The sequence below is a fragment of the Micrasema longulum genome, unplaced genomic scaffold, assembly GCF_059751315.1.
Source record: "Micrasema longulum isolate JH-2025_06_02 unplaced genomic scaffold, ASM5975131v1 h1tg000588l, whole genome shotgun sequence".
Classification (NCBI taxonomy): Eukaryota; Metazoa; Arthropoda; class Insecta; order Trichoptera; family Brachycentridae; genus Micrasema; species Micrasema longulum.
In genome coordinates, this window is record NW_028277784.1 from 1 (window position 1) to 144,179 (window position 144,179).

The 144,179-nt window shown below is 32.6% G+C and overlaps 1 protein-coding gene across 2 annotated transcripts; it reads left to right on the forward strand.

The window, feature by feature from the left end:
• The first annotated feature begins 9,124 nt into the window (after positions 1–9,124).
• On the forward strand, positions 9,125–102,683 carry ap (apterous). 2 transcript variants are annotated; one of them, XM_088228509.1, is made up of 5 exons: positions 9,125–9,616; positions 68,553–68,726; positions 69,167–69,363; positions 87,343–87,548; positions 101,164–102,683. In XM_088228509.1, the coding sequence occupies exons 2-5, from the start codon at positions 68,614–68,616 to the stop codon at positions 101,350–101,352; spliced, it is 705 nt and encodes a 234-aa protein (XP_088084635.1). In that variant the 5' UTR covers positions 9,125–9,616; positions 68,553–68,613; the 3' UTR covers positions 101,353–102,683. The 2 variants fall into 2 exon arrangements, with proteins under 2 accessions (XP_088084635.1, XP_088084636.1); XM_088228510.1 differs by lacking the exon at positions 87,343–87,548 and having other exon boundaries at positions 9,496–9,616; positions 101,164–102,677.
• Positions 102,684–144,179: the final 41,496 nt, after the last annotated feature.

The window sequence follows — 144,179 nt, forward strand, 5'->3', positions numbered from 1 at the left end:
TACCGTTGAATGTGGCGCCTGCTATTCCAAGCCGCAATCCCAGTTCTTTTTGAAAGCCGCCATTTCCCGTAACATACAGTACTCTCAGGTATTTGAAACTCACTTTTGATGACTTGGTTTGACCGTCATAGGATTTTCTTCAGCTAAATTAATCGTGTAGTTAGTTTACGTACGGCTTTATTTTTAGACTAATATATTCAGGTACCTTTATAACTACCCAGGACCTACCAGGGGCGAATCGCGTATAAAAACGATTATGCGCAGCTTACCATTATATTTTACAATCCATAATAATGCTTTACGGTAACTTTATTAAAAAAAAAACAGAACAATATTATTTCTTATAAATCATTGCCACCGTTTGTATTATTCTCCAAATATAAATACAAATATTAATAAAACGCGCCCAGCGCCAGTAGTGAACCAAGAAACTAGCCGATTATTCCAGCTTATTTCTTCATACAAATAAGTGCCTATACTATAATATATTTTGAACATAAAAAACCCAGTGGCAGTTTTTTTCTCCTAGAATAAAACTTTCAGATTACACAATTGATTCGAATATTCTCGATTTTGGAAAACAGTATTTCAAACATTTTTTCTAAGGTATATTTTATTTTGATATGATAATTTGGACATATGACAAAAATTACTTTTATGCGTGTAGGACATGTGGCGTTCGACGCGGCTGTTTTTAGCATTATTAATTTCTAGAACAAATCAACCAGTTGACATTTCAATCGTATTGGGAATACCTAATACCTTCTGAAAAATTAAACGAAGCCACTGCAGAAAGATACATTGACTTTCTGAAGGCCATAGTTACAAAAATGAAAAAAAATATGAAGGAATGGACTCAAATCTGTGAAAACTAACTATTGTACAAAATATACATACTAGGAAAAAAAAGCTTTGTATGCATAAGCAAAGCAATAAATAACGGGAACAAAAGGAAAAAAAACACCTTTTGAATTAACTGGGCTATTATTTATAAAACTTTAGATAAGTTATGGATAATATATCACGAAGTTATTGAGTTGATTTCATAGATGTTAGTTGTTGTATCACACCAAACCACATAAAAAGAGCAATTTATAGTATACATGACTTATATTATGTACCTACTGTGTAAGTTCAAATATATGGTATTTTTCAATAGCTTACCTGTAAATAAAATCATCGTTCGCCACTGGGACCTACCCAATTCCTGATATGCCAACGTAGGTAGTTTTAAAATTTAGTAGAAAATAAAACACCATGAAATGTCACATTATTCTATTATTTAATTATGTGACGAAATTACTTCCATATTTATTTGTTTTTATTTTTCCTCTTTTAACAATAAACAAGTATCTTTACAGCCCACTGAATGCCTTGGTCTCCAACATTCGTCGCCATCTTCCTCCATCCTGGCATGTATACCTCCCGTCCCCGGTCCCAATAGCATCCCCCCTCCCGCTACACTCCATCCAACCATCGGAGTTTGAGTAATGAAAATAAGTACCACCTGTCTAATATTAGCATATTAATATTTTTCCCCTATTTAAATCGTAACAATAATTTACTAAAAATGCACAATCAAAACAAATCCGAAATAAATTAGTTCGAACCATCAACTCCCGAATCGAATTTAAATTTAATTAAATAAATTTAGATTAAAACAGGTAGGTGTATACGCAATGATAGATACGTATTACGTATTTATGTATGATATGCAGCCATTAATTTTATCGCGAAATTAAAACATCAATGTTTGACCTTTTAATTTGATATGCTATTTATGGTAATATAATTACCGAACAAATCAAGTATAACAAATTACATAATTGCGAAGAAAAGTATTTTGTAAATGTTCATAATTAGGTGTAGGTCTTGGGTATCTGAGTGTTATCAGTCGTACGAGAGCGTATGAACCGATCCAAATATCACACCGATCAAGTCACTTTATTGTTCCCTGGTAAGAAGTTGCTTAGAATATATTTCTCCAGTCTGGTCGCGCCATTTTCGTGTAAATTCTGATTCTCGACTCGAGCGCGTCCAGAAGAAATTTCTAAAATATATTAATGTTAAACTTCATATTCCAGCTGCTTTATTTAATTATAATCAATTGGTATCTTCAGATAATCTTTTAAGACTTTCTGATAGAAGAATCCCAACTGACCTAATATTACTTTATAATGTGATCAATTCATTCATTGACTGTCCTGATTTGCTGGGGTTGGTGTGTTTCCGTGTACCGGGTCGACATACCCACCACAGATCTCCTTTTTGTTCCGAAAGTTCTAGGATTAACTATCACACGCACTCGCCTATGCCTAGGCTCCACAGATATGGTAATCAGGACAATGCTGATATATTTGGTTCTGGACTTGATAGATATAAAACGAGTCTGTTTTTTTTTCTCTTACAATATTATTCTTAAATCTTTATTTATATTTTTAAATGTTTTTCCTTTTTTTTGTTTTTTCATATTTATGTATTTATTTCGTCAATATTTTTGGTTGCTTATGTGTATTTATTTACCTACTTGTTACAATTATTATACTTATGCAATTTTATAACTTTTTGTATTTAGGTGTATTTTTTTCCATATTTAATTCAATATATTCAATGCAATTTATGCCGTTTACGTAAAAATAAAAAAAAATAATAAAAAAAATAAAATAATGATAATAATAATTAAAAAAATTATAAATAAAATAAATAAAACTAATAAAACGAATAAAACGAATAAATCGAATAAAACGAATAAAACGAATAAAACGAATAAAACGAATAAAACGAACAAAATGAACAAAATGAACAAAATGAACAAAATGAACAAAATGAACAAAATGAACAAAATGAACAAAATGAACAAAATTAACAAAATTAACAAAATTAACAAAATTTACAAATTAACAAAATTAACAAAATGAACAAAATGAACAAAATGAACAAAATGAACAAAATGAACAAAATGAATAAAATGAATAAAATGAATAAAATTAATAAAGTGAATAAAGTGAATAAAATGAATAAAATGAATAAAATGAATAAAATTAATAAAATGAATAAAATGAATAATATAAAATAAATTAACTTTGTAATTTTCACACAGTGGTAATAACTGCGCAAAGTTACCGCAACGCTAATGTTGCGAGTCGCGATACGTGATTGGTGAATACTTCCCGTGCTCACGACTCACGAGTGGTAATATTCGGCAGAGCGAGTGTGATCTGATGTGTGTTTATCGCCACTCCGACGGAAGTTGGACCGCTCTAATCACAGTACCTATCTACCCTTTGGTTCCTGGCGTTTATCTAATAACTCGGACCGCGGAGCAGATAACGTGACAACTTCAATAAAATTCACTTTTTAATTGTTACAAGGCTCGTTCGTAGGTACCGCACGCGGAATGGTTCTCGGGGCCACCCTAGTCGTTACTAGAGCGAAGAAAATGGCACTCCATTTCGTGGACAATTGCCTTCCAAGTCTTCATTATTAAAGTCTAACAGACTTTCAGCGTGATAAGACGTGATGCTACGCAGAAATGTGCTCTCGCGTGTGACAAAAAAATGCTTAAATTGCACTCCAACTGGAAAAAGCAAAACAGATATGTGGTTTAGTAGGTAGATTCTTAGCTTTATTTTTAACCACATTTTTAAAAGTTTGACAGCTGCTAGCTAGTGTCGCAACTTTTTTTTTAAAGGATTAACTCTACATTACATTATTTACAGGCTAGTCAGCAGGTGGGAAAGAGGAGATATGGTAGGAGGTTATGAAAAATACATCACAACACCCAGACCAATTGAGAAAAAAATCTTTCTTGAATTTTTTTATTGAAACTGGCGGGAATCAAACCCACGACGCCAGTTTCACAGTAAGCCGTCTAACTAACTGCACCACAGCGCTTGTCAAATAATAATCATATAAACTAATAATAATAAACTATGGTAAATATTGTTGAAACATAAGATCGATAAATATGAATAGTATGTAATAAAACTTTTACATAAATTAACATAAACAGTATACATGTATAACGTTGCTCATGAATTTAAGATGCAAGAAGATATTAAATGCGTTCGAAAATGCTCATGTGACATAGTTTTTGTAATAATAAAAAAAATGATACGGCTTTCTGTTCAAAACTTGGAAAAACTGTCACATGTACTTCTTCACACCATACACAGAATAAAATGAAATTTTCAATTAGATGTATGACTCTTTAGTGCCTTATTTTAGACACGTTATTTCTAGTATTTTGTAATTTATATACCTATTATTTTACTAGGGACATAAAAATTGACATCTATTTATTTATTTATTTTGATTTTTAATTTTAATAATATTGAAAATGGGTCACAATTATTTTATTTTATAAAAACCATCCGCGGACAACCTGCAGTTGTCCGCCCATCCCCAAATTCACTTTAATTTTCCACAGATCCCCAAAGTGGTCCCAACGGACCTCCAGGGGTCCGTAAAACCCTAAAGTGGTTTTACGGACTCTTGGAGGTCCGTTGGAACCACTGTCTTAGATGAACTTAGTAAAGGAATAACCTGTCTATTCATCATACGTCATTGTCCTAATCTTGAATCTTTACTCAATCACCGTACTGAGGAATCTATCAGGTCACTAACATTCTGTAATATTCACCATTCTGCCTATGTTAAAAAATCAATTTTTCCTAAATTCTTGTTCTAAAATCTGTTAAATTATGTGAAGTAAAAGAGCTAAAACTTTTGTCATGTGGGTGAGATTCATTCGTCTGAACCAATTCACCTACTAGGCAAAACAACGCCTGAAAACAATTTTTCCAATTTGTATACTTCTTTTGCCAGTTCTCTCCCGAGGGAGGAAATCCAGCCTGTCTGCAAACATTTGGACATACTCAAAACATTGTTGATGGCATTTTTTGTTTGTATCTACCGGTTTCAGGTTGACTATAACCAACCCATCTTCAGTAAGGGTAATTATTATTATTATCAATGTGATCATTAGCAAAGAGATAATTAAGCTTAAAAGCCTTAAAAGCCTTTGTACATAAATATAGACCTGCGTTCTGGGGGCGTGGGGTGAGGTTTTTGATTAGGGAAGCAATTAATATACACTGCCCTTAAGAAATTAAAAACAAACTAAACTAAATACACTAAATATATTTTTTAAATGAAACATTTGATTGATGGAAGCATAAAGCCAAAAACATCATTTTCGAATTTATTAGAAGATTAAAAAAAAAAAAAAAAAATAAACCAAAAAAAAACAATGTCTATGTATATAAAAGGCAATGTTCGTATGTGTGGTCTCGATAGACCGAATAACTACTGAACCGATTTACGAGCTGTTTTTTGGGAAATGACGAGCCTAGGCATGTTTGTAGTTCTTAAAATTTTCAATTTGTTAAGCAGAAAAAAAGTTATTAGCTTAAATGTTTTATCCATCGTTCACCAAGGCTGCATTAGAGCAGAATAATAAATTATAATGATTAATAATTGACATAGTGGTATTTTTTCGTATATAAAAAAGTCTATATTTGAATGTTTATAAATAACAGTAGTTTCTTATGCATCCAAATCAGATTCTTTCCTTTAATTCCTTATAATTGATTTATTTCATTTTACTAGATTTTTAGTTATGCCAAAATAATATTGACTGACTTTTAATACATTTTTGAAAATCGCATTTCTACATAAAGCAAAACCCTGTTGGTTAGAAAAACAGAGTTTGATATTTCCAAAAAGAATTCTATACTGGAAAATAAATTTTCCAAAGTTTTAGAATTCAATCATCAACAAGTACCTAGGTACCTACTTACCAATTAAAAGTTACACCATCGAATTACGTTTATTCGAAAGGTTTTTACACGCTTTCACGACACGGTCAAAGAACGACTAAATACGAATACGCGATCCGAAAATTCGGCCGCAATTCACCCAAAAGCGCGGTAAAAATGAATACACGACGATGTTTCTTTACGAGCGAATTCACGAAAAATGTTATTTATTTTGTACCAAGATATATTAGAATTGCTAAAAATAATAATAAAAATGATATTTTTTTACCGCCATTTTCGGAAGAAAAAATGCGCGCTCCTACACGAAAACAAAAAATAAATATAACTTGTAATGTTAACTATAAAAATGTATTAAAAATAATATAATTCATTAGCAGTGGAAATCAAATATAAAATACATAATTAAAATTTCTTCAATATCACCAATTAATTATATCATAATCATGATGTAACTAAATCATTAATAAAAAATTACGTTCATAATTACGTATATCACCGACAATGATAAACATGTATTTTTATTTAAATAATAACATACGGTGAATAAATTATTGTTGTAATCGCTTCGTGTTATAACAGTGGCTATCGCGTTTGGTTGCCGTGCATTAGGTCTGGGATCGTTTCTTTTTTCTTTAATTTATTCAATTAATTAATTAATTTAAAGAAAACGACATAGATGGTCTTACTTAAAATAAAATAATATTTTAGTTTGAACCATTTTTTTTTCTTTATTCTTTTACGTGTCCGGGCGAATGAAGAATACACTTCTGAGTGTGTAAAATGGAACCAGAACCCTTCACAAAGTCAGGTCAAAATCTCGAAAAAGGAAATCGAGTGGAGATAAGTCCGCCTCATAGTGTAGCAGTTGGTGCGTTCGCCTACCATAGAATTAAGAATGGAAGAACAACATACCAAGAAATTAAGAAGAAAGTCACTCTGATGATGCTCGTCTAGAGCGAAAGTACTCTTTCGTTTTTTTAATTTGTTTTTAAAACATTTCAATTTTAAAACTCCATAATTTTCTATAGTTTCGTGCAGCCCATAGTAAAGATTTGACAGTAGTTTCTACAAGATTAGGAATTGGGTACTCTAATAATTATTTTAGGATTTTCCTTTGCCTTCTTATTAAAATTGAAGACGACATTATTTAGGTATTGTTGTCTTATTTTCGTTGCCAGGTGCAAGGAATCCTTTTTATCTTTGTAAGTTAGGTTCATCGCCGCTTTGTAATAATTTTATCTTTGTAATAATTATTATTTCAGGAATGCATTCCATGTTTATGCATGTATTGCAAGTGCCCTGACTCAAAAAAGATTTTCTAATGAGTTGGGGCAAGTTCACAGGCATGGGTCGTTCACGGTTATGTCACAATAAACTGTCTCTCCGTAATCAATTAGTGTATGTATGTATTGTCCCTGGAGTAGTACCTGAATCATAAGATTGATTGCCTTACTTTCATGTAGTAGATGATGAGTTATGTAACACTGCAATTGGAGTGCCAATGTATGCCCTATGCACCACCTGGCGCGAATAGTAAAATTATGATAATGATTTTAGTTTTCTACATAACCTTAAATATAACGTCAAAAAAGCATAATTGTGCTAAATTATCATAATTTAGATAATTGTTAGTAATAAAGGACATGTTACTATTTATTTCACTGTTTTCACAAACAAATGGTTTTTTGACTAAGGTTCCGAATAGCTAAGAAATTTCTGTATATAGGCTAGACTTTTTTTGATATGTGCGTTTTTTTTATTGGATAATGCCAAGACAATTAAAAATTAATATTCATATTAACAAAACTTGAAACATACATAAATACAAATGACAAAATATTGAAAATAGAAAAAGAATTTATATATATAAATATATATATGTATTTGTATGTAAGGGTGTGTGTGTATGTGTGTGTGTGTGTGTATATATGTACCTATGTGTATGTGAGTATGTGTATGTGTATATATATGTGTGTGTATGTGTATGTAAATATATAAATAAACGTATATGTTAATCTGCCTTAGCACGGGTCTTTTCCTAGTAGGCATTACTTTATAATATTAATAATATTATTTTTTTAAAAACATTTACTACTATATAATAAGGCAGACAAATAAATGTAGATAAGATATGTAAAAAAAAAAATAAAAAGAAATAAAAAGAAATTTAATTTAATATAACACCGGCATATGATGAGGTCCACTTATACTAAATCGTGTGTTGTCACATTTAGTATTTCTAGATGAAGAAGAGTTGTAGATTATGTTTGTAATAAATGAACAAATATCTACAATCCCCTTTACGTGACAAGGTCTTCCCATGATGTGGTCCGAGAGAACGATCTTCGCGCGAGCATAACGTAGATTCGCGATACCGCGAGACTAAAATGTATTTAATATTCATTCGCCGTGCTTTGTTATCATATTTCCTTTCATAATTAATAATAAACTTGACATTAATATTTACATTTTTGCTTAAAAGATGCATGAAACAAACGCTTTGGAATTAAAGGTTTTCTAAGGCACAACTCATTTTATTTTTAAATCAATAAATAAAATTTTGTATGAGTTCCTGTTATTCATACATCTCTCACTCTTTCCTCTATCGTCCTTGCTCAAATTACATAATATATTATGAAAATAAATTAATACTCAGTCTATTTGACTGCGATACGCTCCCACTTGCTTTTTAATGATGCTCACGCTTACACACACCTAAATACTTACTCTCACATAAATACACAGATGCACACCCTTTTATATATATATATATACATACATACGCACGCAAACATTAAAAAATGTACTATAATTTAATATGCATGATTTTAATTTAGAAACTTCGCTGGTCTGTCTTTAAACCTTAATATTATTAAGTAATTTAATCATCGTTGACTGCATGTTTCTGTACAATAAAATAAATAAATAAAATACACTTTGAAACAAACCTGTTGATTTAAGAAATTTGAGTTATCTTTGGAAAACACTTAAAATTTAGCTAAACACTAATAAATAATGTTACAGGTCGGTAATGTTTAATAAATCAATGTTAATGTGTTAGTGAAATAACGTTTTTAAATAGAATATTCTAGTATGCCTGCTTGCACAAACGAAATTTGAATGTTTACTTGGATAACACAGTAACATGGGGTTATTAAACGGGTTATCGAACGCACTGTACTACATACCCATTATTATTAATGAAATTGAGTTACTCGGTTACTCCATCCGCCGAGTTTCCGCAATTACAGGTTTGTTCGACGACAGGGCGACTCAACCATTCCTACTTTTTTCTTCTTACGACGGCTCTCCCTATAATGCTTTTTGTTTTCGTTGCAGCAGTGCGAGCGGGTCGCCACCGACAATAACAATCAGGCCGCGCACGCGTGCGGGGGGTGCGAGCCGCGGGGCGGCCCGTGCGCGCGGTGCGGCCGGCCGGAGCCGTGCGGGGGCCCCGAGCGCGGCTGCGGCCGGGCGGAGCCGTGCGCGGGCCCCGAGCGCGGCTGCGGCCGGGCGGAGCCGTGCGCGGGCCTCGAGCACGGCTGCGGCCGGGCGGAGCCGTGCGCGGGCCTCGAGCGCGGCTGCGGCCGGCCGGACCCGTGCGCGGGTCGCGAGCCCTGCGCGGACCCCAGCAACGGCTGCGGGGGCTGCGGCCCGCAGGCCGAGCACTGCGCGGGCTGCGGCCGCAGGATAAGGGACCGTTTCTTCCTGCAGGCGGTAGAGCGGAGGTGGCACGCGCCATGTCTCCGCTGCTGCGAGTGCCAGCTACAACTAGACTCCGAACTCACCTGCTTCGCCCGCGACGGGAATATCTTCTGCAAGAAAGACTACTATAGGTAAGTGCTTTAAATATTCAATTTTACACGAATTTTAATGTTAATAATTTTAAGTTCCTATTTTGCACGGTTAGAAATAAGAAAAGTAAATAATGGATACAAAATCTCGTAAAGTCTGCTAAGTCCGGCGTCTTTTGAATGCATTTTCTTTGGTTTTATTCCAAATGCAAACACAGAGAAGCTCCTAAAAATAATGTATTTTTACCAACATGGGATTGTTAAATTATGGATTTATATCATATGATGTATGTGTGTATAGGTATACTTGTATTTTGTATTACGGCACGGCGCATGGTTCGATGGTATGCGGTAACCAGTAAAATAATACAAAAAAATATACTAGAATATTCTACACAAGTACTTGTCCGCTAAGAACGATTTATAGATCTATATAAATATTTTATTACGGCAAAGAAATCCGTCTCATCTATACGACTTCAGTCGTTCTTCTTAGTTAACTGTGCAGGCGAGTGTGACAGGGAAAAAAGTTTTTATACACCGGGAGTTAGTGGCTATTTTTCAATGAATAATCTTTTACCCGTTACACGTTTGAGCAAATAATATTTACCTCTTTTTTCGACGAAAGAAAGGTAGCGATTTTTGGCTATAAGATATACATCTACATTGATTTATAATCTCTCTCTTGGGTGATGAACTGCGCTTGCGCGTTAAGCAACCTACGCTGATTTTATTGCGCTGTTAAGTTTAGTACGCGGACATCGTACCAACATAAGGTGTCGAGAAAATCGTAGGCGATGTTTTTATAACGAACTACCTATTTATTTTCTATATTAAATCTTTACTGTTGAAATTTATTTTTGACAACGCAACTACAGATGTTAGGATTGATGAGGACACAAAAACTGATAAAATTGAAATAAAGAAAGGTGTTCGACAAGGGGATATAATATCGACAAAACTTTTTAGACTGGCTTTGGAGGATGTATTTAAAACCCTGAATTGGGAGAATAATAATGTAAACATCGATGGTATGTAGTGTGGAGTCACCTAAGATTTGCAGATGACATAGTGGTGGAATGGAACTTCAAATAAGATCGGTTCAAAAATGAATATGAATAAAACAAAGATTATGAGTCCAATATGGAAATATATTTTGATTGACAATAATAATATCAAAGTGATTGATGAACACGTATACCTAGGACACAAAGTAAAACTTCGTAAATACAAACAGACCGTGGAGTGGCCAAGAAGAATAGGGCTAAGTTGGGCAGCTTTTGACAAATCGTGTATATTGATAATCGGACTAAAAACCTTGTCTGTGATATAAAAAAGTAGCCAGAAACTAAAATGCACTCAACAATCTATGGTGAGACAGATGCTCGGTGTTTATTTAAGAGACAATAAAAAAAATAAAAATAAGGCGTCGAACCGGAGTCGTTGGTATTATAGATTTACGGCAAAATTAAAATGGCAGTGGGCAAAATGATGACAAGCGAACACCCAGAATAATAAAGTGAAGACCATGAGCAAACAAAAGAGGTGTTGAAAGGCCACAAAAAAATATGGTGACGACATTGCTTCGATAGCCGGCAGAACATGAAGAAAAAAAGGAGTAGAAAGGTTGGAAGTGAGTGGAAGCGATTTGAACAGGTATCCATTAGTAGAGAGAACAAGGTTAAGATGAAGAAGACTATTGAATGATTTTAATGTCATCCATAAACCAATATTCAAGACCGTATAGAGTCTGATTGTTGGATTTTATAATGCATGTTTGAGACTCAGATTACAAAGCCCATTTAAGTTTTGAACATTTAACAGCTGTTAAAAATCGCAAAAAAACGAATTATAATTACAAACTCTCCCCGTTAGGTTTTAAGTTGGTTGGAAAATATTGAACGTATATATATATAGTTGAAAATAAATAAATTGACAAAATAATATATTATAATTAGGTACATGTTTTAAGGCACTATTAGAGTTTATTTTGAAATATACGGAATTATAAATATATTAATAAAAACAAGTTTACTTTACTTGTTTATCATGTAACTCACATTACAAAAGAATAAACTATTTTCCTTTTGTACATACACGTACGAAAGATAGCAATCTCTCAAGGTTTCTTCTAGACACGAATAGCATCACATTTGCTTATATAAGTATTTCAAGTTACTGGCTATCTAAAAAGGTTTTTTTTAATTTAAACATAAAAACATAAACACACAAAAATAAAAATGATTAAAACACATTCGAGTAGAGCGTATAAATTAAATAAACAAAATTCCACTAAGCTGCTTTTTGTTGCTTGTAGGAGGATATTTTCAAAAATATAAAACGTAAATAATAAAAATGTTTCAATAATTCAAATTAAAAAAGAATTAGTGGGCATACAATACTTAATTTTCATTCAAGCTTCAATTACGCATTCTCATATTAAATATGAAATTATAAAGTTTTTTTTTTACAACACTTTGAGTACGTCCAAATGTTTGTAGATAAAGCTGGATTCCGCTGCCGATGGAGTGATAAAGATTTGAATAAATTGCAAAAGAGATGGAGACTTTCTTGAGACGTGAATATGGAATCAATTAATAAACTGTTTAACATTCACCGTTCTGTGGTGTTCGAACATATTCATTTATTGAATTATTATTATACATTGATTTTTAAACTAAATGAGCTACGTTTCGTAGATATGAATGAGATTCTACTGAATCTAATGTTCCAAATAATGTTTTATTTCTAATGTAATTAATTAAGCTAATCGTTTAAAGTAGCCAGTACCAAGTTAAACTAGAAATTAATTTTCTCAAAACGATTTTCCATCTCCGTTGAAATATAAATCAATCTTTTGAGTGGGTTAGCATCCAGTCATATTTGCAAAGGTTTAAAAAAATGGCACTCAAAATATTGTTGATTTTACTCCGTCACTTTATTTATGTTTACAAGTTTTTAATTTTTCTTAAAAATAGTAAGCAGGCGCGATAAAGTAAAAACAAATAGAAAACAAAATAACTCTGTTCACTTTAAGTGCCAATCCCATAAAATAAGAAGGGAGGTACAAATATATTGTATTGTTCCTGTGAGGCTGCGAAATGTTATAGTACGTGTTAACTCTCCAGCAGCCACACAATGCGTGTACTCACAAAGTATGGTTGCTAAGTGCCTCGAGTTATGTGGTACCGTTTTCTCATGTTCTGGTTTTGTGGCCATTATGCCTTGCGTCGCAAGTTCTCGGGAATAAATCATAACAAAATGGACTTACTTTTAATATTATTTCTCGAGAATCCTCGCGACTGTAGGAATCTTGGCTTGGTTACTTTTTTAGAGGACACTGTATCTTGATGGTGAATATTATATTCATGAATCTTCCCTCTTTGAGTGCAGTTCTATCTGAAACATGTTTATTCGTGACATTAAAAAGCACAAATATTTCATTTATTTATTTCTATTATCTTACTAAAATAATGAAACATAATATCGTCATAATCGTAAAACAACGACACATGTGATTTTCTTCAATTTATAAGAAAGCGGTTTATTTTTTTTAACACTATGTCACAACTATAAAATAACAAAAGTATAACATTTTATACTTGGGTTAGTTATATACAAAAGAAAATTCAAACCTGGAATATAAAGCCTTTGTTTAACCTTTCCAAGATATTTATTTATTTATTGTTATTTCCTTATTTTCTGCTGATTATATGTATCTATATTTTCTTCCCTTTCGTGCAGGTGTTCTTTTTTTGTTTGTTTAATTATGATTGTTTTTTATTATTATTTCATATTTTGTTAATGGCGGAAGCCGTCTAATAAATAAATAAATAAACAAAATATAAAAGAAAGTTCAGGTTGCATTTTCGCACATACGTCGTTGATCTACGATCACGACGATATAGGTAAACAAAGTTACAAAATTCACATTTTTATATGCATTTTATACACATATAGCGCTAGCCTTCCTTACGCATGTAGATGCTCATAAGATCACCAACATGGTATGGATTGCTATCTGGAAAGTATCAACCGTATAAAAACCTTCCTTCCATAAAATAATCCACAAATACCAAATTGGTCCCAGACAATAAAAAAAATTGTCATCTAGCGGACGGAATATGACACCATCTTATAATGAACTTTTGACTCAAGAAGGTTGAAGGTTTTTAAGTTGGAATTTTGTCAATTATAGAGCGATAATTGCTTCCTGGCATCTAGCAGAGTAAATAACATATGATTTTATCTTCAAAATATAAATTTCAGTTGAATTGTAAGTAATATATATAAATATAAATAAATATAAGGTAAGTTGTAAACGTAGTTATGTACATTCAGCTTGTTTTCGAACGTGGAATATAAAACCTTCATATAATCACCTTTTCAAGATCAAATATGAAAGGTAGCATTTTTGGCACATCCGTCGTTATTCTACGATCACGACGATATATAAACTTTATATTATTAACTTTCTTGTGGATGTAGCGACTCCACTGACCCAAGTCGAGATACGCTGCATTTGGTGTACCAATGCTGTGCCCTGTGCACCACTAGGAGCGATTAGGGGAACTCCGGTGATAGATAATGGTACATACCTACTTTATTCCAATATCGGAATTGTTTTTGTTACATAATTGGGTATATCATATTTATGAACATGATTTTTTTTTTGTAATGTTCCTCACTGGTAAATCCCGTGCTGAGATTTTTATTGCAGTTTTTAGGCGTTATTAATGTGCGCAAATCAATAACTCTTGTCATTGTAGATATTTTGCTAGTGACCTGTCAGAATACTCTGTTGCCAAGAAAGATAGAGTTTGTTGTTAGTTTTTGTTATTATTAAAAAAATATATATGATCACACTTAGATATTCCGTATGTCTAAGAATTTCCTAATCTTTGGATATATTATGGCTCTTTGGTTCATACAAAATAACTTGATGTTGATATTAAAATTACCAATATTTCATGACCATAGAAACCTGTGTTACATTTACTATAAAGGGAATATGCAACTCTCCCAAACAAAAAACAACTTTTCCACAGAATCGATAAACATCTTGATATGAAAATCTAATGTTAAGATTCTAAGATAGTTTTGCGTTACGGTGTTTAGAAAAATTTTGCAAGCTGTTTTTTTTCTTACAAACGATTTCTATATCTTTTATATTTTTAGTAAATGCTCTTTCCGGAAAGAACTAATTTAATGTTTAACATTTTCATGAGTTGACGTGGACAATTCGGTTATAGTTTTTGTTTTTTACAAATACAGTAAAATTATAGTAATTAATTAAACTACCATCCTATTATTAATTTTTTTGAATTTTCGGTCAAAATTGACGTTTAAAGTATTTTGAGTCAGTAATGTCGCTTCGTTTATACATTTATTTGTTTTTTAGCAGTATAATTGGAAAATGTATTTAATTACTGTGGTAAACTGTAGCAAAAAACATCCAGTCTCTAGAAAAATAATGTACGGGGATCTCACCGGGAATCGAACACTCAACACTCTTGCATGAGGCTAGCGTCTTAGCCATTACGGTCGGGGCCGCCAGTAGTGGTGCGTATGCCGACCACATAGCATGTATGAGATTCCGGGATCAATCGATCAAAATAATGATATGATATCTACATTTATATGTTTTTGCTATTGTAAAATGATCGAGTTACGTAAAATAGTGCAATTTGTAATTGGTTAGCGAATTCACTGCCCTTTGCACCTTAGATGTGAAAAATTGTGTTGTACCTAGTACCGTGGCTAGTGTCGCGGACTCACGGATCAGAGGTCTGAGGTTCAAACCCTATTCTACTTTAACTTGGTTTCCATTTTCTAATGGTGAGTTATTTACAACTCGGCCTCCGTAGTGTAATGGCTAAGACTAATGGCCAAGGCTACTTGACTCTCGCACATAAGGTTGTGGTTTCGATTCCCGATGAGAATACAAAAATTAAACAAGTGACTTTCTTCAATCCTGGGTGTTGTGTTCAATTTGTAATGATACTAAATGCCACTAAACGGAAAAACAAACCGGTTTGTCATTAAATACTTAACGAAAATTGAGGCGGTAAAAAAATTATACCAAATTGCATTGGGAAACATGTAAGACAATGACATTACATTAACCAAAGATACTACGTACACAAATATAATATCAGATAAAAATAACACTATTACATTAAAAAAGCAACAATAATAGCAAGTCAAAAATAATATACAATGGACTTCAACACTACGATGAATTACCTGACTATTTGAAAAATTATACCGAAGACAAATTTAAAATCAACATTAACTCTTAAAAGAATGTCGTTAATAATCCCTTTGCGCGCAGTGATGTAACATCGTGTTACCATTAGTAAAAGACGGAATATTATAAAGTTCAGAAATTTGAAGAAAAAAAAACATGCAGTCATACTGTTTAATAACTCCTTGTCCATAATTTATGCAAATAAACATAAAATTTAGCCCTGTCATAGCAATAAATTAAAAATCGCTCATGTTACGAGCGTGCGCCCCCGATCACTGTCATCAACCGACTATCAGTTTTAGACAACACCCGCCGCAGAACAGCGTCTCTGTCTTCCGTGTTATGACTTTTATCTTTTTGCTCTCTCTTATATAAGGTATCTGTATAGATGTGTTACTGAATTAGCGAACACTAATTATTCGCGTAGCAAGGATAAATACTTTTTGTATTATCATTTAGTATAGTTATAACAATTTTACTTTCTTAATCGGGTGTGAAAATGTCCATTTGAAGATTATAAAAAATACGAATTCATAATTTTTAAAAATAAGAGCGATATATCAAATCTTGTGTCCTATGTCGACAAGTGTGACATCACAGCCACACAAGAGTTAAGAAGTTTTTTTAATAATTTTTTTTATACATGGGAGTTGCATTATTATTTACCTTGCTTATAATATACAAGGTTTATTTACAAAAAGGTGGATTTTTCTGCAATTAAATTTCTTTAAATTTATCTAAACTGTTAGGATCAGGAGGGATATACTTATGTGGACCAATCGGGAACTTCTCAGCATTTGCTCATGTGGAGAGGAAACCACTTAAAACTCTTCGGGAGAAGCCGGCCTGTTGGCAGTAGTCAACAGGAATACCGTTCCACTAGAGGAGTGTTCGGCGTTTTCTTCCCTAATTTGGTTTATTTTAGAGTTAAGAAGTACACGATGACTACACTTGCTAGACAAAACAAAACATAATGTAACTTTATAATAATTTATTATGTTTATATAACTCTTATGGGCTTAAAAAATACAAAAAAAAACATGTATAAAAGAAAAGGTAAGGCGTTAGATAAAGAAAAATCGGAGTAATTTCTGGAATTTAAAAATGATCTTGGGTACCAGGCTGCGGGCCGCCTTTTCGAAATTATTAAATTTAACAGGTAGAAGGTTAATTTCACGGTGTGCAAGTGAAAAACTACACTCGTTATGGTACAAAATATGATGGATGGAAGACCGGAGAAGATAAAAACGTTGTAAAAGAGACGTCGCAGTACGGAACAGAAGAAGCACAGATACGAGAAGTATAAAGATGTAAATTTGTGATTACAATCCCGCGGATATTTGTCATCGAGTTTACCTTACGCGCGTGCACAGCGGGGAACTTAGCCGACCGCGCTTTGCCCATATTAACAGCTACAATGGTAAAACAAATAACATTCAACTTCTTACAATTTCGAATTGAAAATACATTCAGAAGATAACATTTAAACAAAACTTAAAATATTTGAGTAGATAGTACATTCTGTGATAGTTAAGAGGAAAATATTCGGGATAGTCGGGTTGTGGTCCCGTACTCACAGATCAAAGATCCGTGGATCGAATCCCACTCTACCCCAACTTGATTCCCATTTTCTAATAATGAGTGTATCTTTATCATTTTTGCTACATGATGGGAAGATGATCAGTCTTACGCTTCACGTACCAGTTCAGGGACTGTGACACATTCTAGTGTAAAAACACCCTTTTAAAAAAATATTTCATATCAAACATGTCGGAAATTGAATCCGAGATCTTTTGCGTGGTAGGTAAATGCTCTGACCACTTTACTATGAGGCCGTCAGGTAAATTACACCACATGCGAATTAAATATATAAATATATATATATATAGGTATATATATGGGCTTGCCTTACTGAAGTTTGGTAAAATTCATTTCATTCGAAAGTGCTAAATTGACTAACCTATATGTTTGACCGTTTCAATTGATGGATAACTACTACTACTACCATCGCAGCAATTACCCATAGGGGTAGGCGGAGACGATGGACCGCTACACACGTCTATCCTGGCATATTTCCACATTTAAACATCTACTCATACATGCCCTTCGGTTCTTTCTGCTTTTGACATGATCAGACTAGAGATTTTGGTTTATCTGATCATGTCACGTCTTTCTTGGTCGTCCTCGTCCCACGTTACCGTTCATTCTCGCCATATATAAATATCTGTTTCACCATTCGTTCTATATGACCGAACCATCTCAGAGACCCTTTCTTAATCTTATCAATTATACGTGTCTCAGATTTGCACTTTCACCTGATTTTATCATTCGTAACCCTGTCATACGTTGATTTCCCCCACATTCGTCTAAGAAATCGTATTTCGAACGCGTTTACTCGTCTTTCATCCTTCCTCTACCAGTTGCATGTTTAACTTCTATACATAAGTGTTGGGACTAAAACTCCCTTGTGCGCTGTCAGTCAAGCTTCGATTGACATATTTTTATTTGCAAGCATGCGTAAGCAGTTTGAATGTTAGGCATTTAAAGAGCCACTGATTTCTTTAAATACTAAATTCACCGTTCCGCTTCAAACATCAAATGTTCAAAATTAGTTATCACGTCTTAACCGGCAGTAATTTGAACCTTAGATTCGAATCAATATCACTACAAGTCTTTATTTTTTCATTCAGGAAACATACAGTACAATTATATAGTTTAATAGTATACAAACTTAGACTTAACTCTAATGGACCAATGGATTTTCTATATTATATTACATGCTAAGGTTATCAATTAACTATTTTTATTTTTTCAAGTACAATAATACGGGAAAAAAATATAACATAACATGAAAATCAAAGTAAAAAAGTCATGTTAAAAGTATTAAGTTAGTATTTAAACAAATAGAAATAGTATTTTAATAAAAAATAAATAATAAAACTTACAAAAAGTAATTGAGAAGTAAGAATTAAAATACATAACGAGAATCAAAATAAAAATTAACGAGTAAGAAAATAAAACCCGTTTTGCAATATAAAAACGTTGTTATTTTTATTTAAATTACGGTGTAGAGTTTTGATTTATAGAATAACGGAATCAATTGTACCACCCATACTGTAAAAATTAGGAAACAGCGAATCACAAGTAGCAATTGCAAAATTGACTAAAATGACACAGAAAGATTTCAGAGTTAAAAAACGACATGTGGTCCGTCAGACCCGAGCGACCGAATTTTTCAGCACGCAAAAGTTGGCGAACGTGATAGGTATTTAGAAAAAAATATTGATTATAACTTAGTGGAATTTGCAAGTACAGATTGAAGGTCCTTTAGGATCACCTTATGTTTGAAATTAGCCTTAAAGTTATGTATTATGAAGTAAATGTAGATAAAGCACGTCTTTCGCTCGAAACTTTAATCTGTTTATGTAACACAACGTGGAATGAAATATTACGTTTAAGTGAACCTCCTGCTCTAGAACCGCACTATCTTGATCTGGATAATACGTTTCATAAATTTCAAGGATTGCGTTCATATTATGCATCTGCACTATTACCCACGTGCGTACATGTCTTATCACCTCATAATATAACTATGTATGTACATTGACGTAAAATGAAAAAAGATTAAAATTAAAATAATAAACTTTTATTGTGGCTCTGTTGGTTTTATCAGAATTCTCTCGTCTGAATAATGGGAGTTTTGTTTGAAGCTAAACTGAAATTTCACACTCACATAGGACTGCCTGTGACAGTGCTGGCAAAATGTTGAAATTTTTTCTCCGAACAGCTAAGGTATTCTTGAATACTCGTATTCTTAGACTTCTTTATAACGCATTGGTACGAAGCAGATTTGAGTGTGGATCTCTGGTCTGGGCGCCCCACGAATTGAAGTACTCTCTTATGCCGGAGATGGTTCAGAAGAAATTTCTGAGGGATCTTTACTTAAGGAAGTGCGGATACAGGGGTTGTACTCGTGTATCTTCATACTGGGAATGCATGGCTACAACAGTTTGAAGAAAAGAAGAAATGCGTACTAGCTTACGTATTTTTGCCGATTAATTCGTGGTATTACGATCAACATCGGTGTAATGGAGAGTATTTTTCTTATGTTCCTAATGATAACCTTAGACATAGGCAGCTTAAGCTGTTTTATCTTCCTGCTTGCGGAACCAACCTGCTTATGGTAATGCCAGTAGGAAGAGCGATGTTTTTACTCAACCGCATCTCTTTGGATATCGACATCTTTTATATTATTGAAAAAAGGTCAGAGAGAATGGCATCCTTTTTCTATAAATTTTGGGTATTTTTACTACACCATCGTTGTATATTATAGTATGAATTTTTTTGTATTATGTATGTCTTGAAATATTTTTGTACATGTATCCAATAAACTTGTTCATAAATTAGAAAAACCCAATGCATTTTTACCTCGCATAAATACGCAATGTTTTTTAAAGAGTACTTAGCTCAAGAGTCAGAGGTGTTCGTTCGTATGTAGCGGAAACGAGAGCGAAATACGTGCTAAGAAGTCAGGTTACCTGGGCCCCGATTACAATGGGAAGTTAAAATTAATGTTCTATTTTATCTACAAAGTAAAATTAAGTTTTCTGTATGAAAAAACAGAATATGCATACAATTTTTTCTTCTAAACATGTTCAATTGTAAATTACCGACGAAGGTACTTTAAATGTTCAAGCAAATATACTCATTTTCGTACAAAAATATCGGTTTTTCTTTATACAGTAGAAGATAACTTTGTTAACTTCCCATTGTAATCGGGGCCCAGGGCCGCAATTATAAAGACTGTCTTAATTGGTACATACCGAGAAGGTATCCTTAACATCTGTACTATCTCTATCTATCTCGGCATGTTCTACCAACTTCTCGTTCTACCGACTTCTCGACGCGTCGCGCCGCGGCAAAGCGACTCCGATGTGACATAAACATATGTACGTAAATCATATTGGTAGACCATTTTAGAGACATGCCAATATAATTTGCGTGAATATATAAACTAGCTAAAACACATTACAATCCCTTCATCATCATCATTAATTCCCTATCTCCACCTAGTGGTGCATAGGACACTGCATCGGTGCTCCAATTATAGTGTGTCTTGATAATTTTATAAACAAAAAACGGTATTTAAATAAAAAAATAACGACTGTAATGCAATTTACATCATTAAAAAAAATAGAATTATAACCCTGGACGAGAGTTTTCGACTCGAGGGTTGCTATTTGGTAAATAAAACTCCTAAATAAGGAAATCGAATGGAGATAACTCTGTCTCGTTGTTTCTGTGGACTTGCAATATTCATTTTAAAGGTTTTTTGAACAGCAACATTTCATTGTTCCTGGACTGGCACCTCAACCACATGACTGATCACCTACTTCCATGTAACTAATGATCGAACTATTTGGTTCACCAAAGCAGTGCCTTATGCAACACTGGGTGCGGAAAGAGGGTGATGATGATGATCATTTTATAATTATTTATATTATAATATTTATAATAATATATTACCTTGGAAAAAATAAAAAATATCCACGGGATTACATTTAAGATTCACAGAATTAAAATTAATTTCTGTACATCCTGTTCTTAAATAAAATGTTTTTTTTTAGATAGATGGTGCCTTAAGATACAACCCTGATTAATAAACCATTACACTTGCTGATTTGTGTGGGAAAAGCTGTGACTCAAACAGAAATAATCATAAAAAATATTCTGTTACCGGTATGTTTAAGTATCACAGGAGGAATAATCTTTTCATATGATATTTATAATCTATTGGGTTTTTAATGTTTTTTCAAGCCATTCCGAGGTAAACATTATATGTTTAAATTTAATACGTAATAAATATTTCATTTTACAGTGATAATATCTGTAAAACGTTGATTTATAATTATTGTGTGTTGAGGTATGGTTTTTTAACGGTTTTTAAAAATTATTTTAATCTCAATAACAGACGAAAGATGCTATTTAATAAGAGAAAAAAAACAAACAATACGTTACACTGTTTCCCCGAAAGGGTAGACAGAGGAGATAGAACACCATATCACTATGTCCTGCACACAGACCTCGCTTCCTATACATTCATTGATCTTCTCATGCGATTTGGTCATAATAACTATGCAAAATACACGAAGATGCGTGGTATAATGTAAAAAAACAAAAAATAGTATTAAAAATAAGACCAAACATAACTTTTTACATATTTGGTATCCTTGTTTTTAATGGATTCTATTTGATCATATTCTTCTAATATCGAGTACTTGATGTAAATGTTAAATAGTGTATAAAGTTGACTAGCCTATGAAAGGTCATAAGCCTTGTAAATGCCAAGACTTCCTTATTTTTTTCTTAAAAATGCTCTTAATCGGCGTGATATTTATACATACAAAAAAAGTTCTTTTGTCTTTTGTTAAAATACGACTTTATTTAAGAATTTATAATCTAAAAATATTCGTAAGTAACTTGAAAAATAATGATGGATATTACTAAATTCTGCAATAGGTGCATTTATGTTATAATTAAATATTTACTCTTTTATGGACTAATTTATTAAAAAAATATTCTTAAATAGTCTATGTCTGGGTGGTTGAACAATACAGTTCTTTGTATGAAGTAAAACCAGAATCCTAGTCGAGTGATTTTGACTCGATGGCTATTCTCAGGTAAAAAGGACAGGCGTGGTCGCTTGGCACGCTTGAAGTCCCGAGTTCGGTTCCTGGGAGATTTGACGTGAAGTATTTGTACATAATGTGGTTTTAAGTCAAAACTAATCTAGCTAAATATGCTGCATATACTTTACCAATGCAGTGCTCTTTGCATCATCAGGTTTGTATAAGGGTTTGATGATGATGATGAAAGACTAAAAATAACGTTTAATTGTTTCTTATTAATTCGATCATGTCGTTTTACAAAGTAAACCAAAAAACCATGAACAATGTAGAAAGTAATCTTTTGCACTACCGTTCTATTTATAATAATTATAATATACTACTTCAAAATAGAATCCGCATCCTCGGGGGACCACTGGTTAAACCTGAGGATGTTAAAGAGCCTGTCCCCTACCTGATAGCCCGATACTTTACGGATCTGGGCTTGGAGGGGGTGATTTAACAAATGAAGAACTCTCGCCTTCCACCCAGTACCAAGACTATTTACAGACCTGGTCTTGGAGGGCGAGAACTATGCACGGGAACCCGTCACGATAGATCTTCGCAGGTCGTAGTGAGGTCAGGCTTGTATAGCACTGACCCCCACGTAAAATAAGAATAAAAACTACTTTATATCATGTTAGAAAATATTTTTTTATTTTTTCAGATAAGTATAAGGTAAATCAGTGAGCGATATGTGAAAAATTCACTAGTATATACATTCAAAAGAATAGTTTATTGTTTAAAAATAAACAAATCTTTGCTTTTTGCGGAATCACCTACTATTTCATATTTGAAATAAATAAATTAAAAATGTTTTCGCCTAATTTCTGACACTCATTTTTTAGATCAATGCATTATTAAAAATAAGATTAACTAAATTGAATTACTACCTATTAGTTTTTTTTTATTTTGTCACGTTACTCTTAACTCATGCATGTAATTTTTATCAGTTGAAACAACTTAGCGAAGAAAATCAAGATTAATTGAAAAAAATATTTTTTCTATCGTATTTTTGCTATCGATACATACCATAATGGATTTCAGTTAGGATTGCACAGGTTTTGTTCGGCCGTTGATCTCTCCAGCAAAACCGATGATTCATGAGCTACATACCAAATATATACGTCTAATAAAATATGTTTTACCGCTTCAATACTTACACGATACTACCTATCGTTAATAATTAATATTCACTTGATTATTTTTCGGTTATGATACTCGAATATTTTTATAAACTGTTAAAAAACTTGAATGTATAATATTATTATTTTATGAATTAAAATTATCATACTAATTTACAAATTCGTTCTAAAAACAAACTATCTTTATCTAGTGCACATGTAATTTGGTATCTCGGTTCTTGGATTAACGTAAAAATAATTACAATCTTACACTGCAATCTTTAAACTCGTAGAAGTGAATGAATTAATGAATGAACTAGTCTTATTATAATTTTCATGTAGATTCATATTTATGCAAATGTGAAATGTAAAACGAATTCGTAACACTGTGTTGTTGCATAAATCTGCCACTAATTAGGCAGTGAATATTTTCAGTAGCCCTGATCTAATTGTGCGTAATGCTAAGTTAAGCACGGAGACCTTAAACCCATATGTCAAGAGTCAAGAGAGAGCAACAGAGGCGTCGCGACGCGAGAAAATAGACGCCGGTATTTCAAGCGGAAGAATTCTGGCTAATGACGGCGTATAGCTCTGGAAATTTTATTCTTAATTGCGATCGTTTGATACTCCACGAAGGTGAGAACGAATACATCACAGGAATCGCAAAGTATGTTTATATATTTATAATATTCTTATTTATTTATTAATATACACGCCCTACAGGATTTTACATTAATTAGAAACACATTTATGTGCAACAGTGAAACATAAGTATGAACATTTAGTTAAAATTAAAGATAACATAAGAAAAACTAAAAGATACTATAATAAGTAAAAATAAGGAAATGAACCAACATGGGCATATGGGTATATAAAAAGATATTCAATACACCTTCATATAAAAACATTTACACATACATACACATGCACATGCATACTACATAAATACACACATGTAATGCCTACATATATTTATATATATATATATATATATATATATACACAAAAGTAAATACATTATTATAGAGATACATAAAAAAAAAAGTCAATAAAGAAAAATATTAAGAAATTTTATACAGATTAATTTATTACTTTTTAAATACTTAACCTATAATTATATAAAGACAGACGATATATTTGATAGGTAATTATTAATCTGCACATATTATTTTATGTTCAAATTTCATAAACGAACCCTGTTTTCTTAATTTGCTATTAAAACTCTGTTTTTTTTCAAATATAAATTTGTGTATTTTTATATTTTCTGTATCTTTTAAATTGATAATTATTATGTTTTGCGGGTAAGTCATAAGATTAGCAAATTAAGAAAACAGGGTTCGTTTATGAAATTTGAACATAAAATAATATGTGCAGATTAATAATTACCTATCAATGCCCAAAATAATTCGCAGGTTTCTACGTTCCGCTTTATTGTGATTTAACAAATTGAATTATTTTATTGTAATGATTATTTTTAATTGTAATTAATACATACCTACCACATCCTTACAGTTAACAATTAGCATCGTAAATGGGTATTTAAAGTTTTGAATATTCTGCTTATATTAAAACCTCGTAAACGCGGTCAAATTACATTTGTGTTTTTTTGCGCAAATTTTTAATTACAATATTTGAGTTGGTCCAAATGTTTATAGACAAAAGACTGGATGTTTTAATTAATCAGTTTTCTATCAAACATTATCATAGAATTAGAAAGGGTAATTTAAGAAAATACTTTGTTTTTTCATAATGTATTGAATTGTCTCTTATTACGTGAATTTGAAAATATTCATTGGTATTTTTATTTATGCTTTATTCAGTTAGTTCATAACATCTTAAGAACTAATATAAACTTTTAATTAAATAACTTCTTTTTTTTAAATTTCTCAAGAACATATTTAAACTGTTAAAATATAATTTGATACGAGACGTAAAGATTACCTCAAGATCACCCGGGCTTGAGTAAAATTACATTGTATTACTGTGATATCGATAATCGAACCCCGAACACCTCGTACTCGAAGCAAACGTCTTATCCATTACACCACAGGGGTCGGCAATCATTTGCCTACAATGATTTAGCGTGGTTCTCGAAATATAGTTAATCTAAGAATTACTGATATTTTTATCGATACTTTTCTGAATAAAACATATTTATAAAAATATATGCACTATTTAATCATCATGATCAATTCCTCATCCGCTCCTGATAGTGGAAGGACAGGTGATCAGTGTTACTTCTTAGGTACCAGTTGAGAAAAAGTGAAATATTGCAGAGTAAAAAAAACACATTATGAACAAATATTTCATGTCGACCCTCCCCGGAATCAAACCCAGGACTTCAAGAACGGTAGGCAAACGCTATTACCACCATAAACCGAGGCGGACGTACGTCCACTCGATTTCTTTATTCATGGTTTTTACCTGAGGGCGGCTATCGAGTCGATAACACTCGTTCAGTGTTTTGGTTTTATTCCATACACAGAACTGCATTCTTCAGTCGCCCGCACAGAGACATTTTGTATTTATAAATGTCTATACATATGAGATATTACATTACACACACACACACACACACATACACACACACACACACACACACACACACATATATATATATATATATAATAAATTTAATTTTATAATACTCTAGTTCCCACGTGACTCAACTGCGGTCGATTTTGTATTATGACGACGCAGAGAAAATAAAAAAAAGAGTAAAAGATTCGCGATTCCTTCTCTCCCCGCCCCCCGCCGCGCGTGGCGGCTTCTCACGCTCCGGAGGGTAGGCACAGAGGACAGAGGGGCATACGTACCCAGCACTCACCCCTGGAAGCTAGCGGGACATAGGAACTATTTCGACTACCCCCCGCCGTCTCAAATTTTAAACGTGCTCACCAACATCAATAGCAAACGCTTCTCAAACTTACGTAAGGTCATTTTACTGTTTATTTTGAATTTATTTCAACTGAGAGAAAAAATATTTTTGAGAAGGGAATACGGAAGTCTACGCAGTAACAGGGTTCATGACCTGACGTTGGCTCGTTTAAGTGGATACTTTGTGTAACATTCACGATTTTGCCAATGTCTAAATATCCATATTTCCTCGATTCTTTCAGATGTTGACATTTGTAAAGTAAAAGTTATAAGTTTAGACTATACCCTGTCTGCGTAATCTATAAGTTGTGAAAGCACTACAATTAATGATATAATCAACTCTTGTGTGGCTGTGATGTCTCACTAGTCGATAAGGGATACAAGACTTGATATATCTCTCTTATTTTTTTAAATGATTAAGTCGTATTTTTTTTAATTTTCAAATGGACATATTCACACAGGATTTGGAAAGTAAAATTTGAATTACTATGCTAGATGTTAAAACAAAAAAATATTTATTCTTGCTACGTGAAGAATGAATGTCCGCTAATTCAGCAACACGTGTGTATAAAAGAGAGCGCGAAGATAGAGCTCATAACAAGGAAGACAGAGACGCTGTGGCGGGTGTGGCGGGTGTTGTGTAAAACAGATTCAGTCCATTGATGACAGTGATGGTAGACGCATTTTTGATTTTCAATTTATTTTGCTACAAAAGGGCTAAATTATTCGTTTATTTACATAAATTATGGAAAAGGAATTATAAAACGGTATGTCTTCATGTTTTTTTTTCAAATGTCTGAACTTAAGAATATTCCGCCTATTACTAGTGGTAACACGATTTTACATCACCACGCGCAAAGGGATTATTTACCACAGTCTTTTAAGAGTTAAACGAACTGGTATTAAAAGAATTATAAAAATTGAAATCGTTTTCAGACGTAGCCTAGTAGGTGAAATAATTTCATGAATTCCACCCACATCAAAACAGGTTTCAGTTCATTAATTTACAAAATTTAATGGATAGATTGGAAAGAAGTGTTTAGGAATTGGGGATGTTTTAACATAGCACGGGGAATGTTACGCAGTGTGTAAAGTGCTCACTTAAAACAACCAATAACAGATCATGAGCCCTGGATATGTCTAGACTTCCGTATTTCCTTCTCAAAAATGTTTTCCCTCTCTAATGTAAGTTTGATCGCCTCGTTTCAGATTGGAGTATCATTGCAATTTGTGCCCTATGCTAGACTAGGTCCGGATAAGGGAATGATGATTATGAATATACATCAATCCATCGCGCTAACCTCTATACCACGAGTCAAGGGAGTAAATAAAACAATTTTTAAAAAATATTTTAAGTTTACCCAAATTTTTGTAAACAAGAAGTGGATTCAACTCCTTTGGGAGTTTTCAATATTAATATATTACAAAAGCGATGAAGAATATTTTATAGTACTATTTAATCATCATATAATACAGAAGTCTAGGCATTTACAGGGCTTATAACCTGTCATTGGCTGGTTTAAGTGGCCACTCTACATACTATGTAACATTCACCATTCTGCCTGTGTTTGAACATCTATATTCCATAAAATTTTTATTATTGATAAAACCAGCAGTTCCAAAAAGAATTATAAAAATCAATAACGTTTATACATATTTTTAGGCGTTGCCTAGTATGTAGGTGAAATAATTTAGTCAGAATCTCACCCGCATCAAAAAAGGTTTCAGCTCCTTAACTTCACGAAGATCAACATATGGAAGAACTGAAGAAATATAGATATTCATTGGCGGCTTAGTGTCTACAGAATAGCAAAAGATCGTTCCATATACAGAGAGACTGTCCACAGACGAGCCATGCCAGTAGTCGGCCGTGATTACTATCCTCAGACACGAGGCGAGGATTAAAGAGAAAGACAGATGTTTTAACATAGGCAGAATGGTACATGTTACACAATGTGTAAAGTGGCTACTTAGACCAGTCAATAATAGGTTGTTAGTCCTGTAAATGCCTAGACTTATATACTTCCATCTATGAAAAAATTTTCATCGCCGTTGTAGTGAAGTATATTAAAACAAGATATTTTTACTTATTTCAATGACTATGTTTTTATAAAAAATGTAATTATTTATGGCTATATTTTCTAAATGAAATAAGAAAAATAAAATAATGTTTTTGATAAAAAAAAAAAATTATTTGAAAATTTATTTATAAACCCTTACGGATTATTACATTCATTTTACATAAAATAATATATACATTTTTCATTCATACTCTGTTGTTCAAAATAATATTTTTTACATCTTTTGAAAAGTTTGTCTGAGTCTTTTGTTTAGTTTTGTCTGGTAGTTTATTGTATAATTTCAGTCCCTGGTTCATTAGTCTTGATTGTCCTTGTCTTGTTTTAGAAAGTTGTAAATGGTATTTGTCTGATATTCTCGTATTATGTCCATGTTGACTACAATTTTTTACAAGTTTTAGTTCTTCGTCTACAATTATATTAGTGGCTAATTTATGGATAAATTTTAATGATTCTAGTTGAAAGAGTTCAGTTATATTTAATTGTTTAGTTTGTTTAAAAAGTTCTCTAGTTGCATATTGAAAATACACAAAAGAAAAATCAGAACCGCTGGAATCTCTCACGCCTAATCTCATGCTGAGTGATCTTCTGATTACGGTATAGCAGTAATAGAGTTCAATTTCGTGTGCTCTTCATTCACAGGGCACAGGGTAGTGTATCAAATGTCAAAACCAACATGCCCCTTGTTTATTTGTTTTTTTTAGAACTTTCTCAGCGCGCTTAAAACAGAAAGTATTACTTTTTTCAACAGTATTTTGCGTCTATCCAAATTTTTGTAGACAAGAACTGGATTCAACCTCCTCGGGAGTTATTTATATTAATATATTATGACAGAAATAAAGATCATTCAATATAAGGGAATATATAAGTCTAGGCATTTACAGGGCATATGACCTGACATTGCCTGTTTTAAGTGAGCACTTAACACACTGTGTAACATTCACCACTCTACCTATGCGTTAACGTGTATATTCCTTCAATTCAGATTTTTAACAACACAAAGATCAACAGATGGAAGAATCGAAGGAATATAGACGTTCAAACATAAGAAAAATGGTAAATGTTTGACAGGGAGTAAAGTGGCCACATTAACCAGCCAATGACAGGTCATAAGCCCTGTTAATGCCTGAATTTCTATATTACCTTCTAAAAAAATATTTTAATCTCTGTAGTAATATATTATTATTATAGGTAATAAAGAACTCACACGAGAGGTAGTATCATACATGGTCAATATAGTGCAGGCAATTGGTAAAATAAACCAAAGTAGGGAACAAAATGCCGAACACTCCTCTAGTGGAACGGAAGGCCTGTTGACTACTGCCAACAGGCCGGCTTCTCCTGAAGAGTTTTAAGTGGTTTACTCTCCACGTGAGCAAATGCTGAGAAGTTCCCGATTGGTCCACATGAGTATATCTCTCCTGATCCTAACAGTTTAGATAAATTTAAAGAAATTTAATTGCAGAAAAATCCACCTTTTTATATATAAACCTTGTATATTATAAGCAAGGTAAATAATAAAGCAACTCCCATAAAAAAAAAAAATATACATAAATATATATTATTAATGTTTTCTTTACTTGAACTGATTTCAATATCTGTTTTATCACAGCAATACTGAAAGAATCCTCAAAGCCTCAAAGCCTAATCTAATGATCATTTTGCACTCTCGTGCTAAAAATGTGTTGTAAATGGTTTACCAATGCAGCGCCATATACACCATTAAGTGTGGTATGAAAATATTTTATTTATTTAAATGCATTGTAGGCTTTTACATGTTTTACATACAAATATACTCCTACATATAAAGACACGCATGTGTGTTACACAAAAGTAGCAAAAAAAAAGATTTTTGGTTTATATTTTATATTTACATGTAAAAATGTACTTACAATTACCTATGCGATCTAATGCACTCGTTACACAAAAAATCCCAGTATAAATATTTATGTCCAAATAGTCATTTTTTGCTATATTGTATGCCAACACACTTATTTAACATCCTCATGACAAATATATTTAAACTCATAATATAAGAAATCAAACACTGATTTGAGTCTATTTTATTTTTACAAATATAAAAACAAAAAATTTGTGACAATTGTTTCGCCTTGTTAGGGTATTTTCAAACGAATGTCGTTTAACATTCATTCGCGAAACAATTGTCACGATTTTTTTTTATGTTTGTGAAAATAAAATTAAGTGTTCAGTAGACTCAAATTAGTGTTTGATTACTTGAATTATAAGTTTAAATGTGGAGTTCTACAAAAAAAAACACCAAATCTACTGACAAATATATTTTTTAATTAATTTCTTAATGTGACTTGTGCACTAAAATAATGAATATTTAGTAGTGCTTTCTGATGCCCATCTCATTTTGACCAAAATATGACATAGGCATCTCGTGCACTCACTCCCGATATATGCATTGTATTTTAATTTTTTGTTTTACTTAGCGAGAAAGTAATGTGAAGGAAACACTAAAATGTGTATGGATAAAGATGTTAGAGTATGGATTTCTGCAGTAGGTCACGCAGTTCCAGACAATGGAAGGTGTGGAAATATTCAACAATATGAACTGTTTAGCGTTTAGCGGACACCCTGTACCTATTTCCTATAGGTTACAGGGTAACCATTAAAAAATATAAAACGGGCAAAGTCTAAAACTTTGGTAGAAATATTGTTCATTGGTGAAAAAAAAACTAAAATTCAAATCAGCATTTCTCTCCGAAAGGGTTCACTGCAATAATGACGAATGTCCAAAATATGCCAAATTTGAAACTTAATATGCGGTGATCTTTACTTAGTTAACTAAGTACGCAATGTGATTGATTTATTTACGTGGTTAATTTTCACATTTAAAAACGAGTGAAACACTAAGCGTCATTAACATTTAGAGCAATAATTGGCAATTATTATGAACGTCCAAAGTCAAAAACGGGCACCATCTTGTTGAATCATTTCTGTCAGTTTAGCACTTTATTTAAAATTAAACTGGAGTTTTGCATCAACCGTTAAAAACTTTCAAAAGCTAATATCTCAAAACTACTTTGACCAGACATTAATTATTATTGCAGTGGACCCTTCATTTATATATCGTACTATTTTGGCATGTATAATAAAAATAAGTGTGATTATTTATAAAGCTTGATGGTGTAATAATCTAATTAAATGATGATCTTCCAGATAAACATGATATTACTTTTTTGAACAAATGCAGTAACAGACATATGGGAAAACAAAATATGTACAAAGTGTATTTTTAACAAATAATAATAACTACTTACTGATTTTTTACATCTACCAGTTTCGAGACGTACCCGTCTTTTCGTCAGGACACTCAATACACCAACATGCAAATACTAAAATACACCTCCACCTTCACCATCACCGTAGTGTATATATATATATATATAGTGTTTCCAAAAATACATCAATCAAATGCAGATTTATAGAGATGCGAACATTACCATGCCTAAACAGGCACTAAGCTTAGTTAAAAAAATGTATTTAATCTTATATTGAAGAATTGGAAGGAAGTTGAGAGGGAGGGGGGGTAGAGGTGGAGTTACCCGATCGGATAATTTTTAGTTAAAAAAGAGGGCTGTATCGAAAAGTTATTTGATTATTTATTAAGAGAAATGTTTTTATTTTCCCCTTTCACTTCAAGTTCTTACATTTAAAAAAACGTTCACGTTATGATTTATAATATTAGTTATTTATTTATTTTTTCCATTATAAACAATTACATAATATTATTTTTCTTTTTGCCTTTCATTCTCTTATTCTTTCAATATTTTGACTCCTGACGATGAGATAATTACCTCAAAATCAGTTGACGTATAGCTCTTAAAGTAGTTTAGACATTTTTATGCGTACATATCTGTGTCAAAAAATACTAGAACCCTGGGCGAGTGTTTTTGAATCGATGGCTGGTCTCAAGTAAAAGCCCCGAATAAGGAAATTGATTAGAGATATATAAGTTTGCCTCCGTTATAAAGCGGTTTGGGCGTTCACCTACCATTTAGATTCCTGCCAGGGTGGACGTGAAAGATTGATTTTGATGGTCGTTTGAACGAAATATTTATTTGTTTTTGTACTGGTACCTGAAGCGTAAGACTGATCATCTTACTTTCATGAAACGAAAATGATTAAGATACGCTGTGATCTCTTTACCAATGCAGTGCATCAGTTGGGCGATTAAAAGGGAATGATGAAATGATTTTGAACAGTCTACCGAGAATGGTGGAACTTTTCCATGCCGGGATTACCAGTTTTAGACTCTTCCTATTTAACTTATCATAATTTACATGAGTGATTTCATTATACACGTGTTTATAGATATTTTGACTCTTCAGTTTGTTACAGCTTTATTTCAGGCAAATGTTACACTTGTCTATGTTTGCTATAGTTTTTACGAACTAATAAATTGGTATACTTTATTGATCCATTGCGAACTTTTTAAAACATGTTTTTGTAAAAACTAATAATACATGAACAGCATAATTGTCAACTGTGCTCTATTGTAATTAAAACAATTAAATTAATAAATAAAATATATCAAGCAAAAAAGTGTGAAAATGTATATTTGTACAATAATGAATTTAGTTTACATTAGGTAAACATATCTCCCCTGTAAACACGTCCACTAGTGTATTTTAGAAGAAAAGTGTGATAAGGTTTTATTTTGGGGAAATATGCAATTCGATATGTCTGAGATGTATCGCACAGATCGTGTAATGTGGTCACCCCAGGCTCCCGTAGCTTGGCGGAAGAGGATTCGCGTCCCGGAAACGTGTTTTGCAACAATAACACCCAGCGTGGTGCGGTGCCTATAGAAATTATTGTGTTTACCATTCATCACCATTGCGGGGGACAAACACAAATATATTATACTCCATACAATCCCGAGCCTCTCCGGGCTGCCAGGATTTGGGGCTGGTCGCTTGTGGCTACTATTATTTCATACTACATAAGTTTACAAAACATTAAGAGATGAGGGGAAATGCACTTTTGTGATCCTATCCGCAGAATTATTTTCGTTCACTTCATTGTTCATTTTTTCATATAACGTTCCTGTATAACATAAACATGTACTTCAATAATATTTTAATTTTACAACGGTAACTTTCGTCCGGTTGTTTATAATGGAAATATATTCTTTTAAAGTTTGGGGAAACTGGCATTCAGAAATTTTGTTTATTAAAATTGCATTTGTACATGGCATGCTTTAGGGAACAGAATATTTAATGATGTAGACATGGAAATGTCAGTAAGCGGTTCTATACAAATGTTTATTAACATTTATTAAAATGACTTTTATTTACAGAATCCTGAATCCCGAACAGAGTCGGTCTCGTGGTGTAATGGTCAGCGCGTTAGCCTGCCATGCAAGAGGTCTCAGGTTCGAATCCCGACATGGTTGATTTTAAATATTTATTTAAAAAAAGGGTTTTTTCACACTAGAATATTTCATAGTCCCTGGACTGTTACCTGAAGCATAAGACTGATCATCTTAGAAAGGACACAACTTATGTTAACATTCAATACATTCATCTAATATTTCCATCATCATAATTTCCTTTCCGTACCTAATGGTGCATAAGGGCACTGCATTGGTACACCAATCACAGCGTATCTTAATCATTTTTGTGACATGAAAGTAAGACAATCAGTCCTACGCTTCAGGTTTCAGTCCAGGGACTATGAAATACTCTAGTGTGAAAAGATCCTTTTAAATAAATAATTTATATCAACCATGTCGGGAATCGAACCCGATACCTCTTGCATGGCAGGCAAACGCGTTGACCATTATATAACTGGGATGATATTTAGATATATATGATCGACTAACAAAAATATTTTTTATCAAGTCTTCAATTCACAATAACTCTAAAAAATACATATATTGTCAAAAACAATTATTCACGGCACAATGTCTACACCTTCGAACTAAAGACTCAAAAGAATTAGGCATATAATCAAGGACTCTGACTCTGTCAGAACCACAAGCATCCTTTGAACCAGTGAAATGAAGGTACCATGCTGGCAAAACCCTTCGTGACAGAATACGAAATACAGATATCATAAAGATATTCGAAGTCGAGGATATAGTAAGATGGGGATGGCAAAGAAAAAGGTTCTAGAATGAGCATGTGACAAGCATGGTAGAATCAAGGGCCGTACAGAACAACGAGGGGCAGTTTATCTCAAGGAAGCAGACAGCAGGAAGGACAACTGGCAGCTCACCTCTCAAGAGGGAACTTAATGCAGAGAGTAACAGACCAGCAGGCCTAAACAAGTGAAATAATAAAAAGATAACGTCTCACAGAAGATGTTTGTTTTAACCTGTTGTATACGTGCAAATAAGATAATAAGTGCAAGCTTGTAAGAGTAAAGAAACGAACCCCTTGGAAACTGAAGCAGTTTATAAACTGAGCTGCCACGGGTGCGATAAAGTGTACATTGGATGAACAAGGCACACAGCAAAAAAAAAATGACGAACGTAATTTGGGCACCCTGATAAATCTGCAGCAGTGGAACACTTTACAGACATGAGACATCTTTTCGCCCTTAAACTGAAGATTTTGGATAAACCTAATAATAAAAGCAGCAATTAAAATACACAAACACGAAAATGACATAAACAAAGACGACGGGCAGAAATTAAACTCGGTTCCTGGCATTCATACTACAAAAATGACACGTAATGTGCCTTCTGCCGACTGCGACACGGTGCAAATTACTAGTACATTTACAAATATTTTTTTATTGAAAACACACAGTTTACCCTGAAGATGGCTCCTGCATTGGTAGCCGAAACGTCGGAACGAATCCAATATTAAGAAGTGTAATCTCGAATAAATAAAATTTTGGAGATTTTCCTCCAGTGTGAAATAAAATAACCGCATTATTGTGACTTTCAAAGTTACAAGAAACGTAAAACAAATTCGAATAAAATTTATAACACACAACTCCTCGTTTTTTACCGTTAATCAATTAATGCCCGGCGTTATTTACACCCGTCCGGAGATAAACCCGCTACAACCACTAAATAAATAATTAGCCATTCACAGAATGACGCGGAGCGGGAGCAAAAATAACAAGAAGTAGATAAATAACCCGCGGGAATTCCTACTAGACAGGGGATTATAAATACACCAGCCGGGAACGGGGACTCTGTCGACGAATTATGATGTGAAATCTGTCACCGAATCACACTGACGCGATATGTAACAAGATGTAAAAAAGCATTGAAAACAAAACAAAACAAAACCTTCGTACAACATACAAAGTTATCACGGAAAATTAAGCAACCTGATTGACACAACTCAAGATACTTCAAAGATGAAACGAAAGATTCTTTCGTCGACTTTTCTTATAAACTATACGTATTTTTCGAAGATATGAAATAACTCTCTGCATATTAATATTACATTGGTTATTATTTTATTATTATTATTATATTGAGGTAGACTACAGTTCCGAGTCTGAAATAGTACTAGATCCCAGGAAGAGCGTTTTGGAAGAATGCTCGAAATCCTGGGTTCGATTCCCAGGAACGTTGACATGAAATATTTGTTTATATAGGTGGTTGTTCACTCAAGTATTTCATTGTCTCTGTACTGGCTCCTGAGAGTAAGACTGATAACCTTACCTTCCTGTAACGATTATTCTCCAATCGATTTCCTCATTCAGGATTTTTACCCGAGAGCAGTCATCGAGTCGGAAACACTCGTCCAGCGCTCTATTTTAAAAAATAAATTATTATTAATAAAACATATAACACACGAATCACATAGTATGCTCCCAGGAGTTATACAAAAGTCATTTGGGACGGTACATAAAAGAAAACATTTCACACACATAACTGAATTTTTTATCGTCTGGGCTGCTGTTCTGAACCACTTTTGCGGCTCGAGAAAACAGTTTTTCTCGTGTATTTGGCATGTAAATACACTAGGTAATACGGACGCTAGAGCGTTTGAAATACCAGCCCTGGAGACAGAAAAATATACGTACATAATTACGATGGAAACGAAAAAAATTCTAAGTGACATTTAGCCAACGTAACAGAAGAGGCAATTGAAGTATATTTAAAAAACATAATAACAAATCTTGTATTTTAATTAAGATATTACAACAGAGATGAAGAACATTTAAGAGAAGGAAATATAGAAGTCTAGGCATCTACAGGGCTTATGACCTGTCAATGGCTGGTTTAAGTGGAAGGAATATAGATGTTCAAATATAGACAGAATGGTGAATGTTACACAGTGTGTAAAGTGGCCACTAAAACCAGCCATTGACGGGTCATAAGCCCTGTAGATGCCTAGACTTCTATATTACCTTCTCTTAAATGTTCTTCATCTCTGTTTTAATATGTTAATATACACAGCTCCCCGGGGAGTTGAATCCAGACCTTGTCTACAAAAATTTGGATAAACTCAAAATATTTTTGTATTTTAAATTTTAATGGATTTTTGAATCTAGGGATCACGCCAATATAATAGTTATATCAACATTATTATGTGTTTGCCCGAATTTTTGCAGACAAGGATTAGATTCAACTCCCTGGGGAGCTGTAACATTCACATACCCACATAAATAAAGGTTTCAGCTCTTTTACTTCACAAACATTAACAGATGAAAGAATTGAAGAAATATAAATGTTAAAATATGGGCAGAATGGTGAATGTTACATAGTGTGTAAAGTGGCCAATGACAGGTCATAGCCCTGTAGGTGCCTAGACTTCTCTATTACCTTCTCTAAAATGTTCTTCATCTCTGTTGCATTATTTTTATAATAGGTATACATGTATATGATATATTTTATTAATAAATAAACAAAAACAATACAACTTTTATTAGATCTTCTATAAAGTTGTTTCACGTTGCTAAGTGCTAAGCTAAGTCAATATTATTTACATACATAGTAAAGACACGCAAATACATACACATATTTATGTAATTCCATTTCCTGTAATGATGTGTGTACGGTAAGTAATACTTAATTAATTGTTCAATATCAAGTAAAACCGTTATTTATAATATCTATGTTAAATAGTTTTAGCTTAGTGGTTATTCATTAAGTAATTATTTTTTGATTTTGTTCCTAAAAGCATATTTTGATCATCTGAATATGACAATATTATTGAAATTGTAATGACGTGGTTAATTACAAAACTGCCACTGTCTATGATCACTGGTTTTGGAAAGACCAACAAAACCAGCCTCAAAAAGACTATTTCTTTTAAATTCAGTGTGCAACTTGTGCATGGTATAACAGGTAGCGAAAAGACTATTCATTTTAAGTTGAATGTGCGCATAGGACTTAAAATAAATAGTCATTTGATACTGGTTTTGTTGATCTTCTCATGAATAGTGATCATTCACAGTGGCCGTTTAGCATTTAACCCCCTTTATTTATTTTATTTTATTTTATTTTATTTTATTTGGGAAATCAACAGTTCTACACACATATTTATAGTAAACAAACAGATATAGTGTATAAACTCAGAACTAATAACAGATTTCCACATAGTGTACAAAATTAGTAAAGAAAATATATAATACATATCAAATAAATACACATAATTTATACATATAAAAATGTTATTTTCATGTACTCGTAAATATTTTTCAATAATCAAAGATTTTTTAAATATTTATTTTAAGAACATTAAGTTACTGTAAATTGGGCGGGATTAGTACAAGAATGCTTGTAGAGAGGATAAGGAGGGGAAGGGAGATGTACAAATGTATTATTATAATGTCTACTAAGTTACATAATGCATTTTTAGTGTAAATTTTAAATCTGACAGAGTGATGTTTATGTAATCTATATTTTTAAATTTTGTATTGTACACTGAAAAAGTCCTACGAAAAAAAGCATTTTTAACATACGATGTTTTACTTATTGGTACATGAAACAGGTGGTACCGTCTACAAATCCTAATTGGCATATGTATTGTTATTAAACTAAATAGTTTTGTACAGTCAACTATTCCTGTCATAATTTTGTAAAACAGTAGTTGGTCCGCACACACTCTGCGGTATTGTAGAGAAATTATTCCATGGAAGGTGGAGGCAGTGAGAAATACCGTGAAAAATACAGTGAGAAATACATAAGAAATACCAGTTTTGTATTTAAGGTACTTAATAAATTTGTTTTGATTTTTTTCTATTTAGCATAGGTTTTTAAAATGCGATAAATCATACTGTTCTACGAATAATTTGTACCATATACTTTTTCATGGAATTGAGGAACATGACGCATGACGGGTTCGGCGACTAGGCTCGTTCAGCGTCACCTCCTCCAGGAGCTGAATGATGATTCGATGTAAGCACCACAAGTTAAGATGAACATAAATAGCACACGGAATAGTTGGGATCACGCGTGTGTTATTTACTATGCTTACTTTACAATGTTAGTTTTTAGTATTAAAAAATTAATCTGAATATTCAATACGTTGTAGTTTATAACATCACTCGTTCATGAATATCGGTTTTATAACTCACACAAGACGAACGATTTTATTTCGAATCGTGAAAATAAAAGATGTTCGGCTAAAGTATTGAATAAAATAATTCACAGATAATAAATACAGATGTGTTATTTCTGAGTGTAAAATTTAACCACGACCGCGAACTATTTACAAGTATGAGTGTCGGTCAATCTTTTTTCTTAGTGTTTTTTATTACGAGTCAGTCAAGGTCGATTAACTCATAAAGTTGTACACACACTTATAGGCTGTCAGAAAACGTCTCTTCGAGTGCTGCCTATTCTGCGATCTATTTCACTTTGTGTTGGATGTGATAAAACGCTATAACGTTTTCGTGTTTATAAAAGGTATCTATATACCTTAAACGACAGACTGATGATTCTGCAGTATTGACCGATTCGCGGGTGTATGTATTTTCACGGGTTATAGGGTACGATAATGAAGGATAGGTATATTGAATTTATTATCAAAATACAAGAGGACCGGGTATTACAAAAATATTGATATTGTGTATGAAACGACATCCTTTCGTGTCAATATGACTCCGACGCAATTTGATGAGAATTTTAGTTAATTAAAGGATCAACTTATTCACAGGAATCGCAAAAAGTTTTTTTTTATTTCTGCGATTAGGATCTTAGAAAGCTGCAAAGTTTTAGTCAAAGCCCATACAGGGGGCTCTGGTCGTTCGGAGCCACCCGTAGCGCCGTGCGCCGCGCGCCGCTCGCGGAACTAAAGCGCTGCCGCCGCGCCGACAGCGTAAAATAACAACAAACAATAGCCGCACTGTTTGGCAGCTCCAGCGGAGATTAAAAGCATTTCGTCAAACTTCTCAGGCCATTCTCCCGTTGAAGTTCCCTCTTCTTCCGCTGTCGGGAGGGCGTGAGAAGCCCAGTGCGCCGTTTCCAGCATGGGAACACTGCCGACCGCGCTCTACAGCGCCATCACTCGCCAGTCGCCTCTCTCGTTCCATAGAAACGAAGGTAATTAAATCTGATCGACGCCATATTTCTGTCGATAGATAATGCGACGAGCAGCTCTCGCTCTTTTATCGCCGTCCGGTCATCTCGCGGGGCTTCTGGTCAGTATTCCGGCCGAGGCTCGAATTGTTAATGGAATATCCATCTTCTCTCGGTCACCCGTCCTCGCATTCCTCACCCGCCCGAATCTCAGGACGGATAAGAATCTGTTCGCAGAGGGGTCTCCCGAAACTCGGCAATAAAGTAATAAATTTATTCCGATTATAATTATGCCTGTCATTCCACGTGGAAAAAAATCGGCGATCGAAATCTCCGAAACTGTCTCCAGTCTCCGAATTCTTCCGTGAGAAATATGATTCTTTCGTATCGGATTACGTTTTAATGAACTCTTATTGTGGCCCATAATATCGCAGATTTATATTCAATTAAGATGTCTGGGTCCACAAGGCCCCCGTGGCTCCCCGGGCCGCAGTTTGAGCAGCCGTGTCCGTGTGAAGAAGCTCCACGCCGCACGACGCACGACGCACGATGCACGACGCACGACGCACTGACACCGGAAGAAGTATGAACGTTGCAATTTTATAAAAAAATATTCCACTGAATGAGATAAACTTTATTTTCGATATAAATAAATTATTTAATCTATAGCTAAAAGAGTTTAACGCTTTAGTTAATAATTTGTTGCGCTAACGCCGATGGTTGGAAGTTGGAATGTTAGAACACTGGCACCAAACTCAACTTAACTAACACGAGCCATTAAATAATTTACTTTAAAATTAGTTAAATAATCGGCAAGAACGAAAAATTCTGTCTTAATTGTTAGAAGATTACAATGGGAGGTTTAATTTATTTTTAAATGCGTTTACAGTACGATCGAATTTTCTGTTTGAAAAGTGTTTATTTGTATGAAAATATTTTAATTATCTTTGTCCGTAACCTATGATTATATTGTACTTGTTTCAAAAAATCATACAAATATACACATTTTTGTACAGAGGATTCGGTTTTGCTTTGTGGGCAGTTGAAGATATATTTATTACCGTATCATTGTAATCGGGATATATAAATATTCCGTGTATTACCGATATAAATATTTTAATGAAAAACGTATTTTTTTGATGTTTTGAAATTCAAACCGGATGCTAAAAATCACAAGAAAATTTAGGACTATTTAAACGACAAAGATGCTTAGTATTGTCGGCTTCGTGGCGAAATAGTCAGCGCGTTTGCCTACCATGCAAGAGGTCTTGGGTTCGATTCCCGACATGGTGGACAGGAAATATTTATTTTAAAAAGTATTTTTAAACTAGAATATTTCATAGTCCCTGGACTAGGACCTGAAGCGTAAGACTGATCATTTTACCTTTATGTAACAAAAAATGATCAAGATACGCTGCAATTGCTGTAACAATGCAGCGCCCTATGCACCATTAGGTGCGGAAAAGTAATGATGACGATGATGATTTATTTCGCTAAATACACACCATGCTGTAATTATAAAATAACCAAAAAATGCAATCAAGAAACTATTCATTCAGCCATGCTTTTTTATTCCTAAATACAATATATTTATTTATATATTTACATACATAAGTTTATTGTATATTATTTGAGACATAAGTCCCAACTCCATGGGACTAAAAGTTCTGTGTTGAGGGACGAGCAATTAGTTGACACAGACACACGAGTATATCAACACAAATATAGGATCAGAAATATAAAAAAATAATTTTAAATAAACATGTAATATGTAATAATATGTAGACATAATATATTCTACGCAGATATGGATTAAATAACCTTACGAGATTTATTTATGAACTCATTTAGTCCACATAGTTACAGTAAATACATTTTGTATTTTTATATACAGGTACAATAAAAAAAACGCAAACTAGGAAAATTATAGCTGGGACAAATGAAATAAATATGAACTACCTCGAGACAGGGTCTGGTCTATTTTAGTGATTGTTTTAATCTAGAAAGACTTATACTAAAAATGTCCAGATCCCGTCTCAACACAAACGGGGAATTCGTTGGTTCATGCAAGCCACAGTTTGTGCTGTGCTGATCGAAGAACAGAGCATTATTATTTCGCAACTGATGGATCGAAACACGAATGCCACTTGTTGAAAAAATTAATTGGTTCTCAAAAAATGTGCATAAAATTACTTGTGAAATGATAGGTGCACTAGCGCGGCGCTGCGCGCTACACGGTTCACATTCAGAAGTAATATGTTCTTTATGTGTCCACAGTTTCTTTGTTCCGTACCTGTGCGGTTTGAAATAGAATTACAATTTTACTTTGTTTATTAAGGAAAACAACAGCAATACAATGTTTACACATATATATATATATATATATATATATATATATATATAAAGTTTCACACAGAAGCCAGGTTCTTTAAAGACCGGGGCCCCGATTACAATGGGAAGTTACCAGAGTTATCGTCGACTGTCTATAAGGAAAAATCTAAGATATTTATGTACGAAAATGAGTATGTTAGCACGAAAATTTGAAGCAGCTACATCGGTAACCTATAATTGAACATGTTTAAAATAAAAAAACCTTATATTCATATTCTGCTTTTCATACAGAAAACTTTATTTTATATGTAGTTTAAATTGAAGATAAATGTTAGCTTCCCATTGTAATCGGGGCCCTGGGCTTGGAGGTGGAGAACTATTCACGGGGATCCGTCAAAATAGATCTTTACAGGTCGCAGTGACGTCAGGAGCTTATATAGTACTGACCTTCCTACCTCTAATAATAAGAATATTTTTTTTTTTAAAAAACGAAAAATTTAAATATTTGCGTTTTTTATATTTACCCAAATATTTCGATTTTTGGGCCATTTTCAACGAGTCGTAAATAACTCAATTAGAAAATGGGAATCAAGTTGGGGTAGAGTGGGGTTTAAATCTCGGACCTTTGACATGTGAGTCAGCAACACTAGCCACGGGACGCAACCCGATTCACATATATTTATATAAAACATAATATATGTAAGCACAAAATAAAACCTTTCGGGTAATCCATTATTTTGGTCCCATTTTATTTTTTCTCTTTATTAATGATATAAATCAGTGTTTTAAATTTTCTCAATTTCTATTTTTCGCTGATAATGCAAAAATCTTTGCCAACGTCAACGATATGTCGCACTGTGTAAATATCCAAGAAAATCTTGATCGTCTAATTGATTACTGTAAAAAAATCAATTGTACTTTAATATCTCAAAATGTTATTCAATGACATTTACTAAAAGTAAAAACAAATTTACGCACAATTATACGATCAAAGATAATTCCATATCACGGTGTAGCGAGATTAGAGACTGAGGAGTTATTCTTGATACTAGATTGCTGTTTAGGTCTCACATAAATTCTATTGTTGAAAAAGCTTACCAAATGCTGGGCTTCTTTTTAAGAATTTCCAAACCCTTTAAAAACCAAGCACATTGAACAATTTATACAACACTTTTGTACGCAGTAACTTGGAGTTTGCATCCGTTGCGTGGAGCCCACAATACATAACAAACATGGAAAGGATTGAAAATGTTCAACGAAAATTTTAAAAATACCTAGATTATAAAAACAAAAAAAAACGCTTTGTACTTACAGCCAATCTGCTAAACAAAATGGATTTTTTATCCTTGAAAATAGACGTACTATATCTGAATTATGCTATTTACATAAATTATTGAATAATAAAGTAGACTTTTTTAACCTACTCTCCAAAATCAATCTTAATGTCCCCTTTCACGTGACAAGAGATAAGTATTTATTCCATTTGCCAGTCTGAAGCACTAACCATGCAAAACACCACTCGATTTCCTTATTCAGGATTTTTACCCGACAGCAACCATCGAGTCGAAAACGCTCGTCCGGGGTTCTGGTTCTATTTCACACACTGAATTGCACTCTTCATCTGCCTGGACGCAGAAAAGAAGACGTTATAATTTTGTGTGTGTGTAGGTGTAGGTGTGTTTGAGGATGTTTAGGTGTGCGAGCAGGGTTTGGTTTTGGCGAATGCGTGTATACTTAAGTTACCCATTTTCATTATAATTTGTATTGTTTCTAATAACAGTTAGGGTCAATAAACGACTCTATAAATAATTACAATCATACAATTGATTTATTTCTTTATGTAATTAAACTATTATTTAAAAAACGTATCGGTGTGTGCTTTTGGAAACATTGATTCATTATTTTAATACTCTTAGTAATTAGCAGTAAATCAAATACGACTGAGATCGTACATTGCACAGTTATATTATAATATAAATAATGACTTATTACAAGCATTTTTGAACAAATTTTTACATTTCCGCCATCACAAAGCATTTATATTCTCACAATAATTATTCGATGAGACCAGCTTGTTGACCAATTGAACTGTGAGTATTATATAACGTCAGAAATGTTGTAATGTATTCTACTCTAATGAAAACAGTATTCAAAAAGATATGAAAAACTACAATAAAACACGATTAATCCGAATTACCATAATACTAATTTACTTTTGGCTAAATTTGCATTTTAAACTGACCTGTCTTCACTTGAACGAAATATTCACCGAGTAGATTCGCGAGTAATTACTATAAAAAATATTGTGTACCATCGTGATAAAACGAAATTTATTGAATATTTATGCGGAAAGAATAACACCACTATGTTGTGTTTTATGTGGTTATTGCATTCAATTAGATAAGCCATGAAATTAGTAAAAAAACAAATTTACATGAAAAATTAGTCGTCGAGAATTTACGAACGATCGCTAATTTCCATTTAATAAAATAGTCCAATATTTTGCCTTCATTACGAGTAATTAATTTTAGATCTTGACGAGTGATATTTTTTTTCCGCATCAAAAAAAAAAGTGATATATGTTACAGCAGAGATGGAAAACATTTTTGAGAAGGAATTATGGATGTTCAGGCATTTACAAGGCTTACGGCATGTCATTGGCTGGTTTGAGTGATCACTTTACTAACCTACTGGGAAAATAATTAACCTAGAGACCACTGTATGAGATTTCTGCTAGAATCAATTAATTGCAGCTATGTTTTACGTAGGTACTTGTCGCTATTTTTTTCCATGCTATTCTGTTTTCTAAACTATGTTTGTAACTTTGTTTATTATCAATACTGTTAAAATTTTTGAAAAATTATTTACAGTTATTTTTTGGACTGTTGTTCTTAATACTGTTATCGTATAATGCATTATTATTTCTTCTAATTAAATTTTTTTCCATGTTAATTATTGCGGCTTAACACGGGCACAGCCTAAAAAGCCATAACAAGTTCATGAATATATTATGTAAAAAGGAACTTAATTTGATATGAATAAATAAATAAAGTTTAACGCGAAACATTCAGAATTCTGCCTATTTATTTACTTAATCTTTTGCATTGTTAAACAGGTTTTTTTTATGACAGTTTCAATATAACAATATTGTTACAACAATAAATTTTTACATTATATGCTGATGATATTTGGAACCGCAGTACCTTTCAAAATAATAGGAAAAAACATTTGTACTTATCAAAAGACATTACGCTTTTGTGGACCATAAATAACATTATTAACATTTAGAATGTATGGATCCCAATAAGTTTTTCTGGATTATTATGCCATGTGTCATTCGTACTATTAACCGACGATCGCATTACGGCATCCATCATCAGCATCCATACATAAACCCTGATGATGGACGCTGTAATGCGATCCGAAACGTCGGTAAATAGTACGATCGACACACGGCATAATAGGTTGAAATTGGGGTAAATTGATTATTAAACAATATTTTGAATTTGTAGTCAAGGACTGGATTGTACCCCCTTTAAGTGAGTTTTTAAGATTTTCATATTACTATTAGTGTATTTTAGAGAAGTGAATATGGAAGTTTAAGCATTTACGGGGCTTCACAGTCATTGGCTGGTTTAAGTGGCCACTTTACACAGTGCAACATTCACCTTTTTGCCTATTTTCGAACATCCATTTTTCTTAAATTATCAAATCTGCTGATTTTTATAAAAGAGAACAAAATAAACTTAAATTACTCTGCAACTGTCAAAAACAAAACATATACATTAGTAAACACGGATAAAATTAAATAGGAAATAATTTATGAGTTACGTAAACCTTGACGAAGAAGCTTGTTTGCTTTGAAACCGGTCGGTGGAAAAAAAATAGCTGTTAAAAACAAAGTTGTTTTTTTTATTTATTGATATATTTTAAGCTCAGTAAAAATAACACTGGCAGTCAATGTCGTATCTCGCGTAGGTAACGAGTTACAAAGAAGTATTGTTTTAAGGATGTATGTAAATATATCCCTTTCTCACACGGTTGTTTGCATGTGTATCATAATTTGCACTCATTTTTAAGAAATGTTGAGGACAATGCAATATAAGCTAAATCTGAGATGCGGCTTACAAGGAATTAACGAGTTTATTTGTTATATTTACATCGGTGCCGTTAATAAATAATAATTACTTTTTACTTATTATTTTATCTAAGAAAGTTTTCATACCGAAATTCATTTACGTTTTATAATAATATGTACCTACGTAACATTAAGTGTATGCGATTTGGACACCTAATCATTAGAGTAGATTTAAGATAGCAGTATTTATGATGTTTCTGTTCAGTCCAATAGCTTCGAACAATGTGATGTGGTCAGGTTCCTGTGAGCATTAAAAAGTGATGAAATATTGAGTTAATTTGGTACAAGTTAATTTGTTTGGCTCAAGCAGCCTGGTGGCGGATGAAGTTAACAAAAGCGATGAAAAGGGAACAGATTGTGAAGTCAAGATTAATGGACCCATAAAACAATTTATTTAGACAAAATAGTATGTTTTAGGCGGCATTTATTTACTGTGGCAGCACGTAATATAGAAAGAAATATAATGCATTGTTTCTACGATACGCTCACTGGCGCATTTGGACTCCAGGGGGTAAAAAATTCGAATAAATATAATATTTTCTTTAATGTTTCTTCCGCCATATTACAGCGGTTAGTGCTTTGAGCCACATTGCATGAGATAATGCAATTAATTAAATCTGTTGAAAAATGTCAGTTCAATGCAAAACAGAAGTGATGCGCGACCTTCTCAATTGGTTCGGAGTTCTTTGGTATAAGTCTTTCTGCATTCCGTAGAGCCTTTAACTTCTAGTACTGATGTTGTCTGATTCATCTAATCTAATATCACAATATAAGATTTTCATGGCAAGGTTTGCGTTTTTTGGCGAAGTTCAACGCTGCGAGTTTCGAGACGTACCCGTCTCTTCGTCAGGGTACGTCGGGTACGTCTCGAAACCGGTAGATATAGAAAAGTCAGAAAGTGGTTACATATAAACATTAAGTAAAATGTTCGAACATAAAGTTGATGCTTTAAATGTTAATAAAACTTTAGATTTGACTAAACTGTCATATTAAAAAAAAGCTGAAAATAGACAGTGCCTTTACACGATGAAATATTATTTTTTGTCATGCATTGTACCTGTACTATAAGTTATGTCATTAAAAAAATATTATTTTCTCGCTTTCTATTTAAGAATGTGTACAATTCTCGTAAAATAATACGCGTATAATGTGATAAATTGGCTCTCCCGATAGCGCTGATGATTTTGCAAGTGTTGTAATAGTAAAACATATTTCAATGACTCGTTTTTGCAAGATTATTCAAATGAAATATTTAACCGTGATAATAACTACAATTTAAAGCTAAGTTTATTTAAAAAAAGTGTCTAAATTCTCAAGCCAACACCACCCGCTTAAATCACGCGACCGGCGTGTAATAACGGTTCTCTGTTTGCGTTTCTAATTTCGACTCTGTCTCTTATAAATGCCGTTGATAGGATCTTGCGAACGCGGACCTGCGCCGGGCCTGGTGTAATTAATATCTTAAATTAAACAAAAATTGCCTTTTAAAGTTGCCATTAGTCCGAGGTTTATGGGCCGTGACGATACTTGGCATGCGTTGTGCCTTTTCAACATTGTCTTGCGGGCTTATCAAAACGCCTCGAGAAGCGCAGGCGCATTATAAAAATAAAAAAAAATCTCGCTCGAGGTTAGCGCACGCTGTAGGAACTAAATACCTCCTTTTACAACGTAAATACAGATTGAGCTCGTTAATTTAACACGTCCGGATGGGCTTCGGGGGTTAGAAGTAAGAATCGTCGCCAGAGCGCGAAATCTCAATTTGCGTTTATATGAGATGGAATTATAATACTCTTCAACGAATATAGTGTTGAGTTCTCTGATCCTAAAACGACGTAAAAATATGGCAAAAAATAATAACTGAACATGTCAACTGTTATTTTACAACAAATCATATTTATAGTTAAAAATTATAGTTTCCATATAATCATTTCTAGTTAATTTTACTTAAATATTGAATCTGCGTCCAGGCAGATCGAGGATATAGTTTGTCGTGTGAAATAGAACCAGAACCCTAAACGGGTGTTTTCGACTCGATGGCTACTCTCAGGTAAATTGAGTGGAGATAAATTCGCCTAGTAGTGTAGTGGTTTACGCCTTCGTCTACCATTATTAAGGTTCTGGGATCGATTCCGGCAGGCTCGACGTAAAATATTGATTTAAAAAATAGTTTAAACTTAGATATTTCAATGTTTCTGGTCTGGCGTAGGACTGATCATTTTACTTTCATGTAACAAATGAATGCCATACAATGGAACGACAAACGACGTTAATGTTTTTCATTTAAAACATAAAAAACTAAAATATATTAACTATTTAACCTTAAGCCACTAAATAAAGCTTGACCCGCCATCTTCAGAATGGTAGTCAAATGCTCGAATCAGTACTTTAAGGGGTTATTTCGTCGGATGAGGTTGCGTAGTTTCACAAGCAACTTCAACGTGCAACTACTACACAGTGATAGTATTATGTGTTGACGGACTATTTTTGACTGAAGGCAATAGCCAATTTCAATGTACAAATATGTCATGTGTTCAAGAAGTTAAAAAAGAAATGAAAACAGGGAGTAAATTTAAATATGCAATGAACAAAAAACATTAATTTCGTAAGTAAATTTGCATACTTTTAGCGATTTTTGATTTACTCGTATAACGGCCTGTAACTGAAAAAGACATTATACAGTCATTATTTATGATGACAAAAAGTTGTACTTTTTTTATTCCTTCGTAAACCTAACCGCTTTTTTCAAAGATTTACCCCTCAAGAATTTAACATGGCCAAAAAAATAACCGCTTACGTTAAAACTTTGGTCTCAGTTTTCGGTTTTATGTATTTGTTTACCGGATCTGGTAATTAAGACGTAACGGGCGGGTGCGTTCACCCAGACAGACGGTTCTAATTTATATCCTACGGTTTCGCTTTACCTTCACTGGCACTCCATTGACAATAATCATATTTACCTGACCGAATACGCTGAACAACTATTATATTTAATCAGGGGCAATATTGTCTATTTAATCCTAAACTATCCCAACGCCAATTTTTCGTAATGCCTTTTTTTAAAGAATATGATTATGTGTGAAATTCCCTTCCCTCTGTATAATTTTTAATGCTAAATATGCAATACTTTTAAGTTATTCAGTAATTTCCGCTTATCCTAAATACCAAACACTCAAAATTATTTTAAATATACTCTTGAAATGCAATTATATAATACTTGGAATTTTTCACAGGATTTTCACGGTTTTAACAATTTTACAATACGTTCGTAATGCTCTAAGCGTTCCGTTTGTAAGTTTAAAAAAATACAATGAGGAACTTCAGCCCTACGGGAAATTGGATACAAAAAATGTTTTCTTACGTGGGGTAAAAATTAGAGCGTTAAATTGTACTGCAAAGTTTCTTGAAAATGTACAGAAAAAATAATTAAAAATATTTTGATAAAAACGCACTACTTTAAATGACGTCACTGGTTCATGTGAATCGACCTATGATCTGAGAGCTATGGAAGATTTCCGGTATGCTTGTCGCTTCTGGACCAATGGGAAGAACTGAATGAGAATAAGCGGAAATGAACCTCTGACGTTACACGCGGAGTTATTTCAGAAATACAAAACTTCGAAAAATCGTAGCGCCAATAATACGATATCTAAAAATTAAAAAAAAAAAAAAATTGACTTAGTTTAACAGTCTATTGACAAATAAAAAAAATTAAAAAAACCACTGAACTTCCTCATTCCTGCAGATGTTATGTTTTGGCGTTTAGGATAGTTCAGAATTGAATAGACGACTGATTAAAAAAATAATACACATTCATTTGAAAAAATATGTAAAATATTTAATTTAAAGGTGGTTTATCATTGCAAAATTTCACTCAATGGTTAAGTAATCATTATACACATTGTTTAACCAGTGGTGTAGTCCTAAATAAAAAGGTACAGGATCGCACCGCCACTACTTTGGTGAAGTTGGAAGGAAGTGGGAGGGGTGAGGGGGGGGACACATGTTTAGACTTTTGCCAGCTATCGGCATTAAATACGTTTATTGTTATTTGTTTGAAGAGACTTAAGTAGATATATTTTTAAAAATGAATATTTGTTCCTGACCAGAGCCGGAGCGCCGCTCCGCTCAAATAAAAAGAGCCGCAGCGCCGCTCCGGTGCGCTCCGGCCTGACTACACCACTGTTTGTAACATTGATCAATCTTTAATAACCACAATTTTTCAATTCCACCATCGGTTGATTTTTTGTTGATTAAACTAACCGATCCGAGAAGGATTTTAGTAGATGAAACACCCGAAAAAATCTGGTATTTCCAAGTCATCATCAGCCTTCCATGTCCGCTCCCCAGTTGGAGCATATGGTGTTCACTAAGAGCCTTCCCAAGTCAGGTTTGCGTCCCGATGTTCTGACATAAACTGACGACGAACAGTCAGCAGCGGACGTCCGAGACGTTGAGAACCTGATGCCTTGTAAAGTAAGCAAGCGTGGTTAAGGCTCTCAGGAGGCATCCGCAGTATATGGCCTAGTCAACCGTATCGCCCCCGCTGGGCGCAAGCTGCGTCCGTTCTCTTACTAATTCGTTCCATACAAAGTTAAATTACAGTACTCCCGAGATTCTTCTAAGACACCTATTCTCAAAACTCAGTGTTTTGCTTTCCTTTTGCTCAGTATTTCCGAGTAGGTGACACAATTTGGTATCTTATCCACACCAGTGTCACTTATTAAATAATTTTCTTTAAAAAATTAACAAAGGGAAGAATCTAAGAAATACGAATGTTCAAACATAAGCAGAAAGGTAGATGTTTAACAAGATATACAAAATGCTTTTTTAAAATAAGTTTTCCATCTCTTTTGGAATACCTATTTATCTTTACAAAATATTTTTTGATACTGCAATTTACAGTGATTTAAAAAGTTTTTTATTTTAATTTTTATTCATTATTATTTCTCTTTTGCATTTACAATAGGTAAACTAGGTATATTAGTTACAAATACACAAAAAAAACTATACGTAATTGTTTTTGTATAAAACAAAAAAAAACCACAAAGGCAATGCCTGTGTGTGGGTATACATTTTATATTTAATTTAAATAAAGGCTACTGGAATAATACAACAGATATCAATAATTAACAAATAACAACAGGGATGGAGAATACCTTGTCTACGAACATTTGGACAAACTCAAATTTTGTAAAATATCAATAAGTTAAAAAATGAGTAGTGATATTAGAATACATTTTTTTGTAACTTAAAATGTGAAAATTATAGTTAAAGTATATTGTATTCATTAAAAAAATAAGGTATTTAAATCAGTTTTTTTTATCCATGATTTCAACAAAAATTTCAATCGAAATATATTCAAATAATTAATATCTATCACACTGTCCATATGGAATGTATTGCACAGTTTTGGAGCTATCAAAAATGAGTGTTATTAAAAAACATTCATTATCATAGTAAATATGTAACGGGTGCCGTTTTTTAGCGTGATATAACTTAAATATGAAATAAAATAAGCAAACATTAAACATTAAATGGATTATTTCTATTGCTTCCAAGCTTCAAGAGTTGGTTTGTTTCCTCAGTAGCCCAATAGGAAATAATCCAACGGCGTCAAATCGGAGGACCGCGGAGGCTAATCAGCACCGTTTCTGGAAATGTTGTCGCCAAACTTGTCACGCGCATTTGGCGAACTGTGCACGGATTTTATTTATTTATTTATGACAAAATACAAGGTTTTTAAACTTTACATATTACATTATATTACGTATTTTATTTGTACGAAATATTCCCAATCAGCAAAAGCGCTGTTATGAGGGGATATTTTATATAATAACACAATATAGTTTTAAAACAATTTCGATACAATAACATCACATATCACTCGTCACACGGGCTGTAAGAACTGTTTTATTTAGGTGTTTTTTTAAGTACGTTTATGTTTTGTATATTTTTTAGATCATTAAAAAGTGAATTGTAAAAATTTATTGCTGTATACAAAAAACTGTTTCTTTTTCTGTTGGTTCTAATCCTATTTCTTTTAAAACTAGATTTCCGCAATTTGTAAGCGTTTTTCGGATGAGAGCCGTTACGTTAAAGCGCAAATAAAAAAAACACTGTTATTATTAGTTTGACAAGAGACTATCAAAACCAACCAAAAGTTCAATTAAAAAAAACCTTTTGAAAGAATCATGTTTATTTGAGTAAATAATGTATTAATTAATTGAAAAAAAAATCAGTAAGATATTACGGTAATAATTAAAATTAAGATTTTTGAAATAAAATCGTAACAAAAAATAGTTATGTTAGCGGGGAAGATCTATATTTTAAATCGACGATTAGCTTTCAGTATTCAGTGGAAATAATATACAGATTTTATATTACCAGCCTATAAAATACCAGTAATTAACCGATATAAGGCTTTGAGATATTTTTTACTGAATTATTATAGGGTTTAAATTATCAGATATCACTATTCCTAAGGCGATTATTATTATGATTGTTTAATAAAGGGTGTAAATTTAAATTGGATTTTTATTGCAGATGATTGATCGGTGTACATTAAAGATGAAATTTAGTAAAGTAAAGAATACATCCTATAAACGATAGTTTAGACTAGGTTAAAAGAGCCTTCTATTATGATATTTAGTAAATTTTAATCTTCTTGTGAGTTAAAAAGTACTGATAAATTTAAAAAATGCAACGCAAATTTTAATAAAACCTATTATATATTCACTTTTACGTTTAAATTACACTAATAGCTTTGTAAACTTGTATGATTAGTGGTCAGCGCGTTTGCCTACCATGCAAGAGGTCTCGGATTGATTCTCGGCATGGTTGACATGAAATATTTGTTTGAAAAGGTGTTTTTACCCTAGAATATTTCTTAGTCTTTGGACTGGCACCTGAAACCTGAGACTGATCATCTAACCTCAATGTAACAGAAATGATCAAGATCACTACGATTGGTTTACCAATCCAGGGCCCTATGCACCATTAGGTGCAGAAAGAGAATGATGATGATGATGAATTTGAAATAAAGTTTATTTAGGTACTGTATGGATTTTACGTAGCTAAATTTATTAAACATTAAAAAAAAAGTATTAAAATTTATAATCAATTGTAGAATTTGTCTCTTTTTTGGAGAGTTACAGTTAAAACATTTACTACATGTATAAAAGTAGATTTGTATTGATTAAAACCACATGTACTATTAATGAAATGTATAAATAAAAAAAACAAAAAAATACATTATGAAAACGGAAGAGAATTTACAAATATCGGAAAATATTTTATACATACTTATAAAAAAGTTTTGTGAATTTATTTATTTATTTAACTTATTTTTGCACATTAAAAACACAAGAATCATAAAACTGACTATGTTCCAACTACGTCAAACCTTTGTCGTCTACTGAGTAGAGACGTAGATAGACCAAAAAACAAAAAGAACATGGTAAAATTTCAATTATACAAATTACAATAATTTTATAAATACATTAAATCATGCGTTAGTTTTTTTAAAACATTTTTAAAGTAATAAATATAATTACATAAAAATAAATCAATTTAATCTATAAATTCCATTAAGGAGCCTTTTTCGAGGCTGTGTGTTTTTTTTAAAAATACATTGAATCATGTGTAAGAATTGAATTGGTATTAACATTTTGTAATTCATTTTTAAAGTAATAAATAAAATTAGATCAAAATAAATCAATAAAATCAATAAATACTATTCAGGAGCCCCTATTTATAGTTCTTTTTTACAAAAAATCCAGTCATTTGTAAATAAATCTCTCACTCGAAAATTCTGTTTTATGTCAGAACATAGTAAACGATATACGAGTGGTATATACGTACACTTTCAGAGCAGTATAAAGAAAACGTTTTTCAGAAAATGTACGAGTTTTGGTTACTATTTGCCATGATGCTATTTTGAGCGAATCTTGTACCGACAATCTGCTGAGAACTGTCCTTATAATTATGCGAATAGAAATGTGTCAATGCCTTCTTAATGTAATATCTTCCTCCATTGGAACAATGGCTCTAATAGAAAAACCGAAGTCACGATACTATGGAACTAATTTAATAGAATCTGTGCAAAAAAAAGTATTCCTATCCTTACATTTTAACGTTACCTGGGTAGTACCCTTAATTCTTATGATTAGCGACTAGAACATTTTGGTCTAGAAAAAATGGAATTTAGGTGACAGATTTTAGACTTGATATATCTTTATAAAATAATTAATTGTAATGTTGATTCTACATTTCGTTTAGAGAATGTACCCCTGAATGTCCCCAGTCGGCGATTGAGATCGTACACAACATTTTATTTTCCAACCTTCAATAATAATATAGCGCACTTTAATGCATTATCACGTATGTATGTTAAGATTGTATAATAATGTAGAAAGTAATGCTGATATTGATATCTTTAACGATATATTCAATAATAGTAGGAAAACTGTAACGCAATTTATAAAATCAAATAGTCATTTATGTTAGTTTCATAAAATAATTTGTAATAACCCGTCAGTAACAATTTATTAAAATAACGTTTATCACAAACATAGAATTCAATTCAGCTAGACAATTTAAAAAAAAATCAACAATGTTTGATTATGTCCAAATGCTTGCAGACTGGCTGGATTTCCTCCCTAGTGAGTTGTTCATATTTAAATTTATTTCAACAGTAAGAGAAAACATTTTTGAGAAGGGAATATGGAAAATTGTTTTCAGGCGTTGCCTAGTAGGTGATTTGGTTTAGCCGGATGAATCTCACCCACGTGATAAAGGTTTCAGCTCTTTTACTTCACAAAAGTCAACAGATGGAAGAGTTGAGTAAATGTGGATGTTCAAACATGGGCAGAATGGTGAATGTTACACAGTGTGTAAAGTGGCCACTTAAACCAGCCAATGACAGGTCATAAGCCCTGTAAATGCCTAGACTTCCATATTCCCTTCTCAAAAATGTGTTCCCTCTCTGTTGAAAAAAAATTAAAAAAAAAAATTTAAACTTTTTTTTCTTTATTTGTGCATGATGTATTCACATATAATTGATGAACAATACCTAAAATAAAAAAAATACCAATGTCATGTGTACTGTTTATTGTTTGTGAATTTAAAAACAAAATTAATTCATTTAATACTTATTATTTAAATAGTACCTATATGAATCATTATCACTAAATTACTACACTAAGTGCAGAATACCTCGAAGAAGAAAGTTAAAGTAGTACCTTATGCACCTTTGGTTGTAGACAAGAGAATAATAATGATATGAAACTTAGTGTTTTGTTTATGTGTACCTATATCATCAATTAAACACTTATAATTCATAGAATTAATTGTAGTGCTTTCATACTTATAGATTACGCAGACAGGTTAAAGTGTAAGCTAACCGAAAATATTTAAAACAGTTAAAACTGGAATTAACGACTAGCTTGTTTACGAGGGAAAAACATAAAAAGGGGACTTGTAATTATTATTAATTTGAGCAAGGCTCGGTGAATTAACACGTCTGGGTAGCGTATACAAAGCTGTGATTAAAAGCGTATTTTAAAGTCTCGTTCTAGGCAATAACACAATGTAAGTACCGTTTATTAGCAGTCATATCTTAAATTAATTTATAACACCTTAACGAAAGGCGAATATAGTGCATTTTTTCCGGCAACTTAAAGGCAACTCCTAGTTACTATATACGTTACACAAAAGGCTGTAACTTTTATTGTTTTACGCGGGAAACAAATCATAGTACCGGGAAACGGGAAACAAATCATATACCACTCTCTTGGTTTGTTGCAATAAAATCGTTGTCACCAAGTAAAAAATATTTTGAAATATACCAATTATCAATATGTATATTTTTTGGGTGATCCCAAAAAGATACATATTCATAACAGTGGCCGTAAAAACACACGCACCTTACAATGTTTGCTCGACTCCTGATTATAATTTTACATGTAATATTTTGCGGTGGATTTATATTAATTTTATTTAATTTCCTATTAAGATCACTAAATAACACATATGGGTCAAAATTTTACATGGAAGTGTTAAGTATTTTCTTGGTGGATGTTCAAAAAATATATTAACTATTTTTAATTTGTTGTAACAGAGAGGAAAACATTTTCGAGAAGGGAAAATAGAAGTCTAGGCATTTACAGGGCTTATGGACTGTCATTGGCTGGTTTAAGTGGTCACTTTACACACCGTGAAACATTCACCATGGGAAAAATGATAAATGTTACACATTGTGTAAAGTGGCCACTTAAACAAGCCAATGACAGGTCATAAGCCCTGTAAATTTCTAGAATTCTATATTTCCTGCTCTACAATTTTCTCTTTTCCTGTTGTAATTTGTTATTCTTTGTATAAAAAACAACAAGAAAATAATGATTGTTTGATTTTTTTATACATTTTTTTCAAAACATATTACAACAGAAATGAAGAACATTTAAGGAGAAGGTGATATTGAAGTCACGGCATCTACAGGGCTTATGACCTGCCATTGGCCGGTTTAAGTGGCCACTTTACGCTCTGTGTAACAATCGCCATTCTGCCCATATTGGAATATCTGTATTTCTTAAATTCTTTCATCTGTTGACGTTTGTGAAGTTAAACCAGCCAATAACGTCTTCAAAAGGTTCTTCGTCTCTGTTGTTATATTTTAATATTAACAGCTACCTAGGGAGTTGAATCCAGTCCTTGTTTACAAAAATTGGGACAATCTCAAAATATCGTTAAAAAATATATTTCATTAGCTAAATTTAATCATGAGATTATACCGATACACAACCTGCTAATTAATAATCTTGACATTCTACCTGTACTTAACCTGCTAAATAATAATGATGAGATTCTACCTATACTCAACCTGCTAAATAAAAATCGGATTGTTATGCAAATACTAATCCCTATAACAATATTGATTAACGTCATTGTTTATGATAATAGGATCCGGGAAACAATCGGAAGAAGGGTATTAGGAAGTGATGCACGTTCCGATAGCTGAGGTCAGATTAAGGAGATGAAAGATATTAAAGAGACGGTAATGGAATCCGTCCGTCAGAGTGCAGGTTTGTCAGATCTCTGGGTGGGCTGTGCTCACAAAACGTACATGAGACCTATGTACCGAGCACCTACCCGCATCATGTCAAATTAATGATCATCGATAATATTATGCAATTTCTGTTCAATTCTGGCTTATCTCGAGTTCTCGTCCCGGGGATAATCATCATCATCATCATCATCATTCCCTTTCCGCACCTAATGGTGCTCAGAGCACTGCATTGATTATCAATTGAACGTAGTTATGCAGGAAGCAGCCAGTCCAAATTTGGAAAAAATGAGAAATTTGTGTTATCGGGTGCAGTGAGGTCAATTCTATGTTCTGCTAAAAACTGCCAGACCGCTTTCATACATAACTGTAAAAATTACCTTCTGAAAATAGTGTCGATCACAAAACGGCATTTCTCAATTTGCAGAAAACACCCACAGCACTAAAAAAATCTTACGGTACTTTAAAAATCTTTTTTTTTAAATTAATCTTTTTATTATTTCTCAAAAATATTTACAAAATAGTCTTAAATTAAAGTCCTGCTGAGTTGCATACAGACAACTCGTCAGCAGGTTCTTTTAAATTGTATCGATTATTTACACTTAACCTACATTAAAAATTATTTTACTTGAAAAACATTACATATTACATTATCAAAAAATAAAAACTATCACTAATACAAAAAACTTTTTTCTATTAACCATGATTTAAGCAAACGTCTCACTCCTGTATTTAACTCAGTATTTTTAATATTGATTGGTAACATATTAAATATTTTGGGTATCCTGTATTGCAGTGTCCTTTTGCTATTAAAACAAATAAATAATTAGTTTCTTGTTTGTAGCATAAAAAAACTAATGAATTTATTGGTTATCATTTGTAAAGTCAAAAACATTCCAGCTGCTTTCTGCATAACTACGTTCCATTGCAGCGCATCTTGATCATTTTTGTTACATGAAGGTAGGATGATCAGTCTTATGCTTCAGGTCTAGGGACTATGAAATATTCTTGTGAAAAAACACTCTTTTGAATAAATATTTCATATCAACCATGTCGGGAATAAAATCCGAGACCTCGTGCATAGTAGGCAAACGCGCTGACCAATACACTACGAGGCCGATGTTAGGGTAATTAATTAACTCATAAATCAGGATGACAAGATGATCAATAAACTGCAATATTTTTTGTATATATTTTGAGTAATTTACCATAATTTTCATATTGTTATTTTAACACTTAATTTTGATTACTTAATCTTCGTGAAATTAACTTGGATTTTGTCCAGTGCAAATTTTAAGATCGACCAATGTCTCAACAAATATGGAGATAAAAAAGAGTTTGTAAGCCAATGGTTTCATATTTATTTGTTTATTTAGTTATTTAAAATATACGCCCAGAGGGCTTTTACGCGACAGGTACAAAATTCAATTCAAGTGTTTCATAGTATGAGAAGTAAATATGTGGGTCTAATAAATATCCATCTAAATAACATAGTTTATTTTATTTTATTTTTATGTTCACCTTCAATGAAGTTTTCTAGGTTGTTGTGCCGTTTGCGTTAATTTCCGAATTTTATGACCGCATTAGAGCGTCTATCGTCAGGGTTGTATGAAACTTTCTGCAAACGGTGCTGAGAAAAGTATTATCGACAAAATCGAGTTCTTCGTTGGTGTGGACATGTAGAGCGCATGGACAGTAAAAGAACGGTAAAAAAGATTCATGATGCGAACGTTGATGAATGCAAAAATGCGAGGAAGACATGATCGAGGAAGTCATGATGATGGAAGACAAATCCAACAAATACTTACTAATGATCAAAAGTCGGAATAATCGGCGGGCGTGCATGAAAGGGTGTATGAATGTAGGGGAAGCAATACCTGTATGCATATTGAGACATATTGATATGGAGTTCTATCCTCTCATGTACTTCGAATTTGTACCGTGTCGCAATCGTTGCTATATGCAAGTTTGTTATTCTGAAATATGTGACGCTTTTTTATACTCCTTTTTCAAAAAGGTTTTTTATTGCTGTTAAAATAAACATCTAAAGTTTATTACTTGACGCATGTTTAAATATTTAATAAAAGCTCGGTGTCCAAACGGATAAGTAATAGTTGCGAGCGTAAAATAGGACGAGAACCCTAGACGAGTGCTTTCAACTCGAAAGCTACGCTCAGGTAAAATCCTAAAAAGGATATCGAGTTGACATAACTTTGCCTCGTTGTGTAGAGGTTGAGGTCCTAGGTTCGAATCCTGGCAGGGTGGACGTAAAATATTGATTAAAATGATTATGTTTCATAGTCTCTGGACGAATATCTAAAGCATCAGACTGATCAACTTACCTTATTTGTAACAAAATGAAATTTTAGTTCCGATTCCGTGCCGTGATAGCGAAATAATGATGGTGTTGACAATAGCTGGGACACGCTGATTTAATTATGTCCGAGGATTCTTTACTAAAATAATTATATTTTTTCCGTATAACATTATTCATAATATAATAATACTTAATGAATTGCAACAGAGAGCGAAAAAGTTGAGATGAGAATATGGAAGTCTGGACATTTACAAGGTTTATGACCATTCATTGGCCGGTTTAAGTGGTCACCATTCTGTTATGTTAAAATATCTACATATCCCCAACTGCCTCATCTGTTGACTTTTGTGAAGTAAAAGAGCTAGAGAAAAGTCATAAGCCCTTTAAATGCTTGGACATCCATATTCCCCTCTTAAAATCGTTTTCCTACCTGTTGCGATAAATTTAGATCTTAATAATTCCCTAGGGAGGAAATCTAGCCTGTCTTAAAACATTTGAACATACTTAAAACATTGTTTATAATAAATTAAAATACTGTTATCATAAAGTCAATTCCTTTTTGTAATTCCTCTTACTTGATTTATTTTTCGTTTATGGTTTCTTAATCAGTTGTACTTATTTAATATTGTAGTATCGAGTATTTTTACTTAATATCGTATCATCACATTGCGTCAAAATGTGGTATTTACAATACATACGAGTACATAATAATCGTCTGTATAATGGAAAAATCCATCGAAATGGACACAATCTGAGAAATCAAGTTATTAATGCAGTTATGTATCATGTTTTAGCTCAATAAACTGATAAAATCATCTAAATCATCCCACCATTTTATAAAAATAAAAAAAAAACAGATTAAAACCATTATGTCCATTAACTAGATATTTAAAAAAAAATCTCATTCATTGAACAATTTAAAAGAACTATCATGGATTTGTGAATATGCATCGTGTCCAAAATATGTTGAACGAACTTTTGTTGAGTCAAACATTCAAAGTGATTTTCTTAGTGTAGTAAATAATGCATTTAGAGGGTTTCACCAGAATACCGTTGCTTTAGTTCGTTTTTGTCCAGCTGACCATTGTTAACAAAATTAAATTAAGTCTACAGGAGGAAAATCTTTATTGATGAAATTAAAATGAAACTAATATACTTTTTAAATTGTTTAAGGGGATTTTTGACAGATTTTGTCTCAAGTTGTGGTCATAATTTATGCCTATTTCGTAAAAAAAACTTTGAAGCTCCATTTCTGCAGATTTGTGTTTTGGTCTGTTGGACAAAAACGAACTGAAGTATGGGTATTAAAGATAATATTTTTATTTTTCTTACAATAATTTGTCCTTTTGTATGTAGGTACCATGTAAGAATATAAAAATTGCTGAAATAACAGAAAAAAACATTTAAATATTTATAGACATAATTTGATTCTGATAACGTCTATTGCCCCCGCTGTTCTTAATTCCGTTCGATTGAGAAGAATCCAATCAGTTTTTCTGATTAAAAATATATTTTTACAATGTAAAAGAGAAAACAGCCATATGAATTTACGTATTCTCTTTTAAAGACAATTAATTTATCCACCTTTTAAATTAAACCAGATGTACAAAATAACGAGCAATTACACAAAATCACTCTTGTTTTGAATTAACTAAGCGATTTACCTCAACTATTAAAGATTTCTTTATTCAAATGACGTTAAAAACACACGAGATGAATGATTGCCCCCTTTATGCGCAGGCCGTGCCATGGCCGACATTTGCATTTGAACTATTGACGTTCTGGCCAAAGTAGGGACGGGTCATTTATTCTGGATCACCCACCGAGTCACGAGAGAGATGATATCGATATATAAACCTCTGAATGGTTAACTCAACGGCGCTGCGGGGTTGCCCAAATTGTTTGTTAGAAACACCAAAGAGATTCCCAAACTCTCATAGATCACTCATTTTCACTAATCTGGACACTATTTTTAAAATGCCCATATTAACACTACCACCGTTTTTTATTTCTTCTTTAACTTTCTTCATTTTTATTCATGTTTATGAGTTGCCAGGCAAAAAAAACTACATAATTTGTATTGTTAAACATTATGGTAAAGTAATATTATTAATTATAACTGAATGCGTGCGTAAAAATAATTGTTTTATGGTAAAAAGGATCATCGTGCCATTCACGTTAAAGGTTATTAAATTCAGTTGAAGTCTTAGGTATAGGTACAATGGAATAATTTCGGGACGGGTAAATTATTATCACTACGGATATTGAACAATGCTTCTTTAGTATGAAAACATATCGCGCTTAACTTAATTGGTATACCTAACTAGCAATTATTGGAAGGACTTAGGCTCAAATATTCAAACTAAAAACATTTTTTCTTATAATTCTTTCGTAAGTTTTTAATGCTTTATTATTTCCTTTACTTATTCGTTTATCATTCAGTAATAAAAGAAAACAACTCGAACGAACGCAGCACATGATCAAAAACAACATTAAATACGAGCCTTTTCTGCAATAACTTGCACGGTATTCTTAGCAAATACGTAGTTTATGTCAAATAGAGGTGGTTAAAAGTAGATTACTTTCTACGATGATAAAATAACTTTTAATTTTAGCAATTGCAAGAACTATTATTTAATCCTAGTCTTCGGGTACCTATGGTAGGATTGTAATTAAGCTACGTAATAAAATTGAAGTATATCTCAATTTATTTGCCCATATTTACTTACTAGTATATTTTATTCGGCAGAAATAACCTCTGTTTTTGTTACTTTTGACTTTTTTTTACATAAAACAAAAATTTTCAGCATGCAGCACGCAGTAAAACTTAATCGAATAACATTAACAAACTATTTTTTTAGGGTGCGAATATAATATAATATAACGATATGATCCTTAAAAATTATTCAGCGAGTGAAGTATGTACTATATATATATATATATATATATATATATATGGCACTAATAATGTTCTGTAAGAATTTTAGGTATCTATAAGTTTGTTTGAGAATCCGTTTTTATGAGAAACACAACTTTACTTGTTTTTTATTCATTCAAACTTAAATTGATAGTTAAAACGCATTTAATGAAGATAAATTTTTAAAAAAGGACGAAAAATATTTTCCATTTAAAAAAAATAAATAAATGTTAACATAATAAACTTTCCAGTAGAAACGAGTCTTTACTTTCTAAGGAATAAGGAAAAGTGATCAGTTAAAAATAAAAATACTTAGAAAGAACGAAATGTGTTTTTAATAACTTTATAAACAACTAGTTTACTTAATAAAATTTTTAATTAACAATACAGAAGCGATTTGTTACAATAAAAAAATGCGTGTTTGTAAAAAAAACACATATAGAACAAATTTAATAAAGAATTGTTATATAATAATGATAGCACTTTTCATATACCTATCTTTAATATTTGTTATTTACATTCAAATTATTTTATCAGTTCAAAGCTTCCTTGCACTGTGTACTAATAATAATTGCTTTCCTAAGGTGAATTCTCAATTTTTATTAAAGAAACATCTAGTAGGAAAAAAAGCTGTTTTATTTTTCTGTCGATTGTTTCGCGTTTCGGGCGGAGATTTGCGGTTTATAAAAAATAAATTGGCGAACGGTCAAATGAACCTCGTGCAAACATCGAGGAATCAAAAAACACAATGCTTTTATAATGGCAGTGAATCAATTATATTCATAATGTTGTTTCCTTGAGTAAAATACTTACTGTTTTTATTTCTTTATTCGGTTTCAAGCTTTTTCCATTATTTACAGAAAATCTTTGAAGAACTACAGGTGCATGGGAGCTAAGAAACTTTTAAGATCTTATTCCAAACTTTGAAATAATTGGGTATAATATACACATGTTTATTATTTATTCACTCATTCCAATATGAAAAATGTTTTTTTACTGGAATGAGTGCTTCGGGTCTTTAAGTTAAAACCCGAGTTTAGCGAAAATCTTTTACATAATAAGTAACAATTAAATATAATATAAAATTGGTTCATTTACATATTTCAAATTACAATAGCAAAACAATAATAAATATATACAGATATCTTGAAATACATAGAAATAAAAGCTTTTTAGCAAATTTTTGGTATAAATGTACAATAGGATAAAAAAAACTGTGATGAATGTAAAAAAATATTTAACATTTTTTTAAAAATTAATATATTATATAAATACCCAGGGATACGTTAATAATAGTGTTTGGATAATTTGTAAAGCGCCATTTTTTGAAAATCAACTCAAGGGCGCTGTACAATAAATAAATATCCTAGCAAGTCTTGCAGCTACGGAGCGCATGGATGGTTGGGATTCTAGTTCCTCGTCTCCAATTATGATGTGTAGGAGCTAGATAACAGCATGTCTTGCAGCTACAGAGCTACGATGTAACAAATAGTAATTCTCTGAATTAAGGAGCAGTAAAATAAAACTGACCATTTTAGAAATGTCCATAGTGTTTTATTATTTCAACAATAATCAACAGAAAAAGATTGTCAAAACATATTTAATGTAGGTAAGCTGTAATTACTGTTCTATGCTTACCTTACCTGTATTGAATAAGTATTTAATAAGAGCTCAAATTTTAATTGTAATTAGGGTTTTAAAAAAAATATTTTTTCCATTAAATGTAACTCGGCTGAATCGGTTGACTTTAAAAACAAACATCTAGGGTGCCACCAAAAAGAGTCAGAATATTTATTTTTATTTTTTTTTATTTTCAATTTTTTAATGTAATATAAGTACTACACACTACATACAATCTGTTAGATGAGGAATTACTTTTCGTTTTTTTTCGTTTAACTATCTGAGTAAAAATGCATTACGTTACATCATACGTACCCAATGGTGCGTAGAGAACGGCATTGCCGAGTAAAGATATACGGACATGTATTTTATATATTCATTTTTATTTTAAACATGGAATATTCGCGTTCTTATGATTTATTTGAAAATTTAAACTTTGTGAATGAATTATTTTAGTCGTAAATCATATTTTCCTTTCGCATCTAATGGTGCATAGGGCACTGCAGCGGTACATCAATCGCAGCGTATCTTGATCATTTTTGTTACATGAAGGTAAGATGATCAGTCTTACATTTCAGGTACCAGTCTAGGGACTATGAAATATTCTAGGGTGAAAACACCTTCTTTTTATTCTGCATTCTCTAGGACTCCGTCTGGTTGTTGCTCGGAGCCTGTTCCTGGGATGCGGACGTCTAACTGTTCCATCATCTTTTTAGTGGTTTCTGGGGGTCTGCTGTCAACTGGTATCACACCTGCCACTATATTTACCACTTTTCTGAATCTGCTCTCTCCACGTGGTCCCTCCAGAAACGTCTTCTTAATATTCCCCATCGCACAACATCTTCTTATTTAGGAGTTCCTTACTTTATCTCGGATAGTCGTTCCCGCAACGGATCGGATAGTGTTAATTTCACTCGTTCTTAGGAGGCTTTTTGGTCTAATGGTGTCGGCCCTTGTTTCAATGCCGTTTGTCATGATAGGTCTCATACTGGTTTTATAAACCCGTACTTTGCTCTCCTTCAGTATTTCGTGGGTATACTAGAAAAAAACTTTAACTCTCAAATTGATGTTTTGAGAATTCAAGCATTTATGTTTTGTTCCAATTTTACTCTTTTATATCTTATTTAAATAAAGTAAGATGCTAAGTGCTTATTTAAGAAAATGTTTTTAGTTTTTCCGTTTCCTAATCTTATATTAAGTAAAGATTAAGTTATTTAAAGTTTTTAGTCCGAATTAAATACCCGGTAAACGACTTCACCTTAAATTTATTTTTAAAACAACAGATATATGAAATTGAATATGACTTAGTGTATTTTGAAAGTTTGTAAAGCTATAAATAAAGTAATCAATGAAACTTCTTGGTTTAGTTTTACTTTTTTATTATTTTGACCAACGATGAAGTTTCATAGATAACTTTAATTATAATTTTATCAAAATCATTAACTACGAAGTTTTATCAAGAAATATCAACAAAAAACATCAGTTTGTAGAGCGTTAAAAACTTTACAAAACTGCATCACTAAGTCAAATACTCATATTTTCGAGTTAACGTTTTATGCCAGTATACCCACGATATTTTTGTTATACAGCATTTCTTAAGCATCCAGCCGCAATAGCGGCTTTGTTTATTTGTTCTCTTACTTCTTCATAGAGGCCGTTGCTGCTGGATATCTCACAACAAAGTACCTAAAGTGCATAAAATGCTCTAAATAAAACATTTCATCTCAACCATGTCAGGAATCGAACCCGAGACCTCTCGTATGGCGGGCAAACGCGCTGACCATTACACCACGAAACTGACTGAAGTCGTAAGCAGCCGTGTTAAAAATAGGATTCAAGATGTGGTAGAGCGCGGTTCGAACCTCGGTCCTCCCGGTTCGGAGTCCTCGACACTGCTCCCGTGGGGCTGCAACCCGTTCCTTCCCTGCAGTTTGTTTTTGAAAAGAGACTCTCCGTTTCTTTTTTGTCATCCATTTGCAATGTCTGCTTGTTTATTGGGGACTGGGGGAATGGTGATTCTCACGACCGAACTCGTGCTGGCGACGTATCAGCGCGGGCGGATCTTGACGGTATCTAAATTACTCTCGCAATACAACAATGGGAGAGCCTTGGGAAGGCAGCTAGGAACTAGGAACGGACTTGTTGCGGGGAACTCGACTGCAGACCAGCACTTCGCCTGGATCGGCGGCTATAGAGATATTATTTTTTTAAAATAAAAACCTTTATTAGCATAAAAAAAACAATACATACACTAAAAAATGGAACACCTAAGGTTAAACTTGCCAAAAAAGAGTCCGGCTCTTGTGTTTGGCAAGTTTACAAAAGATTATAAAAAAGAAACAAAAAATGCAAAACAAAATAATACAATAAATAAGAAATTAAACTTTTGTAAAGAGAAAATTTAACACTAATAAAAAATTAAATAATCAAATTGATCCGTAAAAACGCATTTTTTTACAACAAACAAACAAACCATCACGCCGTTTCCCCGTAGGGGTAGGCAGAGAGGATAGAGCGCAATAACACTCTATCTTGGCATACAGACCTCGCTTTCTCTACATTCATACATCTTCTCATGCACGCACGCCGATTATTCCTACTTTTGACATGTCCATCTTCAAGTATTTGATGGACTTGATCGTGCCATGTCTTTCTCGGTCTTTCTCGTTTTCTGCATCCATCAACATTTGCATCGTAGATCCTTTTAGCCGTTCTTTCGCTGTCCATTCGTTCTACATGTCCAAACCAACGCAGCACCCCTTTTTAAATTTCGACAAAATAATGATCATGTATCACTTCTGTTTACAGTAATTTTAAATTAAGTTTTAGTAATCTCACGCTTCCGTGAGATCTGTAAATCGTAACTATATAATTCATTGCATCCATATCTTACGTTAAATTAATTACATCCTGGTGATTCGTATTTTACAAAATTGAAATCTCATGATTTTTTTCCTAGAGTAAATTTAATATTGAATCTGCGATTAAGACTGTTGTAGCAGTCTGATACAAGCTGAGGACATTACAGGATTTTGCTATTTTAAAACCCTGTTCATTCAAAATTGCCCATCAAAAGAATTAAATTAGTAAATATGAGATATAAATAACGTTTTTCTGATTAAAAATATGCTTATATGTTTTATATAGCTGAAATACCTAATCTTTCCGACCAGCAAATTAGGTCGTATTATATTTTAGTTATATAAAACTTTTAACTGTACTTTTTATCAGAAATACCTTAGAAAATGATTGTTTTTATCTACTATTTCTTTACATTATTTTTTTAACGGCGCGATTTAAAAAGGCGGTGTTTGAAAATGATCAAATTGTATGATTTTATTACTTTTTATCAAACTACAGCCTTAATGTATATCGCAAATGTAATATAAAAGAAATCTAAATATTTCCATTTTCACTATTTAGCTCAATTAAAAAAAAAAATGTATTGGTCGTTTAAATATTTACATGAAAAAGTTAACTTTTACATCAAAATTTTACACATATAACAACTAACACAATAATAACTGTATAGATTTAAATATAATAGTTATTTCAATACACAATTTTTAAACAAATGTATATTTTCAACTATAACTTATTTGCTTTTTTATATATTACAACAATGAAGTAGAACATTTCTGAGGATGGAATATCTAGGTTTTTAAGGCATGATTAATTTATCATATGAAAAATAAATATTCTGTCACAATTAATAAATATACTACTTTTATGTTTCGTTTGACTGTAAGAGATTCCCAGTGACGATAAATCCGTAATTTAACCACAAGTATCTTTTGTTTCAATTGTTTTGCATTAACATTAATTATTTTTGTATGTTATGTATTTATCTTTTTACATGCGAACTATCTTATTATACGTACGGGTAGCCCGTGGGGGATTTTTCTCGTTTTATTTTTGTTATTTTATTTGTATGTTTGTGATAAAAGATCATGCAGAAAAATTCACGACCGCTACCTAGTTAGAGCATATTTATTTTGTCCACAGATAGCCTCTAGGCTTCTCTGTGCATCCTCCAAGTCAACCGCTGTTCCGTAGCTCAGATTTAGACACAATATGTAAACTGTCAGCAGAGGACGTCCTGGAAGTATTGGCTAATGTTATTCTCTTTTGTTCCCAGGTTGTTTGGACCTAAGAGATGCGCAAGATGCCAGGCAAGCATATCTTCGTCGGAGCTCGTGATGAGGGCAAGAGATCTGGTGTTTCATGTCCACTGTTTTTGCTGTGCTCTTTGTAATACTCCTCTAACCAAAGGTGATACGTTCGGGATGAGAGACTCAACCATCTACTGCAGGTAAAACATTAATACATTTTTCAATTTGCGTAGATATACACTTATACTGCTCCAACTGTTTTCAACTTATTGGAAAACTCCTTAAAGATAATTTGAAAGTTTCAAAAACATTTATTATAACACTTATTAAGAGTTTAACAGATATTTGAATTAGTATTATTAAATACATTTCATATAAAATAACGATCTGTTAATAGCTTTCAAATGATTCTTTTCTGAAGTTCTACTACTTTAGTCTTTTTAGTAATTTTTTTAATAACATGTATAATTATTTATTTCGAAATTATTTATAAACTCAAAACTATGATTCAAATTGGAATATGAAGGTTTCATTAGTAACACACAGATAATAAAATGCAGTATTCAAATGTAATGAATGAACACAAATGCATTATTGCACGTGATTACCTATTTTTTATTTCTCGTTATATTTTTTTAAGGTTGCATTACGAAGCGATGAATGAGTGCGTACGGGTGCCCAGAGTTCCTCCGGACGTCATGCCGGCTCCCTTCTTCAACGGCTCATCATCAGGAACACCGACGCCCACTCCTACCCCTACTCCTGGAGCGCCCAGGCAGAAGGGGAGGCCCAGAAAACGGAAGCCCAAAGACCTGGAAGCCATGACTGCAAATCTTGGTAAGATATCGTGAAATTCACCAAAGGGTTAGCGGTGCACAGCGAATACTAGTGAATGTTCGTGTAAAGTCTAACCAGTCCGTACTAAAAAATGGCTAGTTTAAGAACCAGACTTTTTCTTAACTGTATGATACACAGTGCCCTTACAATATCAACAATTAACATATGTCGGAGTACAGAACTTTCGTCTAATAGGTTAGGTATCTTCTAGAGTTATAGTGTAATAATAGATTTTTTTTTTTAAAATTTTATGTACTCAGAAAAACCACAGTAATACAAAAAAATATACACAAAATTATAATAAAAAAAACATAAAATAAAGCCAAATCAGTTTTCCACATAAATACAATTATAAAAATTCAGTTCAGTTAGATATTAATACATAATAATTAATAATATTAATTATTCACGTGGTATCCGCACCTCGTGAGTATATTTACAACATTATTTATCCAACTTAATTTTCTAAATTCAACTTAGCGGTACTTTTTTTATTTCTTTATTAATAAATTCACACGTGAATATTCAAATCATAAATAAACGTAAGTATTTTTTCCTTTGGTTTTTATCTGAATTCAACATATAAATAAAAAAATCCTTCTCCCTGTTTTTCATTTGTAATTTGAGACAAGCTGTCTGTTATCTGCTTCAACTTTTTATTTTATTTTGCACTACAACTTTAAGGATATAATATGTGGTATATTATTCATGTATGCCATGTTTACTTGAAATTGTAAAGCGTACATTAAAAAATGTATTTTATTAATCGATTTGTGATCTTTATATGAGCGATATATTTTTGCAATGGTTGCGTTGGTGCTATTACTTATGTACATACATATATACATTAATCAGTAGATAAATAAATCTTTCTAATTGTACTCATTCTCTGAATATTGTTAGTATCATATTAACAACATTTTTTTTTACATTAAACATTTACCTACCAAATATACAAATTTTTAATTACTATGATGTACACATTGTAAGTACATATATTCAAGTATAAAAACAGGTACTAGATATATTTTTCTACTGTATTATATTGTATATACATTTACTATAAATATAGAAATCGGTGTTTATGAACACCCTTTCTTACAATATGCGATCTAAATTATTGTGGCATTTAATTTTGTAATAAATGCTTTCTGTGTAAGCTGTAACACTATTGCGATTGCGAAATTCATAAAATGATTTTACTCAATAATTATTTTAAAGCTGATATAGGTATTTATTTATTTCCCCGGTTTTCTTTAAATACGTTATTTTTATTTAATAATATTACAGACGTTTGATGAATATATTTTTTTTGCAAGATCCGTGCAAGTGACATGAATTCATTAAGTCTTAAAAAAATATCTAATTAATATAGGAGCACTGGGCTCTTGGCCTCATAGAGTTAGGATACGTTATTTTATTTATTTGTAATATGTATCTTTATATGAATAAATAAATAAATTGATCTATCACATTGAAATGTGTTATCAACGCGCACTTTTGCGTTTAGAATAACCACCACATGACTCTTTATCCTTTTTTGATATTTTGTTAGTTGGTGTTGAAAATTTCTCTAAAATTAGAGTTGAAAAACAAGCTTAGATTTGTATTAAAAAATTAGAGTATTTTATTTTTTTTTAAATGTAACAAATAACACGAGAACATCATTTCGTTTCTATAAACACATACAACAATTAAGGTGCTATAATGTAAAAGTAATAAAGAGAGACTAATAAAACAAAACACAACTGAATATTTTTTATCATCGGAATCTGAACGGAGATAAAAAGTCATTAGAAAAAATAATAAGACTAATAATTACTATCATTCCTTTCTGAACGTAAAATGCAAAGGGTTGTTTTCATAATGCATATTGTGGAACCTCAAATAGATCTATTGAAACTAGAATCCAAACATGTGCGAACTACGGGACCATCAGATATACAAATATAGTACCTACATACAGAAAACCAGTAGAAAAATAATAGCACAAAGTAGATCGTTACTTAGCGATAGTAAAATGTTGCAACAGACCCGACAGACGTTGTCCTGCCCAAACGTCGGCTTGCCTGCTATTAGCTTAGAAAAATACTTCATTGTTAAGTTGGTACCTAGGTACTTATTTATGATTGAATTCCAAAACTAAAAATTATTACTATAATAATATTGAATTTAAGTAGGTACCTAGGTACTTGTTTATGGTTGACTTCCAAAACATAAAATAATTAATTTTTAAATAAATAATTATTTTTGCAAACGTCGAAATCGGCTCTTCTCACCAACAGGGGTGCACTTTATTCATGAATGCGATTTTCAAAAATGTATTAAATGTCAGTTGATATTATTTTAGTATTACCAAAAAACCAGCAAAAAGAAATAAACTAGAAGAAATAATAAGGAATGTAAGGAAATAATCTGATTGGGATCCATAAAAAGCGAACGTTGATTGTAAATATTAAAAAACAAACTTTTTTACAAAAAAAATTAACTTCGTTCCATTTTTTTTTGTATGCGCGTTCTTGTCAAATGCAACCCTGGTAGCTCGATGATTTATGTTTCTAACTTTTTTTTACTGATTTAATTGAAAATTTTAATATCTACGAACACGCGCATCGCAAAGATCTACATTTAGCTGAAAACCGCACGTAAATAGGTTAAGCCGTTTAGAAGGTGTTCAGTGACATTACACGTACATAAGAAGTATAAATAAATGTAGAATAAAATTATGTACGTATTTTTATTATTATAATTATGATATTTTGATCATTATATTGTATTTGTTTTTTTTTTAATTTTTCAATATAAAGTAACTTATTCACTAATATAACAAATATTTTATTCACACATTTGTACATATGTACCTAAAATATGCAAACCATTATTATTTCTTCCTAATTTATATAACTAATAGTTTGTATTTTTTTTTATTTATGAGCAGAAAACTATAAATGCCTTATAAAATTGTCAAATAATACGTAAATGTTTTCTGTAATGCCGCTGTTTTCTGAAAATAAAATAAATAAATAAATATGTTTTTAAAAGTTATGCTTGTGCCACGCGCCGGGTTTACGTGTAATTTTGAGTTTACATTAAAATCTCTTCGTTTTTACGTCCGTCACGAACGGGTGATCAGTAATGGGTGGTAACAGAAAAAAAACGATCTTCGGATGGAGACGTTTTTCAATTTTCTCTGCAGAAGCACGGGCCATGATATTTTTTATCGTAAAATTATTGTACCGCACGCCCATGTGTACTTAAGTCGAAACCGGATACCTTGCCAGGATAGCGTAACCACAAAACGCGAGCTGCACAAACAGCGGTAGCCCGTAAAGTATTGACGGGGTCTTCGTTCAAGCCGCACGGAAGGAATGCGTTAGTGTGTTGTGACGCTGCGCCGCTGAGTTTTGATGAAAATTGGCATGTCTTGAACGCAGGCTCCGTCTATACCTGTAATGACTTTTGAAAAATCTCAAAAATAATTTAAGAAAATATTGATTTGCTTACGGACATGTCGAAAAACGGAATAATCAGCACGCGTGCATATATGCGTGTGTCTGTGTGTAAAAATTGTAGGGTGTGGCGTTTTATCCACTCTACTTACTTTTCGCAGAAACGACCTGTTGGTATTTTGTTGTCCTTATATTGGGTGTTAACATAAGTTTAATTAATCAATTAATTTTAAAAATAAATAATCAAAACAAATTGGTCCATAATGGATACTCCTTCATTATTCTACAACAAACTAGTTAATAATTCACAGCATATTCACAGTACAATATCGCGAGCATCTTTGGCAGCTTCGATACCTCGATTGAACGTGAACAGAAGGAGGTATCGAAAATGCTCACTTTCGTTTACTTGACATTACATTTAGAATGCTTGTAATCAAATAAAATAATATATGTAACGTAAAAGCACAATTTCTTGTAGAGCAGCAAATTTTCTTTCGAATGACGTAACTATTATCAATTTGTTTTACTTTTGGTGATCATTTTAAAATAGGGAAAAAAAGACAAACCTTATGTCAAATAACTTGGCAGATAATTTGGGTTACTCATTTAATTAAATAAATACAATCGAAACCGCGTTATATAAAATTGACAATTAAAAAAACAACTCGTTTATCGACAAAAATAATTGCTTTTTGGGATGAAAAGACCCTTGATTTTCGGGTGTGTAAAGAGAGTAGGTACTTTCACTTAGCATAAATTTATATTTATCCCGCAATGAAACCGTAATTTTGTTTGCGGAGGGAATAATAATGTCTAGACATTAATAGGGCTAATGACCTGTTATTGGATGAATTAAGTATGAATGTCCTTATTGCCTACTGTAGATTATTGTGAAGATTGTATTGTTATTGCAATTGTCGGATGGTGAATGGTATGTTCCAAGGGAATATCGAAAAGCCACAGTCGTTAAAGCTGACCTTTTCGGGAAAACTGACCAGCATTTATTTGTTGAAAAACTGAGCAGCCTTTTTTTTTTTTTTTTATAAACTGACCAGCATTTTTTTGTTGAAAAACTGACCAGCATTAAAAAAATTAAAATAGTTTACTTTCCGAACCCAGTTGTGCATAATATGTCAATGCATTAGTGCACTGGATAGGTCCACCAATTACAGCATTTTAAGATAATGTGTTACATGCAGGTAAGGGAGGTTAGTCGTACGCTTCAGGTGCCAGTCCAGAAACAGTAAAATATTCATTTTGATATGTATAAAATATTTCAGGTTAACTTAAGCACGGTTGCCGAATGACCCACTACACATCAAGAAGAACATATCGCGACTCGATTTCCTTTTTCATTTTTTTATCTGAGAGTAGCCACATAGTCGAAAACGCTATCCAAGGTTCTGGTTCTATTTTACACACTGAACTGTAATATTTATCCGCATGGATACAGAATTTATTGATCTAGTAGGACACTGATGTAAAAACATTCTGGTCGGAATTTTAATTTAAATTCAGTCTAAAATAATATCAAATGATAATTTATTGAAACACTTTGGTAATACGACTTTTCCAGAACTTTTTTTTTCGGAGAAAATTATTACGTTTTTGAACTGTAATGTATTTGTAAAGCGTTATAAGACTTATATCATTACAGGAAAATATTTTCAAGAAATACCATTTTTATGGAATTTCGATTGTTTTTTTAAAACAGGTTTCAGCTTTTAATTATCTTCAATTCAAAATATAAACACAAGGAAAAGAAAAGTTTTTTCAAGGAAAAGAAAAGGTTTATATTTACATGATTTTTCATTTAAAATATTTTCAAGTAGTGGTTATCGACGAAGATACATATTTTTTTCACTCGTGTACAAATATTCGTTCAAGAAAATCGATTTTGCTTCACCAGCAATTGAAGTTAACTCTGTTAGCTTCCCATTGTATACGATTACAATGGGAAGTTGACAGGGTTAGCTGCAATTGTTTATAAAGTAAAATGGAGTTTTTTTAATTAAAAATTTAGAATTCATATTAAAAAAAAAATAACGTGTTTCATTGCAAGTTACCAGCGAACAAACTTCAAATTTTCGTACAAATATTCATTTTTCGGTACAAAAAATTCAATTTCACTTTATATAGACAATAAATTGTATCACTGTACACTATTCATATGTTGCCCGCATTCACTCTTTTAAACTTTCATTTTTTTATCTCTTAAAAACGTACTTCCCAAATACACAAATGTTTCTACTAGCTCGAAATATTCGTTTTAAAATTGTTTTAAACTATCAACCCTTTTTAAATACCTTTTTTTAAATTTACTTTTATCATAACCAACTCGTTCTCTTCGGGTATTTGTTGCAAATCTTACTAGCTCCTTGCTAATAGAACTTGCATTATTAGCGTAAAACAAACAGCTTATTAAAAAACAATTTTTATAACAAAACCCTTACATTCAATCTCTTTCATAGATCTCCACGTGTGGATCAACCATGGCGACATTACATAAACATCTCTCTTTTACGCCTTTTGAATCGCATACCCGTATGAATCCCCGCTGAATTATCCTAGTACGGAGGTGATACTGTTCGTGTGGTTTATTGTTTACTCCGTACTTTTTCAACAAGCCCCAGAACTTTATTTGATCTATTTTGTCTTAACATGCTTTTTGCAAATCAACAAATGCGCAGAACAGTAACTGTTTATTTTTTGTCTAAAAACTTTTCTGTTAGCGTCCGCGGCGCAAAAATCAGTGCATCCATGTTCACTCAATCATGAAGGCTCCTTGCATATCCCGCATAAATTTTATTTCTCGTCGTCTATTTTACTCTCTCAATAATTATTGTCTCATATTGACAGTCAAAAGTTTATTTTCCAAAATATGGAAAATCGACTTTTGTATCACATCATATAGATTTGGGGACGCAAAACTGTAGACGCTAGGACTTTAGAAATTTATAAAAACGTAAAACACCTAGACATAGACAGCCAGAGAAAACTGGAAAGACTAAAGCTTCACAAAATAATATAAGGACATATCAAAGAAGATGTCATCTCGGTGACAGAGTAACTGACATATACAACCACAACATTACCATATACTCGTACGAGTACCAAGAGCCGGATTAATAATGGTCTAAAACGTACACTATATCAAAACAGCGACTATACAAACAAACAAACAAAAAACAATCCATCGCACTGTTTCCCCATAAGGGTAGGCAGAGAGGATAGAACGCCATATCACTCTGCCTCTGCATACATATCTCGCTTCCTTTACATCGATACATCTTCTCATGCTCGCGCGCTGATTATTCCGGCTGTTGACGTGTCCGTCTTCAAGTGTTTGTTGGATTTAGTCATGCCATGTTTTTCTCGCTCTTCCTCTATTTCTGCATCCATCAACATTCGGATCGTAAATCTTTTTAGCAGTTCTTTCGCTGCCCATTCGCTCTACATGTCCAAACCAACACAGAGCTCCTTTTATGATTTTGTCGACAATGCTTCTCTCATCCATACATAATGTAGAAATTTCGACATCACATAGTTTTACCAGACATTCGCGAGAGCGATCGCATTTCGACAGCATGCAGCTAACTTTCATCCCTGTTTTTCCAAGTCCCTTCGCTCTCATACATCAGGGTCGGCACCAGGACTCCACTGTGAAATGCTAAATGATCTGAAAAACATGATAAATTTATTATATAAATAAAACACGAGTGATACTTTAATCCACAAATTTGGAACATCCAGTGACCGGTTTCATCGCTTTCGCGACATCTTCGAGACTGGTATCTTTATTAAAGAGTTAAATGTATTAATACAAAACAGAGGTAAGGATAGATAATTCAAAGTTATATGTAATATTATATTGATATTCTATGTGTTATGTGGATATGGATATTCCAAATTTGTGGATTAAAGTATCACTCGTGTTTTATTTATATAATAAATTACAATGAACTTCCATCAAGAATTATCACTTACAAACTTAAATGTTTTAAACATGATAAACACTAATACGCTTACCTGAAAATGTATTATATAAACCCCAAGGTTTTATTATTACATATATATATATATATATATATATTATATATATATATATATATTTGTTTTCTCGGTCTGTTGCAATTAATTTCAAACATATTCAAGTTTTTAAAAAGTGTAAACATAACATGAACTACAATTAAAGATGCATTAGCATTATTTGCAACAGCATACCGTTGAAACATTCTTCATACAATAAAATATAAATTCTCAATAAAGTCAAAGTTAAGTAGTTTCCTTTTTTTTTTACTTGAAATTTATAAAGGTACCCTTACGGATTATTGCATTTATTTAAATAAAATATTATTTCATTTTTTATTTATACTCTTTTGTTGATAATAATACTTTTTAAACCTTTTAAAAAGTTTGTTTTAGTCTTTTGTTTGGTTTTGTCTGGTAGATTATTGTATAATTTCAGTCCCTGATTTATTAGTCTTGATTGTTTTTGTTTCGTTTTGGAATGTTGTATGTAGGTACCTAATATTGTTTTTAAATAATGATTTATATAATTCTGATTGAATATAGTTAAATAAAAATAAATATTACAGTTCTTATAATTTACCCCAATATTAAAATTTTGATGAGCATTTTCAACGAGTTTTAAATAACTTACTCGTATTATTAGAAAATGGTAATCAAGCTGGGGTAGAGTGGGGTTCGAACCTCGGACTTCTGATCCGCAAGTCCGTAAGACTAGCCACATGACCACAACCTGATTTAAAAAAATATATAAACTTAATTTTTCATAAGTAAAGCACTGTTGTAATGCCCATAAAAAGCTCTTAATAAATATTTACGTAGGTATTTCGAATCAATTTGTTTATTTGACATCGTTTCATTGTAATTCCTTTGACCGCATTCTACGACCACCGAGCTTCAAATCCATCGACTTGTCAATAAACATAGATTGGATGGTTGGTTTGTTTATGGTTAGGCTTCAGTGGTCACAAGACATAGTGGGCATACCCCGGAACTTCAACTACTCGTAAAGCACGCGCCAATTCATTTTTTTTCGAAACCTAACCACTTCCGTTAAAAAAATACACGAATAAAAAAAGACAGATTATTTCAACAAAGATGGAAAACCGTTTGAAATATTTTGTTATTTATTTATAATGAGAATCATACAGTCTTTTAATATCATCATCATATTACGCTTCAAGTACCAGTCCAGGGACTATGAAATATTCAAGTGTAAAAACACTAAAAAATAAATGTTTATATTAAGTAGGCAAACGCGCAGACCATTACACCACGAGGCCAACACAAGGTACAAGATTTTTATTTTTTTATTTAGTCCAATTACAGATTTAACATTAATTAATTATGAATACAGAAGGAGAGGGAAAAAAAGAAATATTATATAATTTAAATAAAAAGTTCATAAAAGTGAAAAGACATGTTATAGTCCCAACTCTACTTTCCTTTAGTATAATGTAATTTCTTTTGTCGGTCGGTTGGTGTAACGGTTAGCGCGTTTGCCTTCTATGCGAGAGGTCTCGGGTTCGATTCCCGACATGGTTGATATGAAATATTTATTTAAAAGGGTGTTTTCACAACATAATATTTCACAGTGGACTGGTACCTGAAGCGTAAGACTGGTCATCTTTTCATGAAACAAAAATTATCAAGATACGCTGCGATTGGTATACCAATACAGTGCCTATGCACCATTAAGTGATGAAAGCGAATGATGATGATTTACAGTGAAATATGTCGATGTCACTAAAACTATTACTAGGTAGTCTGTGTTCTTAGAAGAGTGCTATTTTTCATTAAATTGACCAGCATTTTTTTCGATTGGCTGGGAGATATTGAATTTAGCAACGAACCCGCCAAAGTGTAAATATTTTTGATCTTGAAGTGAAATAAATTTAAAAAAAAGGAATTTATGCATTGACAGAGCTTGTCATTTTCGTAGATTGGTTTAAACGATAACTTTACACAATGTAATGGTTCACCTTTATGCCCGAACGTAAGTATTTCTTAAATAGGGAAATGTCATTTTTTTAAAACATTTTTAAAGTAATAATGGTCTATGAAATACTGTCTAGTAAAAAAAAATATATTGCTCATTATTAGTGGCATAAAAAATACTTTTAAATTTGTAATTTTGAATTCCCGCAAAAACAGTGATTCCATTGGCCACGAGCCTAATACGTCACGATACATGTTTGTTTGTTCCTGCCATTGAAATTTGTGTAGAACAATATCACGAATCTTAACGTTACAACAACCATGGCCAAACGGGTCACGTTTTTCTACGAAAGTATTTTTATTGAATTTCTTTTTAACATTTATATATGAAAACATTTATCCACAATATCTGCCAATAACTATTTTTGTTTACGTCTCTTTTACACAAACGCCGGCCACAGAACAGCGTCTCCATCTTCCTTGTGATGAGTTCTATTCTCGTGCTCTTTCTTATAGCGTTAACATATGTATCGTGCTATTGGTATTACTTTCATGTGTGTAATTATTCTTAGCATAGCAAGGATTAATATATTTTTTTAACAAAATCCAGCATATTTGAGAACACTCAAAATTTCATGTGATTTTTCTCAAGCCTGGGTGTTCTGTGATGTAATTCACAACTGTAATCGGGCCTCCTGGCCTGTTGTTGTGTAAAAAAAAAAAAAAAATTAATTGTATGACATTGTTGTTGGTTAATTATATAAAATGTTAAAATATTTACGTTTCGTGACGTATAATCCTGCTGCGCAATCACACATTTTAATTTAACCGGTGTAAATATGGAAAATATTCCAAAACTGCTATTTTAATTTATTTATCATGATATTTATTGCATTTAGCCGGCGGTTGGCAAGCCAAATGTCAAGAAAAGCAGTCGCCATCGTAATTGTAATTTAATTTTCACTTTTTTGTGTTAGATACTCTTAACTGTTTTGCTAAAGCAATATATTGTATTATTTTTTATACTAAACGTCGACTTTTCGCCAACGAACTGTATATTTTTACGAAGAAAACAAAAAACAAACCGACACGAGCGTTGACGTAGAGATTACACACGCTTTGAATTATAACTGCGATAACTTAAGCATGTTCATTAATGTTCATTGTGATCGCTTAAATCCTCAGCATGTTTGTAAGCACGTCGATAGTTATTTGTGATTGAGCTACAGTTGGTTTTATGAACAATTATTAGAGTACATAAAATTCCTAGTAGGCAAGCACTGGATAATCAGGATATTTTAAATAATATATAATAATGAAATAATATATAATAATTAAATAATATATTATAATTAAATAATATATTGTATTTTTGTGAATCAGTGGAAAAAGGATCCGAATATTTTTATTGTACTGATGCATAGAAAATAGTAGTAAACTACAAGGCAGGTGAATACATATTCGTATTCGTTAGATACTAGCCGTAATTAAATAAAAAAACGCCTTTTTTAATTGAAACGGAAATCGCTCATTACTTTCTATTAATCTATTTGACGCCTTTTTGATTTACATGTATTAGATGTTAACATGTTTTTTTGCAAATTGGCTGATCTATGTGGCCACTTTACACACTGTGTAACATTCACAATTTGCCTTTGTTTGAACGTCCATATTTCTTCAATTCTTCCATTTGTTGATTTGTGAAGTTAAAGAGCTGTATATTTACTTTGTGTATTTTGATACACGAAATAAAAGTGTTGTCTACGACCGCGAGAGCGGTTCAGAATAACACCGCTGGACTAGCATCTGAAGTGTGAGATCGATCATCTTGCCATCATGTGTCTAGATACGCTGCGATTGGTGGGCCAATGTGTAGTCGTATGCACCATAGGTGCGGGAAGGGGATTAATGATGATGACATAATATTTTTGTATGAATAAAGGAAATTCCTAGCTAGTCGGGACCTGAAACAATGAACCTCTGCACATTGTAAAAACGGTGAAATAAATCAATGGGCTCCTGTGTTCCACAATCAACATTTTAATGTCGTGTAAATACATAAAATCGTAAAAGTAATAACCACCCATTTTCAACTGCAAGAACCTTTTTGCGATATCGGTAATAAAACAGTCTACCATTTAGTGAAGTAAAGTGCAGCAAATAATATTAATATATAATTCTGATCCATTCAACTTGATTTACACAGAAGTCAACGTTTTTTTAAATGGTTGATGGCAGAACAAAGCACATTTTGAGCTCCTTGAAAAACGATAATTTGTGACGTCATGACCGCTCCAAGTTTCGTGCGCCCTCAGCTTTAGTCAGAAGTAGTTTCGATTGTGAAGACCCGCGGTCGTTTATTCTTGACATTCAACTCTGCTAAGCGGGTATAGGCCAGAGCCTACACCTGTCGTTGAATGTCAAAAAAATGCCACTCGTCAAAATACCCGCGGCGCCAGGGAAACACATGACTATTATATTGTTATTATACATGTTATGTTACTCTGTAGACTGGGGCAAGATACACGTTCTATCGAGCCCACGAAAACAGCACGTTTCACGACATTTCGCGTGAGTAACATGTACATATGTAATGCTATTCACCTTGGTATAACTATATAGCGTGTGTTTTACAATACCTTAAACGACGTTTATATTAATTTTGCCGAATGGGCAAATTTTCTAACAATGCAGTAAAAACTGTGTTCTAAGATTTTAATTGTTACTTTTTGTCCATTGAAATGTGTTTTGAGTGATGGGAATGCTTTACACGAGTGACAATGTAATCCAAATAATAATAAAGGAATTATAACAATTAATTGAAATTTTAACGAGAGTTTCGTGTAATGGAATTCCGTCAAGACCACCGATACCTAGGCTATAAAAATTACAGTAATGGCCGGAAACCGATGTATAATACTCTAGGTGGCGACGTCAACTGTGGATGTCAACGGAGGTTTATACGAGTAAAAACTTGAATTACTGCTTGGGACTGCAAGCGCATACAGGCTGCCGTATCGGACGAGCGCAAATGTTTTATAAACACTTCCAATGGCCAATTAAATCGGCCAATATGAAGATGAAGAATTTTAAGTTGTCAGCGGCAACCTCCCGCCGAGTGGATAGAGGCATAACGTCTAAGTTGCTAAGCCTCTCTCGAACCGCACCATTCATTATTTTCTTTCAAAATTAGTATTTGTATTGAAAAATAAAAGTAACGAAGCGATACACAATTCACACATTCGGAAACACTGGCCTGTTATGTGATGATAGGAAAAACAAACAATTTGAACATATACTGGCTTCGTATTGTATAGGGTGTCTCGCGGCTTTGTTACTCGGCCTGAGAACCTGGTGCAAGTGGGCAGGTCTGATGGGAAGAGACAAAAAAGAAACAAAACACCCGCCATTGTCTCCGCGAATCGTTTTGCTTCTGTCTTTTATTTTCATGGGACGAGCTGCGTCGGCGGGAGTGGATTGGACGCCGATTTATTTCAAGAATAAATATCGGCAGCTTCCACGATGGCCGCTGCCGGGACACGAACTATTCGCCGGTGAGTAGCCGGCCGGACGCGGACGGAGGGTTCCTCTCGCTCATGCCGGTCGGTCGATGCGCCCGGTGGGAATACAACTTCTGCTACATTCGTATATCGGTTGTACAAAAATAATCCAGTTAGATTAATGTGTCTTGCCGAAGCGCTATAAAAATCCCATTTAATACCGAGCATAAACGTAATACTCGGAAGCAAACGAATAACTTTAACGGACGAGAGAAGTAATTCTACATAAATAAAATTTTCTCTCGAATTCGAGATTTCTTTTATTGTATTTTTATTAACATTCACTCATTACAGCGTGATTATCTCATTATTTTTCGCATATATTTACTGTATAGGCCTAATTATAGACGAATTCGTCTGACGGGAGAGGCGTTCGGCTATAATAAAAAACAATTTATTTAATTTATCGCAATAAGTTCCTCGCGAGCGCTACATAAATCAACCAATTAGCCACCGAAAAGGTACGATTCTTCTTACTCGGTACAACTTTATTTCGTTAATTATGCACCTTGCAGTACTCGCCGTGTACCTTCTGTGTTATTAACGTATTATGCAGCGCTCCGACCGATATGGCTGCTTTGCACGTCCTCGGACCGAGCACATACATAATATACTGCCAAATAGAATATTATTATTACAAAACGTCATCTTCCCCTCTCCGGATTCTCTGTTCCTAATTGTAAATGTGACGATCTAAGATATGAAAACGCTAACACCTGCCGTTTTGTCAACTGGTTTCGATTGAGCGTTTTCCGCAGGTTATACTCGTTTCCTACCAACATATTTACCGATTTCTGTCAGCCGCTTTGATCTTGTTGATAGTGTGATGGATGTTCCCGGTGCGGCGTTTGGGGGACATTCGACTTCGCTTCGCATAGAATACGCCCACGCGTTTCTGTCGGCTGCAACAATCTTATCTAAATAGCTTAATTTCATTAGATTCTGCCAAAATGCTTAAATTAAATCTTTAATACGATGGTTTTATTATTATTTACTAAAGACAATAACAAATAACGTACATAATGTGAGTAAAGCTAGTGGATAAAGCTTTGTTAATATCATTAGGTGACCGCTACCTTAAACGATGTTCAGTATTGTGTTTGGTTATATATAATATTGTTTAAAAAGGTCATTTTTTGTCACTGAATTTCAAATATCTACTGATATTATCTAAAACAGATATTCTTCTTCAATTCGTATTACCTACACACGATGAAGATAACAAAGAAGTAACAGTGCGTACGCATCATTACGTGCCGAAAAATAATTTATTGAGCCATCTCAAGTGCTATTTAATAGTTTGATTACTTTTAAGTCCGTAGATTTAAATCTCGACATAACGTTATTTAAATAAAGGTTATGTATAAATTATAATTCGAAGAAGGTCCATTATTGGCAAAAATTTGACACACTTTGTTATATTTGAAATATTGTTAATCAACAATAATTTTACAATTTTTACGTGTATTGGTCGATAAAAAATAATTATATTAAGTGTTTAGAATGGAGACAAAGCTTATGTTGCGCAGGATAGTTTGATTGTTTAAAATATAAAACAACTAGTGAATTCAACTTACTCCCGAATCAGGTTTTAGGAAGTATAAAGTTGTTCCCGCCATACTTCTTGCCCATAAACTTAATTAGATAAACCTAAATGTGTTTTGGAATATCGAACGACATTATTTGTTTCGGAAATCTGGTTTTATTTCGAAACCCTTATCAATAAGGTGAATCCAAGGGTTCACAAATACGGCCCCTAATAAAATGCTATGACTAAATACTTTTAATTCCGTTTAGTTTTTAATTTCCTCCAAAAAATATCTCAACAAATTTTAGATTGCGAAAACATGGTAAGTTACTTAAAACATTTTTTTAAGATTCAGTAAAAAATAAATTCTCTTCCACGCAAAATTCCAAGATACATAATTACGAATTATTTTTGTAATATCAAAGTTTTTTTTTTCCGTTCTGCAAGATTCTTCGCCTTTTAAATGGAGCTTTTTAATATAAATTTTTATTCTTGGTTAAGAATTTTATAAAATCTTTTATTACGTACTGTCTCACAAAGAGTTTATGGACAGTTTGGGGATATTTTAGTGTTTACTGCACCTGTTTAGAGTGTCCACCTTAGGCAGTGGTTTTCAAACAAAATTTAAGTTTGCCTTAAAAGTTGAAGTCGCATTCTTTTAAATGATATTTATTTTATCAAGCATTTTTAAATATATTTTAAATACATTGTGAAGTGACTATGGAAAAAATTAAAAGTAAAATACATGCCGGCATGTGACAAACTATGTTGAAAAAATTTTAAGTGACAAATCTTAGCAAATATTTTATTTTGATCCGGTTGGAAATTATGTCCGAAATCCCTAATGCATATATGGCATTTATTGCGTGTAAGTTATTCTTCGTACATGAAAAAAGATTTATTTTCAGTTTAAAAAAAAAAATAAAACAAAGGTTTTATGCTTTCAATAAATGTAATTGAAACACATTATATATACACACAAACACATATATATAAATGTGTGTGTGTATATATATATATATATATATATATGTATATATATATATAATGCGTTTGTATAAATAAAATGTGTGTACATAAATACATTATTATCGATATATTGAGTTTCGATTTTTAAAGAAAAAATAAAAATAATACAAATCAATGTACCCGTAGTTTGAAATATACAAAATACATATGTGTACATGAGATATTTAAAATTACACATATTGTGAATTAGGAAGACCGTCGATGATTTCAAATGAAAATTAAAACAATTTAAGTAGTTTTCTGCTTAATAATTAATCATCCTTATTTTCAAATACTATAATTATATTTTCATATACCTAGTAACGTATTCACCAAAGTTAAGCGAATAATTATTAGATCGACCCTCCGCGATTAGTGCATTACATTGGTTATTGCAATGACTTAATTATTTATTACGTGTAGTAAAATCAGAAGCAATAAATGTGATAAAACATAAAACGAATGACGCGTTTATAAAATATTGTCAGTTCAAAATTGAAAGCTTCTGGAAGTAGTTAGTATCTCCATACGGATCTCTGTGGTAAGTTGGAGTGGGCGATTTAATGGACTAGCTCCTCAGTTTGTGATCAGTTGAAAGTTTTTTTGTATTTTTTCGTCCCCGGTAAAATATGGCACCTAGATATCATGATGTCTTCTTTCTCATGGGACCATTTAAAAAAAATCGACCATTCTTTTGTTTCATCGCTTGAGTTTTGGTTTGAACACGCGGTATTGACAGCCATCTATTTTATGTCATTTTTATTGATGATAAAGTTCAAGAGTTGCATGAATCGATTTGATTTTTACTATTTACATCATTACGCATATTTTTTATTTAATGAAATTAATTCAAGGAAAAAAATCCAAAGGTGATATTATTTTTTGCCGACTGTTAACTTATGAATTTAGTGGATCACACATTATTATATTAATTAATTTACCAAAAGCTCAAATAAATTATTTATTTATTAACGGACTTAATCCATTCAGAAAATAGCAAACACATATCCTTATTATGAATTCAGATGCTAATGAAAAAAAAATACAGCATATGAATTATATAAAATTAAATAAGGTTGTATCCATTTTTGGCAATATGTGTGCCTTAATATTTTATCTTACAGAGCATCTTACATCGCTTATTTACAAGCACTGTCATATTTATACTTTCGTTATTTTTAGGCTTAAATTTCAAACAAAGTAAATGCTTAGAATATTTCGCAATTTCGCTTTAAAAATTGCTTTGTTCAAACCCGGAAAATTTACAATTAATACTTCATAACTGTATAAGCCAAAACATCTCTCCCCAACATGAAACATTAAAATCACACAGCGTTTAATTTCATTATATTACATCTTTGATAATTAAAATCATAATGTTACACTTAAATTTAATATGCACTACCTGAAATTATCCACTGTAGTTACCTACTCTAGATCCGAAATAAATATTGCATTAAAAAATCCGTCGTGTTTCGTATAAGAGGTCATTAAAAGTTACTGTGAAACGGAAACGATAAAAAAGACATTATTTTTAGGGCCGCTTAGCACGAAAACTATTTTATATCTACACATCTTTATTTTTTATGCCGCTTGCCAAAAAAAAGGTCTCGTAGTGTTTTAATACTTCCCTTGCTCTAACAACACTGATAAGATTTTCAGTGATTCATGAGTCCATTGATTACATGGTTAAGTTTTACCGGGGAATCGTTTTTGTACGTTCTTAGGCATCAATTGTAGTTAGTGTAGAAATATATCAAGTTATATTTGCTTGCTGATGTATTTATTTCTTAGTGTTATGGGACTTGTGTTTTAAAAGTTCTTCACTGTATCCATTATCAATTGGAACCGGCAATTCTCGTACTCGTATGTTTTCAGAAAATACAATTAAAAAAATATTACTCATTATTTAACCTAACTTTTCAAAAATAATCATTAAGACCTTACTCATATGAGTTTGATGATATTTCTTAATGTATTTATTATGTTACAGAGTTTTTATTTAGGTTCTAAACAAAAATAAAATGAATCAATAATTTGGCTCAAATTAAATTAAAATAAACTATACTTACACTTTTGTCCTAACGTTTATAGATTCTGTTTTTAATTTGCTTAAATAAATAAAGGATACTCGTTTACCACTAACGTTTTGTCACTGAAGCATGTTATTTAATTTTTGGTTTAGACTATTTTATTTGACTTTGACTGATGTTATAAGAAAATTGCAAAATTAATATTTTCTAATTCGAAATAATACGCTATTTTCAGTACCTGATACATTTTTGTCGATTGCTCTATTCAGTTGTCATTATTGAGTAAAACATTTTGCGTTGCGAATAAATTAATTATATTTGTCTATGATTGATTTGGCTTTGATTGATTTGCCACATTTTGATTGCATTCGTTTGACCAGGTAATAACTATTGATGATCACGCGGAGATTATAAGGTGTGTGTTTCTCCAGATCTGAATACGGAATACCTGGATATGGGTTTCTGCCGCTCGGGATCCGGCCTTGGGGGATCTTCAAGGACGAAGAGAATGAGGACTAGCTTCAAGCACCACCAGCTGAGGACCATGAAGTCATACTTCGCTATCAACCATAATCCTGATGCCAAAGACCTGAAGCAACTTTCACAGAAGACGGGACTGCCGAAGCGAGTTTTGCAGGTGACGATTCGATGATTTATCTAAAAACTAAATGCTTATACTTGATATCAAAACTATATGGCGTTGCTTTATGTGGGGGTAATACTACTCGTCAAAAAAACTTAATAATTTGTATTTCATGAGTATATTGACCACTAATCATTTTATGTGTTTACCTTTAATGATACATTTTATTGTTTTGAATAATTATATTAATAAAATTACATAGATAGTTTCATTCCACTTTTATTTATAATTATCTCCAGCGACCGGGTTTTGTCGTGTCCGACATCGTCAGACTGATAAGAGACTAAACATATTCTTTTGATATGTTTTAAATCATTTAAAAAATTATTTGTAAAGCGTTTTTCATTATTAAACTGCTTCATATTATGTATATCACAGTGTCTTTGTATGGGAAAACTTAGTTCCTGCTTATATATTTTTTTAGTGGAAATTCTGTCTCCGTAAAAGAATAAACAATTTACAATACAGTTTTAATTGGCACTACAGTGTTTTAATACTACGATAAATTTTGTTTATTTCAAATTGCCTATGTATATTTAATTTTTATTTGTTTATTTACATACAGCTTATTGTTCATTTTTTGAGATTGAAGTCCTAACTCCATAGGACCAAAGTCCTTTTTGCGTTTGGATGAATAATGCATTAATACAGAAATATTATATCACCACAAATATTCTTTGAAATCAGAGACATAATAATAAAAATTATATATAAAACACATAAATATGATAAACAGCAAACACAAACACATTTATATAAAAAAAGATAATAACTAAATTTTATGTATTAAAGAAATAAGATTAAGAGATAATCAGATACGTTAGTAACAAATATTATATACCTATCATATAAGACACGTACCATATAAATAATTTATTTAAAATAATTACTTTTATAATGTAATTCATTTCAAATTAATTAACAGTTTACATACTCACGAATTTATTACGGCTTTTTAGGCTGTGTCCGTGTTGAGCCATTATAATTAATATGTGGAAATAATCGTTTTCATAATATACGTATATCTTCAACTTCACTAAAATCAACAAATGGAAGAATTGAAGAAATATGGATGTTCAAACACGGGCAAAATGTTGAATGTTACACAGTGTGTAAAGTGGCCACTTAAACCAGCCAATGACAGGTCATAAGCCCTGTAAATGCATTGACTTATATATTCCCCAATTTAAGGTATTCTCCATCCCTGTTGTAGTTTGTTAATACGTATATCCCTTTAAAATCAATTCATTCATAACCTAGTGGCTCGAATGAATACTTTTGTTTTTTTACCCAAAAAAATCTTATCTCGTATGTTTGTTAGATTATGAACATTAACGTAGTCCTTGTGATTTCTATATCATTTGTTTTTTTTAAATATTAAATAGGTGCCTACTGTAATTATTGCAAGTAATTCTTATTGTATATAAATATGCACAATAACGCGTAAAATCCCTTTAGGCGAATAAAGGATTATAAATATAAATATAACTTATACGCCTTTAAGCCGCTGCTAAAATACAAAATGATGAATAAATTTTCTAATTAAATACCAGATTTTGTGTTTAAGGACTAGGTATATAACATTTAAGGCGTAGGATGCTTAAACATTATTAAATAAGTTATTTGAAGTCATATTCGGAATCCTATTTATTGACACCTGAAGACAATTTCAGTAATGACGTTCTCGACTCCGAATGTATCTTAATTCACGCAGAGGTACAGAACAGTCTCGCATTATAGTATGCCACTAACCGATCATTAATTTTATTTATCGTTAATACTAAAAAACGGTGATTGTAGCCTTAAGGATGATGTGTGATGACTTGCAGAATCTTGAACTGTGCTTCTGAAACTTTATTTTGACAGTCATGGGCCCGGATTTTCCATCATAAGTACTTTTTGACAATAGCTAAGTATTGTTACAGTAAAAAATATTCGATGCAATAGACGTAGCTCACGCTTTCAGATACGTCTGATAAAGTCACGTTAACACGCTACCTAAAAATAATAATATTCTGATTCATTCTGTAAGTTACGCATTATTTTGGACTGCTATTATGATTTATTTTATTTTATAAAACAAAGTGTTTTTCAACAAACACAAATAATCCAAAAGGTGGTTAGATTTTACAAACTGCTCAGTCGAATAATAACAAAATTATTTGCTGTAAAATTTATTCAACTTATGGGCACTCTTCAATTATTATTTTATGTGTATTATAATAACATTTATCTTTTATATAACCTTTTTAAGCGCGTTTGCCTACCATGCAAGATGTCTCGGGTTCGATTCCCGAGATAATTGATGTGAAATATTTATTTAATAGGGTGTTTTCAGTGTCCTATACAACATTAGGTGCGAAAAGATATAGTTTTTTGGCATTTTAAGAAGTCTTTTGTATCTTACATGTGGAAGTTTCTGTCTTTATTTTAATAATTTTCGAATGTTTTAAACGATTAGGGATTATAATGTTACGTACAATTTAAATTATTCACCATTTTTGTATTTAAAAAAAAAATATTTCATTTATTTTTAAATTTACTAACATGCAAATAAATACATGTATGGATATCATATTTCCAGGAGTTATTAAATTGGTTTGGCGACATGTGGAATTATTTATACATTATAGCGTGATACAAGAAACAGACATTGTGTATATTACTCGTATATGAATTTCGTTATACAAGTAATAACGCAGTCAAAAATTGTCGACTATTTTAAATAAAATTGAATAAAGTATGCATTGCCAAAGGCTAACACTTTATTGGGATTTCTTTATTTTTTATCATTTAATAGACACAATACACAATTTTACTAAAGCACAATGATTAATTGTCGTGCCCCGACTCGTTAGAATATTCCGTGATTCCATATCATAATACTCGTATTACAGTGACGATTAACTATTTTAGCAATAAGTTAAAAAAAGATAAAAAATACAATATCTTCGAACATTGTTATATGATGAAAAAAATACATAAGTGCCACATAAAGAAATATATAAAAGACGTAATTATTCCCAGTGTATTTTATTCCTATTTTAAAAAATTTTCTTCCGTCTAACTTGTTGAGAATTAGTTGCAATTATTATAAACCTACCTGCTTGAAATTTCGTTCAATATTTTTTTGAACAATGTGATGACGGCAAGGTATTCTCGAGATTTCTTCTTGCGCCTGGGAATATGGGAGCCGAGTCGGGGTGAATCATTTGGAAGGACGACGGGATATGAAATACGTATGTCATGCAAAGGAGCCATTCAATTCAATTTGACTAGCTCTTCCGTGTAAGAGAGAAGCGAGGAGAAATATTTATTATGCGGTGTATTGCATATTTTATGTTTATTTTAGTATTTTGAAATAAAGAAGCGATCTGTTGTTATTTTTAATAAATAAACTACCTCCCATACATTGATAGAAAGTAAACATAATACAATTTTTTATCTCGTAAAATGCACAAATGATTTCTGTTTAGTAAATTCGTATTGAAAACATAATCTTTTGAAAGTATGAATTGATGAATCTTATCACAAAGGTTTAAAATAAAGCTTTGGTATTGATAATTAAAAATATTATCGTGTATTAAAAACAATTTATTTATAAACAAACACTATGTTCTGGGGTAGAAATGATTAGTACAAAACAATCATGAGTAAATGTGCAACCAATAATGTAGTTTAACATTAAAAAATAATTAGTAAATTATAAAATAATACATATTTTTTCAATTTTTTTTTTTGTAAGAATCTTTGTTAAATATATATCTTTCGCTTAAAGCGAAAGATAAACTTTAATGATATATTTAATAATTCACCAAGGAAAAAAGCAAGAAGTAATTTAATATCTATTAATCTGTTTTCATAATTTATAATTAAATAATTTTTTCCTATGTTTTAATTACTTTTTTATCCATTTTCTTATGACAAATTTTATTTGTACACTAATTTATATCTTTAGCTTAAATACTTTTTTTGATATATTTTTAACACATTGCATGCTATGTTTAAAAGGGTGACAAGTCTAGTAACATTATAATATATCTTGTATGTACACTATATTTGAATGTCCAGTAATCCATAAAAAAATAAATGAAAAAACCTTATTGCTGGCGACATTGCGTACCTGATTAATAATGATTCAGAAAAATGAGCTCTCATTTCAGAGTTAATGTTTTATAAGATATTCTATAAAAAATCTTAATCTCCAGTATGAACTTTCCACATTTATAATTTACGTTCTGCAGAGCGGATTTCAATCCTTTGAGTTGTCAATTGACATATACCATCACGATACTTCACTGTGCATTAATTAGATGCGTTTCTCCTGGACGAGCGTGGGATTTGTGATCTATCGTCGGTCTTCTGTTCACGGGAAATACCAAACTGCAAAACGCGTTTTCTGAAATTATTTTTCAGTGAATTGATTAACGACTGGATAGAAAAGCGCGGTTCTCTTCTCATATATTGTGTGAAATTCTGTAATTTAAGATATATGAATGTCAATCAAATGAAGTCAATAATTAGTTGGACAAGTGTTAAAACGAAATGTCGACATAAGGCACTTAATTTATTTATTTGACGGACTTATGCGGTCCATTCTAACGATGGTACAACAAAAAAACATAATGACTACCTAAAGACAAGATCCGGTTCTATCTTAGTGATTTTTTCAAACTATAAAGACTTACACCAAAAAAGTCCGGATCATGTCCCGAGTTTACAACACTACACAATCGGGACATTGGTGCATACAACCATAGTTTGTGCTGTGTTGATCGAGCAACAGCACATTATTATTTCGCAACCGGCGGATTGGAACATTGAATGACACTGGTTCCAGTATCGACGGAACATATCTTAACATAAAAACAATATCGGTATTTTATAGTCAAGAATTAGAGTAAAAGTGATTAGAGTAGAATACATAAAATTAATACGAGTACATAGACCCAATATTAAACCTTAGCATTTAGCAGCTTAACTATAAAAAAAAGTACGTCCAAATATTTGTTGACAAGATCATTCCACACCCTAAAAAGTTCAGTGTTGTATTAACTCAAACCAGTCAATAACTGCGCATGAGCTCTGTTAATCACTAGAGTTCAATATCTCGCTTTTATTTGTTTTATAAATGTCCATTTTCTTTGAGAAGCCAGGGTAAACTGTTTTTAATGGGTTGATTCAATAAACATAGTTTTTAGTCTAAGTCGAGCGACTTCTCTGGAGTAACGGATAAAATACTTTACCCACCTAAGGAATGTACCGGGTTCGATTCTCGATGAGAACACAAAATCGAATGTGATTTTTTTCAAGCCCTGGTGTTTGTACTTTAAATCACCACAGTACTTGGGCCTTCTGGCATGTTGTGGCGCAAAAAATACAAAACTGTATAAAATATTAAATAGTCGTTTTTTCAGAACTGAAATGTTTTGTTATATGTTAATTTTGTTTATTTGTTTAAATTTAATGTTGTGCACACAGTGCTATGTTAATATAAATCTAGACAATATTACGAACAAAAAATAAACCTACGTAAGTATAATAATACTCTTTAGTAATAACCGTTTTGGCCGAAGTTGTACGGGATAAGTTATGGCGAAGTATAGATTTGGGCAGCAGTCGAACAATAGTGCAAAGTCCAGGGAAGGAAGATGACCACGCTCAGATGGCGGAGATACGCGGCGGACGAGTAACGAATAATGGTCGCGTTTTTTGCGGCGGTTTTTTTCCGGCCGTCGAGTGTCGTCGGCGAGCGCGGCTATAAATCGCGGGAGCATATAAATCCACGCCAGACCAATTATACGGAGTTATGGGAACGGCGGAACATCGCCGGATGCATCCGCGGAGCGCGAGACGCTGGGCGCAGGCGCGGGCGCGGGAGCTGGCGCGGGCGCGGGAGCGGGCGCGGGCGCGGGAGCGGGCGCGGGCGCCGGAGCGGGCGCGGGCGCGATCAGCGCCGGCGCGGCGTGCACCTCGTCTTACCCGCTAGATGCTAGACTACGCACGCCCGTCAGAGTACACTAGAACCTCGTTTTACACGGTTTCAAAATAGCACGGTCCAAAAATGTGGTTTATTTTTTAACATTGATTTGATAATGCGTAATATAAAAAGAAAGTTAAGTGGTTTTTATTTGTTTTTATTGATTAATAGACTATCAAACAAAAGCCAATTATGATTGCCGTATTTTTTTTAAGTGTTGAAATTTTTAAATTACTTCGCCAGTGACGTCACAAGTTCTAGTCGGTGAATTCTGTCGATTGGTTAGTTAGCCTCCTAGAAACTGGAAATCTATCATTGATTGATTCGGGAGAACTTGGCAACTAGTTCAAAGTAGTTCTTTTTTTTTTTTCTTCATTCATTTTCGAGATGCATCGCCATACAATTAAATACTCAACACAAACATTTTTATATATTTAATAAAAAACCTGAACTATCTTATTTTACTACTATTCATTATCGAAATGCCATACATCGCTCTACTACTTACTCGTCGTAGGTATAATATCGTGTTATTTTCATATAATACTTCTTAATAATCTTTGTTACTACTACTACTTCTATCAACACGCCACTTCCCTAAGGGGTAGGCTGAGAGGATGGACCGCAACACAAGTCTATCCATCCATGCAATTCTGCCATCTTAGAGCCTTACTCATAAACATGGCATAAAGTTACACTTTAGTATAGTGGGATAACTCGGATGGAAATACCATCCTTATTGTAGTGGTAGAATAAGGATGGTATTCCCATCTGAATTATACCACTATACTTAGGCGTATACGCCGAGTTTATGAGTAAGGCCCTTAGTATTTTTTGTCGTGCTATATTTTTTGATAAAATTTAAGTACGTACAATGAATAATTAACATTTTTTTTCCAAAATCAAGAATTTATTTTTATACAAGGAAACCACCTATATCAGCATCGTTCTTTTTTTAGTATACTCTTTTTATACGGTACCGTGTGAAACATATCCTCCGTGTAATAAGAGCTTCCAGTGTATACAAATTGTATCGTACTCGTAAACAAAAAGCTTAAAAAGCATAAATATATATCCACAAATGGAAGTCTAGGCATTTGCATAGCGTATGTCTCACATATCATTGGCTCATTTACGTGGATCGTTTTACAAATTCCGTAACATTCAACATTCTGCCTATGTTTAAACAATCCCGTTTCTAAAATTATTATCAATCTTTAATGAACTTTACTCATATGTGCGCTACAAAAAGTTTTCACATAAATCATTAGAATATGCCTCCTTATACAAGCATAAATTGTATATTTACTTGGTTGGCCGAATGGCACTAACACATTGACATAGACAATAAATATTCGAACGCACTGAACCTATGATCATATTTTTGTAAAGTAAATGAGCTGATACCTCTATTAATATAAATTATATCACCACCGTTCCCTTACTCTCACCAAATGGTGCATAGGGCACTGCATTGGTACACCGACCGCAGCTTATTTCGATCATTCTGTTACACGAAGGTGAGACAATCAGTCTTACGCTTCAGATGCCGGTCCAGGGACTATGAGGCGTTGAAGTGTAAAAACATCTGAAAATACAACCATGTGAAGAATCGAACCCAAGACCCTATTCCTGGCAGACAAACGCGCTGACCATTAGACTACTAGGCGGACGGCGATGTCAATTTAGTAAATGGTTACTACGATCATCGTCATTCCCTTTCCGCATCTAATGGTGCATATGGCACTGCATTGGTACATCAATCGCAGCGTATCTCGATCATTTTTGTTCCATGAAGGAAAGATGATCAGTTTTACGCTTCAGGTACCAGTCCGGGGACTATAAAATATTCTAGTGTGAAAACACCCTTTTACATAAATATTTCATATCAACCATTTCCGGATTCGAACCCGAGACCTCTTGCATGGTAGGTAAACGCGCTGACCAGTACACCGTGAGGCGGACGATATTACGATACCATCTTATTACCAACCGTACTGTTGAATCTACTTTCTGTCCTGGTATTTCAAACGCTCTCGCGACCGTATTATCTCGTGTATTTACATACAAAATACACTAGAAAAACTGTTTTCTCGTGCCGCGTGAGCGGTTTAGAATAGCACCCCTGGAATATTATTTATAACTGTACAGTGACTGTATACGCAGTAAGAAGTTCTATTTATCATATATTAATATTATTACAAAAATATTGTCGTCGCATACTAAAATATCTCTAATGCATAATAAAATATCTTCATAGCATAGTTTAGGTATTTAGTAAATTTTTATTTCTAAAAATAGGCACTATAGTAATTTTTTCAGGTAGCATAAACTTCAATCACTAGTAGCAAATTCACTTTAAGTATCAAAGCGGAGTTTCCATTGAATTTTGTTATCATAATATATTATTTTTTGTTTTGTGACTATTGCACATGGTATGTAATCAAGTTATTTTTCTAAATGTTATTAAATATTTGTTTATAACCACTTACCGACTTTTTTATATCTACCGGTTTCGAGACGCACCCGTCTCTTCGTCAGGACACCAACATGCAAAACTCACCATACACCTTCACCTTAAGGGTTGCACAAAAATGTAAAACGAACACGACATGTATTTTAATAAGAACATGAACTGATTAGGACAAACATGAACTGATTAAATTATGAAAATGTTGTATATTTTTTGAGAAATAGTAAAAAAAGGTTGAGGGGATGGAGGGAGGGGGTGAGTTTAATAGGTTTAATAGGGTGACCATTACAGTAGAACATCAAATAATGGCTTTTGCATGTTGGTTTGAATGTTGGTGTAATTGGTGTCCTGACGAAGAGACGGGTGCCTCTCAAAACCAGTAGGCATAGAAAAGTCGGTAAGTGGTTATATACAAGTATTTATTAACATTTGGTAAAATGTTTGACCACAAAGTTAATGCTTTAAATATTAAAAATGATTTATTTTTGTTTATGTTTGACGTTTTATAGAAATGCTGAGGATACTATAGTTTTGTGTCGTAAAATAGTTAAAAATTAATTAAATCCGTGTTAAAATTACATTAAAATCGCGTTAAAGATATTTCTAGGTATAAGGCAGTACAATACATAATTAATTATTATTGGCTATGCATTTAACATTGATATAAGAGAAAAATACCATATTAAGTTTAGATATTTTTCATGTATTATTTACGATCACAGCTTGTAAATGTTTTTTTTTTAGTATTAATATATTTTTTATAGAACTAGGTTATTACAATTTTACCAGTTTATTTCAACGTTACTTAATGTATATAAAGGACTTGGCATTTAAATTTATATTTAGGTACTGGTATATGTATAATATAAATATTATAAAACTTCTGGAAAATGGATCATGTATCCAAGTAAATTAATTTATTATTTTATTCACGTCTTAAGTCAATGTCGAAAAAATACGTTTTTGAGGGCATTTAAACAGGGACACGGAAAAATTGTCTTTCTAGCTGACATTGCAATACGGCTTAACCTGTTTTTTTACGAAAATATTTTACTGCAATTTTTTTATAATTTTAAAATACGAAAGATGTACAATACATTGTATTGTATTCCCACGAGTGAGCAAACTCATTCCGGAGAATTGATTCTTCGTTATAGGTACTAAGAGCCGTCAGTTTTAAATTATTGCTAATTCAAGAATATTTTTAAACAATTATAGTTTTTCTCATTTACTACAGGTATTTTTATTTGGTTGAAATCATAATAAGAAAATAATAAAATGCCTTTCAAATTCCCCTCCAAAAAAAACAATTGATAGTTATGCGGTACTACATTATCACCGACGATATAGGTAATAGGCATATAAATATGTATAATTTGTTTTAGTTTCACAAACGGAAAGATTATGTTTAAATTTATTTCAACAGAGAGGGAAAATTTTTTGAGAAGGGAATATGGAAGTCTAGGCATTTACAGGGCTTATGACCTGTCATTGGCTGGTTTAAGTGGCCACTTTACACACTGTGTAACATTCACCATTCTGCCCAAGTTTAAACATCCACATTTCCTCAACTCTTCCATCTGTTGACTTTTGTGAAGTAAAAGAGCTAAAACCTTTATCACGTGGGTGAGATTCATCCGGCTGAACCAAATCACCTACTAGGCAACGCCTGAAAACAATTTTTCAATTTTTTACTTCTTTTTTTACCAGGTAGTAATTCAACAATGTTTGATTATGTCCAAATGCTTGCAGACTGGCTGGATTTCCTCCTTAGGGAGTTGTTCATATTTAAATTTATTTCAACAGAGAGGGAAAAATTCTGTCTCTGTTGAAATAAATTTAAATATGAACAACTCCTTAGGGAGGATATCCAGCCAGTCTGCAAGCATTTGGACATAATCAAACATTGTTGGAAAGATTATGAACAACAACCTAAGTTTTTTAAGCCTGGTTACATAGAAAAGGCACTCGGGGGTAAAAATTATCATTGATATATTAATAATGAGCATGAATGTAACTTGATATAAATTTGAATCAATTAAAATATTGCTTTCGGATCAATTAAAATGGATAATTGTTCAGTTCACGCCACGTCGCGTCGGGTAAGAGGACGTCGCGCCGCCGCCGCCGCACCGCTCTCTCAGTACGTCCGCCGGCGTCCTTTCGGCGTCGCCTTGTCTTATTTATAATGTTTACCCGGCGCACTAATTGCTGGCCCATTCACTACGAGGGCATTCCTGGGATGATGAATCGTGTGGAACTGTCGCACGACACCGCGAGATCTCACGTCTTTTTTCACCGCGTCAACTTTGAGCCCCGAACGAATTTTTCATTTTCCTTCTTATTTGTCATATCGCGGTGTCACTTCCCGCTGTATTTATTTGAAGTCTCCAGATTTATCGACCGCGCACCGACTAATAACGAAATAACTTTCGCTCGTTGGCTTTCGGGTCTAATTGTGCTGATTTATAATTCGGTGCGTGCCGGAGTGCGTCGCTATTTGGGAAACGTTTCATTTTATGGTGCCGCAACATTTCACCAGAAGTCGAGCACACATTCGTGCCTGGGCCGTATTAGGGGGGCCCTCTAGTGAACATTACTATTGACGTGTAGGGAATAATGGAGGTGCGCTAAATACAGAAATTATTAAATTACTTTGTTTTATTTTTAAAGGCGCTAGTTCACTTTTTGTGACCACGAAATCGTTACCTACTATCGAGTTTGATGTTTTCTTTTGACTTTCAGAAAATACTATGCCAAGAAAATATAATCGCGAATCCATATTATATTATTAAGCACAAACATTCAGTATCCTTACACATATCCTATTACACAATCAATTATACGTAGGTAGTAGGTTCATTAATTCTTATATCATCAACATTTACATACGATAACTCTAAATAATACGTGTCTATAGGTGGTTTCATTTCATTGGCTTTAATTTGACTATTTAAAGTAGATAATTTTATATATTTATGTAAAACGACGTATGTTCTCCTGAACGACGTGTATTTTTTTTGTTAGTGCCTGTATTTATAAAAAAATGTATTTACCATCGTAAGAATAGACTGCACAAGTCCGTCAAATAAATAAATAAATAAAAATAAATAAAAATGTACCTTTCCTTAATTTCCCAACTTCATGTCACTGGCGTTTTCCTTTTTGTTTTTGTTTATTTCATGCGTATTTTCTATTGTTCTTCGTATATAATTGTATTTCCATAATTTTATGTACAGAATTTATTCATTATGAATATCCATGTTTTATATGTTTAGTCGGCCTCGTGGTGTAATGGTCAGCGCGTTTGCCTACCATGCAAGAGGTCTCGGGTTCGATTCCCGACATGGTTGACATGAAATATTTATTTCAAAGGGTGTTTTCACACTAGAATATTTCATAGTCCCCGGACTGGTACCTGAGGCGTAAGACTGATTATCGTACCATCATGTAACAAAAATGATCAAGATACGCTGCGATCGGCGTGCCGTTGGGTACGGAAAGTGAATGATGATGATGATATACTTAATAAACATATGTGTATTAATTAATACACGTGTATGATTCATATCATTGATTGTAGTGCTTTCACACTTATAGATTACTCAGACAGGGTATAGTCTAAGCTTATAACCGAGTTACTTAATATGATGGAAATTTATACAGTTTGATTTTAAGTTACATACAAGTATTATTTAAAATAAATGCATTTCTATCATTAAAAGGAAAATAATCATGCAACATAGAGGGAAAAGATTGAGGAGGGAACATGGAAGTCTAGGTATTTACAGGGCTTATGACCTGTCGTTGGCTAGTTTACGTGACCACTTTCACACTGTGTTATATTCTCCAAAATCGATGTTCCCTTCTCAAAAATCTGCATATACCGAAATTTCATTCTACCAAGTTTGGTAAACAGTCCTTGGAGAATATCTCTCAAACGCTGTATAATAAACTACCGACCAGAATTAAAGAAAATGAAATGCGTAAATTGCAAAGCGTGGCTCTCAAGGACTTCTACCCAAACATTTTCTTGGAAGATCTGAGTGAAAATTATTTCTGAAAGTTTAATATTCTTCTTCTTCTCGGTTAAGATCGATTAATTTGGTATCAGCTAAAAGCGAACTCCTGAGACTTTGAGTTTCAACTGTTCTTCCCTCTCCTTGGTGGTCTTCCGGGCAGACGGCAAACGGCCGGGATTTCGTGAGCAATGGTATAGGGGATTTTAGAGCTGTCGATTAATGGAATTATTGACGTGATCTCTCCATAATCTATTTACTATGCAATGGGTATCGCAAATCCGTCTAATTTCTTGACTCTAGATTCTGCCTCTTTTGGGTTTCCCTGTGATTGCCTTTAGTACTTTCATCTCTGACGTTCTGAGCAGTTATTTGGTTTTTCTATTTAGTTTTTCTATTTGGTTTTTCTACTTGGTTTTTCGTATTTTTTATTTTCTCTCTATCTATCCTCGCCTCTGTTGTATACACTATGATTTGGTCTGACACACGTTTTGTATATCCGAATTATGTTTCCAATAATCATGTGTTCATTATACTATACGACATTTCTTAGGCATCCAGATGTTTACTAACTGAGATGGATATGTTCTCATCATCACTATGGCAGCATCATTTGCATGGCATGTGATGTTAATGACCTTATCTCCCTTAGTAGATTCACTTCTTTTTTTTATTATTAAAAGCGTTTTTTTATATATATTTATTTTGCTTGTGTAAGAAAAGGTTTTAGGTGTATATATTGTTGCTGTATATTTAGTTATATAGGTGCTAAACTTGCTTTGTTTCTTTGTTGTTCTCAATATGTGTTATTTTCTAAATGCTAATATTACTTATGTCCCGAATTGAGTTGTTGTAACTCCTGGGAATGTAATTCAACGTATTATACTTGTAAAATACTTTGTGTTATATGATTTATAAATAAATAAAAAAATAAAAATTTTCTACCTCCATGTTGCGATAAATTTCAATTTTTCGAAATTTTTTTGAAACTTGAAAAATTCCATGGAGTGCGAAATTTAGCCAGGTGCAAAAAAATTTGGAAACATCTTTTCAATTTTCAATTTTTTACTTTTTAGTAAAACTGTTGTTGGGTCAAAAAGTCAGTTTGATGAATTTGCTCTTTTATCGTTGGCGCAGGTGTGGTTCCAGAACGCGCGGGCGAAGTGGAGACGCACGCTCACCAAGCAGGAGGGCAAGGCGTGCTCGGACAAGATGTCCCCCGAGGGGGGCCTCGAGCTGGAGGGGCTGTACTGCGGGGGCGGGGGCGGCGGGGGCCCCCGCAGCATGCTGCTGCCCCCGCTGAGCCCGCCCCTGGACTGCCCCTAGCACTGGGCCATGCCGGGGCCATACCACCCCTGCAATCTGCGCTACATCAAGCTGGAAAACACCTACGAATAAACCCATCACGTTTTATGATTCTGGCGAATTGATCTTGCGTTCAACATATTTTTTTGATTTAATTTAAACATTAAAATCAAACACTGATTTAAGTCCCTCTAGTTTAATTCTTTTGAAACTAACAAAAAAAAAAGATTTTTTTTCGCCTTCTAGGGCATTCTTAAACGAATGAGAAGATTAAGTAGACGGAAGGTCATAATATACAAGTCTAAGTAAGAGTATGTAATAATTAAATGCTGTTTGAATTATAACTTATACAAACAAAATTAGTAAACTAAAATCAGTGATTGGTGATAAAAATCAGATTTAAATACGGAGTTTTACAAAATAAACACCAACTCAATAAATTATTATAAATATGTAAAACAACTCCGGGTTCCATTTCTAACGAGTTGGGAGTAACTCTCCATTTGAAAGTGTCTCTTTGCACTTTGCACCCAACTATGCAAAGGGGAATGCGTCGAAACTTCAATCGCAGAGTATCCGCAATCATTTGTAACATATATGATGGTGATATGACCAGTGTCACGCTTCAGATCCAGTCCAGGGACCATGGAACATGCATGAAAAATCACCTTTTTAAATAAATACTTAGGCGGACTAATCTCCAGTGGACAACCTTTCTAAAGATTTTAAAAAGTAGCCATTGGGTCCAAAGCACGTCCAGAGTTCTGATTCAATGACATATACAGAACAGTGTTCTTCATTCCACCCGAACACGGGAAATTTTAGGAAATAATTACATAAATAATTTTTAGTAACTTTTCATCGGCGCAATAAGTTTGAAGAAAACTGACTTTTTCTTTTTTTTTCTTGGCAAACCAACCAAATCTGAGTTATACATGAAAACTGACTTAAGCACGTGTGGTATTTTCAAATTGCTCAGGAATGTTTTCATCCTATTTGCTCATTGGTAATTCCTAAATTGCATTAAAGTTTATTCAAAGTAGTCTCTTTTTTGAGTTGTTTTTGTTGACATATTTTTTCATCTTGATAAAAAAATCCTTCATAGGATCCCTCATAAAGAAAATAAAATAACCCGATTTTTTATTATAAAATTTATTTTCATAAACCTTATTATTTGTCGTATTCCGTGTTTTACAACTTAGAAGATAACGAATTAATTTTTCAAGAGAGTCATAGGCAATTTCTTCGGTCAGAAATAAATATTTCAAATTCAAATTATCGTACGTTACAATGGGGAATACATTGGTGTTTATTTTGTATGTAATACATTTTGAATGATTACAAAAAAAAAATAACCACAGCTCAATGTTTTCTATTTTATTTGTTTGTATTAACAATTTAAATCCAAATGTGCCACAATTATCGCAGATGAAATATTTTTAAAGCATCACTGAACTAACACATGAAAGATGAGATATGATGCATAATTTATTATAAATTTACCTATAATTTATTTGGCAAACTTTTCAAAAATAATATTTAAATCCGAGAGCTTATTTATTGGCTTTTAATTTCATCGTTATATAACACCTACGTATGAACATTGTAAACAGAATGCCAAATATATTTATAGGATGTCCGTGATTTTACATATTTATATTTAAATATATATACGCACAAAGCGCTGAGTTTTTACAAAAAAATATTATAAACCTATCGGAAATTAGTTAAATTATATGGCCAGAATCATATTTCTTGTGTGGATGTTAAAAACAAATTAAGTAAAAGACAAAAAATGTTGATGATAGCAATGTTAAAAAACGATTGATAGTGAAAGTAATCTGTGCAGTAATAACTATGAAAATAAATGGTTATTTTATGTGATGATCCAAATACATAAATTTGGTATGTGAATTGTAAGTTTTTGTAAATATTATCATAATTATTTAAAATAAAAAAATCTTCCAGAGTTAAGAGTGTAATTTATATTTATGTAAATAATTATACGATGCCAAAATTGTTTCGCAAAATTACTTTAAGTATTTTAATATGATGTTGTATCCAAGTTGAGGTAACTAGGCAGCTTAAATAATCAGGTTTTAGTTCAATCTTTGATCGTGTAGTTTTAATACGTACTACTTCTAATTATTTATGCATACGATTACTCACATAAGTTGAAATGATTTAATAAATGAACAAATGGCCTAGGAAAATATTGATGTTTTTATTCAATGTACTTAACATAAATGTTCTATAAACTAAAATTTTCCAGATGTTCGTTTTTAAAAACGCCCAAATTGAAACAATATAATAAATGCAACAAAAAATTGTGAAAAAAGGTAGCTAAGCTAGAAGTGGTTACCTTTAAGGTGCTTTTTTTGTACAGAGATCAATTCAAATTCATTTAATGCCATAACTTCATTAAACGAGATTATTACCTAGTGATTTACTTTGTATGCCTTAAATGGGTGATGATATTAATACGTTTTGATTAAAAGTGCCCTTTACATTGACCATACTTCTGTATATAACTATTATTAGGTGTTTAGAAACATCCAGAGAAATATTTGTTTGCGTATTAAGAAATGCTTATAGTCAAAAAAATCCCTCCCACTTGGAAAATTAACATGAACTAAAAACCTGTTTTTATTATTTATAATGTTAACTATTTATTACTCGAATAAGGTAAATAAAGACGCGTATTTAATTGATAATATTAAAATTGTAATTGTTATATCGATGGATGTATGTACCTTCTTACATATTATATTATTGTCTTATCAGCCGAAACAAAAATCCTATTAGTTATATATCATATTTAATCTAAGGTTTAGTTATGTGTTAAAAATTAAATCGAATTTATATTTCATAGTCTCAATAAATTTTTATGACACAAGCGAAGGTGTTTTATTTACAAATGATGTTAGATGTTCGAGATAATGGCGGGTCAACTGATGCAGTTTGTGCGGACTCAATTATGAAACATAACTTTGCGAAGTGATGACGGATGACGGTAAAAAGCATTCATGTTTCTGGAGATCATTACCAGCGCGAACAAATGAATTAATGGTACAGAAATGAATGTTAACAAGATGAGAAACATGTTTTTTGCACAAAGACTGAACATTACCTACTGTAAGTGCTATGATACCATTCACAATAATAATTAAAATATCCTCGTAAAATCCTCACTAAGAATGTTTCTGTAAATAGTTATTACTAATTAACAAGTTAAAACTAACTGATGTTTACAACAAAAAAACTGGATTCATCCAAAATAACGAATTCGAGAATACATAATATGGGAATATAACACGATACAATCTCTACGTTTTGTGTTTGAGAATAAATTTGTTGCGGATACAAGTTTCCATGTCAAGTGAAGAACAAAATGTCCGCCTCCTGATTTGTCTCCGGAGCGGAGTGGCGCGGGGAGGGGGAGCGGGGGGAATAAAGTGCCTCCCATTGGCTTTCGGTAGCTGCCCGTCCCCGATACAGCAACCCTCCTAGTCGCCCGGAAAGGCGATATCTTCAACTCGAATTAACAATACAATTGGTTTCTTCGGCCAGAAAAAGCCATCCGGCAAAATATGCTAAAATTATGAAGAACGGTAAAACGTAAAGAAAATATATCAGAGCACGGTATGAAGTATAAATGTTTGTCCTTCCGCGAGGCGACTCGGTAGGTTGAATATCAAGTTTTTTCAATGTGCGCCTTTTTTTGGTGACTGGACTCAAACTGGTCGTCTTTCTTCTACACAATGTGCCTTCGGACGAGGCCTTCCGAACACATTCGGCAGGGATATCAAATAAATTACCTCGATTCATTTCGTAGTCTTGCAGTAAGCGATGAGGCCTATTACGACGTGTTTTAGAAATGTGATAACAATTATTCAAAGTGCCTTAATGGCCTCTTAGTGAGGCAATATTAGTTTATGTCGGATATTTCCGTCAGAATAAATCGAGGATTGCGCGCAGATTGACTGCGCGCTACACAAACTGGTAGTCACATTTCGATCTGTTAAATTGTATTTACAAGATAAAGCTGTGCTGTATTTGATATCTACCTTTAAACATAATTTATTTCTCGATAAATACTATTTTTTCGACAAAAACTAGCACTGTAGCTAGGGATGCATCATCGCCTACCAAAACATCGATACATCGGGGTTTCGATGTATCGAAGTTTTAACATCGATATATCGTAAAAAAAACATCGGACTCTACGAACGTTTTTTTTCCGATTTTTATCATAAGTAGTATCCTGGGGAGGGGGTATTGCGATAGATCCAAATGAAAATACATTGCCATAAAAAAACATCGCCATTTCGATACGTCGATGTTATTTTTCAAAACGAACATCATTTAATTTTTTTTTTATATAGAGAACACTGCAGAGTAATACATTCCAAAATATAGGTACATAAAGATTGATTAAATGGAAAAAAGAAAACAACAGTCGTTTCAAATGAACATAAATATTACAATTTGGAAATTACCTTCCTAAGAGAAATCCCACAGACCCGATACGATTGAATAACACGATTGTTCCACCTACCGGCATAACCATTGGCAGGTTGGTTCTGCATCGTGGTAGGAAGAACAACATGTGTTGCCTTTGCCTAGGATACTACAATTCATTCAGAATATCGGAATTATGTATGCGACCACCAATGAGTTGAAAAAAGTGAACACCCAAATAAATATCCCTACTGCTCTACAATGATTGGTAGCCCAGCATTCCTAGTCGGTCGGGAAAAGCTACGGGTAATATCCATACTTCCTGAGATACAGATAACGCAGAATTTTTTTCTGCACCCTCTCCATCATTAATGAATATTTGGCGATCAAATTATGGATATAAAGTCCAAGCGACTTCTTACCAAGGAATTATACAATGTTTTCAGAACCTAAATATCTGAAAAAATCTTGGCATTTCTAAGAACGAACTCAAGCATTTGAAGAGAGTTACTGCATAATGATATTTTATGTTGATTAAATGATAACTCAGCGTCAAACAACACCCCGAGATCCCTGGACGTCGATGGTCGTTCAAGTTTTACTCCGTCCATGATATAACGGAAACACATTGTTTTGAACGCTCTTGTGTACGACATGACAAAACATTAAGAGACATTGAAGAGCAATTTGTTTCATTTACTCAAATATATAATATTTTGAATATCATACTGCAGCTTCAAAGAGTCCAAAAGGGTTGTTATTTCACAAAAAAATTCATCAGCAAATAAAATAAAAATTGGAAAGTTTTATTGGATTGTTTTTTTTTTTTTTTTTTATTTATTCAGAAAACATACAGCCATACAAAATAAGTATTAAAAACAAACAAAAATAACATTAAAAGACCAATTAAGTTTTCATAAATTAAAAAGATATAAACATTAAATGTGACAAAAAAATAAATAAGAATTTTAAGTGAGAAAAGAATAATTGTTGACATATGCGTTTTCCGTGGAGGTAATAAATTAAAATAAATAAAAATACCGAATGTACACTCTGAGCCATCCACGCACACACATGAACGCACATATAAAACATACACAAACATACATTACATGCGGCACATATACATAGCATAAACCACTCAAGATGCACATTCAGCAACTATCCCAAATAATCGACCCCATGAAGAAATTTTCTGTACAAATGCAACGTGCAGTTAAAAATGTCTACATCAATACTGAGTCCGTTATAATTTCTACAGGTACGTCTAATGAATGAATTCGAGGTATAATTGTTTTTACAAGTTGGTACATAAAAAAGGGAATTTAATCTAGTATAGCGAAGAGGACAACGGAAACCAATATTTTGTAAAAGATACGGCGAATCAACTATTATTATTGTCATTTATGAATATTGTAAACAACATTGGTCCTTAGTTAGATCCCTGGGGCACTCCCGAAGAGGTGTAAAACACAGCAGATTGATAGAGTCCATATGACACATACTGCTTTCGATCAATAAGATAGCTTGGGAAAACTCTCAGAATAATGTCGCTTAACCAATCTTTTGAAGTTTCTGAAGCAAAAGCTGGTGATCCGGATTTCTGGTTTTATTTCACAAACATAACTATATTCTTCACCGGCTTTGACACATACATGAAAAAAACATGAACGTTAGAAAACACACAAATGGTGAATTTTACAGTGTGTAAAGTGATCACGCAAACCAGCCAATGATAAGTCATAATATTTGTATTTTTTTTTGTCATTTCCTTCTCAAAGATATTTTCTATCACTGTTTGGTATTATCTACCTAGGGACTGCTGTATCACCCACTATAATCCAAAACAATTACGTTATATTAATATTTATAAAAATAACTTTATTCACTGGACTGGCGCCTTAATAAGTATAATCGATTCCTGGAGAGATCACAATAGTAAATTGTGATGTTTCTCAAGCCTGGGTGTGTTCTGTGTTGTAACTCACCACTGTTGAAATAAAAAACAAAGAAAACATGTAAACAAATACCAAATAATTGCTAATACGCTGCAAATGAAGTAGGTACCAATGATGTGCCCTATGCGCCATTCGGTGCAGAGAAGGGGATAATTATGATGAGATTGTACTTGCATCCCGAAGTCAGTTTTGATGAGTCATCATTTTTGTCCTGTGAGGAAGGGGCCCTTAGGTGATTTAATTTGAAAACCCCTGTTGCTATTAGGTACTTTTTCACTAACGAGCGGCTTCTAGGCTTCCCAAGGGCCACATTCCGAGCGCGGACAGAAGCGCTCAACTCCGACTCCGAAGGTAAATATATTTTTTAATCGTTTGAATTACAATCTTACTTTAAATTACTTTCTCTAGATTATAAAAAAATAATATTTAAAAACGGTATAATACTGGGAAATGGAAAACTTTGTACATGCCTTTAAATCTGTTCAGAAATGTTCCATATCCGCAAAATTAACTGCATCGTTCTTTAAAATATTTTTGTGTCTTTGAAAACAAATATGTCAATATTATACTGTAATTTATTAGATATTTAAATAAAATCGATAATAGTGGCACAATGAACATTATGCCACAGTTATTTCTGAAAACATGAAAACTGGATTGCACAAGTGAGTGAACTTTATGTAGTGACTTCGTTTTTGTGAATGAATGTTAGCTTACTAATAGCGCGGGTGTATGTGTAACTGCTCTCATGTAAAAATAAGTTTTTTGAGTTCTGCCACTGTTTTTCCCGGGGTGAGTAAAAGACTCTTTTTTTTCTAAAGGCGGTAAGATTTCGAAATGATTTATGGTGATCGATTGTTTATTTTAAAACCTTAGAAGAATACATTATTAGTAGATACCTAAAAGTCCAACATAAAATCTATCTACCTTTTTATCGGATAACAATTTGACCTTTCAGATTTAGAGTAGGTACTTGTACATGATATTACTGAGGTAGTATTCAAATTTAAAACATTAACATTGTGGTCAAGTAAGTTTAAATGTAAGTAAAAAAATGTTTTCGTACTTTTTTATGTCTACCGGTTTCGAGACGTGCCCGCTTCTTCGTCATGACACTAATTACACTAACGTGAAAAAATTTACCACACAGTTAATGCCCTAATATGAATACTCTTTTAACGGTAAGAAAAGGAAACACACGAAACAAAAGAAACACAACAAAAAAACAAAAAAAAAATAAAAAATTACTTCCCTTAATATTTATTTGATGGGTGTAATGTGTATCGTGAAAGTACCATATACACTTACATTTACACGTTACTGTATTAGTATCTTGATGAAGAGACTGGTAGAATGAATTACTAATATTTATAGGGATCAATATTTTGTATTGATCGTGGATTGTGTAAAAAAATAAGAAAGATGTTTTAAACGGTTTTAATAAGATAATGATTAACTTAAAGCATCGTACATTGTTTAAGGCACACAGTGTAGGTATTTCGAAATGCTTTTAAGATATTTATTTATACAAATTACTCACAAATGAATAAATAAATTCAAATATACCTTCGCTTTTTCCAGGAATAACACAACTCATTCCGAATATTTCATTGTCCGCTTGAAGTATTGATGAGCGTCCATGAACGAGTTCCTGGGTTCGATTCCTGTCAACGTTGACATTAAATATTTGTTTTGTTTTTTTTTTTTTTAATACAAAAAAAGATTAGTAGCGTGCGTTCCATTTAGCTACATAAACAGTGCCTATCTTGCTAGAATTTCATTAAAACAATAACAAAAACTAATAGAAAATATGCGAGTAACTATTTGTAAAATTTAAATAATGCGCCAGATATAATTCGGTTGAGTACGATATCGTACTGATCGGCGCGCTGAGATCGGCCAGGGTCAGCTAAGGCACAAACTACAAACGCCTATTTTGTTCATGTTGCACCTGTTATTTACATGAACAAAACGTGTATGTGTGAGTTTTTTTCAGTTGTAATTACGCGTGTATGAGTAACTTTGTAGGCATTGCTTTTTATGAACTTTGGTGTATTGTTTAAGAAAGAAAAAACGAATACGTTACTGACATCTTACGATTTTTTTTATAGATTAAATGTCAAATAAATAACTTCAATAGCCTCAAATCGATTCTTTCATACAGCCAAGAAAATGGGCCACGTTTATTTTGTCAATCAAAAATTTAAATGGAGTTCTGTGAAACTTGTGATTTTGATGGAAATGTGTATATGTATGTGTAACAACGCGTTTTCTCGGTTATCCTTATGGACAAAAAACTTAATAATAGCAAAGGAAGGATTTTTTTAATATTGGGAAGAGTTTAACTGGCTAACTGGAAGTGTACATACAAATAATAGAGATTCAAACTAATGTGACGAGTCAAAGAAACTGTTTGGTAAGATTTATAACCTATATGAAACGTACTTTTTTTCTACAGCCTACCCAAGTTAAAAACTTTGTGCACGAGACTGATTATACTAATGTATGTTTATGAGAAACGGAAAGTGATAGCGGGATAAATGAAAACTCACTTTTTTGTAATGCGTTATAAAGTATTATTTATTTATTATTGATAGATTAAAACTGCTTTGGTTTGAATATAGAGTAGATAGAAAAAGAATGGCTAAAAGGATTTACGATGCAAATGCTGGTAAATGAAAAAAAAGACCCAGAAAGATATTACATGGCTAAATTCAACAAATACTTCAAGATGCACATGTCAAAAGTAGCAAGTATCTTCTTGTGTGCGTGCAAAGATGTTGGAATATAGAAAAAGCGAGGTCTATATGCAAAGACAGACTTCAGTGGTTTATAATATTTGCCTACCTCTATAGGGAGACGGCGTTATCGTTAGTTTGTTTGTGTAAATTGAAATTAACTAAATAATTAATGTATTATAATTAATTATACTAAGGCCTTTTTAATTATTGCAAAATAGCGGGAGAAATATATTAACTTAACATACATTTATTTTTTTTATTTTTTAGGTTGTACTTTGGCTATCAATATTTTAATACCTCACCAAGAACGATAAGTTTCTTTTAAAAATTTGGTATTCGTTTCGTTTTCTAAATGTGTACACACGCCTTATTATGTACTTATTTTATAAAAAAAAAATAATTGTAAAAATTGTTTTGCAAAGAAATTGCACATATTTATATATTATTAAGCGTATTATCCAGATGTTTACTAAAATTTATGTTTATGTAAAAAAAAAATTATAATCTTTATTATAATGCATGCTTCCACATTCTATTATATTGTATCCTAACTTAACACTGGGCTCTTGGAGGAGTTAGTGATGCAAGTTTTTTTTTGTTATTTGTATATTTGTATGAATTAAAAAAAAAACAAAAGAAATAAACATATTACAACAGAGATGACGAACATTTAAGAGAAGGTAATACAGAAGTCTAGCCATCTACAGGGCTTATGACCTGTCAACGGTTGGTTTAAGTGGCAACTTTACACACTGTATAACATTCACCATTCTGCCCATATTTAAACATCTATATTCCTTCAATTCTTTCATCTGTTGATGTTTGTAAAGTCAAAGAGCTGAAACGTTTATTTATGCGGGTGAGATTCATCTAATTGAATTATTTCACCTACATACTAGGCAACGCATGAAAATCTTATTTTTTAGCTCTTTAACTTCACAAACATAAACAGATGAAAGAATTTAAGGAATACAGATGTTCAAATATGGGCAGAATGGTGAATGTTACACAGTGTGTAAAGTGGCCACTTAAACCAACCATTGACAGGTCATAAGCCCAAATAAAGCCCCGTAAAGGAGACACAAATGTTTCAGGAATAAGTGCTCCTAGAAAATAATATAAACTGGCAATTTTTGTGAAAACTCGAAATTCAAATTAAAATAATTTGTGTCATTTCACATCTTATGAATAAAGGTTTATGTGACTCGTTTTGCGTTAATTATTTTTATTTTTAATGAAGCATTCAAATTTGTTAGTGAAATTACCTTCTCTTAAATGTTCTTTATCTCTGTTGTAATATGTTTATATAAACAGCTCCCCAAGGAGTTGAATCCAGTCCTTGTCTACAACAATTTGGATAATCTCAAAACATTGTTAAAAAAATAAATGTTTAAAAAAAGAATTTCGGGATGCGTATGCATTTAACAAAAATATACTGAATATTTTTTTTCATTTACATAAACATATGTGAAATATATTTAAAAAAATAAACATACATTCGAATTGTTCAATTAAGTCAAAATCTGGTATTTATAAAATCTTCTAAGAGCAACTTTGGTTTTTATGCCCCAATGCCCAGAATGTGTAGATTAATCAATTCATCACACGACTTAGAATTCTTTGGGATAGATCTTCCGGCTTTTCATAGATCTCTTCGCGACTAAACAGCGTGGGATGAAGTTGGATTGGCATGGTTTAGCTCGAAGTCTTAGATCTTTCGTTTTTATGAATATATTGTATATAATTATTGTATTGCCCTTGTTTGTCTTTGCTAAATAATTTTATGTTCTTTTTGTTCAGTTTCTTGCATTTATTTTTCTTCATGTAACTGTTGTATTTGGCTTAGGCCGTATATTTAATAAATAAGGTCTGATATATTTTGTATTTAAAATAAAATATTTTTTGTAAATCAATAGTATTTAAAAAGTCTAAAACAATTCATTGTGTAAAATATATATACATATTTATTATATATCTCACTAAACTAAAATTGTAAAATTTCTTCCTCGGCATGGATTTTCCAGTAAAGAAAACAACAACAACAACAAACCATCACGCCGTTTTCCCGTAGGGATAGGTAGAGAGGATAGAACGCCATAACACTCTATCTTGGCATACAGACCTCGCTTCCTCTACATTCATACATCTTCTCATGCACGCACGCCGATTATTCCTACTTTTGACATGTGCATCTTCAAGTATTTGATGGACTTGATCGTGCCATGTCTTTTTCGGTCTTCCTCGTTTTCTGCATCCATCAACATTTGCATCGTAGATCCTTTTAGCCGTTCTTTCGCTGTCCATTCGCTCTACATGTCCAAACCAACGCAGCACCCTTTTCTTGATTCTGTCAGTAATGCATGTCTCAGCCTTACACACTTCACGGATCTCGACATTTGTGCACCTATCATACATAGTTTTACTACACATTCGCCTGAGGGATCGCATTTCGACAGCATTCAACTTACTTTCATCATCATTTTTCCAATTACATACTTCGCTCCCATACATTAGAGTTGGAACTAGAACTCCGTTGTGAACTGCTATTTTAGCCTCCTGCGATAAACGTTTGTTTGCCAAAGTAGATTTTAGTGCACCGTTCACCCTGTTCCCGGCACTCACTCTCCTTTCAATATCTTTCTCGGCCTTTCCGTCCCTAGTAAACATACTTCCCAGGTACACAAATTCTTCTACCTGATTCAGAATATCTCCGTTCACGCTGATCTCACATTTAGTTATATTTTCGTCCCTTTTAAAAACCATTTCGATTTATCAACATTCATAAGCAAATCGCTTTTCTTGCATACATCGTAGACTTTTGTTACTGTCCTTGTTAAGTGTTAAATAAATACAATCACAGGTAAAAGGTAAAGCGACAGAATTACATAGTTATAGCGTATAGGAGTACCCATTTAAATATTTATGCAAGTTTATTTTAATAATTTGCTATTACAAAAATGCGTACTACCTAAAGATCAAGACATCAGGTGGATATTGATATAAGACATACCTCGCATATAATATATGTATTATGCATCCGTATAATCAATGCACTACGAAAGCAAAGATTTATATTTTCAAGAAACTCTGATAATATAATATACTGCTGTCTAGCACTGCAGTTGTTTAAAATAAATGTCACGATTTTAGGATTTAGTGTTAACTTGTTTTAATAGTGTTTTTGAAGTCAGTAACAGGTTAAAGTAGCCACTAGAAGTGAGCGGTGGGAAGGAAACACGAAACTGTGAGGTTAGGCGATAATGTCATACAATTATTTACATTTTATTGCCTAAATACATACAAATACTTGCGTTTTTTAATGATTTGTCTGCTTCGTAGTCTAGTGGCTAGAGCGTTAACACACCGTGCTTGAAATACGGCATCGATTTTGATTACGATCAAAAAATATTAAGTTTAAAAAAAATAGTTTTCCACCGCAATATTTCATAGTCTCGGATAAGATACGGGGAACCACAAAAATCATCACAGCATTTTCCAGTAGGGGTTGGCAGATATGATAGAACGCCATCATCACCGAACTTCTTTGCATATAGAATTTCATTCATTTTTTTCAGTATTTGTTGGATTTGATCATGCCTTGTCCTTCCTAGTCTTCCTCGTTTTTAGCGTCCATCAACATTTTCATCGCAAATCTTTTTAGCCGTTCTTTCGCCGTCCATTAGCTCTACATGTCCGAACCAACGCAAAACTCCTATCTTGATTTTGTCGATAATGTTCATCTAAACTTTACTAATTATCATATCGTATATTAATTCTACACCAAGCAGAGAGATGTCGCTTCTTTTGTGGTGTGATATTTCGTTTTTTTAGTACCTTTTACCTAAATATAGATTTACGGAGAAAGTCTATTTTCAAACATATATTGTAACGAGAATAATCATATACAGTAGATTAACATAAAACTAGAAACGCAAGAATAAAAAAAAAGCACAGACAAATACGTATATTAGACAAACAATGTTTTGAGTGTGTCCAAATGTTTGCAGACTGGCCGGATAACCTCTTTAGGAAGTTATTTAGATCTAAATTTGTTGCAACAGAGAGAAAAAACATTATTAAGAAGGAAATATGGGAGTCTACGCATTTACAGGGCTTATGACCTGTCATTGGCTGGTTTAAGTGGCCACTTTACACACTTCGCATTCAGGCGTTGCCTATTAGGTAAATTGATTCAGCCGGATGAATCTCACCTACATGATAGAGGTTTCAGCTCTTTTACTTCACTAAAGTCAACAGAGGGAAGAGTTGAAGAAATGTGGAAGTTTAAACACAGTAAAGTGGCAACTTAAACCAGCCAATAACAGGTCATAAGTCTAGACTTCCATATTCCCTTCTCAAAAATGTTTTCCCTCTCTGTTGCAACAAATTTAGATATTAGACAAAAAATATGGGATCCAGGTTAATTATAGATATAAGGAATTAATTGAGTACTAGCAGGTAACAGTCGGCTATCGCCAACTGTTTCATGCCAAGGAATTCGGCCCTTCGGGCCTCATGTAACCGCCCCCCCGGGCCTTGTTTTATAGCCCTACGAGCCTCAGTTGATCAGCCTCGGGCCTCGGTTGGGTAAGTGAAATATCTCTCATTTGGGCCTCCGATTAACATTGAACAACGAAATTATGATTTAAAATAATAAAAGTCAGCTATCTCTGACTATTACGTGCTAATTAATTCAGCATGTCAGGCTTTATATAATCAGCCCTGCGGGTCTTAATGATTTTTTTCCAAGGCCTTGGCTAATTAGAATCTCAAATGCGCTGTATAAGTTATTATCCATAATACATAAAATACGTTTTTATGTATTACTTTATAAAGCACCCTTGATGGAACATATTACGAAAATAGCGCTATATACTTTATCCTTAATAATTATATTGAGAAAATAAATGTAGAGCCTTATTTATAGATCATGTGTAAAATTATGCCTAGGCATAGTGGTAGAAAAAGGATGGTACATTCAAAATTCTTCATCCTCGCATGATGTTATACTCGGTATAAAGCTGTGATAGCGATCATAGTTACTTATTCCACGCTTGTACCTGGATCCAACGTGGTAAAGCGCTGGAATTAACCCGCGATACGTCAACTGTCAATTTTTCTTTTGTTAAATGGATTATATTTATCTAAAATTCAAACAATTTATAAAACATGCTATTTTTCCAGAAAATTTAAAGGAAAATATCGATTATGAGTGTATAAATAATCATCAAATTTTCATTTCATTCGGATAAATTTTATTAAGCAGATATTTTAACAATGATCCTCGTTTTATTTTGACGTATTTATGCATAAGAGATTTATTTATATTTTCTGTATACAATATATGTAAAAACTGTTGTTTTTTTACCAAATAAAAATAAATAAATAAGATTTATTATAATACATATTCAAATAAACATTCATTCAATCGTCTAAACATTTTTATCAATAATGTCGATGCTTTGGTTTTGGACTTGATAGTTATAAAACGAGTCTGATTTCTTTTTTCGTCTCGCAATATAATTCTTTAACTTTTATCAATGTTAAGAAATGTTTATCTTTTTTGTAATATTGTATATATTTCGTTAATATTTTTGATTACTTCTGTGTATTTAGTTGTTACTATTGTTATAGCTATGCAATTTTATCATTTTCATTATGTACTTATATATGTATATATATATACATAAGTTTTTTTTTCTTCATGTTTATGTTCAATGTATATATTAAAGGCAATTTATGCTGTTTATGTAATAATTAATAAATAACTGAGCTAAACGTATTTACATATTAAATAGCCTACCCCACTTTGATCACCACTTTCCTATATTTTTAATGCGGATCAGAGCAAGTAACACGATGAGAATGTTATGCTGGAAATGACTTATTTTAATTTGCAATAATATCTGGACTCCAATTACAGCGGAAAATTAATAAGATATCTACAATTTTCTATAAAATACAGTAAAATTTTCTAAACGTACATGTGTATATTTATACAAAAATGTCAGTACCTTCATCAGTAATCTGTAATTGAACATAGTTTTGATGAAATCAAACGAATATATTTAATTTCGCTCGGAAAATTCGATTGAACTCTATAAACAATACAAGATAACTCTGTTATATTCTAATTGTGACCAAGGCCCTTATTTTGAAAAAAAAAAGAAAATTGTTCATCAAGCTCCCGGTTTTTCAGCAACTTCTTGGACTTACAGATTTAGCCCTACGAACTTTTCTTTTATCCCTATTCTGGTGTTGCCATGACGACCGAGTTACCCGATTTTATTGGTCGAGAAAACGGATGCTGGGGCTGGGGTGGTAAGTCGAGCCGAAACACACTGGGGTGAGAAGTAGATATTTACACTGAGGGGATGAGGGGAGACCCGATTATTGAGCGGGTGAAAATTTCCCTTCGTGCCATGACAAAACCACTGAAAACCATACGTGAACAAAGGAGACACAAATGTTTCAGGAATAAGTGCTCCTAGAAAATAATATAAACTGGCAATTTTTGTGAAAACCCGAAATTCAAATTAAAATAATTTGTGTTATTTCACATCTTATGAATAAAGGTTTATGTGACTAGTTTTGCGTTAATTATTTTTATTTTTAATGAAGCATTCGAATTTGTTAGTGAAATTGATTTGTGCAAGTTCATTGTAAATATTTTTAATAGAAATAAAAGACGAGTGATACATATAAATACAGAAATTTGGAATAACGAGTGATCGGTTTCATCGCTTCCACAAAATATTCAAGACTAGTAATGAAACTGGAATTTCAGTCAGTTCAGTCGGTTCAGTTTTATTGCTGATTGATTAAGCTAGTGTCCGGTTTCATCGCTTCCACAAAATATTCAAGACTAGTGATGAAACTGGAATTTCAGTCAGTTCAGTCGGTTCAGTTTTATCGCTGATTGATTAAGCTAGTGTCCGGTTTCATCGCTTCCACAACATATTCAAGACTAGTGACGAAACTGGAATTTCAGTCAGTTCAGTCGGTTCAGTTATATCGCTGATTGATTAAGCTAGTGTCCGGTTTCATCACTTCCACAACATATTCAAGACTACCGATGAAACTGGAATTTCAGTCAGTTCAGTCGCTTAAGTTTTATCGCTGATTGATTAAGCTAGTGTCCGGTTTCATCGCTTCCACAACATATTCAAGACTAGCGATGAAACTGGAATTTCAGTCAGTTCAGTCGCTTAAGTTTTATTGCTGATTGATTAAGCTAGTGTCCGGTTTCATCGCTTCCACAACATATTCAAGACTAACGATGAAACTTGAATTTCAGTCAGTTCAGTCGGTTCAGTTTCTTCGCTGGTCTAAACCCGACACGAGCTTAATCAACAATATTTTGAATTTTTCCAAATGTTTGAAAACAAATACTGAATTTCATTTTGGGGATTTATTAATAGAATCAGCTCTCCTGGTTCTTTAACTTCACAAAAATCAACAAATAGAAAAATTAAAAATTTTAGTGAATTTTTAGTATTTTTTAAAACTCAAACTAAGCTATTTTTTAAATTTGTACTTTTATGCATAGCATTATCAACGCTATGATTTTTGAAAGATTTTCAATTTTGAAATTACTCCTTACGTGACGTCACTAGTTGTCATTGATGAGTTGTCCTGACTAGTGAGTTGGCTTTCTGGAAACCGAAAATCAATCCAACTCTGTAGTTGGTTCGTTGATTAACAAGAACCTGTGACGAAGCTCAAAGTAGTGATTTAAAAAAATGTTTTCATACATTTTCGAAAAATTTCTTGGTTCTTCTCACATTTGAGAAATTTAAATAAAAGTCTAGGTATTTACTGAACTTATGACCTGTCATTGGCTGGTTTAAGTGGTAATTTTACATGTACACTATGTAACATTTACCCTTCTGCTTATGTTCAAACGTTCACATTACCTCGACTCTTCCATATGTTCACAGTTAGGAAGTAAACGAGCAACCTTCATCATGCGGGTGAGGTTCATCCTGCTGAATTATTCCACCTACTAGGCAACGCCTGAAAATAATTTGTACATTTTTACACATCTTATATTTTATTTTAATGCATTTACACGTATGTTAAGATTATATACTTATGTAGAAATTAATGCTGATATTGATATCTTTAATAGTACATTTCAATAATTATAGGAGAACTGTAATGCAATTTATAAAATTAATTAGTATCTTATGTTAGTTAAGAAAAATAATTTGTTATGTTTAGCGGTTATTTAAAACGGTCAACGACAGGTCATACGCCCTGTAAATACCTGGACTTCAATATTCCCCTTTTGAAAATGTTCTCTCTCTCTTGCGAAAAATCCGATTTGGTATGCTCAGTCTGAAGAGAGCGATATGCTAAATAAGACTTCTAGTGAGTGATTAGTCGCCACATGACGGAGCAAACAAAAATAAATTTAGCGAGCTTTTGAGAAAACAAATGGTAACAATGACAAGTGATGCGATATTGCAGCATCTGCCAGAACTTGAGTTGATTTAAATAGAGCCCGCGTACACGGCGCATTCATATTACAATAATTTATCGTACGACAAATCGAAGTGATCGCATAAAAACGACGGACGGGCGTAAACTGCGATATAGACTTTATTTTATGTTTGATTGTGATAATTAAAAAAATAAAATAAATACACGTCAAATACATATATCGAGAGTCGAGAGAATTGTGAATGTAACTGTTTCTGTTTGTATTTAATTAATATTTCTATTTCTTCTATTTATTTATTTATACAATCTACCTTTTTTACACTTTTTGAGTATTCATAAGTTATTGGTTTACTGTTATTACTCATTTATTATTAATTGTAATTTTTCATAAATAGCTGAACTCTTGCTTTGCTCATTTATATGTGTAGTTATATTTTATGGATTGTGTTTTTCTCTTTACATGTAAAATTCACGAAGTTTCGTTTATTTGAATATAATTAAAATGTGAGCGTACTAAAAAAATGGCTAAATATGATTTTTAAAACATTTACTCCCCATGACATGCATAATCTCTGTTGAAATATCTATCAATCTTGTTAAATTTCCTAGTGGGTAGGTAGTCTATTTTATTTTTCAATAGTATTTTGTCGAACGCGTGTTCCGACTGTCTGTGGGCGCCCTACTGCTAAGGTCGGTCAGCGCTTTGCCATTGGTTTGTGGTAATTATGCACTGGGCGTAAGGTAAATGTAGCGAGAACTTCCTCACAAAATGTGACACAAAAAGTGCCGTTTGGCACTCCCGAGATCTTAGGGCTGTCACCAAACTTGGATTGGACTAAAAAAAAACAATTTTGTAAACAACGGCGCAAAAGTGCTAGATTTAACCTTGTGGGTTTATCAAGAAAGTGAAGAAAATAGGACGGGTCAATCCAGTGACCGTTATTATCATTGTTTCCCTATCCGCACCCGGTGGTGCATGGGTCACTGTAATTGTAGGTACTCAAATTGCGGCGTATCTTGACTTTTTTTGTTATATGGATAGCAAATTTATCAATCATACGCTTTCGGCGCCATTAAAATATTACAACATGGAACCACATTAAACACCATTTTTTACGTCCATCCTGCCAAAAATCGAACTTAGGACATTTGACACGATAGAGAAACGCGCTAATAATTATAATAATTGTAAAATATGGTTAAATAATAATGTAAATCGTAATAGGATTGAGGAAAGGTCATTCAGATGGTTTGGTCATGTAGAACGAATGGATGACAAAATAATGGTAAAAAATATATATGTGGCAATAATAAATGGTAACGTAGGACGCGGACGACCAAGAAAGACGTGGAATGGTCAGATGAATTAAAATCTCTAGTCCAGTCATGTCAAAAGCAAATACAACTGAAGCACATGTATAATAAGATGTATAAATGTGGAACAAGCTAGGAATTTATATCAGAATATACGTGTGTGGCGGTCCATCCTCTATGCAGTAGTAGTACTAGTAAATCAGTAGAACAAGTTATTATACGGTTATTTTTATTTATTTATTAACGGAAATTGTCCATTTATACAATTTATAGGGTTTTAAAATAACAATAAAAGAATAGTTAAAACATTTCTAAAAAAAGAAAAGAAGCATTGACAAACATACGGGACATCAAGACAAGATTTGTACTTTTTATTTAGTGCTCGTTTTAATCGCTGTAAACTTAAACCAAAAAAGTCCAGATCTTGTCTTAAGTTAATAATACGGTAAAAGAAAATTGGAGAATCAAGGCCATAGTTTGTTCTATGCTGATCGATGAACAGTATTTCGTTGTTTCTCAAACTACATGGAATTTTACTTATTTCAGTAATGATATAACACCGATTATACCATTTAGTATGTCAAACATATACATGGAATCAATATTAGTTCTACGTTTTTGTATACTATAAATATTTAACATTGACTCTAGCATCCACGCTACTTTTCGAAGCAAGCGATGTTTGACTGATTTAATGAGATTTATGCGATTCACATAGAATAGAGACTAGACCACGGAGGAATATTTCTAGAAGAAGAAGAAGATAGGTTGCTTTGTCCGTCTGGTTATGGATATGGTCAGCGCGTTCGCTTACCTTGCAAGAGGTTCCGATTTTGATTCCGAAATGGTTGATATAAATAAAATATTAAGATTATAATAGTAAAAATCGAACACTGATTTAAGTCAACTGAACACTTAATTTTATTTTTACAAATATGAAAAATATAATTTTTATTTTCTACTTAAGTACCTTGAATTTTATAACTATGTAAGGACATTCAATCCATCTAATCTTCACATTCGTTTGAAAATGCCCTAACAAGGCGAAAAAATTATCACGAAATTTTAGTTTTTAAATTTTTTATATTTGTAAAAATAAAATTAAGTATCCAGTAGACTCAAATCAGTATTTGATTTATAATATTATAAGTTTAAATATGGAGTTCTTCTAAATAAACACCAAATCAATCATTAAAAAGGGTATTTACACTACAATACATAATCCCTGGATGTGCACCTGAAATGTAAGACTGATCATTTTACCTTACTGTCACAAAAAAGATCAACAAACGCTACCATTGATGTACCGACGAAATGCCCTATGCAAGATTAGGTGTGAAAAAAGGGAATGGTCATGATTTTTTTCTTGTAGAGGTTTCCGCGTAGCCTTATCGTGTCATTGTTTTATACAGCGTCTTCTGGTTTAGGCAGCCCTCGTTTCGCGGTCTGCAGCCGTCCCGTCTGCGAGTAAAGACGGGGTAGAGAGAAATACGATATTTTTACACTTCAAAGCGTGTCAAATAATTATTTATCGCTACTTTATCTTTGTAGAGACGATGTCATTAGAAAACTCTTGCGCCCCCCATTACTCGCGCAGTTCCTCTCCCTAATGGCTTCCACATACACTGAATTATTACAATCCAACGCAGTCTTATTTCATATAAAAATGGGAACTTATCTCCGAGAATAAATAATATTCTCAAAAGTTAACAGTGAAAGCACTACCTGCAAATATCCGAAAACCGTTTTGAAGATAGGGGTCGCGATTATGAACGCTATCTTCGACGGTACAAACTAACATCGATATTTATGTACGAAATTGTGTATATTTGTATGAAAATTTAAAGCATATTTATTGGTAACCGGTAATTGAACGTGTTTCGAGAAAAGATATTGTTAATGTAAACATTTTATATTTTTCAAACAAAAAACTTAATTTTCCTTTGCAGTTAAAATTTAAGATAAATTTAAACTTCGCATCTTATGTACGAACATGTGTATATTTGTATGAAAATTTAAAGCAACTTCATTGGTAACCGGTAATTGAACATGTTACGAGAAAAAATATTGTAAATGTAAACATTGAATATTTTACAAACCAAAAACTTAATTTTACTTTGCAGATAAAATTTAAGATAAATTAAAACATCGCTTCTTATATTTAACAACAACTTTATATTATATTGTTCTAAAAATGATTGGTTGTGTATGTCATGTATGGGCCCGTTTTACACGTATCGTCCCAATCCACTCGGCCCGGTACAATTAGGGTAGGTGGATACTTATTTATAATTTTCTTTTTTAGTTTTATTTATTTAGTTTCTACTCGCGGGTAAAATTTTGCTAAAAGAAATCGAGTGGAGATTAGTCGGCCGAATGGAGTTCTGTTTCGTGTGTTTACTTGCCTGTTGTTATTCAAGGTTATACATTACGTAAAAAAAAGAAATATCCTCAAATATGTAAACAATAATATGCTTTTTCACTATTTTTATTTGTAAAGATAACATATAGCGACATTTTTGTAAAATAATTTACTATGTACACTTTTTATTGGTTATTTATTCGTATACTAACATGGTTATCTTCTTTACAATGCAAAGAGAAGGAAGTATTCTAAATAATTTTGTAGGCCTGACTTATTAGATTACTTTTAACCAAGTTTAAACTAAGGAATAACTATACCCGGTATAAATTATTTACACCCGGTATACAAAATCGTTACTTATAAAAACATTAACTACCTAGAAAAGTTATACCTACTAAGCTTATTCTATCATTTTTTAACCATGCATCATTTAGCGTACATTTAGAAATAAGCTGCTTGCATATGTGCAGTTACAAATACTGACATGTTATTAGTTTTAGTAACAAAACAAAACAAACTATACAAATGTCAAGCGTCAAAGTTTACCAAAATCAATAATAATATTTATTTATTGATGTATTATTTGATTACTGTGGTATTTTACACTCGGAGTTTATCATAAGAGAACAAGCTGAAATACAGATTCTTCACTGTTCAGTGCTAATCGCTTACTAACTAAACTTTTGTGTATATATTGAATATATTATATCTGTAAATTTTGTGCGGTTTTGGTAGCGTTATTCTAAGTGAATTATAAAGGTTTCAGCTCTTTTACTTCACAAAAGTCAACAGATGGAAGAGTTGAGGAAATGTGGATGTTCAAACATGGGAAGAATGGTGAATGTTACACAGTATATAAAGTGGCCCCTTAAACCAGCCAATGACAGGTCATTAACCCTGTAAATGCCTAGACTTCCATATTCCCTTCTCAAAAATGTTTTTCCTCTCTGTTGAAATAAATTTAAATATGAATAACTCCCTAGGGAGGGACCAGCAACCAGTCTGCAAGCATTTGGACATACTCAAACTTTGTTGATAAATTCTTCTTCATCGCATTTAGGCTCTAAACAAAAAAAATGTGGGGCTTAAAATGGCAATATTTCAAGGTGCTCAAGATCTTAACCAACCGAGGCCCGAGACTGGTCAACGGAGGCCCTAGAGGTCGATTAACTGAGGCTCGTAGGGCCATTAAACGAGGGCCAGGGGGCCAATTACACAAAGTCCGAAGGGTCTAATTCCCTAGCATGGATCAGTCGGCGAAACTCGACTGTTGCCTGCTAGTTAGAATATATCTCTGGGTTCTTTCTATCGGTTTGGTTCGTACTAAAAATACATATTTTTCTTCTCTAAAATCGAGTAGCTTTATTATTTTCTGTTTGAATTTCATTAACCGCAATTTTAATTTGATTTCACTCTACCGCTTTCATTGCCCCTATGTAAGTTTGGCAAATTACATAGAGGGCTTATGTCTGATATTGTCATTTTTCCTCATGAGCAAATTAATTTACGCAAAATCCAAAAGATGGAGAAATTGTGGAAATGTGGATGTTTTTACATGAAGAATGGTGATCGTAATACGGATTGAAAAGTGACGACTAAAACCAGCCAACGACAGGTCATAAGCTTTGTAAATTCCTAAGCTTTCATATTCCCATGACAAAAATGTTTCCCCTGTGTTACAATTAATTGAGTATTATATAATATTACGTAGAATATTAAATGTGCACATTAATGATTAATAATTAACTTTTTAGTTTTGATTTTTGAATGTTAAAATGGCCATATAAAAACATAACATATCATAATTATAGCATGTAATCCTTGGACATAATTAAATCATCAGCTCTGTAATTGCCAAGATTTCCATATTCCTTTCTCAAAAATGTTTTTCCTCTTGGAAGCAATATATTTTATTTTCAAATTTCCGTAAATAATATAACTCATCATCATCTTAATTTTCGGTAGGGTAACTATTTCCAAAACAGACATTTATACCTAAAACATACTTAAATCTGATGTTATTTCTCAGTATTAAGCTATATATCTTCCCGGGAATCGAACCCGAAACCTTGGTAGGCGAACGCGCCAACAACTACACTATGCGGCGGACGTGTCTCCGATCCATTTCTTTTTTCAGGACTTTACACCGAGAGCAGTCACCGAGTCGAAAACGCTCGTCCAGAATTCTGGTTCTATTTCACATAAAGAACTGTTTTCTCTATCCGCCCGGGCACAAAAAGATTACAAGACATTTTCTTTTTGAAAAACAGTAAATGTAAAAGCCGGGAATTCTTGAAAACGCCTTATAAGTCAAATTAAGTAAAACGTTGCGCTGTTAAATCTGTTCGCCTTATAAGTCGGCTCAGCAAGATAGAAAAAAGTAATTACGATTTTACAATTATGGATTGTTATGGGCCCAGTTGTAAAGCTACCATTGCCTGTTTTTATTTCATTTCACGGTTTTAATAATTACTTGCAGTCACTTGAGTCATCAAAAATAGCATCGGAAACATTTTTCCCGTGTCCTGTTACCGTTCCCAGTTGACAAAATAAACTATTGCTTAAGTGGAGCATAATTATCATGACGGAGATCCATTATTTGAATTTGTTGATATTTAAATTTTTTAAATTATGGATTAAAAATGCATTATGAAATCACGTATAATTAGAGATGATGCTTGATAAAACGATATTTTGAAATCATGTTCCTTGAAATGAACGTTGTCGCGTGAACAATGCCGTGCAAAACGTGTAATACAGTAAAAAATACTAACTATCTATGCTAGTTGCCTGTGAATTCAAAGTTGTATGCCGCGCCTTTTTACGCTGCTTTACGTTTACTGACTACAAGTTAGGTTTCGGAACTTGAGTTGAATAGATCATCAACATATAAATATATATCAATTATTGAAATAGTTTATTTTTTTAACGAACAGAATATTTTATATATTTTTATAAGTTTTATTAAGATAACTTGATTGATGTTAGCACTTTTTGATACTAGAAAAAGCTGAGGTGGTGGATTATTTTGACATAACTTTTATAGATGAAGACGAGGAGGTCTAAAATAATAAATTGGACGCTGCGATCACGAGAAGGTGGATATACACACTTTTCCCGGACATCTCGATGAGACTGAAGTTGGGTACGAGTTTGACCAAAAACTTTTTGATTTGAGACTAGTACATTGTGTAGCGTGTGCTTGCGGCGAACTGCGTCAAATAGTGTCCTATATTCTGTAGGACTGCCCCCTTCTGGACACGGAGAGGCACACAATGATTTGTAGTCTGAGCAATGTGTCGAGACCTGTTTGGTGTACCAAGCTAGTGGCAAATAGAAGCAACTTAAGGGCATTTTTTGCGATTGTGTGGGTAGGTAGGTTCAAAGGTGGGACTTGTTAAGGGCCCCTCGATCTCGACCGAGGTAACCGCCTGGTTACTGTACCTGTAGATAACAGATATACTGGAGGAATAGACCCATGCTGGTTGATGTGCGGAACACATGTCTGAGCCATTTTTATCCCAATCTAAGAGATAGTGGGGGTGTAATTATTCCTTTACTAAACTGGAGTCACCATGCGTGTCTTTGGCCTGAAGTTTTTGATTGCAGGTGCCACTGTCAGTGGACATCTTTTGCTGAAGACTTTCCTGAGCACAGAATATACGTATCCTTAATTGCTTTCGATTGATGAGATAAAATTCTTCAATAATCACAGTTTGAGTAGGTATGAGTGTTGGCAAAAGTTGGTTTGCAGCCAATAGTCGTTCGGTAAGCCTGGCCTTGAGTGTTGGGGGCGTTCTGGTGCTCCAGAGAGTAGATACTAATGTGTTCTATCACTGTCAAAATAAAAGAGTTTGAACATGGTGATGGATTTATTTATACTTCCCCTTGTCCCTACCTCGTAGACGATGAGGGGAGGGGGTTTAAAACGACAATGAAAGGGACAATGAACGTTGTAAATGTAATTATTTGTTCGCGCTTTTCTTTACTGAATTTTGTTTGTCGTGGAAAAAATATAATCGATTCCTAATAATAAAAAAAACAGTTGCTTGCTTGCATAAATATTATCCGAAGAAATACATTTTGTCTTTAAAACGGGTTCGGGTATGTGGTGAATGCTTTAAATGTTCATTTTTGCAAAATTTAAGAATTGAAACTTTAATTGAGCTTGACAAAGTGGCCATATAGACCAGCCAATGATAGACAAGCCCTATATGCCTGCCTGTAGTCTGCCTGACCGTTTTTTATTCTCTAAAATGTTATTTAGGGAATGAAATGCATTCCATGTCTACAAACACTTGGACAAATTAAAAATATTGCTGAAAAAGTCTTTAAATTTCAATTTTGCTTTGTGTTAATCTATCGAAATTCATTTAAGGTTTTAAGTATCAAAACCTAAAAAAAATCAGAATTGTGAAGTAAAATGTAAAAGTCGAATGTAAAACTGCGATATTATCTTGAAATACGTAATATTTATTTGGGCCTCCGGGTCTCGGTGAATTGCAATCTCGGACACTCAGAAATAGTTAAAATGACTAATCAGTAAAAAGGTCACCAAATCTTGATACAATACCTTGACAGCATTTGAACTTTACGATTTCATAGTTTTATATTACGATCCCTGATCTAAAAGGCGTCAAATCTCGGAGCAGTAATAAACCGCAGCATAAGGCAAATAAATAAAAGCTAAAACTGAAAGAAATCATACAAAAAATTGACATTTTGAATAGGTGTTGCAATTGTGAACAACGACAGGGTCTGCATTAAATATAATAATTATTATATTGAATACCAAGGACGTTTTAAACATCCTTGGGTAATATAAAATACAAATACAGAACTACATTTTCGTGTTCATTGCTTTATCGTATATAATATCATATATAATCCACAAATTTTACGATTTCTGTAGTTATATAAATGTCGCAAACCCTTTCCTTACTGGCGGTACAAATTTGGTGCAATCCTGGTGCAAAATAACTTATATATCTATTATATGAGAAAAAATTTGATGTAACCAATCACTGTCAATACATATTTGTAGTTTTTTTTAGTGGTTTCGGCCATTTCGATGTTATTAATTTTTTGAAAAAAACTATTGGGGATTAATTAGTGTTGCGTAAACCTGTCACCTTTTTGCTTTTGTAAAATTACTACCTTTTGCAAATCTCAATATTTTAATTATGATAGGAAGTTTTTTTCAAAGTTTTTCTTGATTGATGAAGGTGTGGGTTTTTAATTTATTTTTAAAACTATATATTATTATTATTATTTGTTAAAGGCAGGCAGCCTTTGCTGATGCGCCTATATCTCGTGTACCACTTTTTGTCTGCGTTATTTTTCTTTCAAAAAAACATCCAAACGGTTTTTTATAGTATTAAAAAAATTACATTATTGTTATTTCAATTCCCTGACGATACAAAAAAGGGAATTAATATCTTAATTTTAAAAAGAAAAACACCACTTAATCCATTATCAGGGATGAAAGGGTTAATGCATAATAAATATTTTAAGTTCAAATATTTTCGAGAAAGAGTAAATAAGTGAATTATATTAATTAATCCCTGGGAGTAGATCAATATTTACAAAGAGCTCGGTTTACCAATGTTTCAATCATATTAGGTTTCACCCTGTATACTAAATACGTAAAATTTAAGATACAGAGTAGAAAAGGCATATTGCTAATATAGGTACAGTTAACACAGTAAGTTTACTAGAAAATATTTCCATTCGTTTCCAGTTTTTTATCACAGTTTGATTTGCGGAGGTTTTAGTGCCATTTTAAACATCGCGGTAAGAATGGTTGTCCTCCATATCTGCAAGTAATTACTTAACAAGGTACATTTCAGGCAAGTAGTTCTGAGTTACGAGCCGATATAAATATATGCAGTTACTATTAAACGTGTTGCCAACACTCGCATAAATTAATTCTCACCGAAAGAATGACACGACCATATACGAATGAGAAAAGTGTGTTAAAAGCAGTTAATTAAATTGCGGAAAATATAAGAGCGATACTTCAGAAATAAAACTGTTGATAAAAAAATAAATAAAAATAAACTTTTCAACAATATTATGAGAATGTCCAAATGCTGGATTTCACTCTCCATGCAGTTATTAGGATTGAAATTTATTGCAACAGAGAGGGAAAACATTTTTGAGACAGGAACATATAAGTCTAGATATGAGGATCCTAATTTTTAATGTCCCCTCCCTGGTTAGAGCATATGGTGTCCACGAAGATGCTCCAAGCATTTCTGTCGGCTGCCAGCTCCTGTGCGACCTTCCAAGTCAGGTTCGCGTCCCGTAGTTCTGACACGAACTGCCGACGAACAGTCAGCAGTGGACGTCCAGGACGTCGAAAACTTGAGGCCTTGTAAAGTAGGCAAGCGTGGTTGAGGCTATCGGGAGGCATCCGTAGCACGTGGCCAAGCCAACCGTATGGCCTCCGCTCAATGACAGTTGTCACTGGAGTTTGCTGCGTCCGTTCTCTTATTACTTCATTCCTAACAAAGTCAAACCACCGCACACCCAAAATTCTTCTAAGACATATATTCCGATTTTTGCTGTTTTGGGCCCTAGTAAGGTGCCACGATTCGCAACTGTAGAGGAGAATATGTGTTATGCAGGCGTTATATAGGCGGCATTTTGTTTTGGCTACGGAACCATAATTGATTTAGCCTTTTTTGGCGGAACTTCATGTCGTCAATAAAAAAGGAAATTAACATAAATGTTATTTTTAAGGTATCACAGCAGAGATTAAGAACACTTAAGAGAAGGTAATATAAAAGTCTAGGCATCCATAGGGCTTATGACCTGTCATTGGTTTGTTTAAGTGGCCACTTTACACACTGTCTAACATTTACCATTCTGCCCATATTTGAACATTTATATTTCTTCAATTATTTCATCTATTGAAGTTTTTGAAGTTAAAGAGCTGAAAACTTTATTTAAGCGGGTGAGATTCATCTGATGTTAATATTAACAGCTTCCTAAGGAGTTAAATCCAGTCCTTGTCTACAAAAATTTGGACAAACTCAACATATTCTTGATAAATCCACCTGGTCATTAAGAAGAATAAAAATTGAAAAATAAAAATTTCAGGCGTTGCCTAGTATGTAGGTGATATAATTAAATCAGATGAATCTTAACTTAAAAAACAGCAACATATGAAATAATTAAAGGAATATAGATGTTCAAATATGGGCATAAAGATGAAGGTTACACAGTGTGTAAAGTGGCCACTGAAACCAGTCAATGACAAGTCATAAGCCCTGTAGATGCCTAGTCTTATATATTACCTACTCTAAAATGTTTTTCATCTCTGTTGTAATATGTTATTTTTAAGGCCGATGACAAATTATTGTTTGCACATAATAATGTTCCACTTTAAAAGAAAGAATGTATTTTGAATTAAAAATCTTTACTGCACGTATTTTAAGAAGAATGAAATTGTTCACAGTTCAACAACAATATGCCCAACTAACTAACATTACTGTGTGACCATCCACGGAACTCTGGGGTTCCGCAGACACAGAGATTATGGCAACATTCTGCTTATGTTCGAACCTCCACAATTCCTCGAATCATCGATCTGTTGTCTTCTGAGAAGTAAAAGAGCTGAAACCTTCGTCGATGTGGGTGAGATTTATCCGGATGAGTAATTTCACCTACTTGACAACGTCCGAAATTACTAACCAATTTTTATGCTTCTTCATATACCAACAGTGCCGTAGTCGAGCCGGAGCGCACCGGAGCGCACCGGAGCGGCGCTCCGGCTTTTTTTTTCTGAGCGGAGCGGCGCTCCGGCTCTGGTCAAGAACAAATATTACGCTTCGAAAAGATTTCTACTTAAGTCTCTTCAAACAATTCGAAAGAACAACAAACGTATTTATTGCCGATAACTGGCAAAATTCTAAACATGTGTTCCATTCTTCCTCCTCCCCCCTCCCCCTTCACCATACTGGTGGCGGTGCGCTCCGGTACTTTTTTATTCAGGACTACACCACTGTATACCAACCTCGTCTTTAAACATTATACTGAAAATATTGTTGATTAAAATAACTGCTACTACTACTACTAACACTACCATCACGCCATTTCCCCGTAGGGATAAGCAGAGAGAATGGACCGCCACACACGTCTATCCTGGCATACAATCCTAGCCTCTTCCACATTCATATATCTTGTCATACATGCCCTTCGATTCTGTCTGCCTTTGACATGACTAGACTTCAAATTTTGGTTTATCTGATCATGCCACGTCTTCCTTGGTCGTCCTCGTCTCACGTTGCCGTTCATTTTCGCCATATGTACTTGTTTTACCATTCTTTCGTCGTCCATTCGTTCCACGTGACCAAACCATCTTAGAGACCCTTCCTTAATCTTATCAATTATACTTGACTCAGATTTACACTCTCGCCTGATTTCATCATTCGTAACCCTGTCATACATTGATTTCCCACACATTCGTCTAAGAGATCGCATTTCAACCGCATTCCCTCGGTTTTCATCCTTCCTCTGCCGGTTCCATGTTTCACTTCCAAACATGAGTGTTGGACTAAAACTCCGTTGGGCACTGCCAGTTTAGCTTCGAATGACATATTTTTATTAGAAATTACTGTGCTTAGCACAGTAATTAAACTAACTGAATAAAATATTATTAATGATATGTGCACGCGCGAATGCTACATAATTGGCAATTAAGTATATGAATGAATAAATAAATATTGTTTGAAAACCCGAAACAAAAGCCGTTGGTTCTTCTTTTTCTAAGCGGATTCGGCAGTTGAACGAACTCCCGGTGACGGATAGTTACGCTCATTTAAGGGAAAAGACGAGCCCTCTTGGAATATGAGAACTTCAGATGCTGAGACGGCAGGCACGGGCTGGTGGTTGGACGTGTCACGGCCACAGCTTCCAGACCAAATCTAATTTAGTTTAATTCAGTTTTAACGAATTCGCAATGGAGAAGCAAACCCGAGGTGGAAATAAGCGGTGTTTCGAATACCTGAGACTCGACTTACCAAAACAGATGTTTACCAAATTAAATGTTGGATTGGAAGCACAATGGCCGTACTGTCGGACAAACAGTAGTTGTATCGAGTTATTTAAGAAATCCCTTGCACGTGTATAAAATTACTTTTTACAACAACAATATCTTGAGTTTGTCCAAATTTTCGTAGACAACAACTGGATTCGACTCCCTGGGAAGCTGTTAATATTTACGCATAAAAACAGAGATGAAGAACATTTGAACTTAGTTATGCAGAAAACAGCCAGTCAACAATTTTGAAAAAATGAAATATTGGTGTAATCGGGTGAAGTAAGGTCAATTTTATGTTCTGCTAAAAACAGCCGGACCGCTTTTATACAAAAAACTGTAAAAATCACCTTCTGAAAATAGTGTCGATCACAAAAACGGAATTGCTCAATTTGCAGAAAACACCCACAGGACTAGAAAAATCTTACGGTACTTTAAAATTCATTTACTCTGTTCAAACACAAATTAAGATCCTTGTTTGTAATATCAAAAAAACGAATGTATTCATTGTTAATCATTTGTCAAAGCCAAAAACCTTCCAGCTGTTGTGTAAATTTGATGATTCTCTCTTCTTACAAAGGTGCTGATATCTCAGTTTCCCTTTTCTATGGCTGGCTACTTTCTGCATAACTACGTTTATTTTAGAGAAGGAAATATAGAAGTCTAGGCATCTATAGAGCTCATAACCTGTCATTGACTGGTTTGAGTGGCCACTTTACACACTGTGTAACATTCACCATTTTTCCCATATTCAAACATCTATATCCCATCAATTTTTCCCTCTGTTCATATTTGTGAAGTTAAAGTGCTGAAACCGTCATTACGCGAGTGAGATTTATCTAATTGATAGGTAAAATAAAAATAAAATAAAATTAATATTTGCGTTTTTGTGATTTTGTAACGAGTAAATAAATCAATATAATTATCAAAATTGGGAATCAAATTGGGGTAGAGAGAGATTAGAACCTCAGACCTCTGATCGGTGAGTCCGCAAGACTAGCAACGGGACCACGACCTGATTCAACATGTACAGATTTGACATATCAAAATTGTTGACTATCGGCGAAATTTAAGTCATGCCAAAATAAAAAAAATTAAAAAATTAACATCAATAAATCAAATATACTCTTACACCTTTTTACGTTATGTTTACGTAGTAACGTCTTATTTCGGCTCTTTTCCTTCACAAAAGTCAACAGATGGAAGAGTTGAGGAAATGCTGATGTTTAAACATAGGCAGAATAGTCAATGTTACACAGTGTGTAAAGTGGCCATTTAAACCAGCCAATGACAGGTCATAAGCTCTGTAGATGCCTAGACTTATATATTTCCTTCTCTGAAATGTTCTTCATCTCTGTTTTTATATGTACTTTTGAAATGTTTTATTTAACATATAAACATAGCATATGCTATGTTATGTTTATGTTCTTTTCTTGTGCATTTTATAATAAAAATAATAATTAAATATAAACATGTAACCATATACGTAGTGTTTAAAACTGTCTTAACGTTTTATAATTTCTTTCTGTAATTAGTATTTGTATATTTTCACATGTAAAAAAAATAAAATAGTATCTTTAGTGTCCTCGGCACGGATGTCGGGTAAGCCCAGCGAGGTTGCATTATTTTATTTATTTTTCATTGTTATAATGTGAAAAAAAATAATAAAGAAAGAAATATGTATTGTAAACAAAGATACAGGACATTTTAGAGAAAATGTGAAAGTTTACGCTTATGACTTATGACCTGTCGTTGGCTGGTTTAATGTTCAATTTGTTTTAAAAATAACGCAATGACGAAGTTAAATGGTTTTTAAAAATATTTTTATGTGTTACTAGACCTTAAAACTAAACCAAATAAATTAAAAAATATTTTTTATGTATCGCATTGCTTTATCAGGGTTATGACTTTTCAAAGTATTGTAATTGTAAAATAATTCCGCCAGTGACGTCACAAGTCCTAATCGGTGAGTTTTGCTATTGGTGAGTTAACTTCCCGAAAACCGAAAATCCATAACAGCACTCTATCATTGCTTGATTAAGAATAGCTTGTGACGTAGTTTAAAGTATTTTTTCGACGTTTTTATTATTTATTTCATACATTTTCGAGATACTATGCTGTACAATTAAATGCTCTTAAGTATTTTTACCACGTATAAGAAAACATTTTCATATTCATTTCCCCGTAGTATGAAGAGAAAAAAAATAACTGGGAATCCGAAATTTATTTCATTTGCTTATTCGGAATTTGTCCGTGTCTTAAAAGGTTTTATCAACAGTATTTTGAGTTTGTACAAATGTTTGTAGACAAGGGATAGATTTCACCTCCAAGATAGTTATAAAAGACGGACCCTAGTTCGACATCTAACTAGATCAATATAAACAAGTATGTGCTTTCCTTAATTATTTATTTTTCTGCCTTGAGGGTGTAGGGGTCAGCGCATTTGCCTGCCTCGCAAGAGGTCTCGGGATCAATTCCCGACATAGCTTATATGAAATATTTATTTCAAACCGCGTTTTAATACTAGAACATATATCATAGTCCCTGGACTGGCACCTGAAGCGTAAGACTGATCATCTTGCTTTCATGTAACAAAAATGATCAAGATACGCTGCAATTGGTGTACCAATGCAGTACCCTAGGTACATTTTTATCTATGATTTTATACCCGGTTGAAGATGGTTTCCAAGTAGCGAAATAACGTTGTATTCTTTCCCAATGTATAAATATTATTTATTCAATGTTAAATCCACATAAATATTATGAAATGTAATATTTACGACAAAAAATGGAAGAATCTTAAATGTTCAAGGAGGGAGGATCGTCTGACAAGATTTCAGCTCCGAGTGCAGGTCACGTGGTCCTGGGATCATTTGTAACGCTTCGTTAGGCGGGTTCTATTTCCGCCGAGAGGAATATGTGTTACGGGTTCGACATACTTTGATACGCTTCGATTTGATCGATGGACTCCCTAAAGTCAAAGCGGGCCTCACTTGCCGAAAGATACCATTTATTATTATATTTCTGAGCCACCAAAAAATTTATGCCGTTACTTTTTTTGTGCCCGCTCCCGCTTTTTCATTCATTCTGTGCGGTTTTCATGTCTGAATCCATTCATAATTTTTTTTCATTTAGGAATATTTAAGAAATCCTTGTTGAGACAAGATACTAAATCATACCGTCCCGCCTGTGTCCCACCCATCATATTTAAAAAAAAAAACATTTTACTTAGTACTTACAAAAAATACGAATACTCATATGGGTAGTTATTTGGTAAGAATAATTCTAAATAAATTATGTGCCAATAAATACTGACAGTAATTCGTTATAGTAGTTTCTATATCGCCACCGAACAGTTGAATCAGCCACTCAACAGAGTGGCTTGGCTGTTTATTAAATGTCGGCATTTACCTGAATAGCTAGGCCGTTCGTTGAATGAATTAATGTAATTCAACGTTCAACGTTCAACGTGTTGGCTAGCTGTAAGCTAGCCCTTTGGAAACGGGCGAACCAAAAGCCTCCGGGTTAGGTTAGGATAGGTTGGGTTAAATTTAAAAATACAAAAATAAATCTTTGCTTAAATTATAAGGTTAACTTAAGGATTATTTTTTAAAGTTAAATTAGGGATTGAGTTAAGAGAATAAACATTTTTTAAAAATTATTAAACTTAACCCAACCCATCCTAACCTAAATTAACTTCACACAAAATATATTTTAAAAGTAAAACGATTAATTTTGTTTTATCAAAGTTAAACGTTCATTCAATGAAAGGCCTAGCCATTCAGTTGAATGCTGGTAGTTTGGCCGGTCGGTAACTATTTGGCGGCGACATCTTTACTTAAAGCTAAAAAATATTAAGATCTTAATTTGTTGCAACATAGATGGAAAATACTTTTGAGAAGAGAATATGGATGTCTAAGCATTTACATGGCTTATGACTTGTCATCGGCTGGTATAATAAGCCACTTCGTAGCACATCAATAAAACAAGAATAAAACTTCCAGCTCCTGAATTTCACAAAAATGAACAAATGGAAGAATTCAAGAAATATGAACGTTTAAACGTTTTTATATCCTTTTTTAATTACTATAAAAAAAATACCATCTTATCTTTTACAGAATATCTTATTTTTTCTTTCTTATGTTACACAAAAATATAATAACTGTCCATTATTTATTCTGGGAGCAAAAATTCACTAACATTTTCTTGTATACCCACGAACAGGCCATGCCTTTGTTGGATTTTTTTGTTTACTATTAATATGTATTTCATTGTTATGTAATTATGCTTTATTTTTTTAATACTCTGTTTTATCATTTATGTTTATTGTAAAAAAAATAAAAATTTTAATAAAAAAAATAAAAAAAACTTAGACCCAGATACTTTGTAATGGTGAATATTACAAAGTATCTAAAGCAAACAATTTAACCAGCTTAGGTCATAAGTCCTGTAAATGTCCACTAAACACACTGTGTAACATTCACAATTCTGCCAATGTTTAAACATCTATATTTCCTCAGCTCTTCCATCTGTTGACTTTTTGGAAGTTAAAAAGCTGAAAAACTTATTGATGTAGCTGAAATTCATCCTGCTGAATTATTTTGCCTACTAGGCAACGCCTGAAAACAATTTAAATAACATTTTATAGAAGCGTCACCATACAATGAAATGCTATTATGGCCCAGAAAATATGTTAAACCATAGAATCAGAATAGTCCGAAAACCGCATACGCGCATGAAACTGAATCCGACTAAACTACTTAAAAATGAGTCGTTTTACGTTTTGGCCATTAGGTACTCGTCGCTCGTAGACGTCGCTTAATACGCAACTATCGATTTAAATTTAATCATGCCGTGTTGTGTCGTTTGCAAGTGCCAAAATTCTGTTAAGATTAAAAGGGAATGCGGTAGGATCACATTTCATGTTTAAGAAGCGAATTCACAAGTAATATTATTTAAGGATTCGATTATTTTACCATCTGTCAGATTGTTAAATAAAAATACCTAGACATTTTGTTAGTGTTGCCAGGGTAGTCGAATTTCTTACCTGGCTTTCTATTTATACGCCTTAGTGTAATATTAAACGATGTTTATTTACTCAATTACTAAATAATTATTTTATGATTTTCGGTTACGTTTGCCTAATAAAAGTACTTGTTTTTTTATAGTCCAGTAAGTAAAATATTTTTTGTTGTAAAATAAAACAGAACATAACACAAAATTATCTTATATTTGTGCATATTGTTCACGGTCTGGCAACATAACGCGGCCATTTCACGCATGCGCGCAGGCGGGATGTCAGGTAGAGGGGGGACTCCTGGACACAGTACGATGTATACAAACTTGGTTCTACGCGCCTTCTCGTATATTATAATTCTATGTGTTAAACATACAATTTCAGGCCGCACTGAACTTGTCTATCGTAGACCCATATTTACCCATAGAGTTACAGCTTGTCAAAATATTTAGACATTTGTAATTTTCATCATCATTCCCCTTTCCGCACCTAATGGTGCAAAGGGCACTGTATTCGTACACCAATCCCAGCTTATATTGATATTGTTTTGTTACATTGAGGTAAGATGATCAGTCGTACACTTCAGGAGCTAGTCTAGGGACTATGAAATACTATATTATAAAAACACCTTTGAAAATAAATATTTCCTGTCAACCATGCCGATAATTGAACCCGAGACCTCTTGCGTTGTAGGCAAACGCGCTGACCAGTACACCAAGAGGCCGAAATTTGTTATTCTATCCACATTAACGCATGTATTTTTGAGTAATAAAAAAACTTAGTAGGTAGCTGCTTTATTTTACATTGAATGTGATTATTACTCTTTGAAAAAAAATGCATTATTATCAATTTAATTTACATGATTTTCTTTTTCTACCGTTTATTTCTAATTGTTTAATTTCGCGTATTTATGTATACTTTTACATTGTTTGTATTCTTTTTTTATATAGAATAATATTCCCTCACTGGGGTGGGGTGTCCTGTGCCGAGGGAAACATTTTACAAAATGTGAAACATGCCTAAGATTACGAGTAGCTATTTAACAAAGTTCACATAATAATAACAATAAAAAACGTAATTAATCCAATTAACCTAATTATCATTACCATACTAAACAATAAAAAACTAAAATAATTATAAAAAACATAACCAATTTATATACACCGATAGAACAAATTTCAAACTAAATTAAAAACAGTACACACATTTCACCTATTTGGCTTGATCCACTCATCGATCCGTGCGCAGCCCACCTCCACTATCTATTTCTTAGCAGCAATTTTATATTGTCAGAACTTATTGATTGTCCTTATGGATAATGGAAGTATGTAGGTTGTACACTTTAACCGAGTAGTAGGCCAATCCTCTTTGACCGAAGGTTGTATTTATTTTTTTGCAGCATCAGGGTGGAGTATCTAGAAATTCTTGTATTTGTGACGGAAGGTAGAGAATTATGTTTACGTGCGTATAGTAACAAAGCTTTTACATAAAGTTGTTTTATAGATTTTACATTGAGATTTTCAAATATACCGAGGGAGCTAGTTCTGATTGGGACTCTTAAGATAATTTTTATTAAAGCTTTTTGTGCAATTATTATAAATTATTATTATTATTATTACATACCTATCGTAAGTATTTTTTTTTAAGCTCAAATTCTATATCTGTACACTTACCAGTCGGAAAAAGCTCGTCAAGAGTAAAAATACTATTCCTTATTAGTGAATCATTAAAAAAAACTTTTTGTTTTTATTCGTTAATGAAAAAATCATTCATTTAAGTATAAACATTCATGAATTTTCTTTTAATTATATAAATATACCACATGTTGTAACAAAGTTTTACCTCGTTCATATGCATGTGTATCAAACAACGCCATCTTGAAACATTATGAAATATATGATGATAAAATATAAGATTAAGAAAGGGTGACTGAGATAGTTTGGTAGTGTAGAACGAACGGATGACGAAAGTATGGTAAAACAGATATATATGGCGAGAATGGACGACAACATAGGACGAAGACAACAAAGAAAAACGTGGCATGATAAGATAAACTAAAATCTACTGTCTGGCCATTTCAAAAGTAGACACAATCGAAGATCATGCACACAATAGTTAAAATATTGAATAGTTTTCTCAATGATAACAATTTATATGAATTTTATGTTTATTTTCATTCTAAGCGCTACCTAAACATGCTTTTCGGCTTTAGAGCACAGCAAAATTAATAATGTTATTCATCATCATTATTCCCTTTCCGCACCTAATGATGCATAGGGAACTGTATTGGTACACCAATCGCAGCGTATTTTGATTATTTTTGTTACATGAAGGTAAGATGATCAGTCTTACCGAGTCTGAGAATAATTCAGTAATCAATAAGACTATTTTAGTGTAAAAATACCCTTTAAAATAAATATTTTATATCAATCATGTCGGGAATCGAACCCGAGATCTTTTGCACGGTAGACAGACGCGCTGACAATTATACCACGAGGCCGACAAATTATTGATATAAAACGTAACATTTTTAAATTAATGGCCATACAGACTTCATGAACTCGGCAATAGTTATTCCCACGTATCTGATATATTTAGTGTAGGGTATTGTTCCTATAGAACAAACCTTTTGAACTTTTTCAAAGATGGTGACTGGTAATTATATCTATTTATTCATGCATTTCATAATATATACAGTTTTTTGTTCACTTTGCCCAGCTGTGGTGATTTTCTTGTTGTATTACTGTAGAATGTTTTTTAATTTAAACTTTCTACTGAATATGCTGTATATTTTTTAGGTTAATTTTTAAAATATTAATCTTGTATAATTTTAAGGTTTATTTTTTTTTTAAATCTTGCGTATAAGAAAATTTGGATTTAAAAAAAATATATTAAGCCAAATATGTTAGTATTATATTTTTTTGTAAAAGGCAGGTTTGCCGATTATGTTAATAAAATATAAGATAAAATAAAGTACATTTATATAAATTATCCAAAATCGAAAAAAAAAACGTTAACCCAATTTATCTCCATACAATTGACGACATCATAATATATGCATTCATTTATATTTGATTTACTAACGCAACAAATACGAGTGTAAATATTTAAATTTATTGCTTCCCCAAGTCGCGATCTTTTAAAACTATCTTTTATTTAATGTGTTGATTGCTAACACCAAGTAATTATTTGTTTACCTTTGGGCTCAAAACAGAAAAATTCACTAAATCTTCCTGACAACCATGAACGTTGAAGCCCCGGGCACAAAGGCTCAAAACTAATCAATATTACAATACAGAGTGTTTAAAAAACGTTATTTTGAAAAAATTAAAGTTATTACATTTTTAAAATTAGAATTAAATTAAATTTGTTATTTTAATGCTGTTCCTCTCTAAAAACTAAAGCAACTCTTATAATTGGAGAGGGACGAACAAGCATACTGAGTTAAGAAATTAAAATTAAAAATGCAAATAGGGGCTAGATTTCTTATTGTCCATGCGCTCTGTAGCTGCAAGACGTTCTGTAATCTAGCTCATATATATCATAGTTGTAATATATCATAATTGGAAACGAGGAACTAGAATCCTAACCGTCCATGCGCTCTGTAGCTGCAAGACGTGTTGGGTATATTTATTTATTGTACAGCGCCCTTGAGGTGATTTTCAGAAAAATGGCGCTATATAAATTATCCAAACATTATTATTGAACGCAAAATTAGGAAATCATACGATTTTGCCATTTTAAAACGAATGTTTTTTTAATTGCGCAAAATAAAAAAATAAAAATACATAAATTAGATAAAAACAATATTTTTTAAAGGTATTTCTACTAAAAAATATACTTAAAAGTTATATGCAACTAAAATATAATTACTTTTAGACCGGCAGATTACGCCATTTCAAATTTAGACTAAATTAGGTATCTGGAATGGAAAGACTAAATATTGAACTAAAATTTGTTGCAATAATTAAAGGATAATAAATTGAACGCGAAAGTGGCCGAAGTCAAATTTAATTATTTTTGATTTTTAAAAAAAAGTCATACAAGCATTTTAAATCACATACATTTTTGTGACATTGTTGATTTAAAATGTTTCCGGGCGTTGCCTAGTACGTGAAATAATTCAGCTAGATGAATCTCATCCACACAATAAAAGCTTCAGCTCTTTTACTTCACAAACGTCAACAGATCGAAGATTTGTGACGAAATAGTGAATGTTACACAGTTTATAAAGGGGACACTTAAATCAACCAATGACAAGTCACAGGCCATGTAATTGCCTAGACTTAAATTTTCCCTTCTCAAAAATGTTACTCCTCTCTGTCGCAAAAAAATTAAATCGGAACTGCATTTTTAATCCGCCAAGACAGAAAAAAATACTGATCACTCATTTAAAACAATATTTTAATATCATTATTTTCATTATCTTTCCGCAATTTATAGTGCATAGGGGACTCCATCGGTACACCGACCACAGCGAATCTTGTCTATTTTTGTTACAAGAACGAAAGATTATCATTCTTACGCTTTAGGCGCCAGTGCAAGGACTATGAAATATTCTAGTGTAAATACGAATATAAGAAAAAATATATTTCATGTCAACCATCTCGGGAACTGAACCCGAGACCTCGTGGATGGAAGGCAAACGCGCTGACCACGAGGCCGACATAATAGTATAAATAATATAAATATGAATAATTGAGAAAAACAGATAAAACATTTATAACACCTTGTATTCACTTAAAAAGTGAAACAGCACGCGCGTAGGTAGATCAAATAAAATTAAAATATTACAATTGTTTATATTATATTGAATTTACACGAATACGTCTGTATTTTTTTTGTGAAAACAATTTGACGTGTTAAGGATGAGGTATGATGTTATGAGTGAAATAGGACAAGAACCCCGGACGAGTGTTTTCCAATCATTGTATTTATTTTATAAATTTATTGCATAATATAAACAAACATATTTAATAACAGGGAATCTATGTAAAACTAGTGAATAGAAAATGAAAACGGAGCGTTCTCCGTTTAGGATAGTCTCCATCTAACATGGTGTAGCCCGTTTTAAGATGGAGATATTTTATCTTTTAAACTCTAAGTAGTTCTATACTAATATAACAATAACAAAAAAAACTAAAACTATTTAATTATAAATGCCTAGCTAATTAAATGCGAAAAATCGGGTTGTGGTGCCGTGACTCACAGATTCAACCCCACTCTATCCCAACTTGATTTCCATTTTCTTATAGTGAGTTATTTACAACTCGTTGAAAATGGCCACCAAAAATATGTGTGCCAATTTCATAAAGTACTGCGTTTATTAATCTACATATATTTTTCAAAAAATCTCTCGCTGCACATTGTCATGTAAAAGAAAATCGAGTGGACCTTAATCCGCCTTATAGTGTAGTGGTTGCCATGTTTAAAATATTTTTACATTAAAAAATAGTAAAAAGCATCTAAAATAATAAAAATAAAAAAATCGAAAATTATGGTGACAGGAGAATGACGTATGCTGAAATTACGGCTGATGAAAAACGTATTTTTTGAATAAATGATGGTTTTAATTTTCTCCTTATGCCAAAAAATATGTTTTGCCTAATATTATTGCTCATTGCACAAATTGCTTGCATGATGGTATTTCTAAAACATGTAATTGTGAACTCATAGAATTTGTGGAGGAGTATAAGTATTTGGGTATTTTTACTGATCATAATTTTAAATGGGATCGTCATATATTTAAACTTTGTGATCGATTGCGGACTCTTATGAGTACTTTTTATAAGTTATCTTTTATTTTGCCTAAAATCACTCTAAAAATTATTTATTTTTCTTTAGTAGAATCAATAATAAGATATGGTATATAGTCGTGGGGACATTCGACTAAAACTAATATTAAAATGATCCAGGGTCTACAGTATTCTATAGTTAAGCGAATTGTACCTGCAGAGATTTACGAACAAAGAAGTAATAATGATCTCCTGTACAAAACAATCAAAAATCTGCATGTTCGAGGACTACTGTGGCTTTGCATCATTTTGAAACAATTTAATTGTAATACATTCAAGTTTCCTCTCAAACATAAACATAATACACGCTTCACGTCTAATGATGGCTTGGTAGTACCAAAAGTATGTAATAAATATGGAAATAGAACTCTCAAATATTTGGTACCTAGAATTTTTAATTTATTACCAAAAGAACTTAAATTTAACTCACATTGTAACAAGAGCAAAATAAGAAAGTGGCAACTCGATCAAGAGTTTATATATGAATAGTAGCTTAGGTGTAAATATTTTAATTTTTCATATATTTTCTTGTATTTAAAAAATAATTTTATATATTATTATTTGTATAAACATGTTTATTCTAATATTTCCGGCTGTTTATTTTTATCTGTTATTCATTGTTTTTATAAATGTAAATAATATTATTAAGTCAGTATAAATATAATCTTCACCAACAAGCTACAAAAAGTGGCTTGGTGGGATTTTAGTTTTAGTAAAAATATAACAAGTGAATTTTTTTTTTAAATTGTAAAAATGTATAATTATGCTATTAAATAAAAAAATAATATATTAAATTATGGTATGATATGTAATGTTTTACAAATAAAATGATTATGAATGTAGGTTAAGAATGAAACAATCGAAGCCAAATATAAGAAACTGCTGACGAGTCGTATGCTTGCAATTCAGCTAGGCTAAATGTGTAAAAAAATTTGGAAAATTAATTTTAAAATAAGGGCACCATAGTATTTTTACTCTCGAGGCGTTTAGTTGAACGTAGTTGTGCAGAAAGCAGTTAGCCATAAAGAAGTGAAACGGCGATAATATCACATTTGTGAAAAGAGTGAATAATCAAATCTACATACCAGTTGGAATGTTTTTGACTTAGACAAATGATAAATAATGAATACTTTAATAAATTTAAACAGAGATGGAGAATACCTTAATGAAGGAAATATGGAAGTCTAGGCATTTACAGGGCTGATGACCTGTCTCATCAAGTGCATTTTGCAGTGCAAAAGTGTTTTTATTTTTTATTGAATAAACATTACAATGTTGTTCCGCTGAGTTAACTCTTGTGTGGCTGTGGCGAAACACGAGTTTACATAGGATACAAGACTTGATATATCTCTTTAATTTTTTTTAATGATGGAGTTGTATTTTTGTAATCTTCAAATGAACATTTTCACATCGGATTTGGAAAGTAAAATTTGAATGAATATGCCGGATAATGTTTATCCTTATTATGCAAATAATAACTGTAGGGACGAAAGTGATGCCAATATCACAAAACATCTGTTTTACAGGAGGTATAAGAAATAACACAAGAATAGATATTATAACTAAGAAGACACAGACGCTGTTCTGTGGCCAGTGTTTGTGTAAACGAGACAAAAACAAAAGAAGAAATTTGTTCAACCAGTTGGTTGTTGGCAGTAAGCGGGAGTGTACGCTAGTTATATGACCGGCGTATTTATGATATTTAATTT

Coding starts and splice junctions, on each gene's coding strand:
- ap (XM_088228509.1), top strand. CDS start 68,614: ATGAGGGCAAGAGATCTGGTGTTTCATGTCCACTGTTTTTGCTGTGCT. Junction 68,727..69,166: donor GACTCAACCATCTACTGCAG/GTAAAACATTAA, acceptor TATTTTTTTAAG/GTTGCATTACGAAGCGATGA. Junction 69,364..87,342: donor AGCCATGACTGCAAATCTTG/GTAAGATATCGT, acceptor GTGTTTCTCCAG/ATCTGAATACGGAATACCTG.